This window comes from Lissotriton vulgaris, chromosome 2_1 (genome assembly GCF_964263255.1).
Source record: "Lissotriton vulgaris chromosome 2_1, aLisVul1.2, whole genome shotgun sequence".
Taxonomy (NCBI): Eukaryota; Metazoa; Chordata; class Amphibia; order Caudata; family Salamandridae; genus Lissotriton; species Lissotriton vulgaris.
Window position 1 is genome coordinate 1,367,981,297 of NC_141687.1, and position 144,179 is coordinate 1,368,125,475.

The following is a 144,179-nucleotide window of genomic DNA, read 5'->3' on the forward strand; positions in this document are numbered from 1 at the left end:
ATAATATAACCTAAGGTTTGGAAGACTTAACCCTCCTCTTTAGGAAGTGTGAGAAGTTTATAGGCCCGGCGGGGCTGGGTATATGCCCAAATAAAATCCGTAAAGATACGTTCCATTATTTTAAACCATTGATCTGAGATTTCCAGATTGATCGCTCTAAATAAATACAAGAGTTTTGGAAAGTAGACCATTTTTAAGGCATTTGTCCGTCCTATCAAAGAAAGATGTAGATTATTGATACGGCAAAGGTCTTTTTGTATTATATTTGAGACAGGTTTGAGATTGAGATCGACTAGATTCTCTAGTTCAGAAGTTATTGTGACCCCTAGGTAAGTGGCTGAATTTGTTATACGTGAATCTATCATAGCACATTTGTTGTTAATAATTATTTGAGTTTTCCTTTGATTCAAAGCGTATCCTGAAATAATGCCAAATAATAGTGCCTCCTGTTCGATAATTGGCATAGCCAAGTTTGGGTTAGCAGTGACAATAGCAATATCGTCTGCGTAGGCAAGAATTTTTGTTGAGTATTTATTTGTCCGAATGGGAGTTATAGTACTAATGTTTTGTAGTCTCCTAATGAAGGGATCAATATAGAGAGCGAACAACAGCGGGGAGCAGGGGCATCCCTACCGTGTTCCTCTCAAGATTTTTAATACTTTAGAATTCTCTCCATTAACCATCACCATCGCCTCTGGATTAATATAAAGTTTTTGTATTGCCTGTATAAATATATGTTTGAAGCCAACCCTGGTCATTGCCTGCCACAAGAATGGCCAGGAGACCCTATCAAAGGCTTTCTCGGCATCAAGTAAAATAAGTGCCATCGGGTCTCCTGCCACCTGGGTTAGGTCAAACAAGCTAATTACTCTTCGTGTGTGGTCGGTAGTATCTCTCCCAGGGATAAAGCCGTCCTGAACTTTGGATGTAATTTTATGAATTATTGACGAGATACGATTGGCGAGTAGTTTGGAGTAAATTTTAGAGTCTACATTTATTAAGGTGATGGGCGGATAAGAGCCCATCTGATCGGGAGGTTTGTTTTTCTTAGGGATTATCACAATTTTAGCCGTAGACCATGATTTGGGAGGTTGCCCTCCTCCAAACAAATGTAGGCATAGGTTCAACAAGATTTCATGAAGTTGATCCAAAAATGTTATGTAAAATTCAAGTGGAATGGCATCTACTCCAGTTGCCTTCCCAAGAGAAAGATCTTTCACGGTTTTTCTGATTTCCTCGATGTCAGGGGCCTTTTCCAAAATTAGCTGGTCTTCAGTGTTAAGTTTATCACAGATATCTATATCTAGATATTCAGCGATTTTCGCTTGATCTACTTCTCCCTCTCCTGTATAAAGAGCACTGTAAAATTGCCAAAATGCTTCTCGGATCTTCTCTGAGTCAGTTACTCTACCAATTATTGGGTCTTGAATTTCCCGTATTAAATTTTTTGTAGTCTGCTGTCTCATCCGAATTGCTAATTGCTGGCCAACCGATTCATTAATCTCATATATTTTTTCTCGATGAGCAGTAGCTTTTTTAATAGCTTTATTGGTGTATATATTTGTAATTGATGCCTTAGCTATTGCAACCTGAGTTTGTGCATTACTAATCTCTTCTGTAATAGAAGAGTTTCTTGTTACTCTTATAAGCTCTTCCTCCAACCTCATTAGAGTTTCTTGTGAGGATCTTAGTAGTTCTCTTGCACATTTGTTGCTCCATAGCGAATATTGTATAGTTTCACCCCTAATACCTGCTTTTAAAGCATCCCAGACAAAGTTAACCGTTGTACTGCCGTTATTAACCGATTCAGAAAAGGGAGTGGTGATGAACAGAGTGTCTGAATTAAGCAGACCACTCTTACCCAGTCCAAAGATCAGGGCTTGATCCATCACCGTTATTTATCTCACTGCACCATCCCAGCTCAGAACCTGGCTATATGCAAATCAGTCTGTCCCTGGCCCAGTGCATCATGGGAACAGGGCAGACTAAACTACCAAGCCAATTCTTCACCAGAAAGGAGACAAGCTACCGGGGACCGGTTTCTGGCATTTCAGCCGTCTTCGGCCCGGCTTGCTTGAATCCTGATGGTGCTGTGAGAAAGGGACTCATGTCTGAGTATACCCTGCCACACCTATAGTGGCCAAAAACGATTCAGAAAAGGAGGTGGTGATGAACAGAGTGTCTGAATTAAGCAGACCACTCTTACCCAGTCCAAAGATCAGGGCTTGATCCATCACCGTTATTTATCTCACTGCACCATCCCAGCTCAGAACCTGGCTATATGCAAATCAGTCTGTCCCTGGCCCAGTGCATCATGGGAACAGGGCAGACTAAACTACCGTGGTGATGGATCAAGCCCTGATCTTTGGACTGGGTAAGAGTGGTCTGCTTAATTCAAACACTCTGTTCATCACCACCCCATTTTCTGAATCATTTTTGTCCACCATAAGCGTGGAAGGGTATACTCAGATGTGAGTCCCTAGCTTATTGCACCATCAGGATTCAAGCAAGCCGGGCCGAAGACGGCTGAAATTCCAGAAACCGGTCCCCGGTAGCTTGTTTTCTTCCCAGTATAAGAATTGGCTTGGTAGTTTGGTCTGCCCTGTTCCCATGATGCACTGGGCCAGGGTCAGACTAATTTGCATATAGCCAAGTTCTGAGCTGGGATGGTGCAGTGAGCTAAAAAACGGTGATGGATCAAGCCCTGATCTTTGGACTGGGTAAGAGTGGTCTGCCTAATTCAAACACTCTGTTCATCACCACCCCCTTTTCTGAATCATTTTTGTCCACCATTAGCGTGGAAGGGTATACTCAGATGTGAGTCCCTAGCTCATTGCACCATCAGGATTCAAGAAAGCCGGGCCGAAGACGGCTGAAATGCCAGAAACCGGTCCCCGGTGGCTTGTTTCCTTCCCAGTATAAGAATTGGCTTGGTAGTTTGGTCTGCCCTGTTCCCATGATGCACTGGGCCAGGGTCAGACTAATTTGCATATAGCCAAGTTCTGAGCTGGGATGGTGTAGTGAGCTAAAAAACGGTGATGGATCAAGCCCTGATCTTTGGACTGGGTAAGAGTGGTCTGCTTAATTCAAACACTCTGTTCATCACCACCCCCTTTTCTGAATCGCCGTTATTAACCAACAAAAAGCTTGAAATCCAACATCTTATATGTTTACAGTATTCACTCTCAAGGAGAAAAGACCTCTCAAAGGTCCAAGTCCGTGGCGTCTGTATCAAAGATGTTATCTCAGTTGTTAGTATTAAGGGATTATAATCCGACATGATTCTGGGTAATTTTTCTATTTTTGAGTGAGTTTCAATTGAGCTAGATATCAAAAAGTAATCGAGTCTAGCATGTGTATGATGTGGATTTGAATAATATGTATACCCAGGATCATCGAAATTACTATTTAAAGTCTGCCAAGCATCAATTAGCCCATGGGTAATACACAATTCCTTGATTGCTTTAAAGACTTTTGATTTTCGACCATGGTAATGCCAATTGTCTTTTGTGGACCAATCATGTGAAAGATTTATACTAAAGTCTCCACAGATTATAAGTGGAAGTGGCCAGTTGGTAAGTTCATTGGAGACATTATTAATTACCAGGGGGTCGTCGTTATTACATCCATAAATTGTGCAGATGGTTAATGAAGAGGATTGCCCTGTATGAAGTTCTGAGATCACCCATCTTCCCAATTTATCGGATTTAGTTTTATTAAACTTGAACCCTCTACCTCTAGCCAAAAGTGCTACCCCTCTTGCCCTCATACCCTGTGTAGTTGCACCAATCAAATTGTATCCAAATGAATTTAATATTTGTAGTTGTGACCCTTCAATATGGGTTTCTTGTAAACATACGATATTGGCGCCAATATTCTGTAAACCAACTGCTACCATTTGCCTCGTCTTGATGTCATTTAAACCACATATATTTACTGATAGTATTTTTAATGGACCCATCTATCAATCCTGGTATTTGTGTCTATATAATAACGATATTCTTTTAGTTCGTTGTAAAATTTGTCGATAAAATAACTGATCTGCCCGACCACCCACCCTCTTACCCACCCCCCACCCTACACCACCTTTGAAGGTTACCTGGTCTCGTTGTGACCAGGGGTGTGACATCAGTGTAAGCTAGCCCAGCGGGCTGGGCTGATTTATGAATGTATATTATATATTTATCATAACTCAAATAAACTAAGGCCTAATTATTCCAATTAACATATCACTTTTAACAGTTAGATAGGCTTGTCTTATTCAACCGATAGACAAAATCTTCAATCATACTTTAAATTTTATGCATAAATAAGAGGTAGAATAATTGATTTGGTTTATCTTATCCTCTAACATATCCTGAAATTATTTCCCAGAGTTTCGTGGAATAGTCTCTGTAATTTCGTGTAGACAACTCTCCGCTTGTATTTCACTATTAAATGTTCGTGTTGAGCCCTTGTAAATGATTTTCAGGCGTGACGGATTTTGCAAGAATACTTTCGCACCGAGTTTTTCAAACGGATCAAATAGTTGGCGCATTTTCCATCTGCGATCTATAGTAGAGTGAGCAAAGTCCAGTCTCGCAAAGAATTTAAATCCCTTATGTTCCCTTTGTGTTGTTGGTCTTGCAAGATCATAAATTGCTTCGCGAAGGACAAAGTTTCCAAAGCAGACCAACATTGCTCTAGGATATTGATTTGGCTTTTTAGGATGTTTTGAAAGGGTCATGGGGATGCGATGGGCTCGCTGAATCTCCCTTGCCATATCCCAGGCTTCCAGTTCTGGAAATGATTCTTTCAGAATGCTAATCATTGCCCCTCTGGCATCATCTCGCTCAAATTTCTCTGGAATTCCAAGAAACCTTAAATTGTTCCTTCTAGATCTATTTTCATGATCTTCTACCTTAGCCATTAGATCCTTTATTATTCCATCTTGTTCTTTTTTGTTTTTTTGAAGTTTCATAACATCGGTTTCAAGGTTCTCAGTACGAGTTTCTACCATGACTATTCTATCCGACATTTCCGAGCAGATATTAGCAACTTTTTTCACAGCCCCTTGTAACTTCTCAATGGCCTTGCGATTTTTTAGACTGTCTTTTTTAACATCCTCATGGAAATTTTTTATAGATATGAGCACCTCACCTAGTGAGGGGTGTTTTGCTTCAGTCGATGATTTATTCATTGGGTTTTTTCGACTAGGATTGGATCTGATTTTGTCATAGTCGGTATTGTTTCAAGGATCTGTAGTTTCTTCATTTAACACATTTTTATCACTCCTTTTATGTTTTATCCGTCTTTTTCCACTCCCATTTTTTTTTCCCCAGGGAACTCTTCTCCGCCGATAATCTTGACTCACTGAAGCTGGTTATTTCTAGAGGTGCTCTCTCTCTTTGTATATCGAGACTTGATTCACTTGAGTCATTTAATTCGCTTGAGTCACTGGAGTTGCTCGAGATAGATATGCCAGTTTGAAATATTTCAGATTCCGAATCTTCGTCAGAGATTGATACATTTGTGTGTTGTATGTTATAAGCAGATTCTGAAAGTTCTGCTTTCTGATTTGACTTTTTTTGATCAGGCAGGTCTCCTTGATTAGGTATTTTTTTGTCGACTTCCGGAGGTAGTCTTGTCACTTCACTCCCCGTGTTTAGATCTTCAGGTACATTTCCTTCTCTTGTGATGAGATTGCAGTTCATTCTAGAATTGTTTTCGTTTGAAGGAAATTTTAGATCATCTGGTTTTCTAGAGTCTTTGGTGTGACCTGGAGACTGTGGAGACTGTGGTAGATCCAGTAGTTTTTCATTTTTTGTTGAATCGGTAAAAGGCTCTTTTGATAGGGGGCTGAAAATATTCGATTTTCGTGGCTGGGATGTCCTGACAAGACCAGTATTCTTAGCTGCTGCTTTTAGGTTTTTTATCGTCTGTAGCCTTTGTGCTTTCATTGCTTGGAGCTCCAGCTTAGCACTCTCTTCGTCTTTCTCTTTATCTTCTGCTGCTTCACTCTTGTTGTCTGTCTTCAGTTTCATTTCTTTGCCTTTTTCTTTTACTTTTTCTCTTTCTTTCTCCTTCTCCTTGCGCCTTATTTTTTCTTTTTCCATCTTTTTTTTGGAATTTTTTTCTTTAGTCTTTGCTTTCTCATTTTCTTTTTCTTTCTCTTGAGATTCATTCTTAGTCGTGATTCTCTCCTTTGCCCTAGCTCCTCTTGTTTCAGGACCTTTATGCTTGACAGTTTTGGTTATGTCCTCGACCTCAGCTTGTTCGATTTCTTTATTTATCCGGTTTTGATCATCCAGAGGTCTTTCCTCTTGTGAGGAGTTAACACCAACTTCAGTCCCTTCGATTTGCCCCTTATTAAAAACCATATTATCGGGTAGGGATTGTTTAATAGATGCCTGATTTTTTTGCTCTTTCTGGTTCTGGTTCCTTTGTTCTTTCTGTACGGGCTGTTCTCCATCCCTGAACGCTCCATCTGTATACTCCATTTCAAAGGTTCTATCTTTGCCTTTGTCATTGTCTTTGTCTTTGTCTTTATCCATGCCCTTGTCCGCACCCACTGTCCAAGATTTTTGAAATATAAGTGATATTTTCCGATGAGATCCTTCTAGGGGTCTCTCGCTGTATAGAGAGTGCCTCCTCAATACGTTTTTATCACCCTTAATTCCGGATTTGCCGTCAGATTTTCTCAAATAGCTTTCTAAGACGGTATGCGTAAGGTCAGATAGAGAGAGCTCAAGGATTTGGTCCTTTACCAATGGATCAGCACATAAAGCAGTTAATATGTTATTAATTGCGGAGTTGAATCGGGCAAATGAGGACAGAGTACCAATGAAAATCCGATTTTTGAATTTGTTATAGCTGCATCTCCATTCCCACCATTTAAATTTAAATCTAAATGACATTCAGCTTGTACAACAGTTCAACTATTCAGGTGTGCTCTTACTTTAATATTTAATTATCTGGCAACACTTTTGACATTTTTGTTTGATAATTACCCGATCTGATTTTAAGCCTTCCAGTATTGCCTCTCAGAATTGTCAGAGAAAATTTCCTCTGGCAAGATGGCGTCCGTGTGAGTGGTTGCTGCGGCTGCACTCAGCGGTCTGGGCGTATGTACCTCAAATATCCTCAAATATCCTTACAACCCCTATGAAGATGGATATTTAGAGTCAGAATTCAGTGGAATAACGGCGTAATCGGTTTTCCTGATTCGGATTGGATCGGATCGGATCTATCTGACCAACAAGCGCACTGTGCCTGTGCTAGCCTTTAATCAGCTGACTATCCTGAAAATCTCGAACCTAACTCGAACCTAACCCAATCCTCAGCTGTGGAGAGCTGTCAAGCGAGAGAAGAGCGAAAAACGGGAGAAGAAACTTTACTCTACTGACTCTACTGATTGACCTTTCGGATTTTGTTTCTGCTGCCAAAAAACTCACTGCTCTTTAATTGAACAGAGCTCCGTGGGGTAAGGCTGCGACTTTCTTTACTTGCATTCAATTGCATTCAACTGTGAGACTGTGATGCAAGGGGAGGCCGTCTCCGATATCACTGCTGCTCTGCTCTGTTCTCCTCTCGTTTACCTTTCACCTCACCTCAGCGCTCTTTGGTGCTCCATCGATCCTCTAATCTAGCCTCTGCCCTGGAGAGTCCACATCTCCTTCGGTTCTTCGTTACTTGCTGTCTTTCGATTGCTGCTTATTACGTATCAAACAAACAGCCCGAGCAGGATAGACAAACAAACCTGCGTTAGCTCCCGCTTCTCCTGCCTTCTTGCGTTCATCTGCTCACCTGCTTCCCGGCTTTCTGATTCACCAGCCCCGGATTCTCGAGCATCAGCGTCATCTGCAGACCTGAGGGAGGAGGTTTAAAAGTGCTGCGAGTCCTTCGTCTCTGTTACTGTCCGGACGGCCGATTTTTGATAGCAATCAGCAGGGTGAGAGTTTTTAGGGGAGCTAATAAGAGGGAGAGGTAATTTTCTCTGAAGCCAATGTACTGTCAATGTGGTCTTCACATTGTAATAAAATTTGCCTTCATGTCACAAGCAATGGGCCCACCAGCTCAAGTGTGGTTCCTATTCTATTGGGATAAGATTGAACATATTTGATGGCAGTTTGTATTCCCAGAAGTCCTGTAGATTTCTGTTTCATGAACTTGATGGAACTATAATTTTTTAATCAATACTTTGAAATTTGTAGCAAGTCAAGGGTAATAAACATGCTGAAAATGCAAACAAGGCACATCACATAGGATTCCCAAGGGTTGCTAGTTTTGAAAAAGCCAGGATTTTGATTGGTTTCTGTGGTTACTAGCTGACCTTGGGCCCAAACACAGGGGAAATCCAATTTGAACGCTGCCCCATCAAACAAATTCCCTGGTGCTTAGTGGGTATTGTAGAAAAGTGTCCATATTGGATGGTCACCCCCACACACATTTTGCTCCAAGGCTGATTGTTGTGACTTTGTTAGTGAACTGGAGCCTGCTGCCCAGGCCCCAGTGCCAGTGCTCTTGCACTAATACTGTAGTGTGCAAATTAGCGATTACATTTGACAATTACTTTATCCCTTGTCCCTAGTATATGGTACTGGAGGGAATCAAGGCATGGGTGGTAAAGCGGTCCCCAAAGTCTGCAGCACTGGTTTTGCCACCCTGAGTGACCCAAGCCAACTACTGACAGAAGACCTGACATTGTAGATTGCAAGAGCAGTGCTCAAACTCGTCTTTGCCCTCACTATGTGTGGCAAAGTCAATGCACCGCCTCTGATATATTCCATCCACCCCTAGGGAAGGTCTCCTAAAGCCTAAACAGTGTGGAGATGTGAGTGCAAGATTATATGACCCTATAGTTCTCTTTACCATTGAAGGACACTATAAGTGATAGACAGCCCATAGGATAACATGGGCTGACACTAGAACAATCCCAAAGTTGGCAGCTCTGTTGTGGGGATTCTGCACATACACTGTACCTCAGTGTATAGTGGTTGTACCTTCCTACCACCTTAGCCCCCAAAATCCCAGAACTGACTAGCTATAGTGTCTCATTCATTCTCCGACAAATCACAAAACTACAAATGATTAGACAACCAAGAACACAACACTCCCGACTCTCTCAGGAATCACGGTAGCAAGACATACCCTTTTGCTCACTCACTCGAACTTGTCCACAATAAAGATAGTCAAAGTCACTGTATAGTTCAATATGTTTATTTTAACAATTGTGCCCTATAATGCAGTATATGAGCCAATACCAGCAGCAAAATGCATAAACCTAGCACAGTTAGCATTGTTACCATACCATAGAATATGAAGGGGGATGTCATTATATATAGACAGTGGAAAAAGGACTATAAGGCCTGACCACCCTCCCCTTGGTAAGTTGAGGTTTATTATATAAAGGAAGATATCTGGGCTTTGTCAGCAGACCCCATACCTTAGAGCAGGGTTCTTCAAACTGTGGGGCGCGCCCCCCTGGGGGGGCGTGGCACCATCCCAGGGGGGGCGCGCGCTCCACTCCGATCTTCCCTTTGTGCAGCGCAATGCAGAGACTCTCTGTGTGGGCCGGGTGATTTCCGTCAGCGTGGGGCTGCAGGGGCCTAAGAGCTGAACAGAGCCTCATTAGCATACAAATGGTCTCTTAAAAAGGTGTGAAGTGCTCGGGTGCGGCTGGCTGGCTGAGTGTGTGTGTGTGCGAGGGAGGGAGACAGGCAGACAGAGGGAGAGCGAGGTAGGGAGACAGGGAGACAGGCAGACAGAGGGAGAGCGAGGGAGGCAGAGTGAGGGGGAGCGAGGGAGGGAGACAGAGGCTGACAGAGCGAGAGCGAGGGAGAGTGAGGGAGGGAGACAGGCAGACAGAGGGAGAGTGAGGGAGGGAGACAGGCAGACAGAGGGAGAGCGAGGGAGGCAGAGTGAGAGAGAGAGAGAGGGAGAGCGAGGGAAACAGAGGGAGAGCGAGGGAGGCATAGCGAGGGAGACATAAGGAGAGCGAGGGAGACAGAGGCAGCTAGAGGGAGAGCAAGGGATGTCGGGTGGAGCCGGCCACCAGACGTCCGTTATGTTGCCATGTGGGTGAATAGATGTATGGGTGGAGTGGTGGATGTATGGGTGGAATGGTGGAATGGTGGATGTGTGGGTGACATGGTGGATGTATGGGTGGAGGGGGTGGATGGATGAGTGAGGGAATGGATGGATAGGAGAAGGGGTGGATGGATGGTGGGAGAGAGGATGGATGCATGAGTGGAGGGATGGATGGGAATGGATGGATGTGTGTATGGTTGGAAGGGTAGATGGATGGGTGGAGGGATGGATGAATCAGTGAAATGGTGGATGGATCGATGGGGGGTGGATGGTGGACGAGTCGGTGGGTGGATGGATGAGAGAGGTGATGGATGGATGTATTGATGGGTGAAGGGGTGAATGGATGGATGGATGAGTGAAGGGGTGGATGTGAGGATGGATGGGTGATTGAGGAGGGTGGATGGACGGGGGATGGATGGAGGAGTGAAGGGGTGGGTGAGAGGTCAATGGATGGATTCATGAGTGGATGAGTGGATGGATGGATGAGTGGGTGGATGGGTGAAGGGTGGATGGAGGGATGGGTGGCTGGGTGAGGGGGGAATGGAGAGAGAGGGGGAGGATGGATGGATGGATGAGTGAGGACATGGATGAATGATTGGCAGAGTGGAAGGGCAGGTGTGTGCATAGATGGGTGAGGAGAGGAGCATGGAGATGGATGGGTCAGAGAGTGCATGCATGAGTGGGGGGAGGGTGGAGAGCGGGAGGGATGGATGGGTGGGTGGATGGATCTATGGGAGGTTGAGTGGGTGGACGGATGAGTGACTGGGTGGATGTATGAGTGGGTGGGGGATGGCTGGATGGGTGAGAGGGTGGGTGGTTGGATGAGTGAGTGAGTGGATGGGTGGAAGTGTGGATGGATGAATGGAGGAGTGGATGGATGGATGAATGGAGGAGTGGATGGATAAATGAATGGAGGAGTGGATGGATGAGTGGGAGGATAGCTTGGGTGAAGGGGTGAGTGGTTGGATGGATGAGTGGGTGGATGGATGGGTGGAAGAGTGGATGGATGGATGAATGGAGGAGTGGATGGATGAATGGAGGAGTGGATGGATGAATGAATGGAGGAGTGGATGGATGAGTGGGAGGATAGCTTGGGTGAAGGGGTGAGTGGTTGGATGGATGAGTGGATGGATGGGTGGAAGAGTGTATGGATTGGTGAGGGGATGGATTGGGTGAAGGGATGGATGGATGATGGATGGATGGGTGAGGGGGTGGATGGAGGGATGGATGGGTGAGATGATGGATGGAGGGATGGATGGTGGATGGGTTTGCAAGTGATTGAAGGGGTTTGGATGTGGATAGGGCACAGATGGAGGGAAGGAATGAATGGTGGGGGAGTTGGTGGATGACAAGGTGTACATGATGGATGGGGAGGGTTGTGATGACTTCCTTTGCCTTGGAGGATTGCGTTTTGAGCTGTGTGGTACGCCTCTGTCGTTTTGCCACACCCACTCACAGGCCTGCAGTTTGCTAGGCACTCTTGTTGTGTTGAGCATTGTTTGCCGGATATGGCCCGTGGTGTGCGCGTTGCAGTCGATCATGTGGTGTGCCGGATTCCCGAGGTTTCGGTCGGGTGGTGGGGGGGCCCAACATCTGGGGGAATACAGCTGGGGGGGGCTCAACCTGGAAAAGTTTGAATACCTCTGCCTTAGAGCCTGGATGGTAGCTTCACGTCATAGGAACAGCTTAGCTCTTCTCCAAGGAAAGGATTCCCTCCAAGTGTTTGTGAACAACACACAACAACGTAATATCAAAGCACGAGCTCTCTAGCAGTGTGGCTGTGTTTAGCATGTTTTGTCTAGGTAATAGGGACTGACCAGAACAGCATAACAAGGGGCATGTTTTTTGACCTTGCACATCGTGTTCAGACTAAACTCCAGGAACAGCAGAGAACGCAGACTATTCTCATGTGAAAGACACAAACCTAGTCTTGCAAAATAAAGTAATGTACTAACGTGCGCTAAAGCAGCATCATGGCAGCAAAGCTCATGCTAACTTAGCAATATCAAGAATGACCCTAAGGGCCACATAACACCCTCCCCCTGGTAGTTAAATGTGATATTTTTTTATATCACATATATTTATGTTTGTTTGTTTTTGGTAGTTGTGATTTTTTTATGTTGTATTGATTTTTAGTGTATTTGTTTTATTTACTGTTATTAATTTTGTAATATAAAAAAAAAATGTTTTTATTGTTCAGTTCATAACATGCAAAAACAAACCAAAACCAAAACAAAATAAAGGGCAAAGAAGAGTAATTCAAATTAGAAAAACATAAACATGAAAAAAGGCAAAAAAACAATAGACATAAATATATTACATATACGCAAAGCTGAAACTGCCGAATATATCGTTACTGCATAATAGTGTAATTATTGCAGCGAGACATCAAGATGTTGCAACATAGGCTGCCATACTTTCAATCCTAATTGCTTCTTTTTTAATGGCTTAAGACAATATAAATTATATTCAAAGTAAAATACATCATAAAATTTGGCTCGCCACATTTCATACGCAGGTACCTCTGGTTTCAACCACATTGTAGCTATACACAATCTAGCCACCGCCATGGCCATGAAGATAAAATAACGATTGGAGTAATTATTCTGTATAGATTCTGCCCTGCTGCAAACTCCAAAGAGCATCATTTCACGATTTATTACACAAGGCACTTTAGTTGTTTCTAACAGAAATCGTTCAATTCATAAAAAAAAGCTGTGTAAGTGCATTGCAATCAAAAAATATATGAGCTATATCAGCTTTCTCCATTTGACATCTAAAACATTTCCCATCATACATATCGCCCCACTTCATCACTTTAACTGGTGTATGGTATAAATTAAACAGGGTTTTATAATGTTGTGTACGCAAATTTGCAGACAGAATTACTTAATTTGTCATATCAATCGAAGTTTGTAGTATAAAACCAGAGTTTTCTAATCGAACCTGCCTATTAGAATCCTGAAGATCTAGATCGTTTCGTTGCTTAGAAATTAACATTTCATATAACTTCCTTATCTTTGCCCCTTTATGCATAGCTTCAATAAATTCATTATGCAAAATATCTTGTAGCCTAACACGTTTATGTAAAAAATCACGTAATTTTAGATATTTAAAGAAATCATACTTGGTTACAGTATATATTGCTATTAGATCCGAAAAGGCCATCAATACACCATCCTTATACAAATCCCCCAAACAACATATCCCGTTATCTCTCCAAACTTTCATCTTCGCATCCCAAAATATCCCTGGGAATTTTTCTGTAGATTCTAATTGTGTATAAAAATTAATCCAACCTATGGCCAAAATTTTACGTATTATTTTCCATCCCTTATATGCTGCGATCATAATTTTAAATCTAGTGCGTTTCAAATAGCTTGGCTCAAAGAATTTCAACATAGCTGCACAAGCCGTATTCCCTGCTCTCATCTGATAGATATTAGGTGATTCAAACTGTCGTGTATCCCCCCTGTTAACATATATTTTGAATTTTGTATAAGACACACTAAATAATATGGAAATAAATTTGGAACCCCCCCCAACCCTCCATGTGAAAGTGGGAGCATCACATATTTTGATGCCCGGCGAGCTTTCTTCCACCCCCAAATAAACCTATCGGTAACAGACTGAAGCTGCGTTATTGTATCCGCGAAAGCTCGAGAGGAACTGTCCGGAAGTAATAAAGTACCTTAGGGAGAATACACATTTTTAATACATTCTGATGCCCGACCATTGACAAATGTAGGCATTCTACCTTTTCAAGTTGTTTTTTAACAGATCCTACAATGTCAGCCCAATTTACTTCTATGATTTCCTGGACAGATATCCTAATTTTAATCCCCAGGTACTTGGCCTCCGGTGTTAGACGAGGTTCGCCGGGGCACAACCCAGCCGTACAGACAACTTGAGTTTTTGAGATATTAAGCTTGTACCCGGCGACCTGACCAAACCTTAGCGTTATTATTTCTACTTCTCTTAAAGCAGACTCAGGGTCTGATGTTAAAACTGCGATATCATCCGCATATGCTAGGACACGTATGTTATACTCATCAACTGACATGTATTGGATAAAGTTAGTAGACTCCAAAAGCTGTAATAATGGTTCTATATAAATAGCAAAAAGCAAAGGGGAACACAGACATCCCTGCCGTGTTCCCCTGGTTATATGTACGGCTGGAGATTCATGTCCCATAGTACAAATTTTAGCACGTGGGCTCTTATACATACTACGTATTGCCTGCATAAAATTCGGTCCAAATCCCATCCTTTTCATTAAAGCCCATAGAAAAGCCCATGTAACACGATCAAATGCTTTTTCAGGATCAAGAAAGATAATTCCAACATTCTTTTGTACCGTATTTGCAAAATCTATAGCTGATATAACCCTATGAAGATGATTGATCGTGCTTCTGCCAGGAAGAAACCCATGTTGCTGCCGAGATACAAGGGAGGGGACAACTTCCAATAGCCGAGTTGCCAATATTTTAGAATATATTTTAGCATTGGCGTTAATTAGAGATATAGGCCTATATGACCCAGGAGAATTAGAGGGCTTATCCTTTTTTTTTAAAACTACAATGTTAGCCTCATCCCAATAAACCGGGGGATTTCCACCTTGAGCAGTTATAAAAGTAGTAAGCATTAATTTTGTACATTTTTTAGTGTATGTTTAAAATGTTTGGAATATGTTAGTTTATTATATTATTGAAAATACAAAATGTTTATGTTAAAATTTTATTTTCGGTATAGTTTATATTTATTTTATTAATGTTGGTGTTGTTGATATTATGTATATCGATATTTTTGTTGTGTTTTATTTTATTTTAATGTCATTGATATGTTTGTGTTCTTAATTTTTGTTGTCGATATTTTTGTCATCAAGATTTTTGTAAACAATATTTTTTTATCGATGTTTGTGTTAATTCTGTTTTGAGTATTGGGTGTCGATATTTTAGTATACAATATTGTTGACTCAATATTTTTGTAGTTCGATGTTATATGAGTCGATGTTTTATCAGTGATCCACTTACAATATTACCAAAAGTTGTATCTACACTTACACCTTGGGGCATATTACCAAGGAACTGGTGGAGAGAGGCGTTAGCATTCTTGGCTTAACGCCTCTCTCCACCACTTCGTAAACGCCAGGCTGCACCATAATAACAAGGATATGGTGCAGCCTGGTGTTTCACCCTGAATGGCGCTAAGTTACACAACTTAGCGCCAGCACAGGCATCCTTGCACCAGAGTGCATGGGTGTCTGCGAGCAGGGAGGTTTTTTATGTGTAAGAAGGAGTTCCTTCCTGCACATAAACAAACCTAAAATACCATTTTGTAACTTTCATGTGTGCTGCTTCACACAGCACACATGAAAGTTACAAAATGGCATTATGAAAAACGGTTTGTTCATGTACAGGAACGGGAAGTAACGCCTTCCTGTACATGAACAAACAATGGCATTTTGCTTTTCCCATGTGTGCTTCACAAGGCAGCATACATGGAAAAAGCAAAAATGAGGAGAAATAAAGCATTTCTCCTAGTTTCACCACCATAAGACCAGGATTTTTATGGTCTTAAGTTCGGCACTGTCACCTATTATCCCCAAACTTGATAATAGGTGGCAGCGTCGACTTCAATAGGTGTTGTGGTGAAACGCCCGCCTCAATACCCACTGCACACCCCCTTTCACGCTAAGTTTTGTAAATGCAAAATGGAATGTACAAAAATAGATATTTCCTAATAGGAATCGCTATTAGGAAATCGCAAATTTGGAAATGCAAAACCAAGGGTGCCTATGGGCCTAAGGCCCACCTTGATGCATCCTAAAAAAAAGTTGAGCACACGTAAAGCGCACAAATGCCCTAGCGGCATGTGTGTGCTACATGGCACATTAAAAAATGCATACTTGGAGTCAATGGTGATAGTATTCCCGAAATGCCCATTTTGCATTCAGGAAATGCTGTGTACATGTGCTTAGGAAATCGCAACTAGGAAATCCTTATTTGCCATTCATATTTAGGGAGTTGTAAAATGTAATTTCTACTTTGTAGAAAATGCATTTTGCAACCAAGTGTAGGCCTTTGCACATATTGAAAGGCGGTATTGCATTTCTTAATGGACCAACATTGTGATTGGATCTGTTAGGAAATGCAATTTCCTTTCATACATCTACCCGAGGTCACTAGTACGTAGTCCAACTCATTCTGTCTGCACTCAGCGGCCATCGAGGAATTTAACTAGACAAGATGCTAACTTATGTTTGCTGATAAGGACTGCTCAGACCTCTGGAACTCTGAGTTTGTGCTTCAGGACATGCTACAGCAGCATCACACTGCGTTCCATTATGATGCAACGTGATGCTCGAAAACGGCATGACTTTAGCAGGCCTCTGTGAAACTACAGGCCTCATTTGTGAGGTTTTGGAGCAGGGCAGCACCGCAAGGAACCTTGCGGTGCTGCCCTGAGTCAAAAGAATGGGGCAGGAATCTGCTGTATCTATGAGATATGGAGAATTCCTGTCCTTTTCCCCTACACTGATGCACTAACGCAGGCACCCTTGCACCAAGGGTATCTGCATTGAAGGGGTGATTGTTTCTGTGCACGAAGGGACATCTTCCTGCACAAAGCCAATCCCAAGAAGTGTTTTCCTCTTATTAAGTGTGCTGCACAATGGGCATACATAGAAAAAGGAAAAACAAGGAGAAAGAAAGGTATTTCTCCATGTTGTGCTTTCCTTACACCTCCCCTGGGGAGACATAGGAATCTGACACATTCCCAAATTTAGGGAACCATGTAAATCTGGGAATGCATCAGATTCCATGGATGTTGCATGGGAACACCCACAGCAACACCCATAAAATGCCACTTTCAAGCACAGTAATGCATGAAAGGCGGCCATATTCATAAGGCCATGAAAAGCAATGCAAGTTGGCTGTTTGTGGCCTGGCAAATATGGGCAGGCACACAGCGCTGCCGGTGTGTCTGAAGAAGTGATGCACCAGCGTGCAATTGGCTTTTAAATAAGCCCCTACATGCCCACAGTTCTCGTATGATAATCAATCAATTGAAATCTCATGAGACTACCCCAAGGATTGTTGTTTACTCCCAGGATTGGCCACAGTCTCTGTGGATATCTTGCAGCCTTTTAAGGGTCCTTCTGAGGGTAGAAAAAGCATTAATTTTGTGAGTCACTCAGCTTTTTATTAAAAAACAAATTGCAATTGTATTGAATAGCATCAATCAAAAAAGAACATTGACCTACATGGAAAAATGTAGACCTTTATCCATCCAAAGATATCCGTGTTTATTATTCAAGAAGAACTTTGTACTAAAAACCTTCTGACATACAACCCTATGTGTTATGATATCCAAATATTGTGACTAAAAATGAGTTGATGAAAGTATTCTGCCCTAAGTATTGTCTTCAAAAGCAGAGCTCAATTTGAGTACCGAAGTCAAAATCTATATTTAGTAAAGTGATCTTTATGTTGCTAATACAAAATCTACACACAATGAAGGAATAATTTTTAAACAACATTTAGGTCACCATATTTTTGTCAGATGATATTTTTGTTATAGATATTCTAACTTGCAACAAACATATGTTACTAAAAAATGAACTGCAGTTTTGTTGACAGAGAAGTAAACCTAATACATTAATGGCCAGAATGTTGGCCTCATTGACAAAAAGTGACGCATCACTGCACTGCGTCAGCGATGTGTCATCATGAATTATGAATCGTGAGGACATTTTAAAACACAATTAATCACGGTGTGGCGCAGCACAGCGTAAGCTTCAGGCTTCTTGTCGTTTTAGAGGGAAAAGTTTTTTAAGGCAGATTTGTGCCACGTAACGCAATCCAACCGCCTTTGCATTACTTTTCAATACGTGAAACAAGAAACAAAAGTTCACAAATTGAAGCAAAGTAAAAAAATGGCACACTTCACAGAAGGCAGCCATGGAGCGGGAAGAAGAGAGCAGTAGCTGGGACAACAGCCCTAGCAACCCCATAAACAGCCAGGATGTCCAAACAGACTCTCAGGGGAAGAGGAAGAAGAAGTGTAACTTCAGTGAGGAGAATGAGATCCTGATCACCGACGTGAAAGGGCACCAACATCAGCAATATGTCACCTAAAAATTGCAATTAGGAAAAAAAGGCCATTTGGCAGTCCATTGTGGCCAAGACCAAAAATGTGGGACAAGCGAAGAGGACAGTAACAACTTACAAAAACGCAGACATTATATAAATCATAGGACAAAGAAAAAACTGGCCAACAATCTGAAGGCAACAATGCAGTCTGGAGGAGTAAGCCCGGGGCAACAGAAGAAGCTGGATGCCTTGGAGGAGCTGGTGGAGGAGCTGGTGGCATCTGTCATCCCAGAGGAGTTTGTGATACAAATTCAAGGACAGGACAGTGCTGCCCATGTGGAACAACAGGGTAAGTCGCAACAAGGGGCAATGTGGGCAAAAAGGGAATGTTGTGCAGTGAAGCTAGCTAAGTACCAGTGCTCCACCGTGCCGTGTGCAGGACAAAGGTGTATTTCATAAATGGAAGTCAAACTTCCCAGGTACTTGTTGCAGATCTCACTCCAGCTCTGTCATATTTCTCACTTCTATTTGTGAAGTGCAGCATGTACACTGTCAACTTTGTAAACTGGCACTTGTAGTCGGATATACAACATCTGTCACCAGAACTACAAATCCCACAATGCCAGGCAAAAAAACATGGGTCCTCATTTACAAGAGGCCTGTGCTGCTGAACCCTCACTTGTAATGGCACTCCGGTGGCACAGGCCTCTCAATCACATCTATGAGGTGACACAAAGCCACCCTGCATGCTTTTGAACGGCCTCATAAGTATGGATTAAGGCAAAGCAGTGCAAAGTGCTGCTTTGCCTTACTCTCCATCAAGATGGCTTTGCATGGCCTGGCATATATGGTCCTACAGTGTGCGCCTCCAGAACTTCAAGAAAATTGGCTTTCTGGGCACACTGGGCTTGTACATAAGCACCTGGGTGTGGAGGTGAATTCAAGTGATTTGCACCAGACAACTATGTGTGTTGAAACAAAAGATGGTAGGTGGCCCTAGTGGGCCTCTGGTAGTGCAGTTCATTGTAGGCACTGACTGAGCATGCACAACTACCACTGTGTGCGTATGGGGATACTTTGCATAGGAAGAAGGTAAAAAGGCATATGTTATGTTATGTTATTGGCATTTGTATTGTGCACAGCTACTCAAGAGTGTCCAGGCGCGGTAACTAACAGCAGGGAAGCTAGGAGGCGGCAAAAAAGTTAGATAAAAAGGAGCGTTTTTAAATGTTTCCTTACAAGTTTGGAATCTTGAGTGACGCAAAGGTCTGTAGGAAGGGAATTCCTGGCCTTCGCTGCCTTGTAGGCCAAAGAACTGCCACCCATTCTGGAAAGGCGGAAACATGGGATAATATGTGTACAGCAAAGTAGCCTGACAAATATACATTCAGTATTGTGTCTGACAGTGTCACACTTGTGTCATAGCTGGGAAGGGATGAAATAGAGGAGTACAATGAAGCACTAATTCCTTCAGGTAATGTGATCCTGGGTGAAGATATAGCACATGGCAGGAGAGAGTCTGGAGGCAAATTATGTCACCATGTCACATATGTCAAAGTCGGAGGGTGTGAGACGGATCAGTCAAAGTATAGGAAAAACTGGTTTGCCACCACAAAGTCAATGAGTCAGGGATGGTAGGAAACTGAGGTGGATGGGCCACGTGGTGGGGCAAACCTAGGTAGGTACATGTCATCAATTCCAGGACTGCTAACATGTAGGGTTCAGGTTGACCCAGAGACTTCAAAAACAGGCTGCCATGTCATTCTATTGGACATGGTCATGCATATAGTTGGTATTGTAGGCACATAAGAGTGAATCTAGGATCTGGGTTCCATCAATGTGGGGCAATAAGTTGTGTGCCTGGTAAAAAAATCTAAATTGCCAGAGAAAACTACACTTGCAATGATGAAAAGGGGTGAGTGTCAGTGCTAGCAATCTACATAGTTTGACTGGGCCCATCTCCTCAGAGGTGCTGCACTGTGCTCACTGTCCACTAATATGGAGTCAACTGTGTGTAATGAACTCATAGGTTTATACACCCCTCGTAAAACCAAAATAAGAACATGCACTCACACATTCCTGCAGTGTATCAAATTTGGAAGGTGTGTAGAGGTGTGCAGGATTTGTGTGAAATAAAGAACCCCTGGCCACATGAATGCACAATGTGCATGCAAGACAGCACAAAAAGGCAGAATGTGCGGTGTACTGTGTGAAAGGCAGGCTGGAGGATCATGTCCCAAGCCGCATCACTTTCACAGGAGTGAAGGTATGAATACAGGCCTCAGGGAATGCAGGCTCCCTGAGGATTAGGTGCAATGTGCATAGTAGTGGTGTCAGTTCATCCAAATGCATGGGGGGCATATTTACAAGCCCAGTGTGCCACCGGAACATCACTATTTATGCAGTTACAGCAGCATACTGAGCTTACCCATATCTACAAGGCCACGTAAATCCACCCTAAGTGGCTTTTCATGGTCTTGTAGATATGGAGTGAGGCAACGCAGCAAAAGTTGCTGCGTTGCCTCACACTACGATGGGGAGGCATGCTATAGGCATTACGCTGGCTGTTCTCTTGTAACACCCATGGTATTTAACAGATTCCCAGATTTACAACAAGCTGTAATCCTTGCAATGCCTCAAAATCCGAGACCACCCCAGGGCAGGTGTAGGTGAGATGCAACGAGGAGAAATAACATTATTTCTCCTTGTTTTTTCCTCTTACTATGTGTGCTGCATTAAGCAGCACACATGAACGTGGACATTGTCTGCATTGATTGTTTTTTTGCAGGAAGGGACCCCTTCCTACACAAAAACAATTATCCCTACAATGCAGTCACCCTTTCACCATAGTGCAAGGGTGCCTGCATTGGTGCAGAGCAGACATCTGTGCCCCAGCACTGTGGAAATGGACAGGAATGTTGCCTTATCTCATAGATACGGCACATTCAATTGCTTTATTTTACATAGGGCAGCGCAGCTAGAAGGCTTGCAGCACTGCACTTCTCCAAAAACTTGTAAATTAAGCCCTGAACATCAACCTTTTAACTCATGTGAACAACTGGCATGGATCACTATCAACATACATCTTTTCTATTCCAGAGGATGTACTGCCAACTCATGACCAGCTGCATGTCCTGGACGCTGTTTTTCTGGTCATTGTTTGAGTAAGTAGACCATGGTGGATGTGCTGATTCTTAAGACTCTACCTAAAATCTAAAGGAAACAGTTGCGGCCGGCATTATTAATGGGTGGGAGGGTTGCGTGGGGGTTAATACATTTTAAAAACCTACCTTTTGCCGGGTCCGGCATTTTCCTGCTCTCCTGCTTCCGTCAGGAAAAGGAAGATGGCAGCCTCCCTCCCCTCCCCTCCCCTAAGCCAATCGCAATGCTGCAATGGCAGCTGGTGTGATTGGTTGGGGCGTCGACCAGTCAGGCCCCAATGGGGAAGCCTTTTCTCCATATAGGCTGCATGCAGCCTACATGGAGAAAAGGCAGAGTGCACATGGCTGGTTTGGTAGGCCCCAGAGGGCCGACCAAACAGTCAGTGCCCTCAACAGTGGGCAAGCCACTCCTCCCCTGCACTAGACCAGATTTGCCCACCAGCCCACCCCCAACCAAAACCTTCTGTTTATTCGCAGTTGTTATGGTTTTTTTACCATTTTATGTTTCAGCTCCTCGCACTGCAAGAAAGCAGTGGGGCAACGCTCCTCTACCCTAATGGAGGAGTCGCTATGTTTCCGCTACCCGAGGTAAATATGCACAGTGCATTCTAACTTGTTTATGTGACCCATATCTGCTATTAAACTCGCAAGTCGTTAGCCAAGGTCACATGCATAAAGGGCAACAATTGTCAATCAGCCAATGGTAAGACTGAATGTTGTTTCTGCCCAGGTGGGTGATAATTTAATGCATACTATCCAGCAAAAAACAGTTATACAACTACAAAATGGTGCTAGGGAGAGTGTGTAAGTGACTGCCATCAGGGTGGCACCAAACACATCCTAGATTAGTCATAATGGTTTGACTGTATCATCTACACAAAACATTTAGCATCACGTACACACACACAGTGCTACATTAGGTTAATACTTGTTATGGGCTGTGTGTCGATTCACAGCAAGAGTGCCACTTAGTGACCAATCATGTTTGAAGATCTCTTAAGTGACTCCATTGCTAATTTGAAATGATTGACTCCTTAGGTGCTCCATCTAGTAACACCTGTATGTAAAACTGGCAGAAACTCCTACACTATGTGCTTAACCAAACCTAAGCAGATGTCACTACTGGCAAGCAGGATACAAGTAAGCAGTTGTGAAAGTTTAAAACAGACATTATTGAGCACGCTACTAATCTTATCATCTAAAAACTACAACCTACACTAATTATACCTATTCAAATGATCCCTATGCTAACCTAACCTAACTTACTTACACTATCCTAACTTAAAACTAACCTAATCTACCTAACCTTCACTTATCCTACTCTACACATATGCCACAACAGACAAGCCAAACATCAAACCCCCAACCTCCTTATAACACATTTGCACATGAGACTAACATAAACTATTGCTGTACACAAAATACCTAAACACTAAACCTAAACAAATACATATATATTGTAGTTTTTTTAGGTTTACATTTTTTACACATACTAAACATTAACCTCCACTCACTTAATGACCTACCCACCCATTTCCACTCCTATGAGGAAATAGAAATTTTATGTGGCCAGTGTGTCCCCCACTCGCACCCTATATATGTAACTATACCCCATGTATGTCCATGTCATCATGTAATTCCCTTCTCATGCCTGTAATAATAGTGCCACTGCATTTCCGTCCAATATTAGCATGTCAGTTATTAGGCCCTCCATGAATGAAAGGTTAATTCTGCACTGAGGCCTATGTTGCCAACGCATTTACATGGTACGCGTTTTAAAAGTCAAAATGCACACGTTTTGTGGCACAGTCAAACCAGGCCCCGAATTCAGGCTCCGAGCCTCTTCTGACTCTGAAAGCTACAGTTTAGTTGAGCATCCCTGACCTCTCCCTTACTTCCTGCTCAGCCGAGAGGTGCCTGCCAAGACGGTATTTTGCCTACAGTTATCTGCTCAGCTCCGCAAAAACACATTCCAGTCTAATGAAAGGGGTAAACATATTCCGCCTGCAGAAGATAGGGCCTAGCCTTTCTGTCTCCATCCAAGTGATTTACTGAACCCGTTTCCATAGAAGGCCCATGGCCCCACGTAATGCACGAAGAAATATACACGCACACTAGCATTTAGTGATGAACAGCCTTTGCTCGAGAGACCTTTACTTCAGACAATACATCCTCCAAACACAAGATATCAGATGTGCCAAAGGTGCAGGTCGTTCTGACATCCCATACTCCTCTACTAGTGCTAAAGTCAGCTCCCCCCAGCTCTCTCCAGTTACGCGTCAATTTCACGTCATGACCAATTTTGCGCGCACAAGTAGGGTAAAGGTTCCTGCTGACCCTGCAGATCTCCTCCATGCATCCACCTACCTATGACACACCTGTGACTCATCAAGTGAACACCTATGTGTACGCCTCCTTACACGCCTTCTTTCACGCCCATGTGTTCTTATCTCTCTCTTTCACTTGCTCCGCCTGGAACGCCCCGCCTTCTCTCATTCAATGCAATTGTATGGTTTCACTATATATAATGTGTTATGTGAATAAAGATTTGGATGACGACCCTTCCTGAACCTTAGTGGTGATGGAACTCGATTCTCCATAAGCTCGAGCTTTTGTATTAAAGCCCTTTTGAACCGGACACCATGGACTCTGCCTCTCATTTTTATGAGCGATCCTTATTAATGTATAGAAATTATGACAGGGTAATACATTATTTACCAGATTAATCTGGCGCCCGAATAGGTACCAGTCCCCTTCCCCACGCGCCGGCGATGTAGGTGCAGCCCCCTGACCCCTTCTATAGCCGTGACGGACTTCAAGTGTACACGACAGCGGGTCTTCCTGCCAACTCCCTCAGGCCCACGGAGGAGACGGAGACTGCGACCAGGCATCCACACGAGGCGGTGAGGATTGAGGACCATCCCGACCAGAGCCCAAGCTGAGAGAGCAAGGTCCGAGGTATCCCGAGGCCCACCTGTTCCGAGGCGCATGGGCAGCAGCAGAAGTACCAGAAACCGTAGCAGTCCAGTCCAGTATCGAGTTACCGAGGCCTTCAGTTTTGCTTCCCGGTGAGTACCGTTATGGGGAACGCATAGAGACGGGTTCATTTATTTGAGCTCGGTAAAGACGGGTCTGGGTACACAGATCCGGTAAAGACGTGTCCATTTAGTTGGATGCGGTAAAGACGTGTCTCTTTATGGGACCGGTATGGCTGTACTGTTCTTGCAGTGCATAAAGTAAACAAGTTTTTTCAGGATTGTGTTTTTTCTATGTACTAGTTAGGATGTATCTGTTTCTACTGTTTTAATGTCGTGGTATGAGTGATTGTTTTCAGTCTATTCTTGTGTTTGTTGTGTTTTTGTTCAAGTCAGTTAGTCAGTTACACCATGCCATTGTTTTCGAAATTACGTCAGATAGGGACCAGGAAAGGGATACTCGAAGAGGCAGTTCCTGTCCCGCCTAGGGACACTCCTGGCCATTTTATGTACCAGAAACATGGGCTAGATGCCATACTGTTTCTAGACTTATGGGTAGATTATACGAAGGATCTGGAAGAGAAATATAGATGGCCTGCCTCAGGGACATGGGATGCTGATTGCATCATGAGAGTAGAGGAAGCCCTATGGAAAAAGAAAGCTAGACAATCCCAGAAAGATGCCATAGAATTGTGGCGTAAAGAAGCGCATAGGAGAACAGAGAAAGAAATCCACAAAGCAGAGAGAAGTAGAGAAGCATCAGAAAAAGCCAAAGAAAAAGAGCTAAAAGAAGAAGGTGAACGGGTTAAGGCAGAACAAGTAGATAGACAAAGAAATGCCCTTATTAAAGGCATGTATCCCGTCCTTGCCGAAGGACTACCTAAAGTGACCCCGGAAGTACCCAGTAATTTGTCGCCACCATTGATCTCGACTAAAGTCCATAGTCATAAACAGACAGCAGCGGACATTTTTCTTTCCTCCTATTTGGAAGACGCCTCTCCGGATTATGTTAATGCAGATTTTCCTCCTCCTGTCAACAACCCAAACAATCCTTTTAGTCAACCGCCCGTAGCACAAGATCAACCCGCACCAGTAGTGACACTGACAGTGAAAGACGACTCAAGCCAAGGCGACTCGAGTCAAGGGGCAATGGGAGGGGGGCCCACCACAGACCTACTGCACACACCACCACCATCACGAGCACTACGAGAATTAGCACTACAACGAACGCCCAAAACGACAACAACACCTTTTAGACAAACTGTGACGCTTTCGAATTGTATATATGATCCAGTACCAGGTGTAGGTTCAATGCTCTTGTACTCAGTACGATTAAGACGCGTTGCAGACTACTCGATCACTTTACCAGACATGAAGGAACATTTAGACAGAATATATCACTTCATTAGAACGGGGGAGGGACCCGAAAGTATACATGAGGCCATGGCACATGGAAAGGCGGAGATCCAAGGCATGCTTTTACGATTTTTGATTAATTGCCTGATCAGGGAACAAGACCAGCCAAATAAAGAAGTAACTAAAGGAATGATCACTTGGAGTGACAACATAGCTATCGGTAAACATGATACAATATCAAAGATGGAATGTATGTACAGGAAAATTCGTAGAGAAATTCTGAATATGCACAAGAAAGAACAAGCCGAGAAAGGGGACGACTTAGCCACAGATGAGGACGAGACAGAAACAGAGGAAGTTGATAAAATGAATTACGTAGGCAGGGCAAGACAGTTTGACAGGCCAAAAGGCCTAGACTACAGTAAACATTCCCTCCCTCCCATACCAGAAAGATACTCGCTCGAAAACCTATTTCAAGCTACTGAACATGCACTAAGAAAACGAGTAGGGGGCGGTGAACTTTGCACTATGCATGAACAGGAACTAGCCCGGTCAGCAGTTCAATGGGCTTGTAATTCTAACATATATAATGATGACATAGTGGCGCAAACGTTTTTAAGCCTTCCCCCGGAAGAACAGCGTTTAGCTGGTATTTACATGGTTCAACATCTAATTACATTGTACGAGAGCCAACATTCTGATCCAGGTCCCTTGTATAAATTACTGGACGATTTACTCCTGGCGAGATGGAGAGGCCTAGGTACCGAATTAATTAATGTCATTCTAGATCAACGACATAAGTACTTGACTTTTCTGACCACGCACTTGATTCCTGCCCCACACCGAGAAAGAAAGACCTTCCACATAGACAGACAGAACCCCCTACGAGAGGTTCATCCCGTTAGAGGTACAGGGGGTGAGCTTCAACGAGTATACGTTTACACACCCTTGAGGAAAATAGAAATACTGGAAATGAAAAAACTACTGCCTTGTCATGATAAAGATCCAGGGGGGTTCCACCGTGAATTAAAAGACATTCTTCGCATAGGGGATTACACATACGCTGACATCATTAAATTATTGAAAGTGTTATTACCAGCAGGCATTTATGAAAAGCTTAAAGAAAAAGACTGGGAGGTGGGAGTGAAAGAGATCAGTTGGGCAGAATTGGAAGACGAAGATAAAAAACGAGGCCCTGGTATTGGTCTTGGGGAAAAAGCTAAAGCACTACCTGAACTGTTAATACAGGTCTTGCCGAGATTATTGATTACTAAAAAGGAAGATTGGGATGCTATTTCAGCCTGTAAACAGAAACCAGAGGAAGACACTAGTGATTTTTATTCTAGATTCGAAAAATGTTTTACTATTAATAGTGGCCTGAAGACAAATAGTGAATCGTACCCACATCTTTTTATGAGTAAATTAGTAGAAAATTCCTTACCCCCGATAAAAAATAGAGTACTGAAGGTTGAGAGTACCTGGCAAGCAAATAGCCCTTCCCAAATGTTGCAAATGTTACAGTACCACCAGAACCGAATTAGAGAGGAACAGGAACACGAAAAGACGCATGAAAGATACGAAAATGAAAGTACTAGTTGCACAAACAGTACCGGCTGATGGCCATAAAAAGGGCACGGCACCTGTCAAAGGGAACTGTAATTATTGCAAGCAACCAGGTCACTATGTAAATGAATGTGCTGTCCTGAAACACAATATAGCTACAGGCAAGACGAAAGAAAGACCGCGTCCTCCAAGACAGGATAACACTCCGCAGAACACGCAAACGCAACATAACACGCAACAGACAGTAGCTGTACCCCAACCTATAGCTGCCACACAACATGTCACGCAACAAATGTATCAGTATGCACAGTCAGACTATCCAGAATATCAACAGTACTCATGAAACAGCCTAGAGAGGGAGGTTGGCTTGCCCCTTATTGAGGTACCTGTAGATCAAGAGGGTCCCTATGTACATAGTCGTGTATTGGGAAGAGACAGAAAATTTCTGATTGACACAGGGGCGAGCAGAACTACCATCAGTCATGACGAGGTTCCAGGGGCACCCCTCTCAGGCTCACAGAATATTTCCCTGGGATTTTCAGGAAAGCCTATTGTCAACGAAGTGTCAAAGCCAGTTTCCTTAGGAGTCGGTCCATTGTCCCACACTACAGACCTGTTACTTACTAAATCATGTCCAGAAAACTTGCTTGGTATAAGGACATTGAAAGAATTAGGAGCAGTGATTTGTTGTTCTCCGGAAGGAGTGAGATTGTTTTTACGTGACTTTAAAGGACATTATGTGTTGAGAGATTTTGATCCCAGACTTCAGAACGTACCACAGCATTTATGGGCGCAAGGTCCGACTGATGTAGGTTACATGCAAATTACGCCACACCGTGTCACACTCAAGCAAGGAGTAGTACTGCCACGAATCCGACAATACAAGTTACCACCTGATGCTGTAGTAGCATTACTGAAAATTGTTGATGAACTCATTGCACAGGGAGTAGTTGTAGAAACTGACTCAAATGTATGTAATTCTCCTATCATTCCTATTCTTAAACGAACTGATCCAAATGCACCACCAGTCTACAGGCTAGTGATTGATCTCCGAGAACTGAACAAATGCATAATACCCCAGTACCCAGTGGTTCCAGACATTTCTTCACTATTGACTGCAATCGATTCCGAAGCGACGTTCTTTACTGTAATAGATCTCAAGAACGCCTTCTTTAGTGTTCCAATACATCCAGAGAGCCAATACCTCTTCGGATTCTGTTTAAATGGACGCAGCTTCAAATTTACGAGGGCTCCTCAAGGGTTCACAGAAAGTCCTAGTATTTATAGTCAAGCATTGAAAAGACAACTGGACAGTATTCACATGCCTACTGACACTGCACTGCTCCAATATGTTGACGATCTTTTGATCACAGCACGAACAGAACGAGACTGTGAACGTGCATCACTGACAGTCTTATATTTCTTGACAGAAAAGGGACACAAAGTGTCCCCTTCAAAGTTACAATTTTGTGCCCAGCAAGTGGTGTACCTTGGACACTTGCTGTCCAAGAGGGGTAGACAGCTGACACCAGACCGCATTCAGTTAATTGCAAATCTTTCACAGCCCAAGACACAAAAGGAAGTACGGGCCATCATTGGCCTCACTTCTTACTGCAGACAATGGATCCCCCAATATGCATATCTAGCCAAACCACTCATACAGTTGACAACACAGGAGGCAGCGACTTCGACTGTCCTCCCTTGGACTCAGGAACATACACTTGCATTTGATGAATTGAAAAAAGCTCTATGTCAAGCACCAGTTTTAGCGACTCCATGCTACAGCAAACCTTTTACACTTTTTGTCACTGAACGCGAAGGCACAGCATTATCTGTCCTTACACAAGATCAAGCAGGAAAACACAAGCCTTGTGCTTACTTTTCTAGTACATTAGATCCAGTGGCCCAGGCTCTGTCTGCGTGCCTAAAATCAGTTGCAGCAACAGCTCTAGCAATCAGACAAAGCGATTCCATCGTGTTAGGACATCCCCTGACAGTACAGGTTCCACACTCAGTAGAAGTTCTCTTGAACAGGACTCAGACACAACACCTGACTATAGCAAGACTGACAGGATATGAACTGACATTGTTCCAGCCACACATAGAGATCAGACGATGTAATACCCTGAACCCTACTACACTTTTACCCTCAAGCACAGCAGACCCAGCACCACATGACTGTGTGGAAGTAATTAATACAGTGACGAAGCCAAGACAAGACTTGACAGATATTGCACTAACGGACCCAGACCTGACACTTTATGTAGATGGTTCATGCATGAGAACAAGCAAAGGAGAGTTAGTAGCTGCATATGCAGTGACCACTGATACTGAAGTTATAGAGACACATCGTATTGATACACTGTCAGCTCAAGCAGCAGAGCTCATCGCTCTGACCCAAGCCTGTATACGAGCCAAGAACTTGAAAGTAAACATATACACGGATTCACAGTATGCCTTCGGAGTCTTTCACGACTTTGGAGTCCTCTGGCAGGAGAGAGGTTTTCTGACCTCTCATGGGACTAAAATACAGCATGGTCCCCTCATTCAGGCTCTGTTAGATGCAATACACTTGCCTACAGCCATAGCCATCATGAAGTGCAAGGCACATACTAGAGTCACTGACACCATTTCCCAGGGTAACGACCTGGCAGATCGAACAGCTAAACTCACAGCCCAAACTCAAACAGACATTCCAACTGACACGACAATGACAGAAGCACCATCACTGACGAATTGCATGACAGTCAGGGATCTCTCACAAGACGTACTCGACATACAGACACATGCCACTCCAGACGAAATCAAGAAATGGACTGAACAAGGAGGGGTCCAGACAGATCAGGGTTGGATGGCAAAAGGCAAAGCCACATGGTTTCTCCCTGACTCCATGGTTCAAGCTATCATAAATACAGCACATAGTCCAGCACACTTAGGAGAAAAGGCCATGTTAGACAGTCTACTGAATATCTGGATTAATAAGCATTTACATGCAGCAGCAAAACAGAAAGTGCGTACCTGCATGATCTGTTGTCAGTTCAATCCAGGCAAAAGCGTTCCTGTGGAACAAGGTGGATTTCATCCTCCTGACCACCCTTTTGAAGTCCTCCAGATGGATTATATTCAGATGGACAGATGTCGGGGATACAAGTACGTCCTTGTAGTTGTATGTGCCCTATCTAGATGGACAGAAGCGTACCCAGTCCCAGATTACACTAATGTGACCACTGCCAAGCAGTTGGTCCGAGAATTCTTTCCGCGATACGGCTTGCCCCGTGTCGTGTACTCAGACAATGGTCAGCCATTCTCTTCTGAACTGATGAAACAAGTATCTCTTCTGTTAGGGTACCAGTGGAGATTCCATTGCGTACGACATCCCGAGGCAGCAAGTCTCGTAGAGAGACACAATCAGACACTTAAAACCAAGTTAGCGAAGGTCTGTGCAGAAAAAGGCGTGGATTGGATGGTAGCCTTGCCAGTTGCCCTCTTTTACATGCGTATGGTAGCTCATTCCTGAACCGGACTATCCCCGTACGAGGTAGTTTTTGGTAGACCGCCGAATATGTGGGGTACGCCTATGCCGAAAAAAATCACTGATGTCGACAGTAATATGCTGACAGATTACCTGGCTTCCTTGATGTCTGCACTCCTTTCTTGTCGTTCACAGGTTGCAGCTGCCTTCCCCGACAACACCCAGGTGAAAGACCACTCGATTGTCCCGGGGGATCTGGTTTTTGTCCGAAATTTTGATAGTTCAAGTCCTCTCGAGCCCCGCTGGCGCGCACCAAAGCTGGTTCTTCTGACGACGAGGACTGCCGTCAAGGTCGAGGGGAGGAAGGGCTGGCTCCATGCCCACCACGTGAAACGCTTCCATGGACTTGGTTCAGTAAAAGACTCTAAGGACTGCCCTGATATCAGTGACTCTAAACTCCCTTTGCTAGAAAAGACTCCGGAACAGGAGTATAAGCTGAAGCTATGGTCTAGTAAGTCAGACAGCGTTTAATTGTTTAAGTCCCCCTCTGGTGAAGCGGTTAGACAGGTTCCTGACATGTATAAGATCATAGATCCAAATAGACAGAGAGATAGACAGAGAGAGATGAAAGAGAAATACTGCAAAAACTTACGCAGCAGATGCATAGTAACTCTGATCATTATGTTTTTTGTAAGTATATCAATTATATGTATAAGCTTGACGCTACATGTTTTCTTTCCTCCTCTTGGTTCACACATACATTCTTCCTTTAATGACACTATTGAGCACACATTCAGTGACCTGCCACCTCATGAATTGTCATATCGACTAGCACTACGCAACAATACTTTTATTCGTATGTTACATCATTCTCACCAGACCAGCAATGTAACGAATTGCTGGGTATGTGGCCGACTCCCACCTTATCAGAAAACGACAGGAGTTCTGCCCCTCTTTCCTTATCCGTTTTCGCACAATGGTTCGTGCGGAGCATGGTTTGCTTTAATGTCATCATTACAAGACAGAAAGTTCACAGATTCCCAGACTGAATGGATTTGGGGGGACCTGAATATAGTAATGAATAAGGCATGTTTTCCCGACAAAGATGGTTTTCCCCAAAGGAAATGAACAGATCTAGAAAATGAAGTGTACGAACTAGGAAATGTTTCCCTTAGCCTCATGATTCTGAATGTCCAGTCCGAGACAAATACAGATTCACCGTTTATAACAGTCTTACCAGTCAAAGGTGAATTATGCGTTAGAAAGAATGGTTCGGTACACTTGGGACACAGTGATTGTAATACTGTGGTCGAATTCAATGATAAAGGAAAGTCTACTTTCAAAGCCTCCAGCCATTCCTATTTCATTTGTGGTCTGACAGCCTATGTGCGTCTGCCTTTAGACTGGGGTGGAACGTGTTATATAGCGTTCCTACTGCCACCTGTTTTTCTAGCCCCATCCCATTATCATCGAGACTCACGCCTAGTACATGTTAGACACAAGAGGGAGACCGATTCTCCGGTTGTCGATCAGACTGAGACAGCGTGGGAGCAATATTCAGACTTCAATAAAGGATTCTTTTTTTTCATAGGCCCCGTTCAAAACAGTAAATTAATACGCAGGTTAACGAGAACACTGGAAGCAGTAGTGAATGAGACTACTTCTGCCTTAGGTAACTTGACCGAGGAGCAGTCTGCTATGAGACTTGTTGTTCTTCAGAACCGCCTTGTTCTTGACGTCATCCTGGCCGATAGGGGCAGGGCTTGTAGAGTGATCGGCTCCAGTTGTTGTGTATTTATTCCTAATAACGCACCATCAGTGTATGCAGCCATAACGAGGCTCCACAAGTTAGCTCACGAGATACACCAGAATCCAGGCACCTGGACTTGGTCCGGTTGGCTCTGGAGTGTGATATCAGCCTGGGGATGGAAAGTGTTGTCATTCCTAGGAATAATACTGCTCGTAGTATTTAGTTGCTGTCTCTGTCTGCAATGTGGCCCAGCGATTTGCGGCTTGTGTGCCACTGCCTGTATTCCCCGTCCACGTTCCCGTGTCCGAATGAATAAAGACGAGCAAATGATGCTATATGAACAAATAGATGGTCTCATGAATATAGATGTGTCCTGAAGGGCACAGTAGGGGACAAGGAGGGAATGAGGAAATAGAAATTGTATGTGGCCAGTGTGTCCCCCACTCGCACCCTATATATGTAACTATACCCCATGTATGTCCATGTCATCATGTAATTCCCTTCTCATGCCTGTAATAATAGTGCCACTGCATTTCCGTCCAATGTTAGCATGTCAGTTATTAGGCCCTCCATGAATGAAAGGTTAATTCTGCACTGAGGCCTATGTTGCCAACGCATTTACATGGTACGCGTTTTAAAAGTCAAAATGCACACGTTTTGTGGCACAGTCAAACCAGGCCCCGAATTCAGGCTCCGAGCCTCTTCTGACTCTGAAAGCTACAGTTTAGTTGTGCATCCCTGACCTCTCCCTTACTTCCTGCTCAGCCGAGAGGTGCCCGGCCTGGCCTGCCAAGACGGTATTTTGCCTACAGTTATCTACTCAGCTCCGCAAAAACACATTCCAGTCTAATGAAAGGGGCAAACATATTCCGCCTGCAGAAGATAGGGCCTAGCCTTTCTGTCTCCATCCAAGTGATTTACTGAACCCGTTTCCATAGAAGGCCCATGGCTCCACGTAATGCACGAAGAAATATACACGCACACTAGCATTTAGTGATGAACAGCCTTTGCTCGAGAGACCTTTACTTCAGACAATACATCCTCCAAACACAAGATATCAGATGTGCCAAAGGTGCAGGTCGTTCTGACATCCCATACTCCTCTACTAGTGCTAAAGTCAGCTCCCCCCAGCTCTCTCCAGTTACGCGTCAATTTCACGTCATGACCAATTTTGCGCGCACAAGTAGGGTAAAGGTTCCTGCTGACCCTGCAGATCTCCTCCATGCATCCACCTACCTATGACACACCTGTGACTCATCAAGTGAACACCCATGTGTACGCCTCCTTACACGCCTTCTTTCACGCCCATGTGTTCTTATCTCTCTCTTTCACTTGCTCCGCCTGGAGCGCCCCGCCTTCTCTCATTCAATGCAATTGTATGGTTTCACTATATATAATGAGTTATGTGAATAAAGATTTGGATGACGACCCTTCCTGAACCTTAGTGGTGATGGAACCCGATTCTCCATAAGCTCGAGCTTTTGTAATAAAGCCCTTTTGAACCGGACACCACGGACTCTGCCTCTCATTTTTATGAGCGATCCTTATTAATGTATAGAAATTATGACAGGGTAATACATTATTTACCACACCTAAAAACAGATGAATAGTAAAATCTATAAAAACACAAAAACAGCCATAACCTACACCTATGCTAACAACTATCCTAACCCATGCTAAAGGTCTATCATATAAAAACAATTTGGAAGAACTGGGGAGGGCGGGAAAGTTGGAGACAGAGCCTATATTATATATTAAATATGTCCAACAGTCTGCTGTAAAGTCTTCACCATTTGCAGGAGTATTGCTACCTTCAATTTTAGTCCTGCCAATGTCAAAATATTGTCCTGCTGACCCTTTAGCAGCTGCCTCTCTATCTTTTTGGGCTGTTGTGAGGTAGTGGCAACTAGCTGTGGTGCCACTGCTGGTGGGGCTGTGGAGTGTCCTGGAAATGGTACTGGATCCCCACCATGGGAATATTTCACTTGACAGCTCCTGCTTGCCCTGTTGCAGCTTCATGTCCCTTAGGTGGCAACTTTCAGGTCCCTGCTGCCCTTGCTCTGTCACACTTATGTCCATGCACCTGAAGGCCTTGGCAACGTTGTGTATGTGCCTGTATCTCTCTGGGAGGAGCCAATATGCCTTTTCCTGCTCTGGGGTCATGTTGTCTGTTGGAGAGGATGGACACATAAATCTGACCAAGCTTATTTGTCACAATTGTCAACTTTTACATGCATTAAATGCTTTTAGCAGCCCAAGTGATATGGCATGTCATCAACAATAACATCTAGGTAACATATCAAAACCATCCATCCTAAGAAGCATGTACTTCCCCTAAGATAACAATGGTAAATAACCCAGGTTTTGTCCTTGTTTGTTCAAAACATGGCAGTGTCTGGCCTCTTTACCATGTACACATGTGCCTAAGAAGCCAGATTTGGATCAACAATGTTGTGTATACATGGAATGGTACACATGGGCTATCTAGGTGCTTCCTGGGGAAAGCATGCAGCATGCAAGGGGGTAAAATCTATGACCAATCACCTATGTGAAATAAGTGATGTGTAACAAGTACACGTATTGTGCCTCAGCAATACTTCACTGCTATGGCATATACACAAAGCCACACACATAGGAGCATAGATTGAAACAGTTCAAGGAATGGAAACATAGACAGAGTGTTGGATACTTCTCCAAGAATGACATCTAGACATACCTGGAACTTTGACCTCGATCAAGCGATTAAAACCTCCCAATGTCATTTGTTCCTTTACATATTTGAGTCTTGCTTAGATTGTTACCTAGATGCACATTAACTCATACTTAATCCATGTGATGAGGTTGTGCATGTAAGTTGTAGATCTCATATGTATAAGTATACTGTGCTGTATCTTGCAGGTAATCTGCGAAAAGTTTTAATGGTGACCATCCGTGGGGGAGACAGTATGAATAAGAGCAGCAGTAAATGCACTGTGAAATGGCCTGTATGCTGACAACACAGTGCTGCCTACATGCCTGTGGTACTTAACACATTAGCCTTATTCCTCACAAAACATTACAGAGGTATGGAAATGTGTCTATTATCTGGCAATGGGTATATGAGGGCATGAATCTGGCATGTAACGGCATTGGCATGTGTGAACTGGTGACATGTCCCATACCTATTCAATCTACACTGTTGTAGGAAACATCACAGCATGTGAGGACGAGCCACAAAAAAGTACCATACATTCCCATGTGTACACTTACACTAACAATGTGCAGCAGACAGGCAGATTGCAGTTCGTTGCTCCAATTCCTGGTTCAGATCGAGTTTCATCACAGCTTCCTTTCTATCACGTGCCATTTTGGCGGTTGCTCCTCTGGCACCCCATCTCACCAATACGCAGTACTCTGAGGGATGTGCCGGTACCCATGATGTGTATTGACTGGTATAGCATATCATGATCAATGTGAGCCAAGGCGTGAACCCAAGTAAATCATCCTCATTGACAATGGACTTATATACTCACTACAACAAATGGGGATATGTGACTTGCCCACTGGTTATACTATCTTGAACAATACATGCTAACTATGTCAATTCACAAATACATATGCAGCATCTATACTTGGATGGAATTTTTTTTTGGTATGGGGGACCTGCTTACATGGTCACCCAAGTCCATTGGGGTCCAAAATTTGGCTAAAAGCTGTACTTTAGCTACAAGTATGGAGCACCAATCAATATGCTGTTTGAGTTGTATGAATGTCTGGCATGCCTTCAATCATTTTGATTGTACCAATGTTGGTAGAGTACAGGACAGTAATCTGCAGGCATGGGCTTGGTATGATTTGAACACACAATATGAGGAAACATATATTTACAAAATGTCCTTTGTGCACATGTCACCATTAAATGTGCTGTTGGCTATTGAAAGTCTGGTCTGGGATATGTGTTACACCCAAACCACACCTGTGTCCTGCATACATTGTTATTGTTTCCACGTGGCAATTTGGCCCTGTCATTTGCATATGTAACTTTGTCCTACATATGTTGCAAATCCACATGTAAGGTGAATCTTGTTTCCCCAGAGTGATGATATGACTTGCACATCTCACTGCAACCCATTTCAGCAAACACATACAAACCTTATAGAAAACAAAAACAATAAGGTGACACTCACCAGTAATATTGCGATCTCGGAATGTTGCCACTTCACCAATGGTGAATGGGTCTGGTCTACCTACAAGACAAAATACATGGTACATAGCTCTGTGAATGCTGAACATGTACTTTCTGCCAATATGAAGGACAGTATGTTGACATCAGAAATGCCAGGAATTGTCTGCATGTTGGACTTGTAGCATGAGGCACAGTTGGAATGTCCTCAAGATGGACATATGTGTGCCATGTTGCAGTATATTCAGAGGGGAACGGCCAGAACAACACGGTTGGAGTCATGGGTGCCGGAACACCGCAATCAGAACCACACGTTACTGAACAACGCATCTGCCTTAAACATACATATGAGTGGTTAAGGCAGATAGCGCTTTAGTGTTCAGGATGGGTGGGAAAGCATCAGAACAGGAAACTCAAGATGCGGACAGGTAAGTGGGGCTGGGGCCTAGTTAGGGGGAGTGGTATTTAGCGGTGGATTTGGGGGGGAGTTTTTAATAGTGAGGGGCAGTTTAGGACTAAGGGCAGGGAGATCAGGGTAGGTTTTTTAATTGGGGACAGTGCAGTGGAAGGGGTTGGGGTAGTTTTGAAAAGGGGGAGGTTTTTAGGGCTCAGGGCTGGGGAGCGGGTCAGGGTTATTTTAAGGGATGGGTTTCAGGGAGAGGTTTCAGGAATGGTTGGTGGTTTTAAGGCTCAGGTCTGGGGGGATCGGGTAGTGTTTTAATTGAGGGCAGGGCCTCAGGGCAGTGGAAGGGGTTGGGATACTTTTAGGGACAGCACAGATGTGGGGTTGGCATAGTATATGGTAAAGGGCATGGTTTTAGGCCTCAGGGCAAGGGGAGGGGAAGGGGTAGTTTTACAGGCAGGGCATTTTTAGGCCTCAGGGTGGGGGGGCGAGGTAGGGGCTTCAAATTTTAGGGCAGGGTGGTCAGAGTAGTGGCAACCTTAGCCACGCATATCCCTTACCATTCCTGCCTTTTCAACTAAAATGTGGGGTAAAGGCATTCATGGTAAAGAAATGTATGGTTAAGACGCATTTGTGGTTCAGACTGCATGGTAGAGGCATGTGTGGTTTAGCCTCAAACAGTCCTGCAGTTGAATGAGTTGCCACGATTGTGATGCAGGGAAAGAGGAGCGGGGAGAAGGTGCAGCTCTGGCGTGTCCCTCTACGGATGGGGAAGGGGTCCAATATGAAGCCCCCACTGTTCACCTGTGCAGTAGGATTATCGTATAGCAATCCTACCTTAGCGATGAATTGATTGCTTAGGCCAAAGTTCTCCAGTACCGTAAAGAAATAGTTCCATTTGATGCAATCAAATGCCTTTTCTGTATCAAGTGAAAGCGCTAACATGTTGGTATGGAGATATTTAGATGACCAGAGCGTGTGGGCTAAGGTGCGTGGGTGGTTTCTGGAGGAGTGGCTGGGTACGAAGCCTACTTGCGTATGACGCATCAGGGAGGGGTGGAATTATTTAGGCAGGAAGCCAAAACACTGGCCATGATTTTGACATCACAGTTCAGTAAGGATATGGGGCAGTAGCTACCACAAAGCATGGGGTATTTCCCAGGTTAGGGAAGGATGGTGATCACTGCCTTATTAGAGAGGTTGCCTAGGGAGGACCTTCGTTCCACCTCTTAGAATGCAGTCTGTAGCGTATCAACTACCTCCTCCCCTGACCATCTTTAGAACTCTGCTGGGAAAGTGTCCTCGTCGGGGGCTTTATGGTAGGGTAATTTAGAGATTGCTAGTGTGATCTCCTTTCTGATGAATTCCCTGTCCAGTAGCTCCCTGCCCTTGTCCGAGAGACGAGAGAGGTCTGCATCCCTTAAGAAGGAGGTCAATTTGTGTTCCGAAGCCAGTACCCCCGAAGTTTAAAGAGATGTATAGAACAAAGCTAATTTGTTTGGGATATTTTGAGGGCGGGTGAGGGTCATGCCTCCTGCTGATTGTATGGCAGGGATGGCCATGGACACCTCTCTCTGGCAAAGCGACACCGCCAGTAATCTCCCTGCTTTTCCCCCTGTTCATAATGCCTCCCTTTCATCCTCTGCAATGCATATTCTGCTTGGAGGTGAAAAGACTATTTAGGGCCATTCGGGCCTGTTCCAGTGACCTACGGTGATGTAAGGTAGAGTGGCCTGAGTAGAGGCAGGTAAAGGACATGATGTCCCTTTCCAGTTCTTTCTGTCAGGTCACTGCTTGTCTGTTGGCCTGTGCTGCATCCCTCATAAGTTGACCTCTGATGGTGGCCTTCATGGCGGCCCAGAGAGTTCTACGGGAGTCCATGGACTCTTGGTTGTCAGAGAGGTATTCTTTGAAGTGCGCCTTCAGTTGAGATTTACCTTTAGGGGTCCAATGGTGCTGAATATTCATGCGCCAAGGCTTACAGTCAGGTCGAGCCAGCCCTACCTCCAGTGATATAAGAAATGTGGAGTGGTCTGAAAGTGCTGCCTCCAGTATTTTAGAGTCCTGGACTAGCAGTACCGTCATTTGGGACACAAGAAAGTAGTTCAACCGGAAGAGCGTGCCACGTACTGGAGAGGTAAAAGTAAAGTCTGTGTCTGTTGGGTGACTGAGGTGCCAGTTGTCCACCAGACCATTGTCCGCCAGCACTTTTTCCATCAGAGCCACTTCTGCAGCACTGCCCCTGTCAAGGGGTCCACTTCTATCCAAAACAGGTGTCCCTGTGGTAGATGAGCTGTAACCCTGATATTGTGGGAAACTGTGAGGATGATGGCAGGTAGGGGGAGGCAAAGGGGATGTATAGCAATCGAGTTAAGAGAGTAAGAGAAGAGATAAGACAAAATAGGGCAAGGTAGGGGAGGGGATGGGCAGGAAAAGAGGATCTGCTTTCTACTGTGCAGCACTGGGGACACTGGAATTCATACCACAGGCCTATTTGCTGATGCACCGTTCCGAGGGGGGCCGTCAGGAGGACCGAGCAATGCCTAAGGCACGACTATAGCGGAGCGAGGCAGGCTGGGGGACAATGCTAACAAGGAGGAGCTCAAAGATTATCCAGTGACAACATAGTGGCGCCCGGGCTGAGCAATGCAAAACAACAACAAATCCAGTGTCGGATTTGCAGGTGGGGGGGGGGAGGTAGGAAGGAGGAAGGTGTTGCTATTCCCCTAGATTAGTACAGATGCTGGGGGCCAGAATGTCATCAGCCGCTATCTCTCTGCCCCGTATGCGTTTGGGTGGAGAGGCCTCTATGAAGACTTCCGGGCTACTATGGAAGAGAGACTCTGGCTTGGCAGTTGGAGTAAAGAATAGAAGAAAGGGGGGGTAGGCCCATAAAGCAGAAGGCACAATTCATGATTGATACTTGGTAGTAGGTAGTTGGCAATTGGTAGCCGGAGAGGGCACTGTAGTCGTGTTGTTGCCCAGGAGGGAGGGGGGGGGGCATGTAAGGGCAGAAATAGCTCATGAGACATATGACATATAGCAAACTGAGATCAAACAATAATTACAATTTAAATAGGGGTAACGAGAGCCATAACAGTGTCATCATTGGACAACTTAGACAAATACACAAGCGTCCAATATAGTGGAAATGATACTCAGCTGTCCGATATCTGGTAGCCGCCCAGTTTCTCAATTTAACGTCTGCTCTAAGGATTGTGTCTGGTGTAGGGACCGCATAGTTCCTTTCCCCATTATTCTGTGTCTGAGGTGGGCTTTAGAGGGGAACAGGATTTGACTTTGTGTTGCTCTTGGATAAAGGCAGGTACAGTTTGGAGGGCTGAGGCCTAGTCCTCTTGGACACAATATGACCTCTCCTGATTCCTGCCATGGTTCCATGATCTGCTTGTGTCTGCTGTCAGTTGCAGGAGGAGGGGAGTCATTGCACTCTTGTGTAGACATGATGCAATGGGTGTCTATGTCCTTCAGTCCCATGTTGTCCAGGAACAGGCGCAGGTCCTCCGGGTCATAAAAGTCCTTGGAGACACCCTCTTTGGGCAGGCTCAAAGAGACCATATTTGATATTCATTTGGCTTAGTCCAGGTCAGAAAGAGAGGAAAGCCTTCCAGCTATCATTGGTCTCCTGGAGAAATCCGCTGCCATATGAACTTCAAGCCCTTCATATGGGAGTGAACCTGAGTGCGAGCTGCGGACAGCAGTTGCCGTGTTTGTTTGTGGCGTAAGAATGAGGGCGCGTAGCAGAGTCCTTGCGTGAAGGGCCGATGCATTGGGCGCGTTGTTTTTCCAACAGTGGACCAAAGGTGACACCTATAAAACCTGGGAAAGTGTCTCTGAGGAATGCTTCGACATTTGACCCTTCAATTGCTTCTGGGAAACCATTTAAATGGACATTGTCTCTCCTACTGCGATCTTCCAGATAAATCAATTTAGTTGGGAGAAAGAGAAGCTCTTGATCCCTGTCCTGCAAGGTATCAAGGTGGCCCTACACCACTGCCAAACTTGGGTCCAGCTCCTCCACACGTGAATGGAATCCCATGATGTGCGCCTCGATCGAATTCACCTCCTCTGTTAGTGTAGAGATGTTATTGTCCATCCCTTAAGACGTCTGCTTACTGCAGAGAGTTCTGGAAATATGTGACCCATGATTTTCCCCTGTGAGGAGACTGGTAGAGATTGAGATGGACCTCTTGAGGTGAGGGTATCACCCTTTGTGCTCATATTGCATGGTTGCATAAATGCTTCCATGAATATGAGCTCCCTGGAGTATTTGCTTGTGGACTTGTTGGCTGACATTCACCCCCAGTCGTAGTGCAATTTTCTGTTCAAATGCGCCTATGCACCTAATGTCCACAAATTGAGGAAGCCGATGGGGCAACAGCAATGGAGCAGCGCCCTTTGGGTCTGAGATAATTGCCCAGGAGTAGCTCACAGAGGTCAGGGTGGAGTGGACTCAACCTGCTGTGCTGTGACCCGGCTGTGAGGGGTACCCCAGATCTCCATGCTGGGGGGGCCGGAGGGCAACGACATGGAGTCGATTGGTGCTGGGACTCAGGTTGCACTAGAAGGTGGGAGCTGTTGCCACTTTGTGGCCCCTGGAGGCTATGGGGGTAGGGCCTCCCCTTCCAATCCATCCTGCATCCTGTTCTATCACTGTGGTCCCAGTGTCATGCTGGGGCTGTGCAGCATAGAGCACAAGCACTTGAACAAAGGGAGGTGCGAGTCACCTCGCTCTTCTCAGGGTCCTAATGTAGGCCCTAGCGCGAGAGTTATCTGGCCACAATTGCACCCTAGTTTAAATGATGAAGCTGTCAGTGGCCGGTATGGAAGTCCACGCTTCATCAGTGACGGCCCTGTGAGCAAGAGCGCGCAGATCAACCAAGGAGAGACAACTGATGTGGTATCGCTCGTCGGGGCATAGCTTGAAGGGTGGGGTTGTGGGATTTAGAAGACCTCTTAAGCTGGCTCCATCCAGTTGAAGTCTTCCTCACCTACCTTCTTCCTGTGCAGCCAGAGAACCAATAAGAGGGGGGAGTCAGCTGACCTTTATGCCCCCTTGGTTCCGCTCCTCACCTTCCGGTTCGTGCAGTGGCTCCTGCTAGTGGAGGTCTCCAGTGCTCTCCCTAGCATTAGCCTGGCCTGTGTCTTAGCCAAGGGCTGCGTGGGTGTCCTGCAGAGTGCCTCTGCGGTTTCCGGCCTACCCCCAAACTCAGAGGTCCCCGGTGTGCATTTTCCGTGAGATCGTCTCTGGTTTCTACGCCCAGGGGTGATGGCTGAGGCTGCATCCCTTCGGGGTCGGGATCAATACTGCAGCAATGCCTCCAGGCCCTGCCAGTGCTTGTGAGGGCCTGCTTGTCCCAGGCTAAGCCCGGCTGCTGACAAGGCCTGGCCCCGTGGTTGGGCCTCACAGAGAGTGCAGGTCTGAAGGGACCACAACAGACCATTTTGTAGCAGGGGGTGTCACCGCAGGCAAGGTCCACAGGCCCCAGACCCTGGTGTTGACGCTATCGCAATGCGGAGGCCATGCCCTCTGCATCCAAGCTCTGCATCGAAGGGGCAGGGTCAGTTCTCTGCATGAAGGCTGCAGTATCCTCCAAAACTTGTTCACTCCCGGCAGTTTGAATGGCTCCCTCCGGGCAACCCGCCATCTATGTCAGCCCGTGGTTCGTCTATGTCATACGTGGGCCTAGAGAACAGGGGAGGAATACATGAGAAGCCCCCAGCCACCTCTAGAAGGCTGCTGCCTACGCTCATGGCCCGCGTCGGAGCAGAGTTCGCAGTTTCGGCTGCAATCTTCAGTCGTGGGCAGACCATGCCCACCATGTCCTCCATTTCTGACTGTTAGTGGGTGTGGTGGGCATTTGAGTTTCGCTTACTTACAAGTATGCCATTCCCTAATTGTCCATTCTGAAACCAGTCATTTATGATGGAGTGCCTTAATATGTATGCATCATGCACTTTCATGGTATATTTGGCCAGAATGTTAATTAATAGACCCAGATGCTCCACGAAGACCTGGAAATTTATGGAGTGGGTGTGCTTCTGACTCCTGTGGAGATGGGATGTGGCTACAGGAGGACCCAGTTGCACATCTATGTAGTCCATTCCACCCAGCACATGGGGGAACCCAGCAATGGCATAAAGCCCTTGCTTTGTCTCTAACTGCAATTTGTGGGTGTTGGGGTAGAGGAGATAGCGGGGTGTCAGATGGATGATGGCATCTAGGAAGGAGGGAAGGAATGAGGAGAAAGATAGCCGGGAGATTTCAGCCACTCTGGCAGATGTTATTTGGAAGGACCCAGATGCCAGCTTATGTAGTACCGCCATGAGCTTCACTTGTGGAGGGATGGTAGTAGACCTGGTAGCTGCTACCTGGAGCCATGGCGCAATCAGGTTTAGCAGGTCTACAATGGACTCCCCCCTCATAAAGTAATAGGTGATTACTTAATCCTCCCGGAGTCCAATTAGGGCAGTCCTCTGGCAATATATGGGCTCTCTTCTCTTGCATTGCCTTTGTGGTGGTGAGGGTATGGTTTGGGAGTGGGGGTGGTGGTGGTGGTCATCTCCTTGCAACTCCCAGGTGCAAAATGAGCACCTCCATGTTTAGTTGTGGTTGCCACAATGTTCTGTCTGGCTTCTCTTATGACCTAATGTTATGCATCATTTCCCATGCTTAGCTTTTCAGAGGCACAGGATTTTTGATGCTGTTGGACAGCTGCCCAACTCAAGCCAATGATGCGTCACTTTGGTAAGATCTCATAAATATCTATGGGTCTGTTTGCGATTGAATTTACATTGGAACGCCTACCTTCCATATTTTAATACTTAATGCGATTCCGACGCAGGTTTCTTTTGAAGAAGGTCTCCAAAAAGTGATGCACCATCCAAGATACATCAGCTTGTAAATATGGAATACTGACAGTACCGCCAATGCGTCAAATATTTTGCGTCAAAGGCGAAAATGTTTTTCAGTCACAGACTAAAATATTAACAAATGCTATGCATGCCTCGAATTTTTGCGAACACTTGGCTTGTTGGGGGAACCTCTCTGATTCGTGCAAGGGGAGCGGGTCGAACTATTTATTACACGTGTCCTATTAATTGAAACAACTATAGAAAGTATTCTCCATCTCAAATTTGATTGAAAATGAAGAAGGAAACCTCTGCATAGTCGCTGAAGAGATGTCATATTTTTGCGTGCAAATATACCGTGATACCAATTAAATTATGTAAACAATTGCTTGATATAGGAAAAATTGCTGTCATGCATCATTTGACCTTTGAGCTCTCAACCTTTGCCTGTTCATTCCCTAAAAAATGCAGTCGAAGTTATATCCTATTATTCTCCATGTACAAGTTTGCACTGATCATTCTACAGACACGTTCGGTCTGGGGTCAGACGTGAACCTTTGCATAGGAAACTAGAGGTTTGTAGTGACCTTTCGCCTGACTTGAATAAAAGACAACATATTAATGCTTGCTCTGTATAGACGCGTTAACAAGAAGATGCTCTCTACTGCTCGAACCATAAACACACTTTGCCTTCACGTTGACCGTCAAATGGAAGCTGTAACAAAGTCCTTTTGGAAAATAATAACACTGTCTATGTTTTGGCTGAGAAATGGCGAGTCTTAATTATTCTATCGATATTTGCATATTCATCTTTCATGCTATTTGTAGTCCCGGAAATAGCTGTTGTGGTGCTCTGGAATATGGGATACAGCGCGCCAATTAACTGTGTGTGATTTGTTTTTTTCCGCTCTGGTTTATTTTCTGATAAGCCTTTCCAGTGATTAAACACTAAGGCCATCATTAATTTGATGTGGCACGCGCGGGGTTCGGAACGCCTGGAGCTGGCTGCCCGGATGGGCAAGGAAAATAAATGATCCCCCGCCTCGCGCACAACATGGAATCTTAGCTCTGCAGGTCCATTTGCATTTATATGCACGCTTTAATTTACAACATCCTTATATACTATTTTTTATCCTGACCACGATGTGTGACTTTCTTGGTAAAGTTGCAGTTTTGATGCTTCCCATGTGCCTGATATTCCTGCACCAATTCTCAACTGTCTGGACGCTGCTAATTGTGCAAGGAGGAGAGATTGTTTTCAAAAAGGTTTCTCAATGTGTCAGGGTGCGAATATTCTATTGTCAGCGTTGAGCTGGTGCTGTCGGACACTTTAGCACTCTGGCCCTCCCAGATGGGCTGGCTTGAAAGGTCCAGTGTGTGCCCTCTTTTTTTTGGTCACTTCACTTTCCACAGGACAAAAAAATGGCCTACTCGCTGGACATTTCTTGTAATGCCTACGTGCCTGCCCTTCTCCCTCGTGCCACGGTGGAGCCCGGATTTCCAGACTGCACCTGAAGCAAGGTGCTGCACAGTTGGCAGTTTGCTCTGCCTGTATGCACGGTTGATGCCCACGTGCTAATGTTGCGGTCAATTTTCAGGGTTAGTGATAAAGTAAGGGCTGATTACAGTGCTGGACTGGGAGCCCAAAGCAGCTCTGGCAAATTGTGGCAAACCAGCCCCCATTTGGTAAATAGCGAGTGAGCATGATCAATACGTGGGGGGGGGGGGATAGGGGGGGGGGGTTCTATCTCCAACTGCATTTGGAAAAGATGGTGCCATCTATATGGCATTTGTCATTATATATTCAATTGTGTTAGCTTTTAACGCTTAGTAAATGATGACCTTACTGTGCACCAGGATAAAGCAATCTTTGTTGTGGCTTCAATGATTACCTCACTATCACTCTCAAACAGTGCCTCTCATCTATCCATAGCCCTTCCCTCACATGTACTTCAATTGTTTTACAGCACTTCTCATACCTTTGTAGGGTGGCGGAGTGCTTTACATCACACACATACAGAAACAATGATTCATATGTTTGTAAATCAGTGTATAGAAAATGTTGCATAAGGCAAAAGTGCACTACAAGGTGTAGGATTCACATGTCATCCACACTGGTAGGCATTTTTGGAAGAGTGCTTGGTCTGTAGATGCACCAGCTCATTTTTCATAACATAACATAACAGTAGTTAGGGTTGGCTTTAAAAATAAGAATTTATTTCTACCCAAAAAAATCTTTTTTAGCAACATCAAGATAATGAAAGACTTGGGGAAAAACATAATGGTCTAACCTGTACATGGCGTCCGCGGGGGGGGGGGGGGGTAAGAAGGGGCGCTTGCCCCCCCTGAAGCACCACTCCTTGCCCCCACTGCGGATGCACATGCTTTTACGGACACCTTTTGTCCGTATTCTGGGCAGTGCAGGGAGCAGTGCTGTTCCCTGACAGAGGCCTCAACTCCCTGATAGGGTGCCTCGCACTCCTCCTCGCAGCCTCTTCTGCCCATTGCCTTTCTGTCTGTGGCTGATTATCACATACAGAATGACAATGGCCAGTTTAAGCTGCTGAAGCATACTTCCCAGCTAGGCCCAGTTCTAGAGTGTGGGCCAGGTGGGCCAGGCCCACCCAAGAAATACCCTGACCCATCCCAGCCCATTAAGAACTGAAAAATACATTTTTCACTCTAATGTTTCACGAGGGTATGAAGTCGCGTGGGCTGTACCTCATTGTTTATTTAAATATTAATACCATTGACATACGTTAGCTTCAGGCCATGGGCATCCGCAGAAATTTTTCCAGGGGGGGCTAACCTGGCAAATGAAGGGGCGTGGCTAATGTTAATCAAAAGGGGCGGGGCTAAAATGGCAGACAATCAGGCCAAGCTGAGAAAAGAAAGTGGTGAATTCTGCATTTGAAACTGGACAACAATTACAGCACACATAAACCCTAAAATTACCCCCCCCGGCCCCTTTAAACTCATACATTCCCTGATCCCTAAAATTAGCCCCATGGCTTCCCATAACCCATACTCGCCCTGACCCCTAAAATTGTCCCCCTGGCATCCAAAAACCCATACCTGCCCTGAACCCGAAAATGTCCCCCCTTGCACCCCAAAACCCATACCCACCATGAGCCCTAAAATTATCCCCCTGGCACCCAAAACCCGTACCCACCCTGAACCCTAAAATTACCCCTGCCCCCCCAAAACCATATCCTCCCTGAACCCTAAAATTATCCCCCTGGCCACTTAAAACCCATACCCGCACTGCACCCTAAAAATACCCCCCTGGTACCCCAACACCCATACCCACCCTGAACCCTAAAATTATCCCCCTGGCACTTCAAAACCCATACCCACACTGAACCCTACAATTACCCCCTGGACCCCAAAACCCATACCCACCCGGAACCCTAAAATTACCCCCTGGCACCCCAATCCACCCCAAACCCTAAAATTACTCCTTGGCACCCTAAAACTCACACCCAACCTGAACCCTAAAGTTACCCCCTGGCACCCCAAAAGCTGAACAATAAGAGCTTACACTAGGTTTGCATATTCGGAAGGGACTGTCCTTGACGTTTCCACGCATGTAAGTCTAGAACACTGTTCACTTAGAGTAACCTAGATATGCACCCAGTAGGCAATGCTGATGCTGTAGAATGCATTAAAGTTACTTAAAAACTGCTGCCTGCTCTTCTGATACTAATCAGTGGAGTCGGGCTGATCAGGAGCACTGTCGTCCTGGCATCCAGCCCCTCCCGAAGGTCTCACTGTGTAGATAGATGTGGGTCAAATGTCTCCTGGTTTCTCCTTGCCAGGGCCTCCTCTACTTCTTCGTCGGTGCCCTTGGATGCAAAAAGAGACAAATCCATGGCACTGTTCACCATTCATCTGGTGAGCAGCGCCGTGGATGTGTATTCCATACACATGCACAGACAGCAGGGGGAAAGGGATGACAGTGCAGGTGACGCTTTTCCTTTGAAAAGTAATTCCTGCTGGTGTCATAGCCCAGGGTTTGATGTTTGTGCACCTGTACAGTTATACACATCTATACAAGTGCACAGACGCAAACCCTGGGCTATGACGCCAGCAGAAATTCCTATACAAAAGTAAAGCGTCACCTGCACTGGCCTACCCTTTCCCCCTGCTGTGCACATCTTCCAACTCCCACCCCATGCTCATATTCACAACACATCATGTGCTTAGGTGAAATTCCTGCCTTCAGGCAAGGCTATCACCTCGGTGGCACCAGGCTAAAAGAAAACAAAGGGTGGGGGCAGGGAGGGTCGCTGAAACCGTTCATAGGCGTGCTGGCTCGGGCTGGTTCTGGGCCTCTCAGAAGGGGTCATAAAAATCACATTCTCGGATGCTTAGCATTCAACCATGGCTCGTTCTTAGCACCTGGTGGTGGCTCAGATCAAAGTAGGCGCTTTACAAGTGTAATATGCTACACGGAAAAAATACAGAAACACAACATCCGGGAATAATAATAAGGACCCATTGCAAAGTCCTCTGCGACCCGGGGGACCCGGCCCATTTAAAGCTCTGGCTGAGGGGTCACTTCAATGTGAGATGAAGATCGGCAACAAAAGGGCCCCCACATGCAGAAGATTTCTTGAGAAATCCCTGTTCTGGAATGGGGGCTGAGCAGGACGTTTGTGGCGGGGAAGGAGGCTCATGGTTCCTGCGCGGCTTGTTGCGTATCTTTTCCCTGCTAGTGGAGGTGCGTGCTTCAGTTATGCTTCTGGGCTTAAGTCCTGTCCAGATCTGCGCATCCGAGCATTTCACATTGTAAGTACCATGGATGCGTTGCTGAATGCTTTGCAGACACGTTCGGGTGAACTCTGAAATTTTGGTGACGTCATGTGTGAACGCTGCGCCCCGAAGTGAACTCACAAGTTAATGTAGGGTGACCAACTGACATGGTCGCAAATTCAGGATGGTAAGTGTAAAAATTCAGGACAAAGGGTCAAAATTCAGGACGAAAATTCAGGACAAAAATTCAGGACAGAAGGTCAAAATTCAGGGCAAATCTTCGGAACAAAAGGTAAGTTTTACAGACACATCAGAGGAAGTTGCGCAATAGTATAAAAGTAAATAAATAGACAACCACTTAAGTACAAGTCAAAATAAGTTTACATCAGGTTGAGACAATCGTGCACTTCACGTTTTTTTGGTATGCGCACCGCTTTGAGCAACTGTGCAGCTCTTTTTGAGGTATTTCATATGATAATAATCTATTTATATGGTTACCCGCCTGGGTTAGCCAGTCTGATATTTTGTTTACAACTCATGGTCTTGAGCAGACATGTATGGTGAGAAAAGTGCTCAGGAAGGTCTGCTCGGATAGACTTTGTTACTAGCATCTCATATCTGAGTGCCATTGTGAGATGTAACGTGGCATTCAGAGGTGAACCAAAGAGAGGATTGCTGTGATGAACCCTCTACAGGGAAAACATTATGGGTGTTTAAGCAAATGGAACTTAAAATATGGAATCTGACTTTGCTTATGGGGGCTTTGCAGAGAGTTGCACGAGCTGACGGAAGTCACAAAGGTGCTTTTCCCTGCAGCTTTTATAAAGAACGCACTGTCAATAGACTATTACATAGTTTATTTTTGACACCTTGCCTATTGTTACAAACACAATATACATCTCAAGAACAGCTTATGGTACTCTGAGGCTCACCCTTAAACCTTACACCTAAAACAAAGCAAACATTTACAATTACTAGTGTAACATTCAAGTAGCAGTTGGGTGTCACTCGAAATGTCGTGTTCATGATGAATGGATCCCACACATAAGCACACAGCAAATACAGAATGGTAATACAAAGGCAAGGGAGTAGCCAGAAAAGTGAAATACCTCCCACTTTGTACTAAAGCTCTTATGGCACTGAGAAAGCGAAGTAAGTCATCACAACCCTCCCCAGAAGAGCTCTCTTGTTCAGGGATCTAGCTATTCATCCTTCCATCAAACCCCTGACATCCACCATTTCAAATGTACTTTATGTTATTTTTTTTTCCATCCACCATTCAGTCTTTCACCATTCATTCTGTCCTTCCATCTATGTTCCCATCCATATCCAAACCTTTTCAACCATTTGCAAACCTATCCAACGTCTATTCTTCCATCCATCATTTCACTTATCCATCCATCCACCCTTTCACCCAATCCATCCATCATCCATCCACCCTTTCACCGAATCCATCCATTCACTCCTCCATCCACTCCTTCATCCAACCACTTACCCTTTCACCCATCCAGCCACCCTTTCACTTATCCATCCATCAACCATCCACCCTTTCACCCAATCCATCCTTTCACTCATCCATCATCCATCCACCCTTTCACCCAATCCATCCTCTCACTCATCCACCCACTCTTCCACTCATGAATTCCATTCACTCATCCATCCAACTATTTACCTTTTCACCCAAGCTACCCTTTCACTCATCCATCCACTCTTCCACCCATCCATCTATTCAGTCATCCATCCATACATCCATTCATTCACCCTTTCACTTTTTAATTCATTAATCCATCGATCCTTTCTCTCATCCATCCACCCATTCACTCGCCCATCATCCACCCTTTCACTCATCAATCCATCCTTTTACTGATCTATCTTTCATAATTGGTGGTGTGAAGGGTGGGAACCCCCAGGACAGCACACACATGTGCACATTATTGTTCTTTCACATCCCCTACCTTTCCAATCCCAATCCAGGTGAACATGGCACAGAACATGAGGCGCTGCAAAATACAGTGAAGACAGCTTGTGTTGCATCTCATAAAATCAAGGCTTCAGCTGTAATGAACTTACTACAATCACCCTCTGGGCACACACCACTCCCGGTACCTTGGAGATGAGATTGCAATGTTTCTCAGGGACTCTGGGGCTCGACTGCGGTATTGAAATGCAGCCTTACGGGGTTGCAGGACAGCAGTGGAGATCGCGCTGCTCCTCCTTTACAGTACCTTGAAAGTGAATCTAGTTGATCTCCTTCGTGCCCCGAGTTTCGGCGCTCACACACCAGTATTGTGCATGCCTGCAGGAGTGCGAGCTCTTCAAAGGCTCGTCACGATCAGCTGGATTGGCCCACACACTTAGACATAAAGATCAGGTTGTTAGCAAGGTGCTTTCTCAGCTCAAACTGACCATTGTCATTCTGTACGGGATAATCAGCCACAGACAGAATGACAATGGGCGGGAGGGGCTGCGAGGAGGAGTGCGAGGCACCCCACCAGGAAGTTGAGGCCTCTGGCAGGGCACAGCTCTGCTCCCTGCAGGGCCCAGAATTATAGACAAACGGCGTCCGTAAAAGCATGGGCGTCTGCAGGGGGGGGCAAGGAGGGTGCTCCAGGGGGGGCAAGCGCCCCTCCTTGCCCCCCCCTGCGGACGCCCATGCTTCAGGCCTGAGGAGTGGTAAGAAATTCTGCGGGGATAGTAGCTGCTTAGATAAACACATGAACATCACAGACATTGTGAACACTTTCACTCACGCTAAAGAGGCTGCAGGCTCCCATCATACGGTTTCTAGGAGTTGAAAACAGTGATGTAACAGAAACGTATTGCAGAGGATTACAAATGTGAACACAATTAATATACAGATTCACTTTATTTTCTTCCAGCTTTGAAGCTATTAAAAACTTGAGCATTGCACGAAAAATAAATTAATGGAAAAAGTTAACAAAAGATAGGTTTTATCTTGTCAATGGCTAAATGAAAGAACATTCTATGCATCGTTCCATTAATTCATACATTTATATTTATGTTGAGGGTTTCAAATGATAGAATGATTCCTTCTGCAGGGACCTCTGGGTCGGGCTACTGGAATTATGTGATTGTGCCGATGCTGTGTTTTTCTCATATTTGCTGATTTGCCAAATAATCCATTATCTGCTAAATATTCAGCAGATTTAAAAAAACATATTCTCGCTAAAAACCTCCTAGAAAAGCAGCAACATGTGCTGGCGCACAGTGGAAGATCCTTTCCAAAGGTTGATTGGTTACCTTTCTGTTACTTATTGCTATGGTTTGGTGTTAAAATGGTACCAATAAGTTGCATTCTATGCCCAGACAGTGTTAACAAGTGTAAAGAAGTCCAAATAATTAAACAATACTCACAAAATTTGCAGCATTGTGCCACATAATTGACTCAAAGCCAGATGGGAGAACGAGAGGACCAATACAAATGAATTAAAGGAGGGGTTCAAGGGGGATAATTTTAGGGTTCAGGGTGGTTATGGGTTTTGGGGTACCAGGGGGTAATTTTAGGGATCAGGGCAGGTGTGTGTTTTAAGGGGCCAGGGGGGTAATTTTAGGGTTCAGGGTGCGTATGAGGTTTTGGGGGGCAGGGGTAATTTTAGGGTTCCTGATGAGTATGGGTTTTGGGGTGCCAGGGGGATAATTTTAGGGTTCATGGTGGGCATTGATTTTGGAGTAACAGGGGGTTTATTTTAGGGTTCAGGGTGGGTATGGGTTTTGGGGTGCAAGGGGGGGACATTTTAGGGTTCAGGGTGGGTATGGGTTTTGGGGAACCAGGGGGACAATTTTAGGGGTCTGGGCGGGTATGAGTTATGGGTTTTGGAGTGCCAGGGGGCAAATGTTAGGGATCAGGGAATGTATGAGTTTTATGGGGCCATGGGGTTAATTTTAGGGTTCATGTGTGTTCTAATTGTTGTCCAGTTTCAAATGCAGAATTCACCACTTTTTTTTCTCAGCATGGCCTGACCATTACCCGACTCTGATTGTCTAAAATTTTAGTCCCGCACCTATTGATTAACATTAGCCACGCCCCTTCATTTGCCAGGTTAGCCCCACACCCCCCTGGAAAAATGTCTGCAGACGTCCATGAACCTGTACCATGCAGTTTGCATGCTGCTCTTTGATGAAAGTTCCAAGCTTACTGTACTGGATAATGTTTGGACCTTATGAACTGCACAGTAACAAAAGAATCTCTGGTACAAAAGTAGCAACTCACTGAGCTATGCAAACACAATACTGTTTTTGTGCGTATGGATGGCTGTAGGCAAGCAGCTGTATTTTCATATTTGCATGTATGTGTCATTTATGGTGAGGAATCGTGATGGTGCGATCGGTGAGCGTGACCTGAGGCAGAGCCTTCAATGAAGCCGACTCGGCACTGCCCGAGAACTAAGTGCAGGGGCGACAACAAGTGAGCTGCCATGTTCACACCGCAGAGAGACCGGACCGCCTCCTGGTGATTGCTTGATGTGCCCCGAATGGGCTTAAACTCATCTCCTGCCCATTGGGCGTCCTGCCATGGTGAGGCTTAGGTCCTGAGGTGTCCAGCAGGGAGCATGCTTTGGAGAGCGAACGCCTCCTTCCAGCATCTGGTGGGGGTGATGACCATGAGGGCCCCCAGGACTTGGGGCACGTTACTGCAGCACTGGGGGTTCTTCTGTGATCCTGTAGCCTGACTGCTCTCACCAGGGCACACTAGGAGCTCAGCGGCATCTAGGTCGAGAACAGACCTCTGTCATTGACTCTCTGCATCTGCCAGGCTCATGTGGGAGAGAGATTGATTCAGGGCACCCGCAGCTCTCGCATTTATATGATGGAGGCCTCGCGATGAACTGGTTACATCAGGGCCTCCTGCTACTGTCTTCCTGAGCCTGCTCAGCCCTTTCCAGCCTGATGGGGCCTGAGTGACTGAGAGCGTACGAGGAGCATATAAGATAAGCTCAAATGGCCCCTGAGGCACTGACTATCACGCCTGCAGCATAGGGTGGCAGACTGGCCAAACACAGCCCTTCCAGGACAGCCCATCTCCTTCCATCCTGACCATCGAATTGGGGGGCCATTGGACTGAGGTGGAGCAGGGCATTGTTGTTTGGAGACACTCTGCTGACTCTGTCTTACCTGCCGGGACCCTGCTTGTGATTTCTGCATTTGAACCAGCACCTCGCGGTACCCGCTCCATTGGTCCCGCTTTGTGGGGTGTGCTTGAGTGGGCCGTGGGCAGAGGAACTGTTGCCCTTTGGATCTTGTGACCAAGCAGTGGGTGCGTGAGTTGGCGGCAGGGCTGCGAGCAGCGGGACCGGGACTACATATCCCAGGAGTCCCCGCCAGCCCGAATCAACAGCACCTGGGCCGCTCTCCCTGCTTCCCCCCCCCCCACCAACTCAAGGCCCTATAAGAACAAACTGATATCCGGGACAAGGGCGGGCCCTCTGAGGCCCTCGGAGACCGAGTGAGGCCGGGCTGGGCCTACTTTCTTTCATTACTACTGTGGACTACACCTTCTAGCTATCCCCTTGGCAATGGCGCTAAGTCCTGATAAAGCTACTATGGAAATTAATGCTGTTGGGACACTTGATAATTATTTTACACGGGCTTCCACTGACCCCGTTCGGGAAAAGCAATTGGCTGAGCGCCGAGCAGAACGCCGTCGCTTTATAGAAAGTATAAAGAATAGGATTTCTATAGATCCCCCACCCCATGTTCCACCCCCCACTCTAGGCCCACTGGTAATAATGACGATTCCCTATCCTTGGAAAGCTTCCCCCTTTTGTTGCGTGAATCCACCCGACACCCTCGGCTCCTGGTTCTGCACCACTTCCGCCCTGCCTCTCCACCGTGCAGGTGAGCGGTCTAGTGGTTCACGTTGCCCAGCATAAATGACGGGTTGGAGGAGGCGCAGCGGACGAGCGCAGCGGGAGCGCCGACTTCGCGCCGAAGTCACGCATAAGTCAAGCCCGTCTGCGCCCGTCCGCGGCCGACCGAGGCCAGGGCCCATTCATGCTGCTCAACGTATTACTTATACCTCCCTGGAACTTCGTTCATATTTCTCTTGTGCTCCTCCTTCCCCTCACACGATTGCCATTGCTCGGACTCATGATATCTTTTCCCCTCTCTCCTCTTGCGTCCCCCCGGCTCCTTCCTGTATTACCCTGCCCCCCGACTCTGCCTCTCTCATATCTTCCAGGCCTAGCTCCTCTGGTATGCGCTCCATCTCTGTAGTAGTATATCTGAACACCCGCTCTCTTCCCAAACACCAGCTTGAGGTCTTCCAACTGCTCGAGGCCGGCACCATTGACATCTTGCTCCTCGTTGAAACTTGGCTACATGCGGACTCCTATCCTGACATCTTGGCCGCTATACCCTCGGGCTACTATATCCTTCATTCCAACAGGACCTCTGGTAGACCGGGTGGGGGAGTTGCTGCCATCATTCGCTCCAATCTTCAACTCACTTCTTTAATTACCACCCCTATGTTGAACTCCGATATTCTTATGTTGAAATTCTGCTCTCCCAAACACTCCTTCATTTGTGTCTTAGTGTACCGTCCCCCTGTTAACATGCCCTCCTTCCCATCCTTGTTCAGTGATTTTATTTCACAACTAACCATTAATTCTGCTAGGATCCTGATCATCGGCGACTTTAATTACTGGCCATCCGACCCTCTTGAATCCTCCCTGTCACTTGAATTTTCCGGTTTTCTATCTGCCCTCAATCTCTCACAACATATCTCTGTTCCGACTCACTCTAAGGGCCATATCCTGGATCAGGTTTGGACCGCCAATTTGGACATTTCCTCTCCTTTGGTGTATCCCTGTACCTGGTCCGACCATTTTTTCATTTCCTTTGCCCTACAAATCTCTGCGCCTACCCGCCCCCCTCCAGCCTCCAATTTCTTGGCACGTAATTGGAAGCACGCCGATACCTCTCTGTTCCACTCGACCCTTGCTTCCACTCTACCCCCCAGCCACTCTGACTTGAACTCTCAAGCAGTTGCAGTGGACCAATGGCTGTCTCTAGCCAGTGACGTAGTCGCTCCAGCCAAATCCATCAAATCGAAGCGACCCCACGACGCTCAGCGCTGGTTTACTGACCAACTTAAGGCCAGCAAACTCCTTCTTCGTCAGGCTGAGCGCCGATGGAGGCGTAATTATGATCCTTCACTGAAAACTACCTACACTGACTTACTCAAATCCTACAAACAATCCATCACTTTGGCTAAATCTGCTTATTTCTCTCAAAAAGTAATCAATTCTGCATCTAAAACCAAAGAAATTTTTTCAATTGTAGCTGAACTCTCCTTACCCGACCGCGTAACACCTCAGCCTCAGCCATCACAAGCTTTGTGTGATTCCCTCAATTCTTTTTTTATTGATAAAATTGCCACGATTAAAAATAATATTCCCCCCACCACTATGTCTCACCTGAGTGCCCTTCCTCCCTCGAATCCCCACTCCCTGAATGTTTTTCCCCCGATCTCTTTAGACACCTTCCGCTCACTACTCTCGGCTGTGGACTCAGGCTCCCCCAAGGATTGCTGTCCTCCCAAAATTCTTAGAGACGCCTTCATGGCATGCCCTGACCCTCCTCTGGACCTTCCAAACCGCTCACTCTCCTTAGGCTCTGTCCCCAATGCTTTCAAAAGCGCTGTGGTGGTACCTATTTTGAAAAAACCCGGTTCTGACCCCGCGGTTCTGGGCAACTACCGACCTATCTCCCTTCTCCCATATCTGGGGAAAGTCTTGGAAACCTACGTCACCCGCTGTCTGAGCACTTTCATCGAGGAAACTCATTTCCTCGATGACCAACAGGCCGGATTCAGACCCTCCCATTCCACGGAGGCAGTGGTGATAGCGGTTATGGACACGCTGAGACCGGGGGCCGATAAGAACTTGGCCCAGGCCCTGGTGTTACTTGATCTCTCGGCCGCTTTCGACACGGTCGACCACGACATCTTGGTCGACCGTGTCAGAAATGCTGGGATCTCGGGCCTGGCCCTGTCCTGGATTGTGTCCTTTCTCCAACTCCGGACCCAATCTGTACACTTATCTTCCTTTTCTGCTCCTTGCACTTCACTTTCCTGCGGTGTCCCCCAAGGTTCTGCTTTATCTCCTCTTCTGTTCAATCTTTATATGCAGCCTCTGTTGGTCTCCCTCCGCCACTCTTCTGTTACCACTTTTAATTATGCAGATGATCTGCAACTTATTTTCCCTATCGACTCCTCTCCTCTCTCCTGCTCTAAATTCCAAACCACCATGCTCTCCATCTACGAGTGGATGAACTTCAGCCAGCTGAAGCTCAATCCTAGCAAGACAGAGCTGGTCCTGATTGGTGGGCCTTCACATCCTTGGACTTCCAACTTCTGGCCCCCTGCCCTCGGCCCCCCCCTGCCCAGTTGACTCCGTGAAGAGCCTAGGTGTCGTCATCTCCAGCGACCTCTCGATGCGGCCGCATATCAATGCTGTTACCTCGGCCTGCTTTTTCCACCTTCGCAGGATCGGTAAGATCCGAAGGTACCTCTCCAGAGGCTCTTATTCTTGTCATCTTGGCCCTGGTTACCTCACGTTTAGACTATGCCAACTGTCTATACGTGGGGATCCCAGCTTACCATCTTCAACGGCTTCAGCTGGTGCAAAACCAGGCAGCCAGATTAATCTTCCAGCAACCCAAACATCAACATGTCTCCCCGCTGTTAAAAACCTTGCACTGGCTCCCGGTTGCACAACGCTGCATTTTCAAACTTGCTTGCACTGTTATTAAATCTCTTTTTGTTTCTGCTCCAGCTTTTATTTCTCTTTGCCTTCACCCTTATGTTCCCCCTCGACACCTCAGATCCTCTGCCCACAACCTGTTGGTCACTCCCAGGTTTAGACGCAAGAAGCACGGCGGTGCTGGCTTTTCCTTTCTTGCCCCATCCACTTGGAACTCCCTTCCCCTCCCTATTCGACTCATCTCTGACTACCCCACCTTCCGTAAATCTTTAAAAACTCACTTGTTTCGTCTTGCCCACGGCTAGCTGCCTACACCCCCCACGCCATAGCCCACTGTCTTTGAGCGCCAAGAAACCAATTGGTGTATGTGCGCGGTATTAAATTTTTTTTAACATAACATAACCCTCAGGGCCCATAGCCCAGCCACCAGCTGACACCTCCCTTTCCAGTCCGATTTTAATAGAGTTATATCAGACATCCCGGACTGTGGTCCAAACCAAACCAGTTATAAATAAATCTAAAAAAACAATGCCCGATAAGGTACATGGCCCTCCACCTGCCAAGAGAAGACGGAAAGGGGGCATCCCTCAAAAGCCTAAGATCAGACATACTGACTTCGGCAAATCTTCTAGGCCTACCATTACATCTACCACGGCCTTAATGGCCGCACCTGCTAATTCACCAACCCTGACACTTCCCCTGCCATTGGAATTACCTCCCCAGCCAGTGAATAATACGCGCCAACCTGGCAATCCTGCAGACCCTACGCAAAAGTGTACTATTCTTCCAGTCTCTCTGGATAATATGGAACACCTAAGAAGGTCTTTCATTTTACCCATTATAGAGAGGCTGAGGAAAGTAGAGAACAGGCTCGAGGATATCGAGTCTGTACTCAGTAAGCATGTAGGATCATCCAATGGATTGGTGAGTGCCACTGTCCCGCCCCCAGCCCTGACTACACCAGCCATTCCCATTCCCCCCAAATCATCGGTCAAATCTACTGACTTAACACGCCCTAAGCAACCGATAGCTCCAGCGGCTAAGGAGCGTCCTAATGTAACTCTTAGTTCAGCTGGCGCATCTAATAGGGGACCAGGAATAGTATACGTGGGAAACACACGGGAAAATACACGGGAGATTACACGGGTCCCATTAGAAATTCCAGGTCAGCGTCTCGTAAACTTCCCCCAGTTGAACTACCCCCGGAAGCCCTCCCCTATGTGGTTGTGCTGACAGGGGTCCCTAGATTATCTGATAACAAGAGGGAAGGGTTCCATCAACTGAAAAATAAAATCATGCACTGGCTCAGCCATTTTAGACCGCTTGCACAAAATATCAATGGAGAAATTGTGCATGTAAGGCGTTTGCCTTGGCTGGGCAATAGGACTAAGGATAGCGATGGGGATGTGGTCGTTATAAATTTTAGAGACCCGCGCACGGTCAATTATATAGTAAACTGGCCCCTAGGTAGTGGCACTAATTCCATTGTCCCACGCCCGCTGACTTATTTTTATCCGAGATCCTTAGTGCTCCCACATACCTATCCTGGCCCCATGGCTCTCAATTGTACTACTCCCATACTACCTCTTAACCCTGGATATCCGTTACAAGTTCCCCAGCCTCTACCCGCTGCTGATCCCTTTGGGTGGAATATGGTACCTTCCAGGCCCAATAGGAACTTGAATAGTAGAATGGATCACCTGAGACCTTTCACACCACTGGAGTCAGCAAATAGGTTTGGTGTGCTCTCAGGTTTAGATAACTGTGATTGAAGTTCACAGACTCAACGGAGTATGGGCACTCACTCAAACGCCACCGGCGAGGGACAGATTGATCCACAATCCCAATCCACCAAACCCCCCTACTGTGCTGGCGGATTTCCCTGATCCTTCTGTACCCAACTCCGTTGTCACTCCATCTGGGGACCGCATAACCCGACTTTCCATTCTTTCATGGAACTTGGCGGGACTTCAGGGCAAGTTAGACTCCCCTGAGTGGGGGTCTTTTATCGATGATCAGGATATATGCCTGTTTCAGGAGACATGGGCTCGGAAGGAAACATGGTGCTCTGGGTATGCAACCTTTGCAACCCCAGCTAAATGGGAGGGAAAAGGACGGCCCTCTTGAGGGCTCGGTATATGGGTGGCGTCCAATTTGGGATGCAAGGCTAGGGTCCTCCACACTAACTCCCCGGACATTCAGTGCGTGCTGCTGGAATGGCCAAATCACAGCCAACTCGCACTTATAAACGTATATTCCAGACCATCGGGTATAACAAAGCCTTCACCCACCTGGGATGAGCTCTCCCTTTTTCTCCCCAGAATTCCCTTGGCTGCTGGGATTGTGCTGGGCAGAGACTTTAACTGCCAGTTTGAGCCACTTAGCCTGATTATGGAGGGTGCACTCATGGAGGAGGATGACCAGTGGGGAATTCCACAAATGGTTGGCCCCCTACCAAAGCCATGGTCCCCCCTAGCGACACAAATTACGGCACTAACTCTCAGCAACTCCCTGGGAGATTATAATGGCCGATTCAAGAGTGAAATCCCCGCAAAACCTACCTTTAACAATCAGGGCAGGGGTCTCATTTGGACTATATCTTGGTCCAGACATCTAACTAGAATAGGGTCTCTGATTTTGTGGGAGTGGAAAGAACTGACAGTGACCAAAACGCATTAATTCTCTCTCTTATCGCGCCAAGCAGGTTCTTGGGCAACCCACTGGCAGAGGCACCCCCAAATCCCAAACTAATCCTCACAAACGATAGGCGTAGAGTGAGGTGGGCAAAGCTTTTGGACAATCCTGCCCACATTTCCGAGTTGTATGTTCAGCTGATCCCCATATTTGAACGGGTCGGGGATCTCATTAGTCATTCTTCGCCAGTAAATATATTCCGCAAGCTGGGCATCCTCCATGTGGAATTGGTGGATACCCTCATGGAATTTTTAAACCCAATTGTGCGGAAGGGGAACTGTAGGGCCCAAAGACCCTCTTGGTATAATTCAGCCTGCAAGAAGGCAAAGGCCAACCGCCTCGCTGCTCTGAGATACCCTAGGGATACGGACTTAATTAAGATAAAAAGGGAGGAACTAAGCAAGCAATCCACAATGCAAACGTGGAATGGGATTATTCCGATTGGGATAATATGTTGGCTGCTCTCCAGACTAGAGATGCCCATAAATTCTGGCAGATAGTGAGAACAGGGTCTGCCGAGCCAATTCAGGCTGTGGAGGCTAATATAGCGGCCTCAGTGTGGGAGGACCACTTTCGCAGCCTTTATTGAGAGGTTAGTTCTAGCTCCTCCAACTATCGCGATGATTTGATGCCCGAATACCATTCACCTTCCAGTGGGTTCACAGTGCACTCCCGAATTACTGAGGGTGCTGAGTCACTACAATTTACCCTAAAGGAGGTCCATAATACAATATCCAAATTGCCCTCGGGCAAGACCCCAGGGTTAGATAAAATCCTGGGTGATTTATTCAAGCACCAACCCAGGGTTTGGGCCCCGTATCTGTTGGAGGTCTTTAGCGCAATACTTGGGGGAATGGCAGTCCCTAGTACTTGGCTGGGAGCAGAGATTGTACCTATCTTCAAGAAGGGCTCTCCTCTATTCCCAGCCAACTATAGGCCAATCAGCCTTATTGATGTAGCACAAAATTTTTTTTCTAGGCTGATACTTGACTGCCTCCAAGAATGGATGACGGATAACTCCATTTTAAGTACATATCAGGCAGGGTTTAGGTCCAAGGTCTCGACGATGGACCACATTTTTCGTCTGGCCCTTTTGTTCTGGAAGACGGTGCGGGTGGAGGGGGGTTCGCTGTACACTGTCTTTGTCGATCTCCGCGCAGCCTTTGATTTGGTTCCGCGGAGTAAACTGTGGGCAGTACTCGCCGAACTTCGTGTCCCTCCTGCTCTTTTAAACATCATTGTTCGATTGCATACTCAAAATTATGCTCAGGTCAGGTGTGGGAGGTTGGGTACCCTCTCACAAAGATTCCCCGTTGGCAGAGGGGTAAGGCAGGGATGTGTTCTTGCACCGACCCTGTTTTGCCTCTTTGTCAACGGGGTAATCGATCACCTAGACAATGTTCCCAATACAGATGCACCAAGGCTTGGTGGCAGAAGGGTGCCCGCAATTATGTTTGCGGATGACACCCTCCTACTATTGAAATCCCCAATGGGGATTCAGCGCATTGTGGAGGGCTTTGAGGCATTTTGCCAAGACCACGGTCTTGAAATAAATGCCCTGAAGACTAAGTACATGATTTTTAATCCCCCCCAAAAAACACGCCCTAATCCCTCTATAGGCCCAAGTAGGCTCGAAAGAGTCTTCACGTTCGAGTACCTGGGTGTGACTTTGAATGATAAATTGGAATGGGGTGAACATCAAACCAAATCACAGCTCAGACTGGCTCAAATAGCAGGGGAAATAATTAGGCTAGTCAATTCCAACAAATCATCGATTAGACCACTAGCCCCCCCCTTGGAGATCTACAGACTCCAGGCCAGGGGCGCGATTCTTTACGGCAGTGAACTCTGGGGACATATCTGCAAGAAAGAGTTGGTCATAGTCGAAAACAAGTTTCTTAGACAACTTTTAAAGTTACCGGCTAGCACCCCGCTTCTCCCTCTTAGATTGGATCTGGGCCTAAAACCGTTGGATGAAGTAGTGGGTGTAAAGCCTCTAACCTTTTGGAGAAGATTATGGTCTACCCCTGAGCTAGCCAACTATAGACAGGAATTGAAGGAAATCCTTGCTCTCCCTACTATCGAGGACATCCCGTGGTTCAAATATCTGAAAACTGAGTTTGCCCGGCTGGGTCTCCCCACCCTCTGGAGCGATCCTGAAATGGCCTGCCAGGGTTTGTCTCGTAAAGATCTGGTAGCAACCTTCTATGCTTGTAACCTTGAATCCCATACACAGGGCTCACGCCCAGATTCCCTGGCTAACACCTTTCTTGGGGTGAAAAACTATTACAAGTTTGAACCAGTTCTTGACGATATTTTCCCGAATCTGGCCAGAAAGTTATACTTACAATAGCGGTATGGCACTCTTCCGCTCAGAGCATTTACAAGCAAATGGAACCTCCATACCATGAAAAATTGCCCAGGCTGTAACTGCGGGCTTGATGACGAACTGCATCTAGTCTTCTTTTGTCCCGCACACCGTGCGGCTAGGAGGTACTGGATAATTCCATTATGCAAGAACCTAGGGTTTGCTAAATGCTCTGAGGCCTTTAGAATTCTTAAGAACGATCTCTCAAAAGTAACTGTTTTCGCAATGGCTAAATTCCTCGAAGCAGTATGGTATAAGAGAAGGCTTTTAACTTCCAGGTCACCACATCCCTGACCAGATCATGTACTAGTGATTGGGCAACCCTTATGTATTGGACTCTTTTTAGCCAGAATCTAATATTTTTATAAAATTGTCCTGTTTGTATTTCGAATATATCCCCAAACTACTATATAGTATTGTTTTATTGAGTGTTGTAGTCCTTATGTTGCTATCTATGGGGACATTGTCCTGTTTTTATTTGTATGCCATCCCACTACTGATGTAACACTGATGTTTAAATTTGGTTATTTGTAATTTCATGTGTATCTTTTATGGCAATCGCCGAAATAAAGATTATTGAATGAAAAGTTTGGAGTCCCATAGCTTGTGTGACTGGCTCCTGCTGGGGTTCGCCTTGCACGGGCACTGACTGGTGGGCATAGCGTCATTGCTCTGAGGCCCTGTGAGTGGAATTGGGCTGGGTTATCGTCTGTCTTTAACAAGGTTCTGTGAGTTCCTTACTCTTTTCTAGTCAGTTTACCTATCTGGAAGTTCATTTGTTATTGATCATCATGGGCAAGACAAAGATTGCTTCTGGGAAAGCTCCTATACAGCGCTCACTTACTACAATAGACAGTTTCCTAAAGTAAGCTTTGGGTTTAGTCTCTAATTAAATTAAATTGGCAGAGTAACGTCTTTCACTCACTTCTGAAGAGCTTGATCTACTGCCTTTGCCCACTGATACTTACTCTATTTCTACATTTAGTTTAGACCATCCATCTTCTGGGGTTCACCTGACCCCCATCATAAATATGCCTAGGCGGGATGGGTAATAAATAATGAAAGTGTACACAATCAGTGGCCCGCCAGTAGAGATCTTGTGGATAGGTGTTGGGGATGGTGGGGGTGCCCAGGAAAATAGAGCTGTAATCAACATCCACTCCCCTGGTCCTCATACAGACCTTGAGGCAGGTCCCATGCCAAACTCAAGAAAGAGAATAAAAAGTCCAAACCCCTGGAGCTCAAGGCTAAATTTATGACATGAAAGAGGGCCACCTGTTGACCTCTGGGATGCTTTGAGTACTCATTTAAGTGAGTTGCTGGATGCAAAATTATGACCAGTTTATGACTGGCTTGCCAACATTGAAGCTAACTTGGCAACATTGATTATAAGTAGGGAGAGTGGATCTGTTTGCTCCCAGAAGCCTCAGCTAATCGTAGCTACTGCTGCGTTGCCTAACTTCAAATCTTTGGAGCCACTCAAAGCCACGCAAAATGGCTTTGCGTTGCTTAAAAAATCTGACTTACGGTTTGCATCGCTCACGTTACATGGTGCAAGAGAAACGCACACTGTGTCATAAATATGGACATGAGTCTTTATTAGTTCAGGCTATGGGTGGGTGTTAATGATGGGACACTATTGAGAGTGCGGCAGAGGAGGTTAAAGGCAGTGTAAGTATCTTACAATTCATTTTAGTGGGTTCAAAAAGGTGTTTAGAGTGAACACATATCCAATCTTTGCTCTCTGTGAGGATCGCATAGATCACTGGTCACATATGTGCTAACTGCCAAAATATTAAAAACGGCAAGAAAAATAGATTGCTGTGCCTAAAGGTGGGGGGTGAGAGTGCTTGTGGGCGAAAGAACTCATGTTGAAGCAGAGATGGTGTAAACATGTTCTTTGCAGGATACAGTGAAAACAGAGTGATAAATTGAAAAGAAATTATGTGTGAGATTTGTAGATGGAAAATTTGTAAGACATTGTGCTATTAGTTAGAAGGGCTGATAACACACTTAACACTTCAACTTCCAAGGCTTTTACCCCCAGTGCTGAACACTGTTTGACTGTTTGATTTAGTTTGCGCTTAGGCCTTCATAAATTTTTTCCACTTGTATCATTGCCAAATTTATGTCCTATTTTTTTTTAACATCATGAGGATTGTAAAGGTACCCAGAGGCTGTGGATTCTTCAGGAGGGGACTGAGAAAATAGGCAAAACATATTGGGTTTTTAGGAAAAATAGCAGAAAGGTGTCCCAGATAAATGTGTCTGATTTTTTTCTCCTAAAAATGGCATCAACAAACGGTTTGCTGCGCTATAGTCACTACTTTCCTAGCATTTAGTAACATGCAGATCCAAATAAAAAAGCTATTTTTTAACACAGTGTTTGAATTTTTCAAAGAGGTAGTCCTTTTTTCCAATTTTCTAAGCCCTCAACCTACTTCCAGTTTGTGGTGGGAACCAGTGTGAAACTCATGCGTGATCTGGGAAATCTATAGGTTTCTGGAAATTAGACACAATTCCAAATTCAGCGAAGGCCCGTATGTGTAGATTACTCAAGGGATTCCAAAGAAAACTGTTGAAATAAAGAAATATTGAAAATTAGTAAGACAAAACAGTCATTTGTTACAATGTTTTCATCTGTAACTTTTTGTCACAATGGTCGAATTACAAAAGCAATATAACATTACATGATATATAGGTTTGTAGGTTGCCCAAGACCCAAGAGTACCCAGCACCAACAACTGAGATGCACTTTACAATGGTTTTTCATTGTGTACCAAGCATAGACCAACTCATTTGGTGAAATATGTAGAGTGAAAATGGGTATCAAGCAAACATATACATTTAGAAATGAACATCAGCCACAGAGTTTAGCAGCAGTGGTTATTTGTACATCTATGGATTTGTGGGTACCCATACTAGCATGTGATTTAGAGCATTTTTAAAAAGTGTGGGGCATATTATGAAGAACGGCGTTAAAAATTATTGCCAGTTTAGCGGCAGAAAACTGCAGCTAAAGCGGCGATAATGGACTTGATAATATGCTCTGGAGAATTCCCATAGAAGTCCATGTTCTGGTGTTAACATGGGCTTCTATTTGAATTCTCCAGGGCATATTATCAAGCCTGTTACTGCCGCTTTAGCTGTAGTTTTCTGCCGCTAAACCGGCGATAATTTTAACACCGTTCTTGATAATATGCCCCTGTCTTCTTTCTTACAGACTGGCTTACAGTTGGAAATCACAAATGTAGAAAAACACAGTTGGAATAAAATATGTTCTACTATTATCTGTTCTCACATGTCTTCCATTTAAAATGTCACTTCATTTTTGTGGCTAGGCCTAGTGTGCATGACAGGAAAAAGGCGGAAACACAACATGGACACATCACATTTTTCTACTGAAAACTTACCCTTTATTGCAATGTTCATTGCTGTGGATTTTGGACCCTAGCTCAGCCGGCACCTAAAGAAACCTAGCAAACCTGTACATTTTTGAAACTAGACATCCAGGGAAATCAAGGATGGTGTGACTATACGTAAACCATTGCAAACCTTTGCTATAGTTGCTCTCATTTTCCTCATATATCTGCGAGGAAAGCTGCTGGAATCTGCGATAGCCACAACATTCTTATCTGAGCATTTCCACAAGCCCCATGATAAAAATGGTACCTCATGTATGTGGGAAGGCTTACTGCCAGCAACAGAAAATGGTCCAAAAAGTATCATGGACACATCACATTTTTCCACTGAATACAGACCCCTTTTTTGCAATGTTAATAGCTGTAGATTTTGGGTCCTAATTCAGCAAGCATCTAGAGAAACCTGGAAAATCTGTGCATTTTAGAAAACCAAACACCTAGGGAAATCTATAGTGGGGTGACTTGCATAGCTTTCACCAGTTTTATATAGCCAAATAACCTTGCAAATCTCAGACTTTCACAAAACACACATCTTCCACACATTTCTGTGACTGAAAGTTCTAGAATCTGTGTGGAGCTACAAACGTCCCAATACCTAGCATTCCCTTAAGTGTCCCAAACAAAATGGTACCTCACTTTTGAGGGTAGGCCTCGTGCCCGGAACAGGAAAAGGTCCAAAATGCTTACACATCACACTTTCCACTGAAAACTGGCTGTTTTTTGCAATGTCAGTTGCTGTGGATTTTAGTCCCTAGCTCAGCTGGCGGCCAGAGAAACTAAGCAAACCTTTACATTCTTTTTAAAGCTAGACAACTAGGGGAATCCAGGGTTAGGAAACTTGGACAGTTATCACCAGGTTTTGTTAACCAGAAGTCCTTTCAAACCTCAAACCTTGGCACAAACACACACATTCTACTCATATCTGTACAGGAATGTTCTGGAATCTGTTGGGATCCCCAAATTACCAGCCAATCAAAGTACCAACACCTTTCTCGATAACCACAGTTTCCCACTTGAGTAGGTGGATGAGGAGACCACTAAAGAAAAGGCCTTAAAGCGTACGTGGAGAGATCAGCAATAGAGGTAGCTGCGGTGTTAGGGGCCATGTTGGGCTGCCACCTGTGAAAACGTACCAACCATAGACATTTATGTAAAGTAGACAACCAGAGGATTCTACTGAGGTGTGATTTGTGTGAATCCCAAGAGGTTGTCTTAAATACAATACCATGCAAACCTCAAACGTCAGCTAAAATCATGCATGTTCCACATATTTCTTTGATGGAAACTTCTGGAATTAGGAGGGACACACAAAATTCCTACCATCCAGCGTTCTTCCACTTTTCCAGATAAAAATTCTGTCTCATTTGTGTGACTGAGCCTAGTCCCTATGGCAGTAATGGATCAAACCAAGGTCAATAGGAGTAACACTGAGGGACTTCCATTGACCATTAGTTGATCAGTTCCTGTCGTGGTCACTAGGCCCAGCCACATAAGTAGGGTTGCATTCTTATTGGCCAAGTGGGGGGAATACTAGGTGGTGAGAATTTCCTGAATCTTTTTATATTCCAGAAGATAACATCATAAAAGGCAAAGAAAATGTATGACTTTACATCAAGTTTAAGTTTTGCAGGGTATAACAGGTAAAAAACATCCTGGAGCCCACACTATGCATACCACCCAGGACCTCCTACCCCGGTGTTTAGTTTTCAGAAATGTATGGATTTGCTTGGTTTCTCTAGGTTGTGGTCAAGCCTGGGCCCAGTTAATGCAGGTACCCCCATTATCAAATCAGGGCATTTTTTTTACAGGAAATGTTGATGTCTCCACATTACGTTTTGGAGATTTTCCTCCTGTGGACGCTAGACTCACCCATACAAAAAGAGTAGTGTTTTTATTGGAACAGGTAGGGGAATACTGGGCAGTAGCAATTTTGTGTATCCCTGTGTATTCCCAAAGTTTACAACACTGAAATGCAAGCAAAATGTGTGATCTTAGGTAGATTTTAAGGTATTCTGAGCATTATGGGTAAGAAAACATCATGGGATCCATGCAAAGCATACCACCCTGAACTCTCCTCAATGTTTAGTTTCCAAATTGTCTGGGTCTGGTAGTTTTCCCAGGCGGTGGCCTACCCAAGTGCAAAATTTGAAGCCAAATGATTGGAACTTAGCTTGACTATCCTGGCACATTTGTAAAAATAATACCCAAAAGAATCAAATGTCCTTGTACTTGCCATTGGGATGAGATGTTTTAATCCGCAAAGGAGCAGAAAGACTGTTGAGGCTTAGGAGTGAGAGTGGGGCCTGACATAGGGATGGGCCAGACTCACTCCATTATTTGCTAAAAAAAACATAGCTCTACCATCCTGTGAGTTTTCTGCCTCCCAGGGGCAAACTGAAGACACACTCTGTTTCTGCCCTCTGGGGATGCTAAAATACTGGTTTGTCTCTTTTGAGGGTGGGCATATGGTTTAATGTCAGAGTGTGACACCCGCATTTCTTTCATTTGACCCATGTGGAAAATACCTGGTGTCTAGTGGGCTTTCTACCCACTGTGGGGCAAATTTGGGGCAACCGCCCCAATTGGGACAAGCATCTTATCTGCCCCCGGGGTATAGAAAGATACTATTGCCCCTTAAGGGGCGAGGTACGACTCAACGCCAGGGCAGGACAGGCCCCTGGGTTTCTTTGTTTTGTCACCATTTTTAAATCCATGATGTTTAGTGGACTTTCAGCCTCTCACAGGGGAAAACTGGGACAATCCCACTGCCAGCCCATGTGAGGGGCAGAAAGACTGAGTTGTCTCTTTTGGGGCAGGGTGTGGCTAATGCAGGAGTGCAACTGATGCACTCCTTTCTTTTGCCCAACATGCAAAGTGTGTGGTGTCTAGTGGGTTCCCCCCCTGTGGAGGCAACCTTCCCTATTAATACAAACATCATGTCTGCCCCTGGGGGGGGACAGAAATACACTATTACCCTTTCTGGGGTTGGGGGTATGGCTTGATACCAGTGAAAGCTGCCCATTCCTTTTATTTGTTTTGGCACCAATTTGAGTTCTGTGGTGTCTAGTGGGATTTCTGCCCCCTCCCACAGGGGCAAAATGGGGACAAAAGTCCTGTCTGCCCCTGGGGAGGGCAGAAAGAATGGGATGCCTTTTTTGGTGTCTGTGGCCAATGCCAGAGTGCTACACCTGCAAACCTTTCTTTTGCCACAAATGCAATTTCCATGATGTCTAGTGTGTTTTCACCTCTGTCAGTCAGAAGGTTTTGGGCTACCACCCAAATAGGAAAAAACGTCCTTTCTGCCCCCAGGGGGGCAGAAAGACACTATTGTTCCTTCTGGAGTGCAGGTATCACTTTATGTCAAGGTAGAACCCCCTATCTTTTGTTTGTTTTGGCACAATTTTGAATTATCTGGTGTCCAGTGAGCTTTTTCCCCACAGGAGAACATGGGGCAAACCTCCTGCCTGGGTCGGGCGGGAACCAAAAAGACTGGTTTATCCCGTTTTGTGAAGGTGTGGCCAATGCCACAGTGTAATGTCTGTGTTCCTTTCTTTTTACCCAAATACTGAATCCCTGGTGTCTAGTGGAGTTTATACTGATTCAGTGTGAATACCTCTATCCATCCCCAGGGAGCAAACAACCTATTGGACCGCAGGTGTGCCCGCCTCCCACAAAACCCATCATAAATGCAGACCCTTGTGTCTTGTAGGCTTTCTGCCCCCTCCCCCCAGGGGAGATTGGGGGTAATTACCCCCATCTTCTCTCCAGCAGTGGCAGAAAGACTGTCTGAGCCCTTTTCGGTTAGGGGCATGACCACGGCTGGCAGGCCCACTTCTATGTTTTTTTGTTTTTTCCTCTGGTGTCTAGTGGGATTCTGCCCCACCAGGGTATCAGATTGAGGGCAATTACCTAATCCACCACGGGGGCAGAAAGACTGCCGTAATCCCATTGCGACTCTTACTTGTCCTTGGTCTATTTTAGCAAACTCATTTAGGCTTTGTTGAGAGCACATTTTCAAATGTTGGGTTTATATGCTTCTCACATAATTCATTCTCTTGTATAGGGAACTCCAGGATGCCCTAGGATGCATCCCAACATTGCCCTATAGGGTTAATTCGCTCTTGGATTGATTCCCATTCTACCTTTGTTCTAGGCAATTTCACTCTATTCAGAGCAATAATTGCACATTTTATTTCTAGATAGTGGGTGCTCGTGCCCCATCCTGAAGATAACCTCATATTGCCAGAGGTCAAAATGCCATCGACAATAGACGTTTATAGACTCTACTCCCCCAATTGTAATAATAGCGACAATAAGACATTTGTCTTTGTATGTGTGATGCACTGTTGATTCTCATATCACATATCACTGCTCTCCTTTTTCTCTCGTGTGTGAGCACTGGATCTCTTACCAAAAAAGCATATTAATGATATAAATAATGCATTTTTGGAATACATTGTTTTACAGTATTTACTACCTGCTTCTCCTTTTTTTCACAAGATATTTTTGTCTTGCCTTGGATACAACTTAATGTGTCTTGAATTAATGGAGACATTTTGTTCTTTTGAATTGAATATTATCCTAGTGAACCATTTCTTACCAATACTTTACGGGTTGGGGACACAGCCTTGCCCATTGTAGACAACCCCCACCCCCATATATTTATTAAAAATGTACTGCCCCCTGGGGCAGCAAATTGGGGATAATCACATCCATCCATCACATAGGGGCAGCATCAAGACTGAAATGTATGCAGGGTGGGGGTAGCACAAGCCATTGCCCAAGGGGCCACTCTCCCAAAATCCGATGTGTGAAATAGATGGATCCCTGCTTTCGGATCTCTCTCCTGTGGTGATATCCAAGCAGGGATCAAGTGGACAGATATACCACTGGAAAGGGGAGATTATTCCCTTCCAAATGATACCACTTCCAAAGCAATCAGTGCTCAAGGGGCAGATATATGTCCCATTGAGCATAGATGCAGTGAAATTAAATAAAAAAGGCCCATCTGCTCGTTTTACTGTCACTTGTCATGGAATGATGTCAGCATGATATCAGCATGCCCTGTGTACTGACCGTCATTACAAAACAAAAAGAACAAACTCAGGCTGCTCTGAAAGCCCGTCCCAAACAGACCAAGCTATATTTAAAAAAAAGGAAGCCCTCTTGTGCAAAATCTCAGATGGTCCAATGCAACCCTGACCAGTTTTGGGCAATGGCCAACAACTACACTAGGGGGGGAAGTGCGGCCAGTGTCCATTGGTTGATGGTCTCATTTAATGGGTTAAGTAATAAACACATCCTTATCAGGGTGAGCCACTAAAGTCACTAAATTAAGCTGAGCTCATACTTCTAATAGCTATGGCACAGAGCAGACTGGCTTAGCTTATGTAAAATATGTATGCAGTATCCAAACACAAATAAAGTCAAAACACTACACAAGGAAAATCCCAAACCAATTTAGGAAAATAGAGTTATTTTTTATCTATAAAATCCCACTAAAGATATGAATTTTCAAAGTTTTAATTAAAAATAGTGTCAAAAAGTGTCAAGCATCAACCGTGGTCAGCTGGTCGCTGTAGACTTAGGCTAGTCACAATTTGAGACTGAATGCCAAGGAACGTTGGTCGGAATCAGGGACTAGGTTCGACCTGGTCATAGGATATACCTTAGGAATTATGCCCAAAAGTTGAAGCCAAAGTCTTTAGCAGAGCAAGGCAGCAGGCTGTAGCTGAGCAGGGCTCTTGGTGGTCATATTGCCGTTGGATGTGGTCTCTTTGAAGCTTCTGGTTTTGGCAGGAAAGCTCAGAGTAAGAGAAATGTTAATCTCTTGCCCAGATATGGTCCCCCGCCTGCAGGATACCTTTGGCGCCTGTGCCTGGTCAAGATTTCTTCAGTTGCACTTTGTCACTTTTTTGCAACTCAGACTCCTCTAGTATGGCAAGGCTGTAGGCTGTAGCCAAAGAGGACTCCAGGGCTTAATACTGTCTCTGTGAGGTCCTTCTGTGTGGCATTGCAAAAAAGCTCTGAGCAGGAAAAACTTTGAACTTTAGCCCAACTGCAATGCACCTTAGTGGGATCGGCTTGGCTGGTTTTTCCCCTTGCTCCAGGATCCTTTGGAGCCAAAAGGTTTATAATTCCAAGGTGTTCAGGGCAGTAGGAGTAGTCTATTCAGACATAGCCCAGGGCCCTTAGGAACAGAACACTGGGGTCAGGACTCACTGCAGCAGACACTACCAGCAGGTTTCAGGGCAGGTCCAGTTGGAAGGAATGAGTTGGTAATCTTCAAGCTAGGCCTCTTGCAGCTTGTTGTGGCCCGTAGCTTCCCAGGAGGCCAACCTTATGACCTTTGGAGTCCACTTATTCGTACTTGGTACCAGGAGGAACACGTCAGTCCTTTTGCGGTTTCTCTTAGATCTAATTTTAGGTTCAGTCCTCTATGATCTTCTTCAGGTTAGCAGTGTTCTGTGGAGGGTACTGGGATGTCACATTGATACTGCCACCAGCTTGTGGGTGGGGGTGTCCCCTAGCTCCTCCCTAACTGGCGTGATATATGTTTCCAGGCGTTACTCTACACATTTGCATATTTCATGTGTCTTTTATTGCAAACCATCCCATAGTGACCCTTTCTGCCTAAATCAAAAATAGTGAAATTCTTCTCCCCTCATGTAGAGCCTGTGTGCCTAACCCTGAAGTATAGCCAGTGAAATTAGCAACCCTCTTCTGTGGTCACTCCAAATGAGTTCTGGGTGCAGCTCCCTTCCTACTGGGATTGATGTCCACCTGAAAGGGCCTATCCAGGTGTTCTCTGGCATCCGCCTGTGACAGTGGTGGTCCTTTTGAAGTCAATTAATATCTGGGCTCTTCCAAAATGGTCATCCTGTCAGAGGAACAAAAACACAGCCCCACACCGGGCCTTTGATTCTGATCTGGAAACTGTTTTCACACCTCATTCAGGGCCTGATCACTCAGAGGGTGGCAGCTGGACAGGCTTTATGGAAGTGAAAGGTATCTTTCTAAAAGTACATTTTACTTAATATTTATAAAAAAATGTGAGAAAGGCTTCAGGTTGGTCCAGGCCCACTTCATGAAGCTGTGAGAGAAGAGGCCCAAGTCCATGCTCTGAAGCATATGTCTGTACAACAAAGTCTTTTTTTAAATCAAGATATGTCCTACTGCAGTGTTAAATACCTCTTGACACTCCTGTGTCTAGATCACATTCCTATGCTGCTTTTTCAAAGTCAGCTCAATCAGGTGGGCAACAGTGGTTCCTTGCGCCTTCACAAGCCTCCTTCAAGACCAGAAATACTTTCAGTTGGGTCTGTCTTGACAGGCTCCCAGGTGAGGATGGTCTGAATCTTAGGTTGGAGAGACTGGGTATGTCCTCCACCAACTTGGTGGCCCAAGTACACTATAGAGCACTGCCCGATCTGGCACATACTGGGCTTGATTCTCAAGCCTGACTGCTGCACGGTCTGAAGTATATCCTTCAGGTGAGTCAATTGTTCTTTCCAGTTGGAGCTGAAGACTGAAATATGCTCTCTCTGGGATAGCCATACATAACATCAGAAATAATTAACATTGACAACTTCTGTGAAAGCTAGAGAACGTCTACAAAGTACAAACATCATTGTCCAACAAAAAAACAGTCCAGCCCTCTTTGTGCCTGCTGGAGGAGGAAAGCATGACAGCCATTGCATTCATATGAGTATTACAAGTATAATGATACACCATGCACCAAATGCACAACTATAAACATATGGGTCCAAAATATCACTTCATTATGCACCTGCATAGGCACACCATCATTTAGATCATTTCCAAAGGATACTCCGAAAAAGAGATGGCAGCCCAAGCACTGCTCTTGCAGCTGTAGCATATTTTAAAAGCATTCTGGCCTTGGCCCATGGGCTATCACACATTTACCAAAGTAATTTAATGTACAATATTATCAGACTCTGAGGCTCAGAACATCCATTTCCAGAGAACATGATGAAAGTGAAGTTGTGTTCCATTGCTAGCTGACAGGCGTCATATTCTACATTCATTATCACATACTTCTTAAAGATTAGAGAGAGCATATGTTCCTCAAGCAGAACACATAGCACTTCATCGCGGTCCAAATAATGGGCTCTGCTGACCTCTTCATAGCCCATTTCTATCCCTGATTCATGGGTTCATGTAATGAGGCAGCTGAATAGTTGAATCCCACCAAGGCTGCAATCTGTGTACACGTTGTATTGTTTTCATTGTGAATAATGCCAAACTTGCTGCTTACTGCTCAGCACATTGACACCAAATGATTAATCTTTAGACATCTCAGGCATTATAGATCATAAGTAGGGAAACACAACCCCTGAGATATTTACTGACATAAAAGCCACCTTGGCAGTTCTTCTGGAGTAAAACTAGAACTGGCACATACTGAATAGTATACAGGTAAGGACACAGGTGCACAACCTGTACAATCCTAAGAGTACGTTATGAAGTAGATAGTGTTGCTGTATCAGGTGCTCGAAGGGTGGCTTCTTCCGTCTCAGACGTCAAATATCAATGAAACATGTGCTCCCAATAGGTCATCGGTTGAATCCCCTTTGGCTCTCAAACGAAGGTTCCTTCACATAAGGACTCCACAGTTCAATGATGTTTTCAAAATAATGTTTTGTTTTTATTCTTCAATATTGATTCGTGAAATTTTTCAATCATTTCATGTTTATAGGGTGATTCCTTTCATGATAATCCAACATTTATGCCAGCTCTAATGCATTTCGGGCATTACATAGCCCTTCCTCAGGAAGCATCACTGCAAACATAAGATTTAATCATAATAAATACAATAAATAACATATAGTGAAATATCATCATATCAAACATAATATTCCATAGATCCATGAATAGTGAATAGTGAGATAACACTGCGTGGTACCAAAGTGACATGTGTTCGTGAAAAGTGCACAGGTTACCGGCGCAATTTTAAAATTGGTGTGCAGAGAAACCTCTTACCGGGTTAGTAAATCCACTCGGTTTCAAGTCTGAAATCAGGTACTACAAGACGCCGAGTTGGCGTTCACGTATATAAAAGGCGGACGGATGCTCCATATTAAAGTCTTCCACATCACGTGGTGTCAACAGCATCACATGGTACGGAGCTAGAACGAAAATCAAAAACAGACTATACGGGAGTCAAACGCAAATGGAACTCCAGGGTGCAAGATAGAAATAAAGATAATAAAGATGATCACGACTGAAATAAGAAGAAAAATATAAAAATGGAATAATAAAAATAAAAATATGAAAAAATGAAAATGGAACCCGATGAACCTGGGCAAATAAACGAAAGTGTATGTGATGGCAGATCAGGGATATTATATGTGGATAGGCAAAATAAATATGCAGAATTAAATATGCAGTCAATTAGTGATGCGCTCGACCCACAGAGTCAAGTCGCTACTTTGGACTAGGAAAGTAGGCCCGTGGGGCTACCACTACTTAATGAATATGTACATCAACACATTAGTAAATTATAAATAACAGGCAAGTTCAATCCGGTCATTAAAACCATGTGGTTTGGTAGAGTTCAATTTTTGTATCCAAAACTTTTCTTTTTGAAGTAGAAGTTTGTTATTGTCTCTTCCCTCCAGTCAATATGTTCCAGAACCATGAATTTAAGTTGAGAGAAGTTATGGTGTACTTCAGTGAAGTGTAACGCCACTGAAGATTTAATATTATGAGTTCTAATGTTTGATTTGTGCTCCGTGATTCTGGTTTTTCTTTTTCTTTCGGTCTTGCCCACATAGACGTTACCGCAAGGACATTTTAGTGCGTAGATCACATTAGACGTGTCACATGTGGCTGTGACTTTTAATTTGTTGTTGAAGCCCTTCATAGGATGTGATATGACAGTTCCACTGATGATGTTAATACAATTACCACAGTTGTGGCATGGTCTGGTACCTTGGTATTTTTTGATTTCCACGTGTTATTGGTTCAGGATTTTGCCCAAATTTTTCCCCCTTGTATGAGCGAATCGTGGCGATGATGTAAAGATCCCTTTGAAATCTGGTATTAAATTGAGAACTGTCCAGTGTTTCCTGATAATCTTTTTGAAACATGTGCTCATGGTAGAACATTTGGATACAGCTACAACTCTGATGTTGTCTGCTTTTTGTTGGCTTCTCAACAAATCAGTTCTCCTTTTATTGAATGCTCGATCCTTTGCTTCGTTCACAATTTGCTCAGGATACCCTCTATCCAGAAATCTGTGACCCATTTCTTTCAATCTTTGTTCTACTTTCGAGCAGTCAGATGTTATTCTTTTTACTCTGATCATCTGGGAGAATGGAAGGTGTTTCTTGAGAGACATTTGGTGAAAGCTAGAGTAATGTAACATATTGTTACGATCCGTGGGTTTGCGATATACGTCTGTTGACAAGCCTTTATCTGTGAGTGTGACTACCACGTCCAAGAATGTTACTCTCTCGGCTGAGATTTCCAAGTGAGTTAAATGCGATCTTCCTTCTCATTGAGAGCAATGAGTGCCATCTTTAATGAGTCTGCCAAATTTTTCCAAATAATAAAAATGTCATCAATATATCGGACAAAAAGTTTAATGTTGTCATGCCACTCCTTTTGTGAAAAGATTTACCGTTCTTCATACTCCTTCATGAAAATGTTGGCGTACGCCATCGCCGCGCAATTGCCCTTGGAAGTACCCACAAGCTGTTGATACCAATCTTCCTTGTGCTTGAAGTAACTTTGATACAGGGTAAATATCATAAGTTCCATGAGAAATGTTTGCATTGCTAGATCTTGGTTGGAGTTAACGAGTGCTTGCTATACTGCTTCAATTCCAGAAGAATGTGGGATTGATCTGTATAATGATTTTATATAAGCTGGACAGAGTATCAGATTTTCATTAGGTTCCAAAGTTACTGTTTGAAGCTTTAGTAAAAAATCGGTAGTGTCCTTTATGTAAGTTTTCATATTCTTCACTGTGGGTTGTAGATATTTGTCAAGAAATTGGCCGACAGTTTCATGTAAGCTGTCACATGTTGAGACGATTGGTCTCATGGGCGGGTCTACTGCATTTTTATGTATCTTCGGAATCATAACAAGGACCGGACTCCTTGGATTGGATTTTATGAGGAATTTTTTTTTCCGTTCATTGATAGTACCTGCTTCATAAGCCTTAGTTATGATATTATTTAATGCTGCTGCATATCCTGATGTGGGATTCCCCTCCAACTTCATATAGGTGTCCATGTCTGATAGATGTTCCTCAACTTTGCTTTCGTACATTGATCTATTCATGATGACTAGGGCTCCTCCCTTGTCCTCCTTTACACATTTGATTTCATTGTTGTTTGCCAATTTCCTCAACGTGTCCATGTCCTTTTGTGTGATATTCTTTCTGCTTTTACGTTTGAAATTCAATTTGCTGAGGTCCTGTTTTACTAATTTTTCAAACAAGTCCAATGTTTTGTGACTAACAGGTGCTTGGAATGTACTGCCGGGTCTCAATCCCATTAGCTGATCCGGGCCTGTATCTTCTTTGCTAGGTAAGATATTATCAAAGAAGTGCCTCAATCTCAGCTTCCTCATAAGCTTAAAGAAGCTTACTTCCAGTTCCAATGGATCGGTATCAGGAACAAACGAGGTTCCTCTTTGTAACAAAGTCTTTTCAGCAGATGTCAAATTGTAGCTAGAAATGTTGATCACTAGTTGTCTTTCATTACTACTTTTTTCTTCTGATCCTTCTTCGGTTCCATGGTACTCCTGGTATTGGGATGTTCCTTTTCTTTCATTCAAGAGTGATACCCTCGATTATAAGTTGGGAGAGGTCTACACCTGGGCGGAGGTTTATGCCCAGAGAAGAAAGAACGGTCCCTATATTCAATACACTGATACGTCGTCATCAGGTAGCGATACCTCAAACAGACCACAACTCGGTAGAACATATGCCGTACCATCAGTGCATACTACACCACAAACTGAGGAACTGTGGAGTCCTTATGTGAAGGAACCTTCGTTTCAGTGCCAAAGGGGATGCAACCGATGACCTATTGGGAGCACATACTGAATAGTGAAATATGGCATTTTGAAACACCTCTGCTCCTCATCCACAAATATTAGGAAGGTAGCTCATCATGTAGAAGCACATTTCCATAATGATGGTCTTATGATCTTTACACTGTTATGAGTTCCACAAATTGTGCTGACATCAGTTGAGTCTTGAACAGCATCCAGTACCTCAGAGTAATATATTATAAACCCTAAATGAAGAGCTCACAGATATCACTGTACATATCCAGAGCATCATCTGTGCTGACTAAATGATGGAAACCAATATGCCAGTCATTCTTTGGCTAACCCTCTCTCTATGTCGTGGAAGCTGGCGAACCCCTCATGATCCGCTCCTAGGATGCCAACCTCCTCCATACACATGCATGTCACAATGCCTTTCCTTCCAGGTCACACCGCAGAGATGTGGGGACAGCGAAGCATGCTGGCCCAATAGCTGCTGGCATGGGACTGGGGCCGCCGTGCTAGTCCCAGGATTTGGGTGGCCTAAATTAAGGTATTGGGATAGCAGCAGCCATGGGGGCCACAGAGAGCAGCAGTCAGCTCACAGATAGTGCCTCAAGGCCTAAAACTGAGAAATTTCAGTCAGTCCATAAAGTCTTAATTTCGATTTTCAAATTCATAAAAGACAGAGTACATCAATGATTTAAAAAGCTTGGGATATAATATACATTCTACAATCGTCCAGGCTTATGTAAAACCACAAATATATTTACATATGAGTTAAGAACATTGTTACATAAAGTGGCAAAGTTGTAAATACAAAAAATAAAAACACATTTAAAAGGCACATAAAAATGAATATACATACAAACATGAATACCGTAACAGGACAGTTGTTTCCTTTTATCTGCCTATAATATGGGGACCAGATTTAGGCTAAGGGCCAACAATTGATTGTCTCTTAAATAACAAAATCTAGGGGTCTAGACAGATATGTTATCAGCAAGCCCAATCCGTATTGTCTCAACCCTCAAGAGTAGAAATGACAAGATTAATGTACCCTCATCTTGTTGGCACAGTTGACCCACATCCAACTTAAAAATGTTGCCACTGCTACTACAATGGAACCTTTGGTGTTTGTCCTTAAGATCCTTAGGGCCTCCAGAGCAAATCTTGTGGCCAGATTCATACAAATAGGTTTAAGCCATTTGGTCGTAGGTGGATTATAGGCTGGGCATACAAACAAAATATGCGCTATTGTCTCAATTTGGGCTGGACATGAAATGCATTTGTCATCCGTTAGCGGGTGCCATCTACTAGTAAGAGCTCTTATAGGGAGTGAGCCCACCCTGAACTGGTGATACAGTTTCCTGTTTGTTGGCCTGGTGATGAGGTCCCAATAGGTTTCAAACTTGGTCTCATGCTTGAGCTCCTAGAATTCTCTAGTCAGGGTGGGCCTCATAATAGAAGAGAACCACTTGGTTTTGACCATATTCCAGTACACAGCCTTGAAGTTCTTTTTAGATGGAAATACATTAGCAGCTGGGTTCTCCCACAGGGAACCCATCCCCATATTAGCCAAGGTGGTTTTGATGTTATTAACCCCCAAACTTCGAGGAGGTCTTTAGCATTCAGAGAAAGCACAGGTGTAGTCCAGAGCCTTCTCCAAAATGCTATAGGTCTGAAGCGTGCCATGTCCTCTATGCTGTAGAAACCCAAATCAAGACAAAGAGACGTAAGTGGAGTGGATTGCGGGAGGCTTAATATTGCTCTAACAAATTTGTTTTGGGCTAATACCAGGGATATTAACTCCCCAAAGCCCCAAAGTTCAGCAACATATAATATTGAGGTACTGATTTTAGAGTTGTAAATCTTAAGGGCGGGGACAATGGTTTTCGTCAGGGAAAGCCTCTGCTCTTTTATCAATACACCAGCTAATTGTGCGTGTTTTAAGGCCAGCATATCAATCTGGGGCCTCCAGTTTAGTTTCCTACCTAGTGTTATACCCAGATAGGTAAAAACATCAATCTGTTCCAAGGGGACGTTATTCATATACACTCTCCTGGTTATGGATTTGGATTTGTGAGGCACCATAAACTAATTCATGGTTGTGGCAGAACACCTCAAGACCATGCAGAGCTGCCTGCAGGTCCTGTCGAGTCTTAAATATTATCAAGGTGTTGTCCGCGAACATGCGCAGGGGTATCTTCATGCAGGCTAACACTGGAGCATCTGTGGGATGGGTAGAAAAATACTGAACAACCCTGTTTATAAACAAAGAAAATAGGGTTGGGGCTAGAACACACCCCTGGTGATCCCCCTTAGAAACCGGAAACCTCTCAGTAACATTTCCCTGCTTTCCCCAGCAGACCTGTGCATAGTTTGAATCAAGTAGTTTTACTAAAATAGCCAACAGTTCCGATGGCCTTCCCATGTCCACAAAGGCACTCCACATTTTCGTAGATTGCACCCCCTCCAATGATGACCATCCGCCAGTAGATGAGCACAAACCTAAAAACCTGTTCTAAGGTGCTTGTGTGTGGTGGAAACCCCGCCTAAAGAGGTGTCAGGTTGTCTGTCTCGTCTATCCAGGCCTGCATTCTGCCAAGAACTAGCCTGGCAACAATCTTCTGGATGGAGTCGATAAGGTTGATTGGCCGGTAGTTACCTGGCAGAGAGCAGTCACCCTTTTTATATATAGGTAGGATTTTGGCACCTAACCAAGTGTCTGGAATGGAAGCACCATTAGCTTTAGCTTTGGCCAATAACTTTATATAAGGTACCCATTGGTCTTTATCGTATTCAAACAAATCTACTGGTATACAGTCGGGGCCTGGGGCCCACCTCTCGGAATAGATTTTAGCACTAATTCGACCTCTAAACCGGTGAGGCACAGGGTATTAGTTGAGATAGGCCATAGGGGTATATACTGACTGCCATTGGTGACAGTGAACTGAGCCTCATAATGTAGAACCCATTGTTATGGGGCAACATAATTAATAGGTGTCTGATTTAATTCTCCACTGCCTGATTTAACAAGCTTCCAGAATTGGATCATATTTTTCTCCTTACTGGCTGAGACCAAAACTTGCCACCGGTTCTCACCCCATTCCTTCTTTGCTGGTTGCTGGGCTTTTTTATACCTTACTCTAGCCTTTTTAATATCGCCCACTACTTTGGATATAATAGCCCTGGATAAAATCTTGTAGGCCTGTCTACAAGAACTATTGTACCAAGAAGCCGCCTTAGCGCAAAAGTTTTTCCTTGGTTTGCTACTTTTAATAAAAAAATGTTTCAGTTGCTTGAACAGGTCATTGTTAACCTGGGGGATAATAGAATTATTGTCCTTCTGGGAATTACAGTTAAGAAGGGTGGTAGTCGAACAAGCAACCAGTTCCTTCATGTGTTCAAGAGCACCCTCATTTTCAATGATCCTAGCCTATTAAACTCTCCTCACATCATTAGTGACCATGGGCTCTGCAGTTACGTATTCAATTTCCCTATTATTTGGGGTTAAAAAAAACAAAGCTTGCAGTTGTAATACCAACAGGTTATGGTCGCTTTCGGTCTGCTCCTGCACCTTCATATCAAAGAGGGATGCCCAGAATTCTACATTGAGAAAGATGTAGTCTATGTGGCTGCTACTAAGACCCTTATCGAAAGTATGGGCACCTTTCCTATCCAAATGCGTCCGCCTGTTGACTGCCCTCAATCCCCTTTCCAGACACAGGCCTTTTAACTGTAGTGCAGCCTCTGTCTAGTTTTTAATGGCACATAGTTCTAATTGCGGAATGTTCCACTGTGCCTCCTCCTCTGCACTAAGGTTTCCGTCATCATGGTCCAGAGGCTCAAGGTAACAATTTAAGTCGCCTGCGATTATCAAATTACAACTGCCCCTTGAACTTTCCAAATAGCTCAAGGGCGGTATCCACACTTGATCCCCTTTCATCCGGCTGCCGTCTTGCATAAACATTGACAATCAAAACATCAGGTCCATGCTCCATAATGATCCATATGGCCATGATGTCCGGACTATCGATGAATAATTTCTTCACCGAAATGCCCGCTTGCTGTCTGACCCAACAGGTAAACCCGCCTATAGGTCTCCCTCTCTGCCCTCCTAGAGCAGCCTTTGAAAAATTGATAAAGCCAGAGTGGTAGATTTTATCCAATGACCATGTCTCCTGGAATATCCAGACATCATGACTATCAATATATGTTGACCACTCAGTTGAGGTGGTTTTGGAAGGGATCTATGACAGAATTTCGACAGACAGAATTTCGACCTACACAAATATCGGCGTAATTATATCGATAACTAGAATATCGACGCCCTATGTACAACATGGTAAGTACCAAAATATCGAAAAAATAATATCGATGTTAAAAATATCGTTGTCAAATATATCGTTTTTTTGGGGGTTTAAAATAACATGAAAAATACTGTAAATAATACTTAAAAATTACTTAAACATATTTAAATATATTTAATATTGGTAAAAAAAATAATAATACATATTTAATAAAAAAAATAATATTAACAAATCATATATAATATATACTTACTTAACAATAATTACTATTCCCACTCCAGTGGGTGCAACAGTAGAGAAAACTGACCCTGAACCCAAAAAATATCCCTTAACCCAAGAACTGAAAACTGACCCTGAACCCTAAAAATACCCCTTTACCCAAAAACCCAAAACTGACCCTGAACCCTAAAAATACCCCTTTACCCAAAAACTGAAAACTGACCCTGAACCCAAAAAATACCCCTTTACCCAAGAACTGAAAACTGACCCTGAACCCTAAAAATACCCCTTTACCCAAAAACTGAAAACTGACCCTGAACCCTAAAAATACCCCTTTACCCAAAAACTGAAAACTGACCCTGAACCCTAAAAATACCCCTTTACCCAAAAAACCAAAACTGACTCTGAACCCTAAAAATACCGCTTTACCCAAAAACACAAAACTGACCCTGAACCCTAAAAATACTCCCTTACCCAAAATTATTTAATATTACAATTAAATTACTTCCCACCCTATTCCCCTATAAACCCACAACCCGCTCCAGTAGTAAAACATATAATTTAGTTAAAAATATACATAAATTATCAATTAATTATTCAATTATTCAATTAAAATAAATCATTGCCAATTTATATTTAATTGCAAAATAAATTAATCATTAAAAAATAATTATTTAATTACAAATAAATTACTTCCCACCCTATTCCCCTATAAACCCACAACCCGCTCCAGTAGTAAAACATATAATTTACTTAAAAATATACATAAATTATCAATTGATTAATCAATTAATCAATTAAAATAATTCATTGCCAATTAATATTTAATTACAAAATAAATTAATCATTAAAAAATAATTATTTAATTACAAATAAATTACTTCCCACCCTATTCCCCTAAAAACCCACAACCCGCTCTGGTAGTAAAACATATAATTTACTTTTATATATATTTTTTTAATAAAAACATATTAAACACATATAACAATTAATTTAAATACTTAACTAAAATTTCTAACACATATTAGTAAATCGAAATTACTTACATCGATATATATGCTATCGATATAAGTAATTTCGATATTACTTACCTTAGGGTCGATATTCTTGCCATCGATATTCTGGACATCGATATTCTGTCCCTTCGATATTAGCAACTCGATATAAGTGTAAGTCGAAATTAAAGATTCAATATTTTGACTGTGTACCTTTTGGAAGATAGACCTGCGATGTTCCAGGAGGCTATAGACATATGTGTTTTTAAGCGCCCTTGGTTTGCCTTACTGATATTTGCTTGGGAATTAGATCCATAATCATTTTCCACAGTTACCAGACTGGGAATACTGGATGAAGTGTAAGATCTTGCGAAAAGTGTGTGAGGTGGAATATTCTCACCCGCCCCAATTTTTAGTTTCATCTGGGTTTGGCGCTCACCCCCTGCAATATCAGAACTATTGGCATGTATAACCTTCCAGCCAGCCATTGGTTCAGATGTTACAGCGGGGTCAGGAATACGCAGTCCTGAGTCAGACCCTGTCTGGCCATAGATACTAAAGTTCCAATTATAGGAGGATTAATTATTGTTCCCAGTCAATCTATGTCCTCTAGAGAAGAGAAGATTTCAAATTAGTTACTTTTGGTCACCGTAATGTTGGCTATGTGATCTAAGTAATCCCCTCATCTCACTGCACCCTAGGGTGCTGGTTGGTTTATAAAAAAAAAACTGTGGGAAGATGTTTATGTCTTCCTTCTAGATGAAACAGTTCCCAGTCCTCTCTAATATGTGCTGGACCAGACTTGGGGACCTGAAACTTAGGACTACACAGTCACCTGGTAAAGACTTGTGAGATTTTGCAACCCAGGGAACTCTATGAACCATTTTCAATTCAGGAAAAATATGTTCTTTTAAGCCAATCCTATTACCCAGCAAGTGTAGGATATTATTTCTTAATATTGACCAGTCCTCCTGTGCATTGGATGAGAGCACTGAACAATTGGCCAAAACAACTGTATAGGGAGTAGCTTCTGGGGGGAGATGAAGGAAGATGTGATGGTTCTGGGCACTGGCAGCATAGGCTCAGAAGGCCGTCTCCTAAGACTGCTCTTCCCTAGCTGCGAGGTTGATGTTGGCAGCGTTCCACCCTGTGGAATGTTATCAGGTTGAGTGGCCTCGGAAGTTATTGCTGTTGTTGTTGATGATATGGGGCAGTGTGCATTTTCTGTGGGCCCCTTTGGTACTATTACATTTACCCTCACCATGTGGGTCATAGTCCCAGCACCCCTCTGCCCATTAAAATTATCTGGGGGCAACTAAAAATGCCCTGCTCTATTTTATTAAGTCTGTCTTCGATGGAGGTCAGCTTCTTGAGTAAGGGGTCAATCAGAGCTAACAATTTCAGTTATATCTGTGAACAAAGCTCATCCATATTCAACATGGGCGGTAAATAGGCAGCACTAGTAAGGGGGCTTGTAGAGGTAGTTGGCTTTTCTTTGAACTGTTGGCTACATTATTTCCATTGCCATTTGTAACTAGGCCTGGACGGCAAATTCCATTCCGTTCGCGGAATGTGGGTAATTTTGCATTCCGCGGAGAACACAAAATTGCACAAAATTCTGCGTTCCCCAACTTTGCGAAATTTCTTGCTTGTTCGCGTTATCAAATATGTGTTCGTGAGATATTTCCCCCGAGCACACAAACAGCGATTGCAAACAAGCAATTCTGCGCGTTCACGGAATTTCTGCATGTTTGCGGAGATTTTTTACTGTTTCGCGGAGATTTGCGAAACGCGATTATGCAAATTCCGCCCACCCCTATTTGTAACTGCCTTACGTTTGGCTAATCTAGAAGGTGGGGGTGTTACCTTCGATGGTCCAGGACCTTTGGGACGCTTGTGGTAGGATTGCTGGTTGGGAGCTCTCGGCTCTCATTGGGAAATTGGCACCTTTCGGGGACTTTGTTCGTGTTTTATTTGGATTTGAGTGTTATTGTTTATATTGTTTATATTGATGATATTTAGATTTTTTCTGAGTCATCTGCTGAAACATGAGTCACATGTGTACCAAGTACTTAGGAAACTACAACAACATCAGTTGTACGTGAAATTAGAGAAATATCATGTTTCTAGCGTGGAGTTTCTGGGCTTTATAGTTTCCACTAATGGTATTAAGATGGATCCTCGAAAGATTGAAGCCATTGTAACCTGGTCTAGACCTGGGTGTGTGAGGAACATTCAGGTTCTGTTGGGCTTCGCCAACTTTTACAGGCGATTTATATCGTGATTTTCTGATGTGGTGGCTCCTATAACTGTGTTGTTAAGGAAAACAGTGTGCCTTTTGTATGGTCTACTCGTACACAGGAAGCCTTTCAGTTTACATCTGCCCCTGTTTTGGTTCACCCTGACCCTGCGCTGCCTTTCTTTATTGAGACCGATGCTTCCCTATGTGCAGTAGGAGGGGTGCTTTCTCAGAGAGATTCGGATACAGGCTGTATGCATCCAGTGACGTTCTTTTCTAAAACCTTGTTGCCTGCAGAACGCAATTACACTGTAGCAGAGCATGAATTGCTCCCAATCAAACTGTCCTTTAAGGAGTGGAGGCACTATTTATGGGGGGCTCGCCATCCGATCACTATCTTTACAGATCATAAGAATTTGGAGTTCTTTCGCTCTGCTCGAGCTTTGACTCCAAGACAGATGCGTTGGGTATTGTTTTTTAACGAATACGATTTCACCATCACATACAGACCGGCAGCTCAACAGGTGAAATCTGATGCCTTGTCTCGTATACATGTAAATCCTTCAGAGTCTGGCCTTGAGAAGGAAATAACTCCCATGCTGGCAAGTGATAAGATAGTAGGGAGTGTTGATGTGGAAGACTTCTTGTCCTTGGTTAAGGAGAGTTTTAAGGGAATAGATCTTTCCCCCTGGCTGAGGGTCCTGAGTTTGTAGTACGGGATGGGTTGTTGTATAGGGGGGATAGGTTGTTTGTACCTCCTGAATTAAGGGACAGGGTGATTCAATGGTGTCACTCCTCCTCTCTGGTGGCTCATCCGTGAATAGCAAAGACTAGGGAGTTGTTTGTACGATGGTTTTGGTGGGATACATTGGCACATGATGTGCAGGTATTTGTTGCCTCTTGTCCTGTATGTGCTATCAATAAGCCCTCCCATACTTGTCCCTCAGGTCATTTGCACCCATTGCCAGTTCCTCCCTCTTATTGGCACACAATTAGCATGGATTTCGTAACAGACCTTCCCCTCCTGTCAGGGTTTACGGCAATACTAGTGGTGGTGGATTTGTAAGATGGCCCATTTTGTTCCCTTGCCTAAACTACCCACGGCGAAGGAATTAGCCTCAGTGTTTGCGGCCTCGGTGGTACAGTTGCATGGTTTATCATCAGCTATTGTGTCGGATAGAGGGGCTCAGTTTGTGTCTCATTTTTGGTCTGAGTTGTGTGCCTCGTTACAGATCAGTGTGCGTCTATCATCCGCAGACGGATGGGCAGACAGAGCACACTAATCAGACAATGGAGCAGTATTTGCGATGCCTGTTAACCTCCTTGACTAGTAGTTGGGTGGAGGCTCTCCCGTTAGCTGAATTTGCATATAATAACAGTTTGCATTCAGCTCTGGGGATGACCCCTTTTTTCAGTTCCATGGGATATCACCCTAAGGCCATACCTATCCAACCATCGGGTCTAGTACCAGCAGTGGATACACTCAGCAAATCATTGATTGACGTATGCGACAAAGCAAGAACACATCTACAGGCAGCTAAGGAGGCAATGAAAAAATATGCTGACCGACAGAGAATGCCTGCTCCCTCTTATGTGGTAGGCGATCAGGTGTGGTTAGCCACTAAGAACTTACACATGGGTGGGCCTAGGAAATTGCAGCCCCGTTATGTGGGTCCCTTTTTCATCGTGAAGGTGGTCAATCCTGTGGCCATGAAACTGGAGCTACCTAATGAGTACCGGGTACATCCTGTTTTTCACACCTCTCTCTTGAAACCATATATTAGATCTTCAATGGGTTTACCGCCATCTCATTCTTTGGTAGTTGATGGGCATGAGGAATTCAAAGTGGAGGCAATCCTGGATTCTGGAAAGGAGATGGGGAGGCTATATTATCTTGTAGATTGGAAGGGTTACCCTGCTGAGGACCGTTCCTGGGAGCCTGCAGGGGGTGTTCATGCTCCTTTGTTGGTGCGTAGTTTCCATCTTCGGCACCCTGTAAACCCCGCCTGGTGGGAAGACCTTTGGGGGGGTACTGTTAGGAATTAGTAAGGTTTTCACTTTTTATCGCAGTCCTGTTTCTATGCTCATGTGTTTGGGTCCCCTTTATATGGGTGTCCAGTCCTTCCCTCCCTGCTTGTTATCTATTGATGTTTCAGCCCACCTGAAGGATCGTGATTTTTGCTGAGGACAAAGCCTATTCGGATATCCACCTACCTTTGGGACGCTTGTGATAGGATTGCTGGTTGGGAGCTCTCGGCTCTCATTGGGAAATTGGCACCTTTCGGGGACTTTGTTCGTGAAACTTTGATTGCCATCTGTTGGGGCATTCATGGCTTGAATAAGAGCCCTAGGACCTTGCCTCTTGAACTGCTTGAATATCGAATCGGTTCTTTGCAGTATTTTGTCAGTTTTACCGGCTGGTAAAACGCTAGTTTTGTGCTTCTGCCTGCATTTTGTTAGCAGCTCCACATCGTTATGTGGAGTTTGGGTCATAACGCAAGTAGCTTTGTTTTTATCGCGTTTTCCCTGGGTTTCTTCTGATTTTGTTACAGTGGCCACTATACAAGAAGAAATTGGGGTTTAAATATATTGTGTACCCATTCTGAGAGGGTTTTTTCTCTGCTTTTTAAAGAGTTTTTTCCCCTGGATCCTTTCAAAGATTTTGTTCATGGAAGTCAGTTGTATGATGGGACCCTGAGTACAGCCAGGAATCCTTGTATCCTGCTTCACGCTTTACATCATTAAGGAGAGCTTTCACAGTTGAATTGGTGAGATAATTACCCTATTCTTTATTAAATACAGAACAAGGCTTGGGTTGCATGAGCATTGAAACAGTAATTACTGCAACACTTAAGGCTGTTTTATATCTTCACTACAGGTGCTCTCCGTTCCCATTTCACCGAAGAAGAATGGGGTAGCTGTGTTTCCCTTCTGACTTCCTTGTTTTGTTTTATCCCACCCTCTCCGGGTACCCCAGTGATTAGCGCACTGTGGTCACTATTCAGTGTGCGTTACGGGGGAGCTGGAGGAGGACTTGGTTCATCCTTGTTTCTGCAGCGTGTGGGAAGAGTTGGGCATGTGAGCTGTGACAATAATATCCCAAACTTCAGTCCAAAATTTAAAAACAAAAGGCCAATCAAAAAGCATATGTTGTAATGATCCAGTATGTAATTTACAGTGCCAACAAGTGGAAGAAGGAAGTTTAGCTTGAAATAAACGTAATGAAGTCCATAAACAGTTGTATAAAATATATGATTTAGTTTGCTAAAGCGAAACAGGTAACCAACCAGAAATACTATTAAGCCAAATATCTTTCCATGTTTCAGTAGAAAAAGAGGTTGAAAGTTCATTATTCTGAAATATTGAGATCACATTAATGTTGGTTCCTTGAGAAATGGACGGTATACAACCTTTACAACGAAACTTTTACAACGCACTACCATTACAACGCAGTCATTACAACGCAAACTATTACAACGCATTGCGCTGGGGGGGCGCTCTAGGGTAGGGAATAAGTTTAATTTACTAACCAACACCTTCTCTAGTGTCCACGGGGACTGGAGTTGGAATAGTAAATTAAACTTTTCACTATCCAGCACCCCAAAGCGCTATGCGTTGTAAAGGCATGCGTTAATAACCGCGTTGTAAAGGCATGCGTGGTAAAAGTATGCGTTGTAACGTCATACATCCGAAATGGACCGTTTTTTTTATAATATAGAAACACCATGAGATAAAGTGGAAACAGTGTGAATATAAATTGATAAATCAGATTTAACATTAGAAGGAATATTGTGAGGGAGTGAATCTAAAATAGAATTACATAAATTTCATTCATATTTAGGAAACTCAGAAAGAGGTAAATTAAATTGTGTTTGTAAAGCTTCAAATGATATCAATGTATTATTGTAATAAACATCTTTAAGGTAAAAAATATTGGCTTTAATCTATGAATACCAAAATCTAACATTTCTATTGAGTTTTATGACTTGGTTATACCATAATAACATATTTTTGGTGGTGGATATGGGTAATTGAAAGATTGAATCTAAATCATTTAAAATTAGTTGAATGGTATTTTAACCTTTCCTTTTGCCAAATAATTTCATTCATGGGTATCATATCAGGAGTACAATAAATATTTCATGGAAATAATTCTGTTTTATTAGTATTTAACTTATATCAACAAACTGGGGAATATAATGAAATTTTCTCCAATATGGAAGGGAATGAGGATACAGGATCACTAACAAATAAAAATACATCATCAGCATATGCTAAGGTTTTAATAATAACCTCCTTAATATTGATTCCTGTAATTTTATCACATTTTCTTATGGAAATAAGTAAGGGTTCAATACCGAGAAGAAATAAAAGTGCGGAAAGGGAACAACCTTGTCTTGTACTTCTGAAAAGAGAAAATTGGTTTGAAATTTGGCCATTGATAAATAAACAAGCAGTAAGAATAGAGTATAAAGCAGAAATCATGCAGATAAATATGTCACCAAAATAAAATGATAATAAAGTACGAAATAAAAATTGCCAGGGAATTTTATCAAAAGTTTTTTCAGCATCTAATGAGAGATTTCCTGATGGTAGAGATAAAGTGGATACTTGTTCAATAACATGTAGCAAAGTTCTTATATTGTTGGCAGAATATCTATTCTTCATCAAACCAGATTGATCTGGATGAATATTAGATATTGACACAGGGGATAATCCAGAAGCAAGTATTTTGGCATACAATTTACAATCTTGGTTTATTTAAGAAATAGGATGATAATTTGACAGAAGTGCGGAGTCCTTATCAGGTTTGGGTAGTACAATAATTAAATCCTCAGTAAAAGAATTTGTGGTAATTCCTGTAAAACCAAAAAAGGCATAACATTTAAATAAATGAGGAGTAAGCTGTAATTGAAATTCTTTATAAAACTCAGCAGGAATACCATCAGGGTCAGGGGACTTATTTTTTTTAAGAGATTTTATGGCTAATAGAATTTCCTCTTGAGTGATGGGCGAATCAAGTTCAATTTTATCTGATTGAGATATGTTGGGTAATCCACATTTACTTAAACATGAATCAATTAAAGAACCATCGTCAAAATTAGGTTTGTCATAGAGAGTAGAATCAAAATAAAAAAATTAATTAACAATATCATTTTGGGATAAATCAATTTTACCATGAGGACCATGAATTTATTTTATTTGTGTTTTATCATTTTTAATGCACAAATAATTTGCTAAAAGTCTTCCAGATCTGTTGGCATTAAACCCAAATTTGGCTTCAGAATTTGAATGCTGGATGCCAGCTCTTCTGCTGAGGATTGAGATAAACTCATACCTACATTTTTTACATTTGACACAAAATTGAGCATCATTAGACGTAATAAAAAGTCTCTCAAATTTAGCAATATGTTTTTCGAAATTTAAAATATTTGTATTAAAAGTTTTATTTTCATAGGCCATAAGAGAAACAGTAACACCCCTAAGATAAGCATTAAAAGCGTCACATCTATTCCTAATGGAAGTAGAACCTTCAGGGTTAAGAAGGAAATAATCATGAATAGCATTTAAGAGCGTAGGTTTATTTTGTTCATTAAGAACAATACTAGTATTCATTCACCATCTGGATTGAGTTGTAAAATTTGAATTTAATTTCAATACAAAAGAAATTAAAGTATGATCCGAAATGTCAATGTTACCAATAATAGGAATGATCACAGAGTTAATTAGTTGTTTGGAAATTAATATATAATCAAGCCTAGAGTGAGAATTGTGTGGGTTAGAAAAAAATGTAAATATTTTTCTATGGGAAAGTGTAATTGCCAAATATCAACAGCTTTGTGGTTTGAAGAAATGATTTGAAAGCAAAAAAACTTTAGGTGGTCGAAATTTATTAAAAGATAATCTATCTAATAATGGATCGAATATCATATTAAAATCACCTCCAACTATGAGAAGAAGTTTACCCAACTTGAGATCTTCAGTTGTAAGAGTAAACCAAAATGCAGGATCATCGGCAGTAGAACCATAAACATTTAGGGGGTCATTAGGATGACGGGCGGAAAACCACCCTGACCGCCATGGAGGCGGAAACCAACCGCCCGCCTGCACCGCGGATACACCGGCGGCCACATTATGATCAACCGCCACTAAAGACCGACCGCGGCGGGCGGAAAAGCTGCGGAAAAGCTACAACCCGCCGCAAGGACAGCGGACACACCGCACAGGAAATTATGATAACCCCGAGGGTGTTGCGGTCGGAACCACTGTTACCGACCGCCGCGGTCGCACACAGGAGTGAATGGGAAAAATAGCGGAAGAGCTGCAGCATAGACACCGCAGCGGACGGGACATGAAAAACATGGCGGATGATGCCAAAACACCACAGTGATGCCAAACAGTGCACAAATAAAATCAGCCATGACCCCCAAATACATAACACACATACAAATAAAACAAATAAAGCAAAAATAAAAATAAAAACCATGGACAACTCCCTCAACACACCTGACACCCAAAATCTACTTGGACACACCCACACAGCTGAGTATAAAGCCACCCCCTTCACAAACCACAATCCTTTGCAACACTCCAGATTAGAAGGCCATACCCCACATCTAACAGGAGAGGCAAAAGAGCACAGCACACACACACACATCCACCACCACCATCACCACCACCTTTACACCAGCACAAATAATCCCACAGCACACAACACACCTCACACCTCAACCCCACACCCCTGCACCCACAAACACCTCAACCACCACACACCATGACAACACAAATTCACCGAGAGTGAGTTGACAGTCATGGTCAATGAGATTGGAAGAGTAAAGCCACGACTTTTTGGTAGCCTGGTTCAACAGACACCATTAGCCACGAGGACACAAATGTGGGAAAGGATAGTCCAAAGGGTGAATGCAGTAGGGACCACCCCAAGATCCAAGAAGGAGATCATGAAGCGGTGGCATGAACTCAAGAGGGTTGTCAAGGAGCGGAAGAGTAAGAACTGGACGCTGGCAAACGTGACTGCAGTGGCCCTCCCATTCCCCTGAAAACATTCACACCAAGGGAGGAGAAGGTGCTTGCCATACTGCTTCCTGAGAGTCTCACAGGAGTAGCCGGGGGAGCGGAGGCTGGTAAGTACAAACAAATGCCAAACAACACACTGAGAACTACTTCCTTGCAATACCTAAACACCATTACACTGTCCACCCTCACACAACAGGTAGCTAGCCATCTTGCTTAGGAGGCCTGTATGGGGGAGGGAGGCCTGCACTACCACTCCCAGCATGCCCCCTGTCCCACAGCTGAGCAGGATACAGGCCTCCCCACCCAGGAGCATGTGTTAGCTATTGTACAATACAACAAACAGACTTACAGGTCTGTATCCATCTTGTATTAGAGCACAGTTTGGGGGTGGGAGGCCCTGAATCACCACTCCCAGCATGCCCCCTGTGCAACACTCCAGCAGCATGGAGGCCTCCCCACCGAGGAGCATGTGTCAGACATTGCACAGTTCAACAAACAGACTTACAGGTCGGTATCCATCTTGGTGTTTGGGGGAGGGAGGCCTGCACTGCCACTCCCACCATGCCCCCTCTCCCACAGCTGAGCAGGATAGAGGCCTCCCCACCCAGAAGCATGTTTTAGCCATTGCACGGTTCCCTTCATCTCGCAGGCAGGTAGCTATCTTTCTTGTGATGTCTGTCTTTTGGAGGGAGGTCTGCACTACCACTCCCACCATGCCCCCTATCCCACAGCTGAGCAGGATACAGGCCCCCTCACCCAGAAGCATGTTTTAGCCATTGCACTGTTCCCTTCACCTAACAGGTAGGTAGCTATCTTTCTTGTGAAGTCTGTCTGTTGGAGGTAGGCCTGCACTACCACTCCCAGCATGCCCCCTTTCCCACAGCTGAGCAGGATACAGGCCTCCCCACCCAGAAGCATGTTTTAGCCATTGCACTGTTCCCTTTCTCCTAACAGGTAGGTAGCTATCTTTCTTGTGATGTCTATCGGTTGGAGGTAGGCCTGCACTACCATTCTCAGCATGCCCCCTGTCCCACAGCTGAGCAGGATACAGGCCTCCCCACCCAGAAGCATGTTTTAGCCATTGCAATGTTCCCTTCACCTAACAGGTAGGTAGCTATCTTTCTTGTGATGTCTGTCTGTTGGAGGGAGGCCTGCACTACCACTCCCACCATGCCCTCTGTCCCACAGCTGAGCAGGATACAGGCCTCCCCACCCAGAAGCATGTTTTAGCCATTGCGCTGTTCCCTTCACCTAACAGCTAGGTAGCTATCTTTCTTGTGATGTCTGTCTGTTGGAGGTAGGCCTGCACTACCATTCCCAGCATGCCCCCTGTCCCACAGCTGAGCAGGATACAGGCCTCCCCACCCAGAAGCATGTTTTAGCCATTGCACTGTTACCTTCACCTAACAGGTAGGTAGCTATCTTTCTTGTGATGTCTGTCTGTTGGAGGGAGGCCTGCACTACCACTCCCACCATGCCCCCTGTCCCACACTCCAGCAGCATGGAGGCCTCCCCACCCAGGAGCATGTGTCAGCCATTGCACTGCTCACCCTCACTTAACCGGTAGGTAGCTATCTTAACTCTTCCTGATGTGTCTGTGGGAGACCTGCATCCCGAAACGCAGCAACAATTGCATGCAATGAATTGACATCCAACATGTATGAGTGAATGATGTTCCTCTGCAACATGAAATTACACACAGTGTTGCCATGAATTGTACTACCGGTCACTTCATAATTGTGTAGTGTACAGACTGTCGTTTAAACACAGCTGACACAACACTTGCACAGTGCCCAACACTGACCATTCCCCATCTACTCCACAGGTGATGAAGAACTCACTGCTGAGGACCACACCAACGACCAGCAGAGCCAGTTTCCACCCCCAGCACATGGACTCTCAAATGTGGACTCCCAGGACAGTTTGGACGATGAGCTCCAGCCCGGCCCATCTGGTGTGCCACAGACCCAGAGGTCCCAGGCCCCCATCCTCCCCACCACCACGTCTGCTGCAACAACAGCGCATCAGACCCCTGCTGTCACGGCCTCTGCCTCCACCGCAGCCACCACCGTAACCACTGCCACTGCCACTATCACTAGTACCACCACTACCACCTGCAGCACCCTCCCTGTCCCAGGGGATGACCAGCCCACAGCAACTACTGTGGAGGGCAGGAAGAGAGTGCGTGGACCGACAGTGGCGATGCAAGAGGCCCGTGGCAGAAGAGCAGGTGGGAGGGCCAGGGTCAGCACCAGACCTCGGGAGGAGTGGACACCATCCCTAGACCACTTCACCAGAGTAGTGGAGGCATACCAAGAGGTCCAGGGACAAACTGGCCAGTTGGATGAACATTTAAGGGAGCTCATCCTGCTGATGAGGTCCATCGACAACCTCCTTGGACAGATGGTGGACCTCATGGGCCAGCAAGTGGCGTTGCAGAGAGACAGGCCTGTGTCCCAACAACCACCTCCGTCCCCTCCTGTTGTGCCGCAGGATGACAGTGCACCATCCTCCCCTGCGCCAACAGAGATGGACGAGTCCCCTGACGCCGCTGGCCATTCAGCAGGCCCCCCACCACCAAAAAGACCTAGGGGGCGTCCAAAGAAGCGCCTGGGAGTTTCCCGAGGCAAAGCACCTGCCACACGCCAGTCACAGAGCCAGCCATGATGGCAACCCTCTTCCCTACTGCATTGACTGTTTGGACTGTCTTTACCCACATTTCCTTGGCAATGTCACCTGTATGTTGGACTGGGTCACCACATCCATGTGGACTCTACTCTTGCATCTCAGCGAACAGGACTGTCAACTCACTACTCATTCCCCACTGTCATGTAAATATTCCCGCACAAATCACATGTCCACTGTCAAAATAAAATACCAGATTCACCAGATTTTGTGCTGTATTGTGTTTAGTGCAATATTTACAATGTAGACAATGTCCATGATGTGTCCAAATGATGTACAGTATGTAGTGCAGGATTCGTCTGTAGCACCTAGGGAGACTAAACAGAGCAACAGTCACTGGACTCATTGTGCCATCACAGGCAGAACACTACACAACACATACACAAGACACTACTGTCCTGTGAACACACCAACGTGGGTGGGGTAGGTGACTAGATGCCTGATGCCAGACAGCAATAAGGTGAATTGTTTATAGTTCTGGCCCCACGAGGTCAGCTGGTGGAATCCCCAACCGGGTACTGCGGTCCCAGGGAGGACCCCGATTGTAGGGTTATTCTGACAACACAATTCAGGTTGTATACTAGATTCCTCCTATCACTGAGGTTTCGGTAGCAATTATATGAGCACTTTTGGTCCTGATGAAGTGCCTTAGAGGCAAGAAACATGTCGACCGCACTTTAACTGAGGGTTGTATAAGGCTTGATTACCTTACCTGTCACGCCTTAATACCCCTCAATTTTTCTTTTAATAAAGCAGTGAGCCATGCTATTAAAACTGTGTACAATGGACTCTACTGACTTTTTTTAAAAACTGCACTCACGCTCACTATTGCACTTTTAGGCCCCTCACACTCACGCACCCTTTGGCAAAGGAATAAAAGAACTCCGCCAAAGTGCAGCACTCTGTGCTGCCCGACGGGCATTGCACCGCCAGCCTGTCGTAGGAGCAGGAAACCGATGATGACACTGGACGATCATCGGGTGGGATGACAAAAGTCGTCCAACCGTTGACTTGTGTGAGGTATCCTTAAATTCCGATAAGGGTTCACCCCATTCACTTTTTCTGTCACACTCCACGAGAGAGAGGTTAGATGTAGTCACTTAGTTGGCTCATTTTGGGGAACTCTGTACAACTGTTGTTGATCCCTATCCCTTAGGACTTGTACATTGGACCCCGTTAAAAATTGTCCGCAATTGTTCCCCCCTGTTGATATGACTACAGGCATACTAGACATTGGGCGGCAGGTGTGAACAAATAGGGTCTGCATACGTTCACATATGGAACGTCAATGTCACTTTTACCACACACAAGTGACTGAACGTGTGCATGTCTGTTACATCCGCGCCTAGCCCTTCACAACAACAGCAACCACACCACACAATATACATGTTGTACCTCATCACCAACCTTCAAGTGAAGTTGCGTTCGATGAGCTGCTGGCGCAGGTCTACTCCTTCATCCTCTCCACTGTCCTCATCACTAGACTCAGGTCCTTGAGCAGGTGGTGGCCTTGGTTCCTCACCATCGTCCAGGAGCAGGGGGATCCCCTTGTGGATGGACAGGTTGTGCAGCATACAGCATGCCAAAACTATCTTGCACACCTTGCCAGGTGAGTATGCCAGTGCACCTCCTGTCCTGTCAAGGCAGCGGAATCTAGACTTCAGCAGGCCAAAAGTCCATTCGATTACCTGTCGGGTCGTGCCATGGGCGTCATTGCAGCGGATGTCATCCGGGGTCCTGGGATTCCTGAGGGGGCTCAACAGCCATGGCCTACTGGGATATGCTGAGTCACCTGTGAATGACAAACACCCATTGCAATGTTGCTCAGCCAGAGTGCAGCAGGTAACACACAGCACGCCATATCAGTAGGCATACTCACCCACAATCCAAGCACGCTCAGAATGCAGATTCTCCATCATCCGTGGCACCATGCTGTTCCTCATGATGTAAGAATCATGCTCCGAGCCAGGATACTTCGCACACACATGAGAAATGCTCCTGTCCGCAAGGCACACCACCTGCACATTGATGGAATGATAATGTTTGCGGTTCCTATATATGTGCTCCGTCGCCTGTGGGGCCAACAGACCTACATGGGTGCAATTGATGGCACCAACAACATGTGGGATGCGCCCAAGGGGTTAGAAGTCACCCTTCACGGCAGCCAATGCTCCTCCCCTAGGGAAATGGATGTAGCGATTCCGATACAGCATCATGGCAGCAAGAACATCCCTCAGACCATGCTGAACATGGGCTGTGACATCCCTCCAGCGCTAGCAACGGTCTCCTGGAAGGAACCTGTCGCACAAAAGTGGAGTGCTGCCATCACCTTGTATGTGGGTGTGAATGCCGTAGGCTGCAGGTGGGGCTCCAATAGATCACACAGGATCTTCAGTGTTGGTCTGTCCAGGTGGAATTTCCTAATTAATGCAATTTTCTCCATGTCCTCCAGCACTGTCAGGTGACGTAGGAGATTTGGCCTCCTCTTAGTTGAGAAGTAAAAATGAAAATGTCAGTGACAACCATCATGAGATGGCCTCAGCACATACCATCAATGATGTAATGCAAAAACATCGACTGCCTGAGAGATGCATGGCACACCAGGTTACATGGCTGGCCTTTTGATACATACAGAGGGCACACCTCTCCGATGTCAATACACAAGTGCCACAAACACATTGGAGAATGTGAAAGTGCACATACTGGAGATCACAATTCACATGTGCAGGCAAGGTGCAGCAACATCGACCAATGTTTTGGAAATTACCATGTCTGTAGCACACCCATCTGCTGTACCTGTCACACCTCAATGCATCATCTGAACTCTGAACACATCCATCAACACAATGATCACAGTATCAGGAACACGTTCACTTGTGTGCATGAGCTGTTGTGAATGCACCAGTCTGATACGATACAATGCAGTGACACAAGCCTTGTCGAGGTCATCACTGACAACAAATGGATTTGTACCACATCATTAACACCACCTCAAGAGTGTCAAGCATCATCAGCCATGACATGCATAAGTAACATGGCAGGGACCACAGACCAAAGTGTGTCACACGGAACGTGCGTCCACCTGTGAATGACATGGAAGTATGGCATTGTGGGTACAATGATGTGCCCTTCACCATGTTGCTGTTGTGTACTGATACAGTGTTCAGGATTGACATAGCCATTAATGGTCATGAAAATCGGGGTACCTACCGCCTGTCGCCGGCGGTGTAACACCAGCACCAACCCCTTCACAAGTGCGGAAGCCATTGGCATATGGACATGTGTACATGGCGGTGGGCATGCTCCCCTGCATGAATCGCGGTACCTACCGCCTGTCCCCGGCGGAGTGACACCCGCACCACCCCCTTCACAAGTGCGTAAGCCATTGGCATATGGATATGTGTACATGGCGGTGGACATGCTCCGCCAGCGCGAAGGCGGTCATTGGATGATTTTGAATGATGCACCATCGCGGTAGCGCACCCCGGGCCCCCGCGGTGCATCACCGCCATGGAGCATTGCCCACAGCCAATGGGAGAGATGATCGCGGTGGCATGATGCACATTTGAAAAATGCAGAAGGTGTGCACCGCCACCGCGGAGGCGGTCATTGGATGATTTTGAAAGAGGCAGACCTTGACAACCAATTGGTGCTGCTTTGCAGCTTACAGACGACCCCAGGGGGCTATAAGTGTGTGGGAGTGAGCCTCACATTTCCACTGCTCACAGAGCCTGCTGCCTGGGACCCTCTCCTGCTGCTGCCTCCTGAGCCTGTAGCCTGGGACCCTCTCTTGCTGCTGCCTCCTGAGCCTGCTGCCTGGGACCCCTCACCACTCACCACTCACTTCTGCCCCAGGTGTTCCATGTCCACAGGGATGGCAAGGACAGAGAAGATCCGTGCCAGTCCATTCACCAGCGAGGAGCTAGAGGTCCTTGTGGACGAGGTGCTGGCACAGTACCCAAGGCTGTTTGGTGGTCCCAATGTTGTGGTAAGTCACCATGAAGGTAGCTGTCGGGCAGGGGGGTGTCAGACATGTAGTTGTGCTGCTGCAGTATATGCCTGAGGGTGTGGGGTTGTGTCAAACACTGACAGACAAGCTGTCTCCAGGGCGAGAGAGTGTGTGTGTCACAATGTCACTCTTTGCCATGCCTGCTCCTGTATGTGTGAGTGGGGATTGACACATTGTCAGCTATACAGAGCCACAGAATGTTTGCCATGTAGGTGCCAGGACAGTAATTTCTTGTATGAGTAATTCTGTGTGCCCCTGTTGTCTGACTCAGTGTGACCCAGAGAGTCGAACCAGTGGCTGCCCACACATTAGAAAAACACCACCAGACTTACATGTTCCTTGCACCAGTTCCTTCCCACTGAATATTACATATGCCACATCTGTTCCCTGTGCAATTGCAGACTTACACACTTCTGTCGATGCATATCAGGTTAATGCATCTTGCATTTGTGAGATTATCCTGGGCCCTCTACGCCCCAATGTGTGCATGCAATCACATCTGTGTGGGCCATGCTAAGTGCCCTTGGGAGGGGTCCCCCAGTTTGGGAGGGAGGGAGGTTACAATAGGTCCTGAGTCTGGGTATTGCTACTGTTTTGATTGATGTTGGTAACTGACATTGTGGAACTGGTCATTAACACTTCTTTTCTGTCATACATGCAGCTCAAGGTAAGCCAGTGTAAGGTCGTGTGGAGGTCCATTGCGGCAAAGGTGCAAGCCCTGGGGGTATCCAACCGCCGACGCACCCACTGCCACAAGAGGTGGGACGACATCAGTCGGCTTGCAAAAACCGTGGCTGAGACAACATTGGGGATGCTACCACGGACAGGGCGTTTGGCACGGCGCAGCATGACTCCAGTGATGGCACGCATCTTGGCAGTGACTCATCCAGACCTGGATGCACGTCTGAAGGAGCAGGGCAAGCAAGGCAGGGCTGGTGAGTATCTGGGGAGCGTGACTTATGCTTGGAGTGGATGCATGTGTACAGGGCCTGTGGCAGCGTTGAACCATGCGATGTGCGTGTATTGCTGTGCTGTGCTGTTTCATGTGAGTGGCTGCTGTGATGTGTGCTTGTATCAGGTACTGTGCCACCCTGGCCTTACTGAGCAGATCCTCCCTGCTGTACTTTCCCATTGCTGGACGTGTTGGGATCCGCATGGTTATTCAGCATTGGGATGGTGTGGGTGCTCTATTATAGGGTGACCAGCAGTGTCCACTTACTGAGTGTGAATTTATGTATGCCGACTTTGCCTGCACCATGATCGTTGGTGCCCCAACATCTGCAAATCATGTGCCTCAGATTACCACATGGTGCTTGCTATGGCCTACGTGGCATTGGGGACTGTGATGTCCTAATAGGTGTGTGTGTTGTCCCCTCCTGTTCCCTGAAGGTCTGTTAGTGGTAAGAAGTGGTGTACCCTCATCATGTCCCAAGGTGTCGGCAGGCCAAGTTGTGTGTGTGGTACACTTCATCTATGGGCAGGGTGTTATGCTGTGTGGCATCAACATGGCTCACTCATGGCAGATATTCAGCGTTGCAGGCACTGTTGTGGTCTATGTTGTGTGTTGCTGCACAGTGATTGCAGGGGGGGTTGTTACCAGGTAGATTTGGGCCTCTACTGTAGTGCATTGTCTTGAATTTGTGTGACCAGATGATGACACTTACACAACCCTGTATATCTCTCTCATGCAGATTCACAAGAGATTAACGAGGAACATGAGCCCGAACCCAGTGGCGCCGAGAGTAGCACTACAGCTGCAACGGAGGCCTGTGATACAGAGCCCACCAGCGCATCGGAGGGAGACAGAAGTATGCAGGAGGAATCCGTGGCTGAGACACAGAGTAGCACTTCATCTGATGCCAGCGGGGATGCATCTATGCTGGCAGGCACAGAGGATGGGGAGTCTCCATCCTCATCTACCACCCAGTGGCCAGTGGCCAGCCTCCCATCCACTTCTTCTGATGCTGCCCGTATCCGTGTCACTAAGATGGGACAGGTCACATTCACACCTGGCACCGCTGCCCCTGCACCTGTCCCCCCTGCTGCCCTCACTGCAGAGTATGTAGAGCTCCTGCGACAGCTCTGTGTGGGCCAGACCGCTCTGCTCAATGCCTTCAGTGACCATGACAAGAAATTAGGCCAGGTGGTTGCATACATGGTGGGCATACACTTTGACATGGGTGGGCTACACCGTACAGTCCAGGTGTTGTCATCCACAGTGATGTCACCCCTTCAACAGGCACATGTACCCATTGCAGCTCAGGTGCCTTTGTCCACCCCCCAGTCAGTGGCCACATCAGGTGACAGTGACCAAGGTTCGCCTGCGTCACCAAAAAGATACAGCACAAGGAACACATAACAGACACAACCCAGCCACTCCCGCCCACAGACACCATCCCCACTGAAGAGCAGGGCCACCCCACAATGCACAGACAAGAGCCAGTCAGGAAAGATCAAGGCCAGGTGATCAATGAGGCAGGCATCAAGCTCACATGCCGCAGAGGCATCACCGGCAAAAGACTCTCCTATCGCTGAAACTTCACACAGACCTACACATGCGGTGTCTGTGTCTATTGAGGAGGTGTTGCATATCAGGGGTACACCTAGGAAGAGCACAGGGACACATCCACCCACCACATCTACCCCTATTCCGAGTCCATTGAATCAGGTGGAGGAGGGCACTGTAGACACCAGCCCTGGCAAAAAGGCAAAGCAGGGCACTGTAGACACCACCCCTGGCAAAAAGGCAAAGCAGGCCACTGTAGACACCACCCCTGGCACAAACGCAAAGCAAGCCACTGTAGAGACCACCCCTGGCAAAAAGGCAAAGCAGGCCACTGTAGATACCACCCCTGGCACAAAGGCAAAGCAGGGCACTGTAGACACCACCCCTGGTACAAAGGCAAAGCAGGCCACTCTAGACACCACCCCTGGCAAAAAGGCAAAGCAGGGCACTGTAGACACCACCCCTGGCACAAAGGCAAAGCAGGCCACTGTTGACACCACCCCTGGCACAAAGGCAAAGCAGGACACTGTCGACACCACCCCTGGCACAAAGGCAAAGCAGGGCACTGTAGGGGGTTCACCAGGCAAAGAGGGAAGGAGGTCCTGAGGCATAGCCAGACCAAGCGTTCCGCAGGATCCAGCTCATCACCAGAGGTAGTGCCAGTGTCTGCACCTGATGTGGGACAATTGGTGTGTGTGCCTGTTGGGTCATCAACACTTCCCATCAACCCCAAGACAGGGAAGCCAATTCATATTCCCAAAAAGTGGAAGTGCACCCCTCTAACCTCTCCCACTCGCACTGTGCCAGAAGTTTGCATGACTCCACCTACACGTGCCACTATCAGCCCTCCAGCTTGCCAATCCACTGTTAGCCCAACATTACCTGGCACACAGCCAGGTCCAAGTCTGCATGACTTCCAGGAGTGAGTTGACATTCCCCTCATGCGCCTTTGCCTCATACAGGTGTGCTAGTCCTGACCATTGTTCACTAGCATGGACACTGGCCCTGTTGCTCTGCTGTGTTGGCCTCTCCCCTGCCATGGACACTGGCCCTGTTGCTCTGCTGTGTTGGACTCTCCCCTGCCATGGACACTGGCCCTGTTGCTCTGCTGTGTTGGCCTCTCCCCTGCCATGGACACTGGCCCTGTTGCTCTGCTGTGTTGGCCTCTCCCCTGCCATGGACACTGGCCCTATTGCTCTGCTGTGTTGGCCTCTCCCCTGCCATGGACACTGGCCCTGTTGCTCTGCTGAGTTGGCCTTTCCCCTGCCTTGCGCACTGGCCCTGTTGCTCTGCTGTGTCGTACTCTCACCTGTGCCTTGGACACTGGCCCTGTTGGTTGGTTGATAGCTTTATTTCGATATGCAGATATCATAAAAGCATTACAAAAGGTATATCAAATAGCACATCGTAAAAAACTGTACAAGATAAAAACCAAGTTGAATAAAAGTTCTCTAGTTATACAACAATAAATTATTTAAAAGGGAATTAAATTGATATAGACAGTCTTTTTAAGCGAATCAACCATGCCCATTTTAAAAATGTAGACACGCAACAAACTATCAGTTAGTAAAATCCGTAAGGCTACCATATACTGACGAGTTCCCAGTTGTCTACAGAGAGGTTTAAGCCAGTGTCTTCTTGGGCGGGTGTAATCAGGACACTCAAAAAAGAAATGAGCCACAGTTTCGGGCCTAGTTGTACATAAAGCGCAGTGTGGTGATACCTGCGCGGGCATATTCCATCTTGAGAGCAGGTCTCCTAGAGGTAAGGTGCCTACTCTAAATTTAATATAAAGTGCCCGGTCAGCCGAAATTGTAATTAGGTCCAGGTACGGCTCATAGGCAACAACGTCTTTTATTTTCAGGTAGGCTGCGGTGGAATTGCAGTGACGTGGGTTGCTGATGAGCTGGGTAGAGACCCACTCCCAATATAGTTTTTTCAGGGTCGCCTTCGGCGGAGCAGATTTTGTAGTCCAACAAGACCCCAACCCTAGGTCTCCCAGTAGGTTTTTGATGTCCCTGAGCCACTTGATCTTGTGCCAGCCACCCATTCCCATCACCTCTGACAGCCCGTCCGCATATGATTTCAATTCGGGGACCCTCCACAGACGAGCCCATAGGAGGAGGGGCCGGAGGCGAGCCTGGTCCCTAATTGATTTACAGCCCACATCCAGAAGCACCGGAACTGTAGGAGTACTCAGCAGAATAGCCAAAAGGTCCTTCAGAAATTTGTCCTTCAGAGATGCTGTGACAGCTCTAGCTTTGTAGATGTCAATTACTGGAGCTACACATTGCTTCGATGAATTTTGGTACTCATTCAGCAAAGCTCCCCCCACCCTTTTGTGGCTAAGAGTGATTTTGTGAATATGGGGTGACCAGGTCATGGCGTCGCTCACGCGAATCCCTAGGTAGTCAAATTCTGAGACTCTTTCAAGGGGAACAGAGTTCAGTACTGGGGGACGGCCAAGCTTACGTGGAGGGTGCATGATCAAGCATTTAGTTTTATCCACGTTAATGACCAGCCCTCTTTTTAAGCAAAAGTCCTGAAAACGGTTCAAAAGCTTCTGGAGGCCCTGGGGAGTCTTTGAAATGAGGAGGGTGTCGTCCGCAAACAAAAGGGTTGGAATCCTCACGCCCCCCAAAGATGGGGCGTCTGCTGGTTCTTCAAGCAGGTGCTCTACCACACCGTTCAGGTACAAAGAGAATAGTGTGGGAGCTGAAACGCAGCCCTGTTGGACACCCCTTTTCATCGGGATCCTATCGGTCTTCTCCCCATTCTGTCCCATCGCACCTGGGTATAGTTGTCATTGTGAAGTTTGATTAGAAGCAGTAGAATGTAAGGGGGCAGCCCGAGACCCTGCAAGACCCTCCAGAGTTCCTCCCTAGGAACCAGGTCAAAGGCAGTCTTTAGATCTATAAAGGCCAGGTATAGACTGCCTTTGCCCAGTTCAACCACTTTCCAGTGTAGAAGCAAAAGTCTGAACACTTGCTCAATAGTTTCTGTTCCGGAACGAAATCCTGCCTGCAGATCAGACAAAATGTGATTTTCATCCACCCAGTGGAGAATCCTCCCCAAAATCGCTTTACCCGCCACCTTCTGGGTTGAGTCGATGAGGCTTATTGGCCTGTAGTTCCCCGGTTGGTCCCGACAGCCCTTTTTAAAAATTAGAACTACCTCTGCCCCTTTCCACGACTCAGGGACAGGACCTCCCTCCAGGATGGCATTCAAAAGAGCAGAAATCAGTATGCCCCATTCACGGCGATAGGCTCGGAGGAGATCCCCTGGCAACCCATCAGGATCAGCTGCTTTCAGGGGTATCAAGGATGTGATCAAGTTCGAAACCTCCCGTGCAGTGAAGGGGTCAATAGCTCTGTCCATTGTAAATGGGGGAAGGGAAAATGTATCATCGAGTGGGCCTTCTACAGCTGAATATAGGACCTTAAAGTGGTTAAACCACGACTGGGCCGGAATCGTACAGGTCCTCAAGGTGTCATCAGGACGATTCCTGCTGCCCACCAGGTCCCAAAAGCCCTTAGCGTCCCTCCCTCGACTTGCAGTCAGGAGATCCTGCCAAAAATTATCCTCCCATTCCTTCTTGGCAAGTTTCAAGCATTGTGAATATAGCCTTCTGGCCTCCCTAGTCCTAGTTTGGGACTTGGATTTTACTGCTTCAACAAGCAGTGTCTTAGTTTCCCTACACTTGCGATTAAACCAACCCTGTCTTTTTCGGGGGCGTGTCTTCCTCCCATTATGACTTGATGGGACAATAAACAAATTACTTATACCCTGAGTTTGGTTACAGAAGCGGTCAGACAACTCCCCCGGCCCTCCCTCAAGGGAATCCAATTTGTCTGAGGCTGTGGCTAGAAGCTGCGATATGATGGACATCTTCTCAACAGAGAGCGTGAGCTTAGCCCACTTCAGCCGTCTGCCACAGTTCGAGACAACAGATTCTCCGGAAACGTGAGCACCTACAGGCAAGCCCCCTATGCCCTCAAACCACCCAGGAGACAAGGCAAGAGAGAGCAGGTTGTGATCGCTCTTAACGGACGATATAATCTCCATATCTTCCACCGAGCTCCATAGGTGGACGTCAAGCAGAATATAGTCAATTATTGACGTGTGGTTAGGCCTATTATACGTATGGGCTCCCGTTTTATCGGATATGGTTCTTCCATTGAGGGCCCTCAGGTCGAACTCCATGGTAAGAGAATTAATCTGGAGTGCCACTTCCGTCCATCTCTTTATTGGGCTAAGCTCTAGAGCCGGTATCCCCCTCCTAAAGTCACTCTCCTCCTGGTCTTGGGTGACTTCTGAGCCGAGAGGCTCGAATGTACAGTTAAAGTCGCCCGCGACCAGGGTGCATGACTTGTAGGGGGAGGATCTGAGCAAACCTTCTAGGAGGGCTATAGTGGGTGATTGTTTGCCTCCCTTTGTGCCCCACGCATAGATGTTAAAAATGTTAAGGATGATTTGACCCCTGGAATTTTTTAAGGTGATATTTAGCAGGTCTGGACTATATGTTTGGTGCTCCTCCACCCTACAATTAAGGAAGGAAGATACCCAAACAAGGAGCCCTCCCGAGGGACGTCCCTTGCCTGATTCCGGGCAGACAGCAGGTATGTAGTGGGATGAGTAACCCACCTTATGTAGGGGCTACCTACTCCATGTCTCCTGGAACACACAAATGGAGTACTCCTCCACCAGAGCGTTCCAGTCAGGCAAGGTCAACTTTCTGTCTAGTCCAGCCACGTTCCAGCTGAAAACCCTAATGAATGGGTCCGTCACAGCTGCAGCGCTGCTGGACGCGACAGCACCACCCAGATCTACCTCTGTCAAAATGGGGTGGTCAATAACAACTTCATTTGGATCCCGCCCCACGCCGGATTCCCCACTAGCCCTTAGGGCTACCTGCTTCCCGATTACGGTAGGTGTGCCCATCAACTTTGGGGATGATTGGTGAGCTCCAACAGCTTTTGAATCCCCCTGAGCCTCCACAGGGGAGTCAGCAAGTCAGTACCCCCTGGGCCCCCAGCTCAGCCTCGGCCACACCGCGTGTGGCTGGAACAGGAGTATAGCAGGATGCCATTGACTGCCATAGTTGTTTTGGTAGGCAGCCACAGGGGGTTGACCAAGACATTTCATAGGTGGCCGTGGGTAAAAGTATGTTAGGTCGACCGCGTTTATACCCGGTCTGCCCGTGGCCTGCTCAGAATTGCATATTGCGTGGGCAACTCTCATATCTTGGAAGTTGACTACCACGCAATCACCCTCAAACGGTTTCTTTCCCTGACCAATCCATCCAACCCTGCGCACTCCAAGAATCAACCCATCCATGCCCCTGGGAAGGGGCCTATTGGCTTTTAGCCAGTGGATGGTTTTATTCTTCAGTGCCTGATGGCTTTCTGGCTGGGCATCCTTCAAGACAGGGACATTAATGAGGACGACAACATATGGATGGCACTCTGGGGGGAGATTTACTGGGGGACATTTTCGAGCCCGCTTCTGTGGTATAGCCGCAGGAGGAGGGGCTCCGAGATGGCTCGTAGCTGTTTTTGCCTTTAAATCTGGGACAGCTACCCTGGCGTAAACAGTTTGGTGAGCCGGTCGTTTAGGCTCAGTATGGACCCCACCCACTTGCGCCTTCATTTGGTCAGGTTTGGGCTTTGCATTCCTTGCTATCGGGGGGGTACTAGCATGGACCTGGGCAGTATGAATAATAGTTCCCGGTTTTATAGTAGCAGGGGTCTCGGAAACAATTGCCGAGTCCTTCCCTGCTGCTATGACAGGTGCAGACGTTAGTATTGCCTGGATTGAACCCCCTATATTCCCCCTCCCGACATTCCCACCCGTATTGTACTCCCTAGATTTGGATTGTAGTTTGATAAGAGTTTTCAGGGAGAAGAAGTTGTCCCTGGTGGACTGATCAAACCTATCGAGCCTATCCCCCAGACTCTTGACTTGGTCGATGAGCGGGACCAATAAGGACCTAACCAGATCCTCAATGAGCTTCGGGGAAGGCGCTTCATGGGAAGCTATTGGTGGTGCAGGGGCGTTATAATTTGCCTGAACGATTTCAGCTACAGTTACCAGGGAGTCGATTCCTCTAATTGGGTCGGTGGTCGGCGTGGCAGGCCTACGGGTATTAGGTAAAGCAGAGCTTCTTGGGACATACTTCCTCGGGCGCTTATGAAGTGAAGTAAGGCTACCCTTCTGTGTACTGGTAACCCTTTTTCTCTTGGCACGAACCAGGGGGGCACGTGCCTAACACGACGGGTTAGGAACCAGGGAAGGGTCCTGAGGGGGGCGGTGATAGAGGTGCTTGGGGGTATGGTGGGCCGAGGTCCTACAATCACTGGATTAGAGCTAATAGGCAAGGATTGTACAACCATACTTTCCAGCCTATCAATGCTTGCCCCTATTGCAGAAATCCGCGACTGTTCAGGCAGGATCTCAGGAAGAGGGGAGGCAGGATGGGGAATAGTTGGAGACAGGGCGTGTGCCACTGCTCCTAGCGAGGAGCGTCTGGCCGGAAAAGAATCTTGTGAGAGGCGGCGTTCCGTCATCACAATTTCCTTTTCAATGACAGCAGCTACTCTTGTGATTAATTTATCCATCGTGCCTATCATGGAGCTTCCTGCAGCGCCCTCTCCCCCACCCCTCAGTGCTTTCCCAGAGAGAGTAGACATATGGGACTCCAACCCCCAAACAAAATCACTAACTCAGGGACCCAAAGATGGGAGATGAAAGGGGGGTGGCCCAGCCCAGCCTCTAATAGCCTCTGACTGCCTCAGACTGCCCGCCCTTTGCCCGGGCTTCGCTCGGCGTCCCGCTACGCGGCTGTCACGCCTTAAAAGGGGGTGTTGCGGGCGGGGGGCGTGGTGTCCAGTGGGCACGGCAGCAACTCCTGGCGCTGCGCTGAGCCTTCTGGTCAGTATAGTTCCAATCACTGACTGCTCTGCCTCCCGTGACCTCCTCGCTGTTTCTTCAGTGCCGGGTTGCCCCACGCTGACCGCGCGAAGCGGCACCCGCGGAGCGGGTGCGTCGAGCGGTTGGAACAGTCAGCGGTAGCCCCTTAGGAGGGGGAAGAGCAAACCTCGGACGAAGCCTCAGAGTCCACACGATGTCTCCTACAGGTACGGTGTCCCGCTTGAATGCTAAGGAGCACCAACTTTTCTGCACCTGGCCGGGCTGGGGGCGTGGTGTCCAGTGGGCGCGGCGGCAACTCCTGGCACTGCGCTGAGCCTTCTGGTCAGTATAGTTCCAATCACTGACTGCTCTGCCTCCCGTGACCTCCTCACTGTTCCTTCAGTGCCGGGTTGCCCCTCGCTGACCGTGCGAAGCGGCACCCGCGGAGCGGGTGCGGCGAGCGGTTGGAACAGTCAGCGGTTGCCCCTTAGGAGGGGGAAGAGCAAACTTCGGACGAAGCCTCAGAGTCCACACGATGTCTTCCACAGGTACGGTGTCCCGCTTGAATGCTAAGGAGCACCGGCTTTTCTGCACCTGGCCGGGCGGGGGCGTGGTGTCCAGTGGGCGCGGCGGCCCTGTTGCTCTGCTGTGTTGGTCTCTCCCCTGCCTTGGACACTGGCCCTGTTGCTCTGCTGTGTTGGCCTCTCCCCTGCCATGGACACTGGCCCTGTTGCTCTGCTGTGTTGGCCTCTCCCCTGCCATGGACACTGGCCCTGTTGCTCTGCTCTGTTGGCCTCTCCCCTGCCATGGACACTGGCCCTGTTGCTCCGCTGTGTTGGCCTCTCCCCTGCCTTGGACAGTGGCCCTATTGCTCTGCTGTGTCGTGCTCTCACCTGTGCCTTGGACACTGGCCCTGTTGCTCTGCTGTTCCTGCTCTCACCTGTGCTATGGACACTGGCCTTCCTGTTGGTGTTTCACCTGTGCATGGTGTATAGCATTTTTGCATCATTTTGAGCCTTGCTGTTGTCTACTATTGTTGTACCGCTGCATCTGTGCAATATGTGAATAAATACAGTTATTTCTGGTGTGTGTTTTGTCGGTGTCCTTGCTGATTTCTGTTCGCATTTGATTGCCTGTGCACCATGCTCCATGTATCACTTCAACATTGCAAGGCTCTTTGCAGCCATCATAATTTTGGGCAGGGGTTACAGGGTCTTAAGTCCATTCTGAGCCTGCAAATTGTGTGATCTGTGATGGCTATTTTACCTGGAATGCAGTCATCTTGTTAGTGAGTTGCAGTTGTTGCCTACACTGTTCACATGTCTGGTTGGGAGACACTGCCAGCACAGGGTGTGATGCTGTGCAAATGTATCAAAGCTGGCTGGGATATGTAATGAAATATGTGTGTGGATTGCTTTTTGTGTGCCCAGCTTGTATGTGTATGGTCATCTTGTGTTGGGCCTTGGTCCTGGTGCCATGGCCTACATGAGATGCGTGATGTTGGGTGTAGCAGAGGTGTGCAGTGTGAAGGGTGTGAGTTTGTAGTGGATGTGTGTGTGCCCCTGTGTTGTGTGAGACACACATGTGTCACCCAGGAGTTGTATGCCTGTTGTTTGTTTTGTCTTGCCCTGTGTAGAGGATTATATACACTTGTGTGAGCTGTTTGTAGTGCACTGTGCTGTGTGTTGGGGCGTCCATGGTGTTGTGTGTGACTCCTCCTTGTTGTGTTTGTCAGTTTGGAGTGTACAAAGTGTGTGAGTTGCACATCAGTGTTGTGTTTGATTGATCCTCAATGTGTCTTGGGTGTTTTTGTGTGAACTGTGTGGCCCTGCTGCTCCACACTGGCATTGTGTTTGTGTTTCTCCTGCATTGCATGCACATGGTGGTTTTGGCACTCCTGTATGGCATGGTGTGTGGTTTTAGGCCATCCCCTATGTGTGCCACTTGTGCCTGCCCATTGTGGGTGTTACGTCCCTCTATTTGGGTGTGGTACACCCCTTACATGTCTGCTACTGACATGCAGGCTGTTTGACTTAGATGTCAGCTTTCCCCTTGGTTTCCATGTGTGTGTGCCTACCCATCACTTCATGTGTGGGCTTGTGCTTTGTGGTGCAGTTCTTGGGCCATAAGTGTTGTTCTACTCTGGACATTGCCCCAATGGTTTATGTGTTCTGTCCTTGTGCTATTGGTCATTCTGTAGTGGTCATGTGCACTTCAGCTGTGTGTGCTGGCCAGTGCTCTGGTGGAGGTGGCTGTGCTCTTGTATCCCAGAGTGGTGCATGTGTAGTTGTTGTGTTGGATGTGTGGATGTAGGGTGTGGTATTGCTTCAGTTCCTAGGTGTGGTGTTGTATTTGTGCAGTGCTGATTTGTGGTGTGTGGTGCATTTGTGTCAATCATGCCTGTTCGGCAGACAATGCTTGTCGTGCATGCGGTGCTGTGCGTATGTGGCCTTGGCATTGCCTGATGTGAATCCCCTGATGTCTTGTGGTGTTTGTTGATTGCGGTTTCATGTGCATCTGTGATGGGTTTGATGTGGCTGTGTGTGTTTGTCCAGATGCACTTGTGTGATTTGTGTTATGGTGTGTGTGTTTTGTTCCTGAGTGATGTTGTTGTGTACTCCTTTTTGTGTGTGTTCTCCCATTGATTTTCCCCAGTTTGGCTGACAGGGTATGTGTGTTTCTGTTGGAGTTCAGTTTGTGTTCCTGTATTGTTTGTGTGTTGTTCTTGTGAAGGCATCGGTTGAGGCATCCCTGTGTGTGTGTTGTGTTTGTGGCTACACCCAGGGTGTGTGTTTGTTTGTGTGTGTGTGTGTGTCCTGGCAAGGATTGTGAGCCTCGAGTGTGTGTGTGGCAGTGGTGTTGTGCGTTCCTTGTCCGCCACTCCTGCAGTGGCTGTCTCCCTGGTTGTGTGTTGTGTGGTGCAGAGAGTGTGTATTGTGCTTGTTGTTGCAGTGCTTGTTGGTGTGCATGGGAGTGCACAGGATGGGCACCTGGCCTGTGGGTTGATTGGGTGGTTTGCTGTGTGGTTGGGGGATGTGTGTTTGTGCCCTGCCCATGCCTTGGATTGGCCTGCCTACTGCATAGTGTGCATGTGTTGACCGCGGCGGTGACGTGACCTGGACCGGGATGTTGGTGCTGGTTGGCGGTCGTTGTGTGTCCTGGATGCTGAGGGGTGCCTTTTTATTAGGTGGGTGATGTGTGGGTGCCCCTGTGGATGTGTTGTGTCCCCCAGCAGGGTGTCTGTGTGGTGATTGGACCCTGTGTCGGCCTGTGTGTTGTGTGTTGCATATGTGTTTTGGCGTACCTGCGGCGGCGTCCGCGGCGGCCCATCTGACGATAGTGTTGTAGGAGGAACATCACCGGATGCATATGGAGGGCTGGGTTCATGGCGGTCAGGACCGGGTATCAGCTATCTTGCTCCGCTGTCGAGTTTTCGCCTGCTCAGGCTGGGCGGTTTCTCCGCTGCGGTGCGACTGCTTGTTTGGGCCATCCTAATTAGTCAAGCGGGCGGACGTCATTCGGCACGGCGGAGAGTCTTGATTGGCTCCTGCCGCCGCGTTGGCGGGCGCACTTTGATGGCGGCGCGCGTCGCTCTGCGGCAGACGGGAAATGACCTATGTTTACCTATCCTAATGTGGCGGACGTGAGTTCCGCTGCTCGCGGGCGGAAAAAGCTGTTTTTCCCCCCAGCCACGACCGCCGGACATCCTAATGGACCCCTTAGTATCAACATGACCGAATCATGAAATTTAATTTTAGCTATGACATATCTCCCATCTGTATCTGAATATGTACTCAAAATTTGGCAATGTAATCTTTTTTCAAAAAGGATAGTCACATCATTTTTTTGCCATTTGCGGGAAAAGAGACAATATTTTCAACCCACTTTTTTCATATAATCTAAGATTTCATCATCAATATGAGTTTCCTGTATAAGACAAGTATCTGCTTTGCAACTACCTAAATAGTCAAAAAAAATTGTATGCTTAACTTGATGACGTAACCCTTTAACATTTAAAGAGACTATTTTGACATTATGAACACTAGCCATAGTAGAAAAGAAAGAAAAAGAGATCAAGAAGAGGAGAAAAAAAGTAGAGAAATAGTATGAAAAATAGTAGCTCCAGAACAGGCGAAAAGGAAAGAGTAGGTAAAAGAAAAAACAAAGTAACATAGAAAGGACGACAACAAATAAACATTTATAATAAATGTGAAAAACACACACGCTTTACAAGCATGACCAAACCGTTGGAGCCCAGTGTGGAATCTACAATAAAGTTAGTCAGAAATACATGCTTAAGTAGCATAATTATGCATATCTATAGAATGCTGTGAACGTTGGTCTAGGAACGATTTTAAATCTTCCGGACATCGGAGAAACCTAGAAAAATACGGGAATACATATTAATCAATGATCAATGCTCAAGTAGCAGAATCATGCGTATCCAGAGAATGCTGTGAATGTTGGTCCAGAAACTATTTCAAATCCTCCGGACGTTGGAAGGACTTAGAAAAATAGTCTTTTCAAATTCTCATTGTTGAAGGGTCAAAAAGACCATATTTAAAACCAAGACTTCTCAACTCAGGACGAAGGTCAGAGAAAACAGTGTCTTTGGCGAATTCTTGGTGAATAAAAATCTTATTACCATTGACCATTAGGGAAGGAATATCCTGTGCTGCTTTCCTTATCAAGACCAAATGATTGTGACGTAAAACCTTAAATATCATTTGTCTTGGTTTAGTGTGGTGAGGATTACGATGGGACGGAATCCTATGCGCTTTATCAATCCCACATTTCTTCGGAAATTTGATGTTTAAAAGACCAGGTAACAAATTCTCGAAATATAGTCTGCAATTGGAACCTTCCACATCCTCTAGCAAATTAAAAATACACAAATTATATAGCCTATTACGATTTTCCATATTCAGAAGGAGAGCAGACATAGGAGAGATTTTTGCAACAAGTGGTGTAAAAGCATCAATTTTTACTTTGTTGTCTTGTATTTTACTTGAATTATCTGAAACTTTCATCGACATGCTAGCCATATCTTTGCGCAGGTTTTTAATTTGTAACGATATAGTGTCAGTTTTGGCATGACGTGCTTGAAGTTCTTCAAGAATTACATTTAAGGAAGGTACACTGGATTCCACCACTTTAGATTTTATTGGAGGAGGAGAAATTTGTTGCTTCCTTTTATTATAAGGAGTTTGCGCATTTTTATTTTCCATTTTCTTATTGTAAAAGTCAATGGTGCAAATAGAAGTAAAGTGAAGAAAAAGGAGATAATTGTAGGAAAAATGCTCCAAAGTAAAGACTGGTGCAGCAGGTAAAATAGGTTGTGGGAGTGGCTAGGCCAAAGTCAGACCCTTTCCTAAGTATTCACTCTGCCCCCCTGACAGGAATTCTGGGCTGTACAATGAAGCAGAGCCTGGGGACACAGCAGGAAGGAGAAAACACCACCTCCAACGTCCAGAAGACTGGGAAAAACAGCCACAGCAACAGGTGTGGCTTCAAAGCGCTGGTAAAAGCATTTCCTACTGGAAATTTGTAGTTCGAAACAGAGCTCACCGGAGGCGGCCATTTTGAATTGCGCGCTCACGCATCTCCCCCAAAATGCCTTCTTTGTGAAGGCAAAGAAAAGTGGGGGTACATCCCTTGTTCCAACATACAATTATTCTCAGGGGCACTCCCAAGATGCACTTCGGATCATGCCCTCCAACCTCGGCACAGTCCTGAAGGACATTTTTCCACAGGACAAAAGTGTACCTTCTTCAATAAAGTTTTACTTGGTTCCTAGGCCTTCTCCTAACTTGCTCAAACCATTTGATTGTAACTTCTCATCTCCTGGCCTAACTAGTAAGAAAAGGCATTATTCTATCTAGTGAGCATGCTTCTTTCACATGCCACACTACCGCCCGCCATCCTATTGGTGATTAGGACCACCCGCCATAAGGGCGGGGGTCCCGTGGGGGGTATTAGGATGCGTCCGTCACAGTGGCGACGCATCCTAATACCCCCCACGGGACCCCGCCACAATGCTAAAAATGCACATATGCATTTGCATAAACAAAGCGGCAGGCACCGTGGGGTGCCTGCCGCTTTGTTTATGCAAATGCAGGGGGTTACAACAGGTACCCCCCGTGTGCATCCCCACCTCTCCTTCACTCTGGGGACCCACAGGGGGCCCCCAAAGTGAAGACCGCATGCCTTTCTGTGGCTGCATCGCCGCCACGGAAAGGGATCTGAAACAGCCCATGTTAATATGGCTGGCGGTGTCTATTAGACACCGCCACCATATTGGACCTTTTCCGCCCCGGTCGCAAGGTGACCGCGGCGGAAAAGCGGCAGACGGTCTTGCCGTTCGCCGCGGTCCCTCCCTACCGCCAGCCTGGCGGGGGCAAAATGCCCCCCATCCTAATGGCCCCCTAAATGTGAGAAAGAACAAATTCCACAGCACACATGAAATTCACCTGTTAATAATAAAGCAAGAGTCTCAGGGACTTGCATTTCAGGCCTACAAAATTCAGCTAACATAATAAGGCACCAAATATGTTTCACAAATTCGCATAACGTTAAGGCACTTTCAACTAATGCATTTACCTACGTATGGAATGACATGATTAATAAGCACTTCTAATACATGTATAATTGTCAGTTACACAACAGAGGTTCTTCATAATAATGACTTCTGCTAATTACATCCCTTTTCTATGTTGATTCTTCATGTTACTTTTTAATTGCCTAAAATACATCACGTTTCCCTGTTAATTCAATTCACAATTCTAACACTTCACATTAATATAACAAATGATTATATGCAGGTGAGCTCTATGTGTGATTATGATGCACCCCTACAAATTAGATAAGATCTCTGCGCTATCACGGTCCCCGCCCATAAATCTTACTTTAATATTATGCGCGTATTCACTTATTGTTCACCAAATCATGGTTATCAACTGTGAAAGGAAGAGAATGTTAGTGAATTGCACTTAAAAGGATTTTGCAAGTCAAAACAATCTAGATTGAAGCATTGCTAGATTGTTTTTCAAGGTTTATAATTTGTTCTTTAATAAGGACAAATTCTAGGATGTTTCACATTGCATTTTGCATACAAAGTCTGCATTGATATGACTACAGTTGAAACAATTTGTATATAATGTTTAGAAGTGTGTTTATTATTATGTTGTAATTATGCCACATTGTCTGTTGAACACCATTTTGGAAAAGATGTATGCTATCTATGTCACTCATTCCTGTCTCCCCCCGTATGCAACTTCTCCCACAGGCCCTGTAGAACACAGTCAGTCAGACCTATAATTGTTTGATTTTAGTCAGAAGCCTGTGGAGCGGCTAGCGCTTACTCCTTTAACCCTGCATTTACGCTGCCAGAGTTTATCAGCTGTTTTTAAAACTGTGATAACTGTGTGTTTTGTGTGAAGCTTCCCTTTTTAATCTTGTTTGGAAACAATTGATTTAAAAATTGTTTTTACTTAGAACATTTGCACAATTGATAGCGAATTTTGCACTGTTACTTACCTGACACCCCATCCTTGGTCCGCCGCGGGAAGTCCCGTTTGTTGCGGAGGGAGACACGGGTCGTCTAGAATATCGCCGCCATCTTAGGAGTGGTCAGAGTGCAGGGACACACTCTAGCACTCTCAGAGACACGAGCCTACATAGGCAGAACTCGAACGAAGGCGCTTCATTAGTCAGAAGCCTGTGGAGCGGCTAGCGCTTACTCCTTTAACCATGCATTTACGCTGCCAGAGTTTATCAGCTGTTTTTAAAACTGTGATAACTGTGTGTTTTGTGTGAAGCTTCCCTTTTTAACCTCGTTTGGAAACAATTGATTTAAAAATTGTTTTTACTTAGAACATTTGCACAATTGATAGCGAATTTTGCACTGTTACCTACCTGAGACCCCATCCCTGGTCCACCGCGGAAAGTCCCGTTTGTTGCGGAGGGAGACACAGGTCGTCTAAAATATCGCCGCCATCTTAGGAGTGGTGGGAGTGCAGGGACGCGCTCTAGCACTCTCAGGGACATGAGCCTTCATAGGCAGAACTCGAACGGAGGCGCTTTATTAGTCAGAAGCCTGTGGAGAGGCTAGCCCTTACTCCTTTAACCCTGCATTCACGCTGCCAGAGTTTATCAGCTGTTTTTAAAACTGTGATAACTGTGTGTTTTGTGTGAAGCTTCCCTTTTTAATCTTGTTTGGAAACAATTGATTTAAAAATTGTTTTTACTTAGAACATTTGCACAATTGATAGCGAATTTTGCACTGTTACTTACCTGACACCCCATCCTTGGTCCGCCGCGGGAAGTCCCGTTTGTTGCGGAGGGAGACACGGGTCGTCTAGAATATCGCTGCCATCTTAAGAGTGGTGGGAGTGCAGGGACGCGCTCTAGCACTCTCAGGGCACGATCCTACATAGCCATATGCTCTACCAGAAGCGCAGCGGACGAGTGCAGCGGGAGCGCCTAAGGCAAACCCGTCTGCGCCCATCCGCGCCGGACCCGTGCCTAGCGCTGGAAACTATGGCCATTTTCAGGGATTGCGCTACTCAAAAGCTGAGATGCTTAGGATGGACCAACATCTTTGCAGTCATCTGGTAAGAGTTAAACCTGATGATTTCCCTCTGACCCTTAGCTGTACCACATGTGGTTTCCAGCCCCTCATCAATCCCCCTATCTCACTACATGTCTCGAACCACCCGCTCCTGATTACTAGGGAGGATATGGTCCCTGACAATCATCTGCGGACTAATAACTATAGAAAATGATCTAAGCCTCCGTTTAATAGAAATAGAACCTTAAAATGTATCTTGCTAAACACCAGGTCTATGCCTAAGCATAAACATGAAATCGAAAGTCTGATCATTGACCACACGGTCGATCTAATGTTCCTCACAGAGACCTGGGCCTCTGATGCCTCAGGTCCGGACTGGAACGCTGCTACTCCTGAAGGTTACAGTGTTGAATATGTAAACAGATCAGGAGCAGTGGGTGGGGGAGTTGCTATAATCTACAAATCCCACCTAAAAGTTTTTGCTCTCCCCCAACAGGATTTAGAAGCCAAAGCCATGACTTTCAGAATGAAAGACAATAACTGTCTAACTGTCAGATATTCTCAGGATTGCTCCTGCCCCCCCCCCGGTCCCAGAGCTCCTTTCAATAGAGCACTACACACTTTTTTAGAAACTACCTCTGACTCAGCAATATACACCGTTCTAGGTGATTTTAATTACCATCTCAAAGTGAATAACGACTCCGAGTCAGCTACACTACTTGATAATTTTCTTAGTTTTGGTATGAGCCAGCTAATTTTGTTGCCCACACACTCAGCAGGGCATACCCTCGATGGGATTTTTACCAATAATAACCAGATTAAAATCACCTCGATTCTCCCTGTACCCTGGTCTGACCATAGCACTATCTTTTTTAATCTGCAGCTGAAAAATTCTATAAATCATCGTAGAAACATTACGCTCCCTGTAAAAACTTGTCCCTGGAAAAAGCTTGAATCCAATCTCTTGGCTAACGCACTTGCCAGAAATCCACCAGATTTCGAATCTGGCAATAGCGAAGATTGAGCAACTAATTTCCACAATTGGATCAGTCATGTAGTTGACGAACTGGCCCCTATGGAAACAAAAATGATGAGAAGGCGTCTCGCCACTGCACAATGGTACTCTGCTCATGTGAAAGCAATAAAAATTAAATGTAGGCGACTGGAGCGGCTCTGGCGCTCTGATTACAGCCAGGAAAACAAATTAGAATACACTAATGCCCTGCAGGAGTACAAGCTAACAATTGTGCTTGCAAAATCGACCTACTTTACTAAGAAAATCCAAGACTCCTCCAACACTTTTAGGGAATTATTTAATACTGTAGTGTAGTTCCTATTTTCCTAATAGGCTCTGCGCATTGGAATAACGTAAACAGCAGTGTAGACGTAGGACTGAGGTAATCTAGGTCTTTACTGACTATGTTAAACTTAATTTAGGTTTGCGCCAGCTAGCTCAGAGGTCACTAGAAACTTTCTTGAAGGAATAGGGAGGGATGAACTTCCCTGATTCAGACGAGAAGGGATTCAGTTTCTGACAACCGCATACACATGACAACTTTGCTCCCTCAGAATAAAGAGTGTATCTCTAGAGTCGTGTGAAAACAATAGGCAGCTATTTCACTCAGTCAACCGTGCATACTTAGTTTCACTAGAGTGCAGAGAAATAGAGAGACGGCGTTTTCAATAAAAGGTGTTATTTATTGAGCAGTCTTCTTTCTCATGCAAGAGAAATGAATTGCCACAATTGCAATACTTATCATAAAGTAAAGTGCGTAGAGTAAAAGTAGTATTATGAAATAATACTGTAAAAGCATTGATATGGTTTCTTAGCCATTTGGTACCTTAAAAATGGATAAAATATATACATACATAAAAACATTGACTAACGTACTCAACTGGTGCTTCTAACTACGCCTACCCCGGTTTACCTGACCTAAGCCTAATACTTGGGAAGGAGTAAGTAAGTAGCAGTTTAAGTTAAGTTGGTTAAGATTGTTTTTCCCAAGAATCTGTATCAAGAATTCTCTTAAGGGTTTAGTCAGCTCCGTACCTTGGTAATAGAATGTGGGAGGTCTGGTATCTCTTTCTTCAGGGCTCGATCTCCAAGCAACCCGCAAGGGTAGGCTGGAAACACCGGAGCTGGATTTTCTCTGCTGGAGAAAAAGACAGCGTCTCTCTCAGTGCGTCAAAACGGGAGGGGGGGCTTCCGTGGGCTCTCGCATCAGCTGGGCTCTCAGGCAAGTAGCCTCTCTGCTCCAAACCACCGTGTGTTTGCTTAAGGCAACTGTTGGTATATTTACACCTGAAAGGTGCCGTGTTTGACTTAAGGTTGGACATAAGACGTCACTAAGAACTAACAGTTCTTTCTGGACTCCAGGAGTTCTTGTTCAAATCAAAACAAAAGCAGGGGGGATTTCCCGGGCTGCTGGAGGCTTGGTTTGTTTAAAGAACGCGTTGTGCTTTCTAGGAGTCGATGGGAGTAGCTGTGCTGTGCTTTGGACTGCATGGGCTATTACTGAATATGGATATGATTCTTATGCCTTTATTAGGATAATATTGATTATAACCACATAAGGGCATATGGAATTAGGGTCCTAGATAGAAACACAACACCCACTCCACGGATTATTGTCCTTCATTACTAAAAAACTAAGCAATAGTAAACATATAACGATGTGTGTTTTCCAACCCACCCCAAAATATATTTTTCGCATTTGAAAAGCTATATGGTAAATACACGAAAATGAGTGTTGGTACTGTACGCTTTTCAAGCAGTGTCATCATTCAGATAAATGCATATATATATATATATATCAGCTGAATGAATTGCGAATATTACACCTGAAATGGCTCTGAATACAGAAAAGAAGGTCGAGACCATTCCATCACATATTTATACAAAATGCTGTATATGTGCTAGAGGCTGAGGTAAAATATTGTCTCTAGTATCCCAAAAATAGAAGTCTCTGTTCTCTAAGAATAGTTCTACTCTAAGCAGAGTACCATGTGCCAAAAAAATGTAAATTTTTTGGAAAAATGGACAAAAATAATTTTGCTTTCAGGGGAAAAATAGTTCCAAATATTTTCTGTCACTTTGTTTATCAAAACTGAAGGCCGAATTCAGAGTTCAGGGAACCCTGTGTGCTTATTGTTTTTTTTTTTAAGAGTTATTCTCGTTGACTGGAGAGAACATCATTTCAGACAGGCTCGCAAAACATTGGTCTACCACATCAGGTGATAGTTTGACCAAGTTCAAAAATGCTGCAACTGTGCAGTTCTCTGCGTGATTGCTATAATTGATGTTAGGATCAGCAGTGCTCACAGAAGGTTGTACCTGTTTGGTGCTGCTTTCCTCTCGTACCTCACCACCACCTACTCATAGTGGTGAAGTCTCAACGAATGCCGTCATCAAAATCGGTAGCCGCTGGGGACAACACGATGCATGAGTCTTTACAGAACCTAGCAAAGTATTGATATCCATTGGTACTGCTGATGGTAGTGTAAGACAGACGTCCAACACGCATTCTTCTCCGCATAGCAGACATCGAAGCACAAGTAAGATGCAATCTTGCCAGATCGGTCTGAATGAAATAAACCAGGTTGTATTCAGATCTCTTAGCCGGGCCAATCCGAGGACCATAGTGATACGGTCTCGGTTTCGTATTGCTAGGATTGTCTCTTTCATCATTGCTGGAGTCTTGTCTGTGGATTGGCTTGCCATATCGGTGCAGAAGGAGCAAAAATAAAATTCCTGCCACAAGTCCCAAGATTAAGGGTAGGCCGCCAAAGACAGAATGGACAAAATTTGGGAAGATGCCCAGAACTGTTTCAAAGGGTGCTAACAGTTCCGAAAAAACTGTCTTAAATACATGTGCGATTCAACTGGTATCAGACATGTTTAAGATTTGGCTTAACATTTCTACGAAATGCACGGGGCAATTTGTCGATAAAAGGGAATGTATCTCTGCCGATGTCCTTGCCACTTGCAGATCATACATTTCTTTGGATGACGTTAAAGGCAAAGTTGTCTGTAAAAGAATAGACTTCATTCTGCTTAAAGTATCAATTCGAATAGAAGAGATATTCAAGGAAGGCCATAACGCAGCCCCCATATCTGGATTGCTGTGTGGATACAATACTTGCATAAAGCAAACAGCCCTGGAAGTTACGGTCGTCAGATAGGCTTTTCCTGGCAGCATGCCACAACAGCTGTGGTCACTTATTAAAATGTAACTGCCGTTAGAAAGTGGTCTAAAAAATGGCTCTATCTGTTTTGCAGGCGGGTCATGCAGGTGACATGAAAGGTTATTCGAAGACTCTTCGCAGGCTCCATGCAAGTTAATACCTTGACACAGAAGTGTACCGCTTAGTGATTTTTTACAATTTTTACCACTAAGGAATACCTCCTTTTTCCCTTCACTTTAACATCTGTGTGTATAAGGTAAATTCCAGGTTGATTTGATGTATTCTTTACCCAACCTTTCATACTGGCCCACAGGTATATACTCTTGGCAGTATTTAAACTAGAAAGTTGTTATCGGAATTGTAATCTTTCCGTGTATTATCCATTCAATGACAGGTCTCTCTGACATTGTCAATGGTAATCTCTCAAGTTTTTCAATGCTCAGAATCGTATAGTCTGCTCCTTTTTGTGCCAAACTGATTTGTTTATCAGTAAGGTTAAAGATACCGGATAATGACGTTGTGTTGATTAAACACCATGGTACATAGCCTGAACGCAGATTTTGCAACGTCCAACCAAGCTGTACAATAGAACGTAATTGAGACTGACCATGTTGTAACATTAGTGAGTCCTGCTCTATTATATCAAAAGCAGATGATACAATGCTGTCCAGTGAATATATTCTGGAGGACAGAGTCGTTAACCCATTGTCCACTACAGAAAGTGATTTTTCCAAATTTATACAATCAATTTCTCGTATTTTTTCTGCTGTTTCAATTTGCATTACTTTCCAAGCTTCGTTGTACGCAGCGTATATACCGGCCGCTATGAAACGTTTTTGGCGCTGTTTGCGTGGTCCCAATATGAAATCACGCAAGTCAGCACCGTCTTTAAGTAAAGTCAAGTGTTGCTTAATTTCAGCCAGTGTGGATTTCTCTAGCCTCTCAAGGCATAGTTTCCCTACACTGTATGTTGTAACCATCCATGGATGTTGTCTCTGGGAGTGTCTTGGGTCTGGCCTGGTCATTTTGAACCCCTGTGTTTTGTTCAGGAATCTATCTTGACAGTTATTCGTGTCTGTTGGCCAGATCAACAACTTTTTCAAATCAGGATGTGTTCTGCTTTGGTGTAAAATATGGGATACGTCTATCTCCATATCTGTAGTGCTATCACTATCAGTTATGGGTTTCGGAATAGACGGTGTATTTAAGTCTTTTATCTTAGCTAGGCCAAGACAAGTAGTTTGTTGAATTGTGTCATTCAAGAATATCATTTGTTCTGGGATCATGCAGGCCCTAAATAATGCTTCTAGGCCTTGTACTTGCCAATCTTTGGAACCCCAGATTGTTTTTGTTTCAATGGTGTTTTTCCAAAATTCAAAACCAAATGTAGATATTTTGTCAAAAAAAATTTCAGAATAAATCAATTTAGTATTTGTCAACATTGTTTTCATTCCTGTCCTAAATAACATTTTAAAATAAATCGTTTCTGGATCACTGTTATTAAACCCTGAGAAGTGCTAGAATTTCTCATAAAATGTTTTCGAACTGCCTTTTGGCGGAGTTGGACAGTGTTCCCATTGGTTATAAGATAAAACATTTCTAGGCTGAGCGGTTTTATGCAAATAGTGATCACCATAATGATTATAACAGTATAACTCTTCATAATTGGATGAACCCTGTAAGTAATCATGTTCTGTAAATTTGGCTGACATTACTAAATCTGACATCATATTATTAATGTTTTCAAAGTCCCAATCATCAGAGAAGGTACTTGGTGTCACAAAGTCACTTAATGAAACCTTAAACTGGTGTGGATATTTCAAGAGCTCAACCGGGCCAAAAATGTCATGATCAGTTATGTTCCATGCTACCCCACCGGGTATTGGATTGGCTGAGATGTTTACTGATGACAGTTCTCTTTTCTCGATGTGGGAGGATTTGTGAAGCTTTAGGACCAAGTTGATGTTCTGACTTGCTGTGTCCATTGTACTATCCATCTAAGAATTTTCCCAAACATAGAATCATGATGAGCCAAAGCAGGAGAGTAAGTACACCTAACACAATCCAAAATTCAATCCATGGTGAAATCAGATATGTTTCTTTTAGTTGGTGAAAAAGTTAAATTACTTTGTCTTTGAAAGTTTTTGTTGGAGCCGTTTCTTCATGCTCGCTTGGATCTTCAGAGAAGTCGTCGAAGTTGCTGAAGTAGCCAGATGCAGTTCTGTCAATTGTTGGAATTATTTCCGGATTTTCATTTGCTTTTGCATTTTTCTTTGTTTCATTAGCATAGTCAGAGGCTACATCATTGTAGACTGGTGTTTCTTGACGAACTGTTGTAATTTGGGTTTCAAGAGGCACAAGTTCCATGGCATTATTGCATAGTAGATAGATAGATAGATGTAGATTGATACTTGTATAGTGCACTACTCACCCGCAAGGGTCTCAAGGCGCTTGTACAAATACCGCTGTAGAACCCATCCTGGCTTTCCCTGTGAGGCGTCCACTCCTGGGTACCCCCAAGGTGGAGGCCAGGCATCCTTAGCGGTTTGGGGGCCGTTGTGGAGATTAAGCAAGTTATTGCCCAGAGTTGCAGAGTGGGACTCCATGATTGGAATAGGCACCGAGGCGAGAATTATCAGGTCAATGGAATTTTGAGCCCAAGACCCGCCAAGGCGGGGAATTGAACCCTGGTCCCGGGCTAGACCTCTGCATCAGGGTCTGCCGCTCTAATCATTGCCGCTCTATTCACTGCAGATTTATCAAATGTGATTAGTCTCTCCGTATGAGCCTCTTGGATTGTAGCAAATTTCGGTATTCTGCTATTTCTTGGGAGTCCACTGGGCCTACTACTTATTATTGGCCACATGACTGTGGTTTTACCAGGTCGATGGATACAACTCTGTTCTCCTTTTTACCAGCAAGGGGCTGTAGTACAACTGATCTTGTTCTGCTGATAGCTAAGACAGGTACTGCTTTTCAGTAAGAAGGCCCAAATTCCTTCTTCACCGCGATATTCTCTCTGACCAGATCCCCAATCTTTGGAATCCAGACAGGTCTTGCTGGGACATGTGGTTTTTCTTCAGTGGCTGTCGGCTGTTGTTTCAACTTTATGTTACTCAGGTTTTTTCTTGTTTCATTTAAATCCTGTGAAACAGCCAAACGATCTTTGATAATAAAGGATTTTTCTTCTACCACTGAAGTGTGACAATCAAGATCCTGAATGTGCATTCTAGTGCCGAACAATAGTTCGTATGGAGTGAAACCTTTTAGAGAATTTCTTGGCAGATTATTAAGACTACGTTGGACACTTGTTAAATGTTTGACCCACCCATCACCCGAACCTAATACCCTCGCCGTTATAGATTGCTTTATGCCCCGTTTTTTTCTTTCCACTACCGCATTTCCCTCAGGATGGAAGGGAGAAGAGTACCGCAATGCAATGCCCATGCTGTTCATGGCCTCTTTGTAAGCTCGAGAGCTAAACGCAGGACCCTGATCAGAATGTAGCATGCCAACTGCGTATGTGCCGATAAAGACTCGCAAATATTATATAACAGTTTTGGCATCAGCAGAGTGCAGGGGTCTACATTTTTAAGTGAATTCAGTCTTAATAATTATGAGGACGCATTTCTACGGCTGGATTTCTGCACTATAGATAGCCTGATGCTCTCTAATAGTGGTATCTGGGCTGTTGGCTGGTCTGGTTCACAACTGCGATCTCTGTTGCAGTCCTCACAATTTCTTGCAAAATTGTAGATATCTACGCTCATTCCAGGCCACCAGTACTCTGATTGTAATTCTATCAGAGATTTTAGGATCTCTTGGTGCCTCAGACACAATCCCCTGTGTGCGTCTTTAATCAAGAAAACTCTCTGGTTCGTGTTTGGAATTACTATGTCCCCCACTCCAGGGATTTGAGCAAAAGGAACGGAGTTTGCATCAATTATGTATGTATTACTGAGTGGATAGTTGAGAGGTAATGATGCAGTCTTTTACCGCCAGCATGGTTTCCCCATCTATGTGTTTTTCTGAATGCTTTTCAGTGGCTACGGAAGCCGGTTGAACCGCTTCCGCTGTGGCTGTGTTAGCAAATGAATTCCCTACAACGTGAACGCCATCACGTTGATGACTTAGTGCGTGTATCACGTGAGTCTTTTGTAGTACTTTCTTTACAAGAACTACTTGTTCCCAAAGCGTTTTATGCTTGATTGTGGCACCTGTGTCATCTTTGTAACCGTTTTTACTCCATGTCTGCATGTCACTGTTGTATGATGCAGAAATACGAATCACACACTATTAGTGTGGGGAATTCGCGATCGGCATTTTCAAGCCCCATCTTTAAAGATCCTATTTCAGTTCGCTGCGCTGAACAGTTTCTGAGTGATTCAGTTTTGGTGATAATCGGTTTGAATTTACCAGAGCGCCAGCGACCTTTAACAATCGCGCACGCTGCATTGTAGGATTTTTTTATCTACATCGTAGTGTTGTGCGAATCTGTCCATATAGATTACGCAGGTATATTGTTCCAGAGGCAGAATTTCGATTGGCAGAGGATATTCTTGTTCATATTCTAGATCATCTAGTTTTTTGAGTTTCGGGTCAAAATAGTATTTCACGTCTTCTGTAGCAAAAGAATTTTCCCATTGTATCCATTTTGGATCTAATGCCACGGTATTCAGATTGCGCTGACTGGTTAATGCCTCAAGGGCTGATTCTGCTGTATAAACAGATATTCTTTTGCCTTGGGCTAGGGCTCTTTCTTTTGCTACAGCAGTTTGAACCGCTGTCAGAATTTTTTCTGTAGAGCTGAATTTCATTTCAGCTTGAGTGTACAAATGTGATTTGTAAGCTATAGGTACCGTTTCTCCCTCATTAGAGGTCAGGTATGTGAATCCGCATCTTCCTGGGATGACTCGGATTACAAGGTTGCGTATTTTTTCGCGAGTTTGTAATTTTGTTTTAGTTAACATGTCTGTTTGCAATGATCTCAAAATCTCTGTGTGTTTCTGAGTCCAATTGATTTGTTTGAAATCTGGTCTTATCAATTCATAGAGAGGTTTAACCCTCTCTGCATAATCTAGAATGTATGTTCTTCCGAAATTCAGGAAACCTAGTATTGATTGTAAATTCTTCAGCGTTTTTGGTGCTTGGAGTACAGCACATTTCTCTAAGAAATTGTCTGCCAGGCTTTTGCCTTCACTTGATAATTCATATCCTAAAAATAGGACGGGTAGATGGGCAATTCGTGACTTTTTAAAGTTGAATTTGTAACCCTCTGATGCGAACCCAAGTTTTATGGTGTTCACTCTTTTTAAGTGAGTCTCCAGGTCATCATCTGTGAGATAGATGTCATCGACATAGGATAATGCCTCATCATTATATATTTGTAGTAACTCTGTTACTCTTGCTGAGAATAATCCTGGGCTATTCTTGAATCCCTATGGGAGTCGGCAAAATTGTTTTTGCGATCCCATTATTGAGAAAGCAGTCAAATAGCTGCTTTCAGGTGCAATGTTTTGACAGAAGAATCCATTAGAGATATCTAATGTTGTTTTATATTTTTTGCGCACAATGTTATTCATTAGTGCTGCACTTTATGAGTTTTGTACTGCAAATGTTTTACAACAGGAGTTAAGGTGTCTGTAGTCCAAAACTAGACGATATGAATCGTCTGGCTTGGAGACAGGAAACAAAGGATTGTTCATTTGTGAGGTGTATGTTTCAATCACCCCTTGATATTCAAGTTGATCTAAGATCTCCCTGACTTGCTTTTTAGCTTCTTGTTTAACTGGGTACTGCCTTTGTGCAGTGGGCTGATTTTATAATGGGATTGTGTGGTTAGGAGAGTCCTCATCCCATCCTACATGATTTTTATATAAAGCAGGAGCTTGGGCCACTGCCCATTTTCTTGCCAATGTGTATTTTTTATGAATCGGAATATGATTTGAGAAGGCAGGCATAATCATTTCTTTGCCATGAGGGCACTCCCTGACAAACTCTGGTGGCCAGTCTTTTTCAGCTAACAGGATGTCATAGCCTATACAAAGTTTTTCCCAAAAGAGAACCTTTATTTTCCTAGTTTTATCTCCCTCTATATGTAATGGTATTTCATATAGTTAACGGGGCACACTAACTCGTGTGTCTGCAGTTTCCACCTGAATGTATTCATTTGTGTCCACTGGCTCCAGAAGATTCATCAGGATCTTGCGAGCTATGGTCACTTCTGCGCTGTCTAGCATTGTCTGGGCCCACTCTCCGTTTTTCAGTTGTGTCCTCAGAATTCTCGGCATGTTTAATTTTAATACTTGCTACCTTCTTTCTGGGAAATTGTAAGAGCAGGTTCCTTGTCTTTGGACTTTACATGCTCTTTTCTGTGTTCTGACCGTCCTCTTCTTTCCGATTTCTGTGAGGAAGTCTGAAAAGATCGAGAGGGACGTGTATCAACATCTTAATATCTCTTGGGTTTTTTCATTTTATCCCTATCTGTAAGGTTATATGTTTTTTGAGAGGGCTCCCTTTGGGGTGACTTGTCTTCTCGGCCTGGAGATCTTTCTCTCCGCTGAGGAGACCTTCCTCTGGACTGGAAATGTTTTTCCCTGGGAGTGGATTTTTTATTACCATACCAACTCTTTTTTGGAGTTTTTACATTATTTTTAATAAATGTTTTTTCAGGATTTTCAGTTAGTTTGGGTTTTACCGGTTTCCCACCCAAACTATCTCTTCCTAGTTCTTCATAGGATTTTTCTATGATTCTGGCGAGTTCAAATGGTTGGTTTGCTATATTTGTTTCCTTCAATTTCTGGAGGTACTTTATATCATCCCTTGCCAATTGAACTAATTCTCTATATGCCTTTGTTAATTCTTTTAGTTTAACTAGGAGTTCTTCGCTTGACATTGTTTCAATGTCTGGTTGTGTTGCGTAGCTGGCTAGAACCGGCCCCGTTGCTCCTGGCCTACTTAGTGGACCGTGCCTGGTGATGTGATTTTGATGTTTTAGGGCGCCTTTAAACCAAAGCTGGTGCTCGTCGTAATTTAGTGGGATTTCAACGTCCTCGAAAGGAGTGTATTCATCCGGAGGTTCCTCTATTTTGTAATAGTGGAAGTCTTTTGTCACAGCGTGTGCTGCTGGAAAATGTATCCATGAATATAATACCTCTGTCTGCCGATATTCATGTGCCTCCACCACAAATATGACCATACCACCTCTTGGTGATAGTCCATTTTCTATAAGTTTAAGCGTTATAGTTCTTCTTATATTGACCGGAATGAGTATAGCATTCGGATCATTTTCTTGGATGGTTGTGTCATCCGCTAAGAGCTGTGCTGTTATTCTAGCATGCTCCCTTTCGTCTTCACTTTCTCCCATTCTACTGAGAGAAAGTTTTGTTGCAGATCAAGTTTCGAGGAAACAAAGATTAGGTGCGTAATATTTTGGAACACTGTATCCTTCAACGTTGACTAAACCAAAAACTAATACATAGGATTCTCATCCTACTAAGTTCCAGCGGATATTAACCTTTCACCCACTCCAGACATCTTTTGGAGTTTTTACGGGAAAAAGGGGTTCTGTGTGAAAAAGCACGACTGACTTACTCTAGGGTCTTGCTTTAGATTATCGCCTTACCAAACGTTGGGCGCCATGTAGTGTAGTTCCTATTTTCCCAATAGGCTCTGCGCATTGGAATAACATAAACAGCAGTGTAGATGTAGGACTGAGTCCATCATGGTGTCTCCTGACTATGTTAAACTTAATTTAGGTTTGCGCCAGATAGCTCAGAGGTAACTAGAAACGTTCTTGAATGAATAGGGAGGGATGAACTTCCCTGATTCAGACGAAAAGGGATTCAGTTTCTGACAACCGCATAAACATAAATACTTTGCTCCCTTAGAATAAAGAGTGTATCTCTAGAGTCGTGTGAAAACAATAGGCAGCTATTTCACTCAGTCAACCGTGCATACTTAGTTTAACCAGAAAGCAGAGAAATAGAGAGCCAGGCGTTTTCAATAAAAGGTGTTATTTATTGAGCAGTCTTCTTTCTCATGCAAGACAAATGAATTGCCACAATTGCAATACTTATCATAAAGTAAAGTGTGTACAGTAAAAGTAGTATTATGAAATAATACTGTAAAAGCATTGATATGGTTTCTTAGCCATATGGTACTTTAAAATGGATAAAATATATACATACATAAAAACATTGACTAACGTACTCAACTGGTGCTTCTAACTATGCCTACCCCGGTGTACCGGACCTAAGCCTAATACTTGGGAAGGAGTAAGTAAGTAGCAGTTTAAGTTAAGTTGGTTTAGATTGTTTTTGCCAAGAATCTGTGTAGGAGAGTAGGGTCTGCTATCCTATGGTCACCCCAATTTCTGCTTTTTGCTTCACTGGTTTTCGACTTAATGTGGCTGTGGGCCTTCTAATCAGACCCACAGCCTGCTGTTCTCTCTCTAAATTCACAGATATGTACTATAGGTACATAACCAATTTGGTATTGGACACCTTGTCAGCCCCTATACAGTGTACCATAGGTGCCATGGGCATAGGTGCATCCAAGGCCTACCAGGGGCTGCAGCATAGCTTTTGCCACCCCTGGCTGGTTCTTAAATTGACACAACTGGCTGATCACTCAGCTGGGGAAAGTTGGTGTAATCACCCCTTGCTTAGATATAGTATACCTATATCTAAACCTATATCTGGACACATATACACCTATAATTCACTCCTATGGCAGTCCTTATCAATCCTGGAGGCAGAGTGCTTGGTTTTACGTGAGATGGTGCTCGAGCATAAGCTGAGCCTGTCTATAGTTGTCGGGAATAACTCCCTTAGCTGTTCCGGGATAATGCCATACCATATACTCTTAAGTGCATTATAATCCATCGCGGTTATGTGCTAACATGTCGTGTAAGGTGTCATACGATTTGGAATACTATCCCCTCGACAGTCCTGTTGACGGAGATAGCATTCCACCCTTCTAGAGGGAGAAGACATGTTACTTTACTAAAACGCGGTTAATCCTAACCAGAGCCTCAGCATCACAAAATGGATGCTGCTGCCACCGACACAAGTCTGACCTCCTGCTTTTTACCGAAACTTGGCAGAGGAGGCCTGGACAAAGGGTTTCCTGTCGCGGGGAGGTGCTACACCACCCCAGACAGGAGATAGTGTATTGGGGCAGGGAGGGCTGAAAGAAACTAGACAGTGCCTGGGGGGCACAAGGCTTCCCCTTGCATAATCCGGTCAGACCGGTTCTGGGGCACACCAGCCCCAGTCCCAGTGTGACACTGGACAAAGGGAAAGGGGTGTAACCACCCCCTTCCTGGGTCCCACCCATAGGAGGGACCTAGCAGGTAATCCAGCCCCCTGTATTGGTATAAGAATGGGAGCAGTGCCAACGCACTCAGATTATCCTGACTGAAACTTATGAAATGAAACTCTGGACCCTTCGACATCCTACTCGACGTAGAAGACCGAAGAATCTCCCTTGTGGTCAAGGAGTGACCACCCTGTGCAAACAGGCACCATCCAGCACCTCGACATTTGATTTGTTGCAGTTCCCGCCGGAACTCGAGCGACAGAGATCGACAAGACCCAGCGTTCCTGCCTTCTAACAGCCCGATCCACAGTTCCTGCAGAGCTGAGACCCGTGGAGGCGACCTGAAGCGTGGGGCCGGCCATCTTGGAAAGACCACGAGGCGCTGACAGTGCAGCTCCTGAGGCACCTTCGAAGCTGTGCATTGGGGTTTAAGAAGCCCCAGACCTGAGCCACTCTTGCACCTTAGCTCACCCCTCTAAACTCACCGAGTGCTGCGTGGGGCCCTTCTGCATCTTTTGGCTCAACGCATTGGTCTGGTCGCTTGCCCGTTGGCTAGCGTCCCCAGTACCAATGAACATTGAAATCTAACTCTTGAGTCTGGTTGCTCCAGACTTGCTCTTGCTCCCCTGAAAAGGAGCACCCGCTCTGACCCTCCTGGTCCGAGTATTATGCGATCTTTGAATCCTGCGTGGGTTGCTCTTGCCAGGGGTTGTTTGCTCCAATCTGGAAGCCGACACCGCCGACAGCGAGAGCCTTTTGTGGGACAGCTCGTGATCCACTCCTGGACCTCCTTGGTGCCCCAGAGTCCACGTGGCAGCGGAGACAAGCTTCACGACATCGACCTGATTGCGCCCAACATTGCCGGTTCCACCCTGGTCACTGCTGAGTGACCCAGACTCTGTCCCCTCTGCTTTCAGATCATCTATATCTTCGATCCACCCTTGGATAACACCGGACACTTCTCTTCTCGACGCTTGCAGCATCTTCATCTTCAGGCACCATCAACCTGCGTGACGAAACCCGACACTACTTTGCACCCGTGCACCCGCTTCCTGTGGGTGAGGTAACTCAGCAACGCCAGTGCTCCTGTACTGGTACACACCTCTAGTGTATATGTCTAAAGTTTTGTCCTTCTAGGTTAAACGGAAGTCTCCTTTTACAGTAACTTTGTAACTTTTACGCACCATTGACTTTGCATTGGTGCATGTGTGTGCTTTAAGCGCTGCACCCGAATCCCGCGGGCTTTTCCTGACTTCAGCATTGCTAGTCCCGATAGCTCCCAGCGATTCCCCAGGCCCTAGGCCTGACTACTGTTCGATTAGTGATACTTATACCACTTTTTTTATATATGGTTTGAGTGGCCCCTGGGCCTCATCCATAATTGTGCAACTTCTATATGTTTAACTGTGCTTTTGTTTAAACGCTTGTGCTTCTAGACTCATAAAGAGTATAGAGGATTATTCTAGTAATAAATACATATATTTTTATAATATATAACTTGTGTGGTGTCCTTTTATTTGATATTACAGGATTGTGATTGGTAAAACAGCTTGCTTAACACAACCTCTTGAGTTAAGCCTTTAAGGCTGCTTAGTCCATGCTACCCTTAGGATAGCTCATCTATAAGGTTGACTTACAAACTGACACCATAAGGGATTGTTTGGACTGATACAAGGTGCCCCCAGATTTGGAGACATCATATATCAGGCCAACTTCTCACAATCTGCATCAAGAATTCTCTTAAGGGTTTAGTCAGCTCCGTACCTTGGTAATAGAATGTGGGAGGTCTGGTATCTCTTTCTTCAGGGCTCGATCTCCCAGCAACCCGCAAGGGTAGGCTGGAAACACCGGAGCTGGATTTTCTTGGCTGGAGAAAAAGACAGCGTCTCTCTCAGTGCGTCAAAACGGGAGGGGCAGCTTCCGTGGGCTTTCGCATCAGCTGGGCTCTCGGGCAAGTAGATAGCCGCTCTGCTCCAAACCACCGTGTGTTTGCTTAAGGCAACTGTTGGTATATTTATACCTGAAAGGTGCTGAGTTTGATGTAAGGTTGGGCATAAGACGTCACTAAGAACTAACAGTTCTTTCTGGACTCCAGGAGTTCTTGTTCAAATCAAACAAAAGCAGGGGGGATTTCCCGGGCTGCTGGAGGCTTGGTTTGTTTAAAGAACGCGTTGTGCTTTCTAGGAGTCAATGGGAGTAGCCGTGCTGTGCTTTGGACTTCATGGGCTATTACTGAACATGGATATGATTCTTAAGCCTTTATTAGGAATACCGAATCAGGGTCCTAGATAGAAACACAGCAATACTGTCACCCATCTAGCAAAGAGCCTTCGAGATGTGGTCTTTAGTCCTGACCAGAACTTTGTTAGTGGTATCGCTACCTTCTTCCAACTGAAAGTTCAGACAGTGTATGACGATCTTAGCACTCTAGCAGTAGACACAACCACTATTAGTATTGAGAACACCATCTCAACTGCTTCCTGCTATTCTAGCTTCCCTCCGTTAAAGGAGAAGCAAGTCTGTGAGCTACTCACACAGATGAAGTCTGGGTCCCCCTTAGACCCCTGTCCTCCCTATGTACTGCATATGGTTCCTGAGACCATTACAGCTGTCTTGACACCTCTGTTAAATAAGATCATCCACCTAGGCGAATTTCCTAGCAGTTGGAAGAAAGCCTGCATTCGGCCCATCCTTAAGAAGGATACTCTTGACCCTTCTGAACCTAAGCACTACCGTCCCATATCCTGTCTGCCCCTACCAGCCAAAATTCTGGAAAAGGCCATGAATCAGGAAATAATGAAATATTTGATGAAAATGAGTTGTTAGACCCATCACAGCACGGATTTAGACCCTCTCACTCCACAGAGTCCGCTCTCATCATGGCTACGGAAGAAATACGTAAGACCATGGATGAGGGTGGCCGAACGGCCCTGATTTTATTAGACCTTACAGCGGCCTTCGACACTGTAAACCATTCCGTCCTGTTAAAAATACTAGCAACTCTAGGTTTCTCCGGCACTGCTTTGTCTCTTGTAACATCCTTCTTAGGCACCCGAATTTAACAAGTGCATTGGAATGGCCTACAATCCGATGAATTTTCTCTTCCAGGAGGGGTTCCTCAGGGCTCGGCACTCCCGCCCACGTTATTTAATTTATATGCTATACCTCTAGCTGTCCTGATTAGATCCTATGGCCTGCGCTTAGTGTCCTACGCTGACGACACACACATTGTAGTGTTGATTTCTCAATCAATTGAGGCTACAGCGGAGTGCTTCAGGAACTGCCTCGTAGGGGTTAAAAACTGGATGAGCCACAATTTCCTTAAATTAAACACAGATAAGACCGAAGTTACAGGATTCGGTCATACACCATCCATCTGGAGTGACCAATGGTGGCCACCAGAGGCAGGGTCCTGTCCCAGTCCAGTACACAAGGTTAGGAATCTTGGTTTTCTGCTGGATAAAGATTTATCCTGCAGGGCACAAATCAACCAGGTGACATTGGCCTGCTTCTTTAATATCAAGGTGCTGAGAAAAATCTTGCCTTACATTCCGTCCACGTTAGAAAAGACAGTAATGGGAGCCCTGGTAATGTCCCGAGTGGACTATTGTAATTCACTCTACCTGGGATCAGGAGAAAAACAACTGACCAAACTGCAGGCAATTCAGAATGCCGCTGCTAGGGTCCTGTTGAACTTCCCAAAGCAACACCCAACGTCAAAAGTTATACGGGAGCTTCATTGGCTTCCAGTCAGACTCAGAATACAGTTTAAGGCTCTCTGCCTGGTCCACAGGTCCTTACATGGGAAGGGCCCTGATGACCTTGCTAAACTCCTGCCCCGCTACGTACCCTCACTCGCTCTGGGGTCAACTAACCAGGACCTAGTATGTCAGCCTAAAATCGGGAGAGTTCGCTGGGGGGGATATAATTTTCCTATCAAGCTGCAAAATTATGGACCTCAATGCCCCCCATGCTTCGTGCACAAACGTCTAAACTCAGTTTCAGGAAGGCTTTAAAAACCTGGCTTTTTACCCTGCCCTAACGTGCTCTCATTTGCTCTTCTGTACTATAGCGCCAAGACACCGCTGCATTTGAGCGCTTTATAAATACTTCAGTCAAACAGTCAGTCAGTCTGTCAGTCAGTCAGTCAGTCATTCCACAGTTGTGATTACATTGCTTTCCACAAACTTTCTCCTGTTCCCTATGATATGAAACATAATCAAGGCCTCTTAAGCTATCTTTGCATTGTGAATAGTAGTTCGTTCATTCAATGAAAGTTCAATTATTTAAAGGTTTAATATTAGTACAAACACCTCAGATTGGAATTAACATATTAGGTGCTGAATATGTTTTTTTTTAATGGGTTGGTGTTTATGTGCTAAGGTACTGAAGCGTGAGAGAAAACAGGCCTTTAGCTGTGTGGGCTGCAGACATAATCTGTCCACATTCATCTCCCACTGGGAAACGTTAGAAATTGGGTTGTTGGTTAACTGGGTTGTGAACCCTGGTCAAGCAGCAACCACAATTCTAGACATGGTAAGGCACAAGAAAACTCCAAATTAACCTGTGCTCAGCCCTCTGGTATCTTGCCACAAAGCAGTCAGGCTTAACTTAGAGGCAATGGGAACAGTAAAACCGAGAACATACCACACAAAAAGATCCCTCAACAGATTAGAATAATAGATCTGAATTTAATAAATAAAAAAAGACCAAAACTACAAAAATCCAATCAGTAAAGCTGGAGTTATTTATTTTTAAAGACTAAGGAGCTGATTCCAATCTTGTTGGGAGAAGGCTCCGTCTGACTCGAATCCGGAGGGCTTTCCGACTGGCTTGTGCTCCTGGGTTCCGGCAGCCCTAGTACGATGCGATTAGCGCTGACGGACACAGGTCCCTCGGAGCCCCATCGAAGTGAATAGGAGCCTGTTGTACGACGCGTACATAGGCTCCCATTGATGAAAAAGGTATGTTGCACACAAGGGCGACCCCTGTAGTGGGGGACACATCTGTGCCACTCACACCGTACATGCATGTGTAGGGGGGACCCTTGGCCGCCCTGTGATTGACTCGTAAGGCTACGAGTGAAGGGGGGTCCAGTGCAGACCCCTGAAGTCTGATTCCCGGAGCGTTTACATGCCAGATGTCTCTGACTCGATCTGACTGACCAAATCATGCATCGGACTGGCACAGTCGGAAATCGCCTCCATTGCACGGCAAGGTTTGCTTACGGGTGAGACGTATGGAGTGGTTCGGACCCGTAAACGATTCGGTTGGTGATTTTGCGTTTCTCGCATCATACTTGCTCCGTCATACAGCTGTACGAGACGGTTAGAGAACATGCGTATGGCTTGTACTTTTTCTGGTCAGATTGCGTTCGGAGCCATTCCTTGCGAGATTGGAATCGGCCCCTAAACTGTAAAATAGAGCCAATAACGGCTATCTGGTCACGTTGGACAGGGTCACAGTCAAAGATTAAGGCCAACGGCGATCTAGAATGGGTCTAGTACAATCCCAGATTAGTCCAGCTGAAGTGTTAGCTTCTCAAGATTTGTGCCAGAAGCCCTGTTCACATTGGAGAGGGTCACGAGGAGCAAGGAGAACGTCATGGTTGGTAGCTGGAATGGTGCCGCGAGCAGGCGGCAGTTGCAGACAGATGGGCTGGAGCTTCATGTTGGTGGTCCCCTGCAAGGCTGTTTATGCTGCTGTGTGAAGAGATAGGCTGGCAGTGGCTTGCACTGATTTTCGGTCGGACCGGTGCAGATTAGGTGCAAATGGGCCTGTTCTGGGTAACGAAGAGCACAACAGCTTGATTTCATGAATTTAAGAGCCACACCAAGGGGCTAGGACCTGAGAGGCACTACTTAAGGGTCACTGACAAGAGGCCCAGGAGCTACTGGGGAACATGGTATGTCCCAAGGCTCAGATCAGGAGGATAAAATGACTGTGGCTCACTTGGTATGGCATTGACCCATCAAAGTCAAACTATAAAGTTAAATCAAACATACATTAAAAAAATCAAATTAAGGAAAAATAATATGATAAAGCCTACCACATAAAGGATATACCCCCTGAGAATCCAAGAGTTAATTCAAAAAAGAAATGCTGTTCTTATCAGTTTGTCCCAACCAATCGAATCTTGGCTTTAATACGTTACATAGCAGATGTCTAAAATTAATGTAATATAAATGATTTTTCAATCACCAAACAAAGATTGCACAGCAACACATATAATACAGATATAAAATATAAAATATGCAGAAAACAATGTTTGCCCTAAGTTCAGCTGTGTTGCTACACAATTAGTAGAATCTAAGGAATAAACAACATTTAAAGAGCAATTATAGAGTACACTTAAGGCAGTCCATATTATTGAACGAAGGGCGGCGTTTCAGCCCAGTGGAAAAATTGACCAGGGTAATCATCAGGGTATAAGTGTTGCAAAAATACAATCATTAATGAATTACCCAAATGAAAAAGTAACAAAGATATGAGGGGTAATGACACCTTTCAGGATAAATGCCCCAAAATGAATGGGACACAGTATAGTCAGATCGGAGAATTAGTGGCGCTGAAAGGAGAAAGAAACAATTTGTCCAATTGCCTAAGAGAGAACGCCTAGCCAGGACAGTGATTCACTGCAACCGCAAGGGCTATGATATAAACCAACATTTCTAATACTTATTGAGTTCACATGGCAAGCATCAAGGGCAGCAAAGAAAACAAAAAGGTTCTGTTATATATGCAGTCCAGCAGAGTGGCAGTCGTTGTAGCAGCACAACAGTCCCTCTTCCTGGCAGAGTATCTTGCATCCACAGGTCCATAATTGCAATGTAGTGGTGGAGTTTGAAGTCCTTCCATTATACACAGTGGTGCTTTTGAAGTGGGTAGTAGCTTATGGAGGTATGACTTTTGAAGTAAACAGATACCCTGATTTCCTGGCTCTGGGTCCAGACTAACCACAGGGGGCATGCACCCCTTTTTGTGGAGGAAGGACACAGCCTATTGAAGTGGAAGCAGAGCTGGGTCTAGTTCCTCCCTCCCATCCTGAAGTGATGGCCCTTCCAGTCACACCTAAGTTCCAATTCTGTGTGGCTGTATAGGAGGAATAAACAAAGCACAACTGCCAACTACAATGAGTCATGTGATCAAAGATAGACTTCAGGCACTGAATGGTTTTTTAAAAGTGACAGTTTCAGAATTGCAATTTAAAATCGAGACTTAACCATATATTAAGTTTTTAAATTATGATTCTAGAAACACCAAACATGAACTGATCATCTTATTCCATTTAAAAGTTACACTACAAAGTTATCCTATGGTAGAGATAGACCTTGCAGTAGTGAAAAACTAACGTAAGAGTGTTTTACTACCAGGACTTGTAAAACTTAAAAGTACATGTACAACTTTTTAAATACACTGCACCCAACACTTAGGCTGTCAAGGCCTACCTTAGCGGTCACATATATGTATTAAAAAAGAAGACATGGGCCTGGCAAAAGATTTATTTGGCAGGTGGGTGAAATGGCAGTTTAAAACTGTACACAAAGGCTCTGCAATGGCAGGCCTTAGACATATATCAAGGGCTACTTTCGTGGGTGGCACAAACAAAGCTGCACACCCACTAGTAGCATTTACTTTACAGGCCCTGGGCATCTGCACTGTCACTTTACTGTGGAATGATAAGTAAACAAAATAAGCCAATGTTACCATGTTTTAGGGAAAGAGCACAAACATGTTAGCGCTGCTTAGCAGTGGTAAAGTGGCCAGAATGCAAAGGCCAGCAAAAGCAAAGTCAGCAAAAACAGGAGTTCTGAAGGCAAAAGGTTAGGGGCAAACCACGCCAAGGATGACAGATCTAACAGGAACCAAACACCCCATTGTCTTGATTGACTTTCTCAGGTTAGTAGATCAGAGCATTCCAAGACCCACTCAAGGGAGGTGGTGAGATCTAGTAATCACCTTTTGCTGAACACAATAATGACACTTAGGAAATCATTGTCCAGTCAGTGCTTTTTATAGAAAAGGTAGAAATAACTTTTATTACACCCACACTACTAAATACTGTGAAACATCCTTTACAACACAACTTTTACCACGCAGTGCTTTACAACGCAGGTTTTTCAACGCAAGTCATTACAACGAATTGCGCTGGGGGGCGCTGTAGGATAGGTAATAGTTTAATTTACTATCCAACACCTTCCCTACTATCCACAGGGACTGGAGTTGGAATAGTAAATTAAACTATTCACTATCCAGCAACCCCCAACGCAAGTCGTTGTAACGACTTGCGTTGAAAAATCTGCGTTGTACAGGCATGCGTGGTAAAAGCATGCGTTGTAACAACGTACATCCCTAAATACTATGCAGTGATTTACAAATATACAGACACTGGGGGTCATACCTTTTCCGACATTACATTTGGCCCCTAATGGGCCATGACCTCTAAATTCACAGTACACCCCCTTCTTGTACGTTACCAAAAATAACCATATATGGGGCTGTCAGTTTATATTATGCCAATGTTGTCCCATTTCAAGACTGGATTCACATGATTTGATAATACTTCAGTTCACTTTATTTTGTGGAACGGCAATAACATCAAAGAGATAATGATGCACATTTATAACGCCCAAACCGATGCGACCGGAGATGACCCACCATCCCCCGTGGACAACTGGGAAAGCCTGATTACAAAATTAATAGAAAGATTTGGCAACAAACCTCGCAGTCATCAATCAATCTCGGGCAAAGCCCCTCAAGTGTCCCTGAGACGTATAGCATACAACAAAAGGACTCTAAACCAAGAAATTAGAAAAATACAAGCGACAGCTAAGATAACGGGTGAAGACATAACCAATCAAATATACAAACTAAGGCAAAATTACAAAAAAGAAGTATGGCTAGAAAAATCTAAACACAAAACTGACATCTGGCAATCACTATTAGCATACAGCAAATCCAACAATAATACTAAATTTTGGGCAGAAATAAACAAAATCGCTAATGGAGCTGCTAAGGACTCCAATGCCAACATACTTGAGGATGATTGGATACAGTATCTAGAACACACACAATGCAATAACACGCTCGCATGGAGCCCAACCCCCCAGACCCCACACCCAAAAAACAACCAAGATGTGGACTCACAGTTCGATGCAAACTGGATAACGCCGTCACAGGTAGAAATAGTACTAAAAAACTTAAGATCAAAAGGCGCACCCGGACCGAATGGCTTATCGAACGCCTTGTTCAAACAAAATCGTCAGTTCTGGGCAGAACATCTCTCCCCTCTATATAACATTGCTTTTCAGTCAGAATGCATTCCTCAATCATGGAGAGGCAGTATCCTCCATCCAATCTGTAAGGCAGGCTCAAGATCTGATCCAGCTAATTATCACCTCATAGCACTCATAGATGTCGAGGCCAAAATCTATGCCTCAAATCTGTTGACGGCCTTAGAAGACTGGGTACGTACAAAAAAAATCCTCCTGATCACGCAGACAGGTTTTAGGCCTGGAACCAACACCCTATGCAACTTGCTGGCGTTAAACCTCTTGGTCGACAAAGCAAGGGAGAAAATTACCAAGCTGTACACGTGTTTTGTCGACTTAAAAGCAGCGTTCAACACAGTCCCAAATACCACAAAGCTGTTGCGGGCAATTATCAACCTATACTCATCCACCTGGGTAAGAATAAAACTAGGGAACGGAGAAAGAATGACTAGAAAAATACCCACCCACGTTGGCCTCAAGCAGGGTTGCGTATTGGCACCAACGCTGTTTAACATCTTCACAGCGGACCTGGATAAGAGCATTGCGGAGACAGAAAGCGACCCACCAAAGCTAGCCCAGCATAAAATTAGGAGCATACAGTATGCAGATGACATCGTACTGTGCAGCCAGACCCCGATGGGCCTCCAACGTTCCATCACTAAGCTCCACGATTACATCAGCGCACAGGGCCTGCAAATTAATTTCAAGAAAACAAAGATCGTCTGCTTTGCCTCGCGATTAGGGAAAAAACCCTTCAAATGCCACATTGCAGGCAACACCATTGAGCAGACTGCCTCGTACAAATACCTGGGCATAGTGGTCGACTCCAGATGGACTCTGAATGACCACCAATTGTACAGAAAGGCTCAGGCAAACAAATTATGTTTTGCACTAAACCTACTGAAAACAAAATTGAATTGCCCCTCCAACTCGCACCTGTTGAAGGTAATAGCTGCCAAGTTTCTACCATCTCTAACTTACGGGTCGAAATTGTACAGGTGTAAGGACGCAAACTTCTTGAACACGCAACAGTCAGAGCTGTTCAAACATATTTTCCACATCCCGAGGTTCGTATCCCAATCGCAGATCCGCCTGGAATTCGGCCTAAAAAATCAGCACCAAGTCAGACAAGCCGCTATTTTAAAAACATGTTGGAAACTAAGAGCAGCTCAAGAAGACACGCTCATGGGTTTGTGTTGGATGGAGATGAAACACCGGAGAAAATCAAAAAATTACTGGAACACAGTTTGCGTGAATGCCCTGTCAGAACTCAATCTGGAAAAGGCATGGAATTCAAACCAAACCTTTGCGGCTTTTAGAAAAGTGACCAATGGAGCCGCAAAGCAAAGATCATGGCTATTAGATAAAGCAGCAACAGCGAACAAAAAACACGGGTGGACGGTGTTGGCCACGTATGGGAAAATGGAGCCTCAACCTTACTTAGTCAACCATATATCCACAGCCACCCAAAAGACTCTTCTAAATCTACGGCTGGGCACCTCCACCTTAAAAGAACATACACCAGCATGGAAGCAAACATGGTCGACCACTGACTGCAGACTATGTGGGCAAAAGGAAGAATCATTGTTGCACATATTATGCATCTGCCCCTCTCTGAAAAATCTGAGACGCTACTTTCTCCTTCACGCATTCCGTTTTTTTAAAAGTAGATGATGCCGCTCGGCTGTCATGCTAGCACTGAACAGCCAACAATTGCAGACAGCTTGTAGAGCCGCAATATTCTATCAAAAGTCACTGCAGCTAATACAAATTACTGAGAAACACGATACTATAGTGCTGAAGCCAGATGCGTGAAGTATAATGAACTGATCCATAGAACCCCCTCTCCCCTCCCACAAACACTTCAATTACATGGATTCTTAGAAAGTTTTCCTTTTAACCATTTGAGACTTTGTACTCTTTTTTAATCATGTATTTTATGTTACAATATTGTAAAGGTTTTAATTAACTAAATACAATAAAATTTTCACCCTTTACTTTATTAATCATAATCACTCGGCACTTAGAATAGTTAAGCATTGCAATCATGTGCCCACATTATCAGTAATAAGTCATGAGATCCCTGCATTATTAACGATAAAGCATAACATCCCTTTCTGCCCTTCTAAATAACCAGGCATTGTAAAAAGGTGCTGGCTTCATTATTATTAAAACCTTTTAGGCTCTTAAGAATACAAATTACTGTCAGCATTAACAACCCATCAAACTATGAAGAACATCACTTTTAAATGAAAACGTTTTTCAATATATCTTGTCTCTATTTCTTCCTTGACAACTTTAAGGCTATAAACTCATCCCCTAGAGAGTGCTGCTTTCACAACGCTAGAACTACAGCTCCAGCCTGGGGAGTACTTGAAAAACATAGGCCAGTTTTGGGATGGTCCTCCTTTTGGAGACCCTCCAGACCTAGGTTCAGTACCTTTTGAAGATGCCTTTACGCTTCCGTGAGGGTAGCTGTGACTCTACTGCAACTCCACCATACTCCTTTTGTTTTGTTGGTGGTGGCCCAACTATCCTGGGGGAACCAGAAGCAGGGGAAAAGTGTTCGTGCCCCGTAGGGCCTTATGGGACACTCCCGATGGGAGCATGAATTCTAATGAGCAGCTCCAGCCACTTGATTGTTGTGCCTTGCAACCTCCTGAGATTTTCCTTTTACTTTATCCATTTTTCCTTTTTTTCCATTTCTTGGAGTTCCAGGTCCCACCCGGGAACACCACGTGTTACTAATTGTGGAGCAGCCCACGGAACTCTCCTCCGGCCTCCTGGCCTCCAAGGTGGCACTCTTTGTAGAGAGTGGGTTCTACTGGCTTCCTATGGCTGCCTTCCTCCTCTTTCTCCTCTTTCTCCTCTGGTGTTTCTGTTCTGTGCAGGCACAGAAGTCCAGTTCTTCCATCAACTAGTCCTTAGGGGGTGTAAGTGTACCAGCTTCCCTGGTCCTGGGGAGAGCCTCACTGGTCCTGGAAGCAACTGCAGTCAGAGTCCTTAGTTCAGCTGGATATCAGGGACTCCTCCTCCCAGGTGTCCATGGCTTCAGCTTCCAGTCTTAGTGTCCAGAGAAAAGTGCAATCAACAAAATGTTCTCACCCTTGTGCAAGACCTTTTAAGTCAGGGCAGAAGGTTCTTGAAGTAATACACCTCTGGCCTATCCTGTGGCGCCCCATCAACTTTCTGCCCTTGTCCCAACCTTTCTGCACAGAAAGCTGGGACAATTCAAAATGGCGCCACCCAGGAGACAGTAGTCACATCTCCTCTGGGGGCTTCAGCTCTTCTCCTTGTGACATCACTGCCAGGGGCTTTCCCCTTTCCCACCAAATCTTCAAAGGGGAATCCCTCCTCTGTTGTCTCCAGAGGTTTGGGTTCTTTTCTTTGTTCTGTGGGCTTTGGCAGGCCCAACCCTGGTACAGGGTGACAGCTGATTAGTTAATGCAGATCCTTCATGCTCACCCCTTTCCTTCTCATGAGCTGAGTGAAGCACTGTTCATTGCTCCCTTTCTGTGGGGAGGCCTTTGTTCCTGGTGCTGAAGAGAAATGTCAGTAACTTGGCACAGCAGGATGAAAAAAGGCCTGGGCTCTGTTCCTGAGCTGAGCCAGAGAAATAGGACAATCATGGATGACCCATAAGCTGTACAGATATCTTCTTGGAACTCTAAGATTTGGGTATGATAAACAGGTTCCACCCCAGTTCAATATGTCACTTGTCTCTGTAGGCATGTAGGGAAGCAAAAAGGCATTTTTCCCCATAGGTGTACAATGGAATGCCACAGCAGACAAGAAATAAATCACATTGACATTCCCAAGAGTGAACAATAACGTTATGAGGCCTATCCAAGGTCAATATCCAGTCCTGCAGAGTCCCCTCTGCACCAGGCTACTTGTGCACAGTTACAGGGCTGTGCACAAAAGCACTCTCACACAGGTAGCCCTCACATGTGTATACACATGTTTGGACACATTTTCACATGTAACCAGCCAAGTGCACCTTACCCTTGCTGTGTCACAGCAGCATTATCTTGAAAAGTGGATACTGGCATCAAACACTTGC

General features: G+C 45.1%; 1 protein-coding gene across 1 annotated transcript; it reads left to right on the forward strand.

Moving 5' to 3' along the window:
* The first annotated feature begins 18,362 nt into the window (after positions 1 to 18,362).
* Positions 18,363 to 95,327, forward strand: LOC147732603 (uncharacterized). Its single transcript, XM_086954288.1, has 2 exons — positions 18,363 to 18,510; positions 94,486 to 95,327. Exons 1-2 carry the CDS (start codon positions 18,363 to 18,365, stop codon positions 95,325 to 95,327), a joined length of 990 nt encoding a protein of 329 aa, XP_086810414.1.
* The last annotated feature ends 48,852 nt before the right edge of the window (positions 95,328 to 144,179 follow it).

Excerpts from the sequence above, each read along its gene's own strand:
- LOC147732603 (XM_086954288.1), top strand. The coding sequence starts at position 18,363 with ATGCAGTCTGGAGGAGTAAGCCCGGGGCAACAGAAGAAGCTGGATGCC. Across the intron at positions 18,511-94,485 it reads TGCCCATGTGGAACAACAGG|GTGATGAAGAACTCACTGCT; the intron begins GTAAGTCGCAAC and ends TCTACTCCACAG.